Source organism: Liolophura sinensis, chromosome 10 (assembly GCF_032854445.1).
Source record: "Liolophura sinensis isolate JHLJ2023 chromosome 10, CUHK_Ljap_v2, whole genome shotgun sequence".
Taxonomy (NCBI): domain Eukaryota; kingdom Metazoa; phylum Mollusca; class Polyplacophora; order Chitonida; family Chitonidae; genus Liolophura; species Liolophura sinensis.
The window spans coordinates 30893812-31016391 of NC_088304.1; the positions used below are offsets into that span (position 1 = coordinate 30893812).

General features: G+C 39.0%; 5 protein-coding genes across 5 annotated transcripts; 3 read left to right on the forward strand and 2 right to left on the reverse strand.

Moving 5' to 3' along the window:
- Positions 1–37044: 37044 nt before the first annotated feature.
- On the forward strand, positions 37045–44126 carry LOC135477104 (uncharacterized). Its single transcript, XM_064757258.1, has 6 exons — positions 37045–37126; positions 37687–37881; positions 38725–38925; positions 42011–42399; positions 43021–43120; positions 44035–44126. Exons 1-6 carry the CDS (start codon positions 37045–37047, stop codon positions 44124–44126), a joined length of 1059 nt encoding a protein of 352 aa, XP_064613328.1.
- Positions 44127–47924: 3798 nt separating this feature from the next.
- Positions 47925–70396, reverse strand: LOC135476641 (pescadillo homolog). Its single transcript, XM_064756734.1, has 17 exons — positions 70309–70396; positions 66069–66148; positions 65108–65261; positions 64626–64735; positions 61822–61949; positions 61134–61177; positions 60601–60690; positions 59647–59763; positions 59240–59308; positions 58907–58996; positions 57113–57246; positions 56428–56553; positions 53348–53532; positions 51234–51368; positions 50210–50316; positions 49132–49308; positions 47925–48148 (listed from the first exon to the last, which is right to left on the reverse strand). Exons 1-17 carry the CDS (start codon positions 70327–70329, stop codon positions 48065–48067), a joined length of 1851 nt encoding a protein of 616 aa, XP_064612804.1. The 5' UTR covers positions 70330–70396; the 3' UTR covers positions 47925–48064.
- Positions 70397–71529: 1133 nt separating this feature from the next.
- LOC135476760 (intraflagellar transport protein 20 homolog) lies at positions 71530–74628 on the reverse strand. Its single transcript, XM_064756886.1, has 4 exons — positions 74490–74628; positions 74146–74231; positions 73225–73328; positions 71530–71903 (listed from the first exon to the last, which is right to left on the reverse strand). Exons 1-4 carry the CDS (start codon positions 74614–74616, stop codon positions 71822–71824), a joined length of 399 nt encoding a protein of 132 aa, XP_064612956.1. The 5' UTR covers positions 74617–74628; the 3' UTR covers positions 71530–71821.
- A 282-nt stretch (positions 74629–74910) lies between these two features.
- LOC135476215 (BTB/POZ domain-containing adapter for CUL3-mediated RhoA degradation protein 3-like) lies at positions 74911–80293 on the forward strand. Its single transcript, XM_064756159.1, has 5 exons — positions 74911–75194; positions 76827–77098; positions 77369–77421; positions 77591–77789; positions 79801–80293. Exons 1-5 carry the CDS (start codon positions 75029–75031, stop codon positions 79993–79995), a joined length of 885 nt encoding a protein of 294 aa, XP_064612229.1. The 5' UTR covers positions 74911–75028; the 3' UTR covers positions 79996–80293.
- Positions 80294–84946: 4653 nt separating this feature from the next.
- LOC135476534 (sodium- and chloride-dependent GABA transporter ine-like) lies at positions 84947–116689 on the forward strand. The gene is made up of 14 exons (XM_064756581.1): positions 84947–85019; positions 92702–92998; positions 99759–99893; positions 101636–101918; positions 102246–102378; positions 103717–103851; positions 104944–105047; positions 105904–106028; positions 107138–107250; positions 108511–108651; positions 109958–110057; positions 110699–110799; positions 113015–113185; positions 114070–116689. Exons 2-14 carry the CDS (start codon positions 92758–92760, stop codon positions 114202–114204), a joined length of 1917 nt encoding a protein of 638 aa, XP_064612651.1. The 5' UTR covers positions 84947–85019; positions 92702–92757; the 3' UTR covers positions 114205–116689.
- Positions 116690–122580: the final 5891 nt, after the last annotated feature.

A 122580-nucleotide genomic window follows, 5' to 3' on the forward strand; every position in this document is an offset into this window, starting at 1 on the left:
AACATACATATTTTTATGATTATCATCAACAGCTTAGGTCAGATGGAATTCTATTTTCTTGGAAATTTCTTAAAAATCTTAGACGATCAATGAGTGTCTGTAGTCGAGAGCGCCAAAATGGCGGCGTGAACCACGCATGATTCCCCCTTGGCTGTTCACGTGACTGGTGGCTGACAAAGGCTGACGGCGTCGATATCAGCTGACTGATAATGGAGTCGCACGAGAGATTAACTAGTTCATGAAGACGGGTGTATCGCGGATGAATTTGTTTAAATAGGGTCAACAACGCCTTTTCTGTGTTAACAGGCTTACTGCTCTGATCATCTGTTGTTTCTCATCGAAACTCATCACAAACTGACACGTAGCTCCGTTCATAAAAGATGCCTCTCAACAACGAAGACAATCGATTGGAGGTTAGAGAAAAAAAACGCAGAAGATCTTTCTCCAGGTTTTATTAAATAGACTTACTTCCGAAATTGATATCAGGTACAAGACGTTCTGAATCAATTCGCCAACACATTGTAAAATCACACGCATTTTCCTTTGAATTGGTTTAATCAGCCAACCAACAATTAAAGGTGTGATAAACCATTTATAATGAATCTAGATAAAAATCCAGTTGTCTCATCTCATGTCCATTAATCGATGTTTTCTTTTTTTTCTTTGATCTTTATATATGGGACCTGGGTGAGGGTTCAGGATCCCGGGAAAATGTCATCTACCAACGCACCTGTTTTTCATCACGTGTTTTTTTCCCCATTAAATTGCCAATCATGTGTCCTGCAAATAAGGACAGTTGTACCCAAAGTTGTGTGTCCAACACAATTATGATAACAAACAGGCCGGACAGATTTTCACTCATGTTTGATGAGACACGTGTTTATCTTCTTTTAAAGATCACTATAGATCGATTTGAACCCAGCTTTCACTCAAAAAATAATCTCTTAATTTTAACAGGAAGTCTGTTGCCTGAGTGGTGCTAGAATGCATTCTGTTATTGTTCTGTTAAATATAACACACATATTCTACGAATTGATCATAAGGATTCAATTAGACTAACATGATATTATGTTAAATATTTAAGAATATTACGTCGTGTTAACAGAATACATTCTAGCATCACTAATACGACAGACTTCCTGTAAAAATTAAGAGATTTATTTTATTCTTGTTTCATGTTGGTGACTATTTTGCACTGGGTCAGGAGCAGTGGATTCTTCTGAGTATCGCAGGTTGTGATTTAATTTGGATCGATTGGTGTTTTACGCCGTACTCAAGAATATTTGACGTATACGACGGCTGATTATTTTGAGAAGAAATTGGGAAGAATGTTACAGAGCAGGTAAGGAGTTAACACAAGTCCACACCAGTGCAGTCGCTTAGAGGTCTGCCAGCGACCTGTGGATGGTCGTCGGTTCCCTCGGGCTCTGACCGGATTCCTTCTACCACACTGTTGACTGCCGTGGTATAACTGAAATAAATAAATCAAAAATTTAATCCAGTTTTTGCCAGTTGATATTTATGTCAACATTAACGGTATACATTTCAAGGGTCGATTTTCTTTTTAGTTTAATGATTGGTATTTTAATGATAATGCTACACTGAAGAATATTTCACTAAATCCATGAGGTTCATGTTCATTAAGGCATTGGGTAAATCCACGGCAAGCGGCTAATGACCGTTCAAGTGTGACAAGGGAGATAAATGTGTTTGGAGTTTTGAATGAAGACAAGTGATTTTCACTCAACTTCAGGTATAACGCCACCATAACTATCCTCAGGGCGTTGTCCACAGCTCTGACTGCCACCGAGGCCCCAGGAACAGTCGAGGTAGGGGAATATCCGCCGGAAAGTGGAAATTTATCATGCAGATCTGGCTTGTGATATGGATTTATCTGAAATTTTAAGCACCAACCTTGTTTTATGCGCATGCACATTTTCAGCTTTGCCGAGGAGGTTTATGTTATCACCGGCATTTATTTTGACTCTCTCTCAGCAACGTTGCAACAAAAATATGAAAAACAGATGGACCAATGCATCAGTTGCATTTAAGTTGTTTGGGTGGGGTGAAGAGAGTGGATTGGGTGTAGAACAATCTAGACGAACGGTCCAGGAATTTACAGCGCAAGTACCGCACCACTGCCAGGACCTCATCAATGAATTTAAGGCGCAAGTACCGCATCACTACCAGCACCTGCCAGATTTCACCTTCGGAGCCCGTGCTAAGCACTAAGGTTTGCTTAGGCACGAGCCCGTGTAATCTGTATTCATTAACAAAATTATTTCACGTGTGCGTTGGAATAACTTTCTGCATACTTTAGAGGACAAAAATGCACGTGTACCAAGTATTAATTGACACAATGGTTGAGGCGGAACTTTTGTTATTTCCAGCAAGGGCTATAAAGAGTATGCTGTTACATATAGGACACAAATACAGAGTATTGTTTATATTGCTGGATTTGCACAAAGCTTTAGCTAACGTTTGTGAGGGCTTCGTCAGAGTGCCTTCAGATTCACCCAGGTGAAAACCTTTTCACCCATCTGTTTTTTCTTAACTTTTGTAACTTTTGAAAAGGTTTTCACCCAAGTGAGAAGGTTTTCACCCAGGTGGAATCTCACGTGATACCAAATGTCTCGTTCTGATCCACAGAAAGGCGGAAAATGGAGAATGAAATCATTTTGACTACAGATAAAACTTGTCTCAAAACGCTACGTTAAGCGGATTTACCATAGTAAAACATATCTCATTGTAATATGTTGCCATGGAAGTTAAACCAGGTGAAGTTTGCAAGTGATTTGTGTAAAATGTGCCCAGAGACCGAAAATCTAGATGGCCAAGCAATGTGAAACGTTTTATCTTACGACTGCAGCACCAAATTGAGGGCATGTCCGACTACAACATAACATTTGTTAATGTGTCGAAACTCTGTCCTAAGCTCAGCTCAATTTTCTGTGCCTATAACCCTGGCCATCATCGTGTGCGAACTGAATCGCATGTACAACACAATTCTCCAAAATAAATGAAGTATCAAAACTCACTGTCAAAAAATATCATTTAAAAAATAAGTTTTAAATGCTTTGTAATCATCTACTCAGTCATAATGTATGCATCATAGAGATATACAAAGTCAATCAAATGCCGACATGCCGGAGGATCCGGTCAGTAGGTATTTATAACCGGGGATTATTATAGGATTAATGTTCTCTGACACATCAAAGCTGTATAATCGACTACCTTTCACACCCGGCTGACGTTGTAGCTCAATTTTCACGTTAAAGCAAACCGTTCATATCCTCAGTGCATGCCCTCATAGAGCATGGCCGAGATTTGTGAGGTCTAATTTACGTGGTAACGATACAAATGGCATTTAATTCCATATACGCTCGTGTTAATTCCGCTCACGAAAATCCAGATGAAAGTTTCCTGGAAACTGTCACGTACAGACCCGACTGCATTGTTCTGTACTATTTTATACGCCGTTAGTTGCATTTGCATCATGATGGATGGAACACAATGTTAAATAAGAATAATTTATTAATCCACAACAGAAACGCTCATTAAACAATTACATGCAAGTTACACTCAAAAAATTAATCTCTTAATTTTAACAGAAAGTCTGTTTTCTGTTATTAAAACACAATATTCTGTTATATTCAACATATCCCGTTAGTCTGATATAATCTGCATGCTGAATTAACAGAATATGTGGTTTATATGTAACAGAAAAATCTGCTGCTATAAAAGAATACATTCTAACATCACTCAGACAAAAGACTTTGTGTTAAAATTAATAGATTAATTTGTTTTAGTATAATATAATAGAGTACAGCGTGAAGAGTAGTGTGATAGAAAATTGTCACAAGTAACTGGTAAAATCTGACGTCAGAGTTTATTCTAACTGTTCACGCAAATGTTTACATTTGTTGTAGCAACTTACACATCTCCTAGCACGATGGGTTCAGCAGGAATAGACAAAAAATGCAGTGATGTTAATTTCAAAAGCATTGCTCTCGAGTTGCTGAAATGTTGTATTGTCATCACATTTAATAAACAGCGACATGAGAGCATTGTAAAAAGATCAAGCCTTGGGGTCTCTGATCTCTACATCTCGTTATCAGTATATTTTCAAATGAATTTCGGGCTATGGTTGCAACAGTTTTAATAAGGGTGCAGGAACAGTTTCAAAAGTGAAGTTTTGCCCTAATTGAAACTGACCTGGGCATAAGTCCAGATAAAATTCTACCGCGACATTCACTGCCAATACGCTGTTGGATAACTGGACCCTGGAACTTCTTTGTGATTAGGTTATTTATTTGACTGATGTTTTACGCCGTACTCAGGAATATTCCATTTATACGCCAGCGGCCAGCCTAATGGTGGGAGGAAACCGGGCAAAGCTCGGGGGAAACACACGACCATCCACAGGCTGCTGACAGACAGTTATGCTTATAATTGTAGCCAAATACACCAATTACCAAATTAAAAGCGAACTGAGAATAACATTAAATCGACGTGTACAATGTACAATTTAGTAACAGACGAATTTTGAAATATAGCAACTGTGACATTCGGAGTAGAGTATTAGCTGACTGAAACTTTTTGACATGTTTAAGTGACTGTTAGATGCATATAAGAAAACAGAAAGCTTAAGACGTCTATCTAGTTTCATTTGTGTCGGATCTATTAGCCATTGTGTACACAGACTTGCCACTGATTAGATCAGAAGAAACACCTGGTCACATCTTTAACATACTAAAACAAGACTTTAATCCCAAATACTGAAGCTAATCTTTCTTTTCCCAAAATGTTCCCTACCAAAATACAGAAGCCAATCCTGGCTTCTGTGGAATCAAAATGTGCCCTACCAAAATACAGAAGCCAATCCTGGCTTCTGTGGAATCAAAATGTTCCCTACCAAAATACAGAAGCCAATCCTGGCTTCTTTGGAATCAAAATGTTCCCTACCAAAATACAGAAGCCAATCCTGGCTTCTTTGGAATCAAAATGTTCCCTAGCAAAATACAGAAGCAAGACGTCATTTCCCAAAGTGCAGAAGCAAGACTTCAACCCCAAAGTACAAAAATAAGACTTCCCACAATAGGGAAGCAAAACTCCTCCTCCCAAAATATAGACGCAAACCATCCCTTTCCAAAGTATGGACGCAAGACTTTAATCCCAAAATAAAGAAACCAGACGACCCTTCCCTAAATACAGAAGCCAGACGTCCCCTCCCGAAATACAGAAGCAAGACGTCATTTCCCAAAGTGCAGAAGCAAGACTTCAACCCCAAAGTACAAAAATAAGACTTCCCACAATAGGGAAGCAAAACTCTTCCTCCCAAAATATAGACGCAAACCATCCCTTTCCAAAGTATGGACGCAAGACTTTAATCCCAAAATAAAGAAACCAGACGACCCTTCCCTAAATAAAGAAGCTGGACGACCCCTATCGAATCACAGAAGCCAGACGTCTCCTCCCGAAATACAGAAGCAAGGCGCCTCCTGCCAAAATACAGAAGCAAGACTTCATTTCCAAAATACAGATGCTAGACGTCCATTCCAAAAATATCGAAACACTTCAATCCTAAAATACAGAAGCATGTTCTGCTAGACATTACTTCCCAAAAAACAGAAGACGGACGTCACTTCAAAAATACAGTGGCAAGTTTTAACTTCACAAAATACAAAGCCAATACTTGCCCTGACACTTCAATTCTCAAAATACAGAAGCTAAATGTCCCTCCCAAAATACAAAATCAATATTTCCCATTCCAAAATACACAACCATGTGCGCACATTCGTGTGAGTGTGACTTATATAAAACGGGAAAGATATTTCTTTAAACAACTGAAATATAAATGTGCCTGGAAGCGATCTGATTCTATCTTGCATATTCTATCTTGTATATTCTATCTTACATATTCTATCTTGCATATTCTATCTTGCTTCTGTATTTTGGTAGGGAACAAGCCGTGTATCTTGCATTAATTAAAAAAGATTATATACATCTAAGTTTATAATTAATATTGAATTAAAACCCTAGTTGTACTAGATTTGATGCAATCTAACCCATTATTTTGGGATATATACGCATCATACAAAACTTACCAGCAGTCTAATCATTTTTTTTAAATAATTAAGGATCAGTGGTACAGATCATATAATTATTTCTCGAAAGTTTTATGAAATTGGCCCATTTTCGATCCAAATTTACTTTGCCGCCATATACAGTGTATACATGTACAGGAAGCCGCTTCATGGGGGTAATTGCTTGAAAGGCTTGCTGGAGTATTTCAAGCATGTGTGAGCCATAATCCGATGTCATACACCACGATGACATGTTCATCAAACATTCCCCCAAAGGTCGCCACCGCCTTGAATTGCCGCCTGAGGGATTCCTCGACAATGACATATGCAGCGGATGATTGTATAATCAGTGGGATTTACCTGCGGTGTCTTCTTATGGGCATAAAAAAATCCATACATGTAACAATTAAACAAAACAGTAGTCGCTATTTTCGGCTGAAATGTGAATATAAAAGACTTGTATCGAATGGAGATGTTTCATATTTAAACACCGCGTTAAGAACGTCTTCAGGTCATATGCACAGACCTTCTAACCCACTAACAGCGGGACAACTTTAAATGAATATCGCAATTCAGGCTTATTGCACGTAGCTTATAGCGTACATCATGTCGCCACCTGAGACGTTAACGTGGATATCGCTTTTTTAAAAGAAAACGTTACGAGAATTTAGATTAAAAAAATTTTCGTGGAAATGGCTGTTGGAACGTTCGTGAGTTGGTGAGAAATATAGAATAAACACCAGATAAACTGATGTTAAGTATGTGAGATTTAATGCTCACCATGCATGCATGAAGTAAGTCATTGCCAATAAAGGAAAGCTTGCTGCTTTAAATAGACTATTGTCATTGTTTAACTTAACTGATTATAAATCAAAATAAACCAGTCATTAGTAAAAGTATACACGACGTTAAAAATGGTACTTGTTGCAGCCTCACTTGGAGATCAGCGCTGAGAGGTTAGAGCAAGGATTCAAGACTGGTTCGCCCGGTGTCAGTATAATGTGACTGGGTGGGGTGTCATGTCTGGTGTCTTCGACATGATATTTCAATCGTTGCGGCTTGCCCTGCTGCAAGAAAATACTGCAACTGCTCTTCGCTGTATAAGGTGCTGCTCAAAAAAGTTCATGAATATTACAACACTGTACGACAGCTCTTCAGTACTGTGTGGCAATGTTTATACCGGTGACCCCCCCCCCCCCCCCTCATATAATGGAAATATACTTGTGCACGCCATAAAACACCAACCAAATCAATAAACAAGTAAATCTGTGCCAGTGTACAGCAACACCATGGCCTGAAGGTCCTGAGAGGTTTTTATATCCTTAGGGTAGTGTTCAGAAATGTTCAAAACCAAGACGGTGCATTGCTTAACAGCTGGTCAACAATGTGTCTCTATTTCTATACCAAAAATCGGGACCGCGTTGCCGAATGGTTGTAGCGGGCTAGGGCAGGACAATGACTCAGAGGTCTCTCACCAATGCGGTCGCTATGAGTTCCTGCTCTTTCTGGCTTCCTGTCCGGCCGTGCGTGGGAAGGCTTGTCAGCAAATTATGGATATCCGTGGGTTTCCCCCAGGCTCTGCCCGGTTTCCTTCCACTATAATGTATGTGAAATATTCTTGAGTATGGGGTAATACGCCAATCAAATAAGTCCAATAAGTCTATACTGATATCACGTAACCAGTGGATGCAGAGTACCATACTGTACTGTAAGTTTTGATGTTTGATGTAATCCTCCCTACACGGTATTGTGTAGTTGCCGTACAGTATACTGAACAGTTACCGTAAAATTACCGGGTAGCAGCGTCTTGTTTCTGTCTAGAACCACTTTAACCTTTTATCTTTCACAAAATATGAGCCATGTCTGTGTTACGTACCGGTCAAAATCGGTAATATAGTTTGTGAACTTTATAATGCGGCCCATAATTTTGTTTTCTAAAATCTTGGTATAAGGCTATGATCCTTGTTGATAGACAGAATATGTATAATGATCAATCTTTACATTGTATGTGATTCTTTTGACGAACTGACTTACAGATTGAACAGGTGGCTATCGTGCCAGCGCAGAACCGTGACCAAGGAGCCCCTCACCAATGTCATGGCTGTGAGTTCAAGTCCAACTCATGCTGGCTTCCTCTCCGGTCGCACCTGGTAAGGTCTGCCAGCAACCTGCGGATGTTTCCTCCCACTTTAATGTTGGCCGCCTTTGTATAAGTGAAATATTGTTGAGTACGGCATAAAACACCAATCAAATAAACAAATAACGATTGAATAAAACTTGGCTATTTTATGATTACGCAGTTTTTTTTCATTTTCAAGGAAACTATTCACGTAGAGAAAATAACGAGTATAAAGACGGTCAAGTGATCTTTGCACATATATTTCACACTGTAATAGTGTAACCAGCCAGCCCACTGGCATGGCGGGATGAGATTTAACTATGCGTAATCAAGGGTTATTGCAACTGATTATCTCGATAGTCTAACTATAATTACAAAATATATTATTGTCCTCATTATCCTAAATAATAGAATGGGATGAATAAATTTTCATAATTCACAACTTGTTCGACGATCATTAATTTTATACAACAAGGATTACAATTATGCGGACGAAGTAATACAGAAAACATGAAGATAGGTTAGCACCGTATAGTTTACTCAGACATTGTTAATACTTCCTTCCGACGTGGGAAATCTGCCAACAACATGCGGATCCTTGTTGGTGTCCCTCGGGCTCCGCTCGGTTTCCTCCTACCATAATGCTGTCCTCCGTCATTTAAGCGAAATATTATTGAGTACCGCGTAGAACACAAATCAAATAAATAAAGAAATACTACTTCGTCTTTCTCCATCGGCTATGATAACTGTACTTTTTAATGTCAATATAGCTTCGGGATGGATAGACCAAAAGTTGTGAGCTCGTCTTCGGATTAGTAACCGCTCATTAACCCCAAAGACGGATAATTGGATTGAATCTCTTCTTCACGTATCGAGAACTGTGTTGTCCACTACAGCTGATCCACTACAGTTGTCTAAAAGATGATGTCTTCGGGCAAGGACTAATAATAAAGAAAACCTTTGAGCGAGTCGTTCAACTTTTCTTTACATTAGCAAAATACTGAAAGCAATTAGTTGTCATTAAGATTGACCCTCTTTATAACGGCTTTTCGTTGTATACATGTGTCAGCTTTTGTGTTTTATGATTGCTTTGTATACAGATATTCGTGCTTCCCCAATTTAAGACAGTGACAATTGTATCTTCCGGTTAATCGATAACTTGTTAAAGTTTGTAACTGATAAGCCTACTGTAGGGTGAAAAAAAAACCTAAAAAAAGGTTTTTCGACCTGTTGTTGTTTTTATTTGTCTTTTTCTTTTCAGAACTGCTCTCAATTAAAACATCGCTGATAACTACGCAGTTGATATACTCAACTATATCGTGTGTGGGTCGATTGGTGATGAGATATCGATTGGTTTGTTGATGTGGTGAGAACTTACCACTGGTGATGATACGGACACCGTGTACAGTACCTGACCAGGCCAATGATAGTCCATCCCACCCCCTCGGGCATAGCCCATGCAGCTTCCTGTACCGTGATGTATATATAGCTCTACTCATGTGATCTCGTTAAAAGTCTTTTCCTTCAAGGGCACAAATACCGAGAAGAACATTAGGGATGATAATCGGAGTGTGTGTAGTTTTCTACAATACCACGCTTAAAATAATCTACTCATATAAACTAATCATATCCGGGAGAGTTTATCACTTCTTCAGAGTTTGCTTTTCACTCTTTAAATTGGCAAGAATCGATGAAAATGTTCTCACACAAAAAGTACGACAATGTATTTCAATGTTTACTTCTTTTAACCAAAATAACTCCACAAACAATAATTCAATTATCAACAGCAATGAAATACAAACAAAATTTGCTTTTGAAAATTAGACATATAATCTCTATTCTTAATGTAATTTACAAAGTTTACAAAACATAATTTACAAAACTGTTAATGGTTAATTTGTTACAAGTCTACTTTTTGGCATTATAATTTTGAATAAAGACTTGTTAATAAAGGTTAATGAAACTAACAAATATGCAAGCATTGAGCCTATAGATATGGTATGCGGCTATATTATACGTAAGGACGTAATTTGTCAAGCACCATAGGGTGTTAAAACTGAATTCGGATATTAGTTAGAACATCGCATGACCGTTTTGAAAGTATATACTTTAAAACCAATGCAAAAACTAAAAATAAATACATAATTGTTTCGTTGATGTTTATTTCTATATTTATTGAATAGTTAAATGAATACACATATACTCATGATTTTTTCCAATTATTCGATGGCCGACAATTCTGTGTGTGAAGGAAACCGGAGTGCATGATCGGTATAAACCACCGACCTTTGGCAAGTTATTGACAAACTTCCCCACATGTGACATACAGATTTGTAAGACAGGCCGTGAACATTAGACTACACAAGCGGCTGCACGACCGTCATCCACCGCTCACTATCTTTACGACTCTCTGAGAGGGAATCTGAAAACTCTCTTTGCAGGGCCAGCGATTAGAATCAAAGTGCCTCCAATCACTAGACCACAGCCTGTTCCCAACACAGATGTTTAATTCCCCTCTCTATGAATTATCACTGACGGTGTTTCGGTTAACAAATGGAGGAATATGGACAAAAATGTACTTTTGCACTGAATCTAGCACTTCCAGTGCTGCCAGATGGGTTGACGCACACAAAACAGGAACAACACATTAAACCAAATGTTCACGTGTACCTGACAATCTTTTATATTTAAAGCCGCATTTGACCTCAACGAAGGCTGGATTCGAACCTGCGACCTCGTTAGTCAGAGAACAGGAATTTCCCTTCAAGATCGACATCAGGTTAAGGTCTTAATCCATGAGTTTCATTTTGACAAATGATAATTTAGATAATTAATCCTGCTGGGGCGGGGCGTTACAACGCTGTCCCCCAGGGTGACGTCGTGGTGGGTGTACACAGGAGGCCAACAGAAGTAAATCACTGCATAACGTTACATGCAGACGGCTTTCCCTACAGGCTTCTGCTACACGGTTCCCGAAATGAATTAATGCCAAGCACGTCTTCCTGTTGATAAAAATAGAAGTATATCAGACTGAAAGGCAAATTAATTTACAAAATTAACAACACTTGTTTGACAGCTACACCAGGTTTACATCGCGTTCTTTTGTTTCCCGAGAAGGTGTGATACACACGCAAATAGGCAGTTTTGTCTGTCTGCCACCTGATCACGGATTATGACAGTTAAGTTCAAGCCGTTAATTGCACTGCACGTCAGCTTCGCCGGGGTTGCAGTTAAGTAGTTTTCATTTTGTTAATGCCGATGTGGTGTTCATTTATGAGAGAGTTGAAAATGAGATCTAATTTTCTATGTGGGATGGGTACCTGTATACAAAAAGTTTCATTTACTCACGATTGCCTAACTTTCCACGATTGTGAGCTACCTGTGGACAAGTGGCCTAGTGGCTTAACTTTTCATCCCGAGGACATATACGGGTTCAAACAAGGCTTCGGGAATTTGGGGATTCCCCATTCTCACGGTCCGTGGGACCTTGGTGCCGATAAGCGGTCCACGACCCTCATGTGGTCACGTATGGTCAGATTACCTTTCAGAAATATGGTGTGCCTATCTGTACGTTATATGTGGGAAAGTTCGCGAGTAATTTTCCAAAGGCCAATGGTTTACCCCGGGCACTCTGTTTCCACAGGAAGAAAGTGACTGCCATCGTGTAATTGAAAAATCCTTGAGAATGGCGTTAAACAAAAGTTCTTGCACTTGTTTTCTTAGGCTACTGATGTACTTTTAACAATTACAGTGCTATAATTGTAAAATGTTATAATTACGGATGATAGGCAAAATATTGATTACTGCAAATCCAATCGAACTTTAACATTTCTTTGATTGGTGTTTTACACCGTACTCTAGGATATTTCACTTATACGAGGGCGGGCAACATTATGGTGGTGGAAACTGGGCAGAGCTCTGGAGAAACCCACGACCATCCGCAAATTGAAGAAAGACCTTCCCACGTACGGCCGGAGAGGAAGCCAGCATGAGCTGGACTTAACTCACAGCGATCGCATTGATGAGAGACTCCTGATTCATTGCGCAGTGTTGGCGTGTTAACCCTCTCGGCCACGGAGACCCCACTTCTTTATGAATACTTGCACATAAATTGATAACTTGTACTGTAGAACGGAGACGTTCATCATCCAAGAATGTTGTGTGAAATTCTTACACTGCATCTATTTTTACTTTTAGGTCTGCAGTTTGTCTGATACCTGCCAAAGGTTGATGGTTTACTCAATACAAGTCTGTTTCCTCAACCTAGAAACCTATATCCGCTATCATATATAAGTAAAATTCAAATAGTCTTCAACATGGCATTAAGACTAATCATACTAAATAAAAAAATGAATTCCATTCAATTCTTCATGCTAAGGACCTTGCCAAACCGTTTATAGGTTTTGTTTGTAAATACATTGTTTACACAGTCCATACATTGCATGAATTAAAAACATCGATGGCTTATTTGAGCTGTTATGTGTGAAAAGACGCCAATAATCTCACCAGTTCTGTGTATTGTAATCCTTCAACCTTGCATGGTTCTGAAGGCATTATTCTGTGTAGACGGATAAAATCACACTTTTTGTGAAGCCCTGTAATTGGCCAGTGCAACCAACGTAACTTTGGGTCCCAGATGAACTTAAAAATGCGAATAAATTGCACTAAAAGCCGCTCTTTGATATGTAAAAAGGTTGAGGAAGCTGGGTATCCCCACAAGTTTTATCGGTTCAAAATTAAATCGTTCGAACTTTTAAAAGGAAAACTCCACAAAGTTAAAGAGCATATTATACTGGTGTGTGATATACGCTTAAAGGCAATGCAATACATTTACGCTAGCTATTCCACATTTATATCTTTATACCTAAAGCCAGCTACACAACAATTTTTCTTACTTTTCCTTATTTTTACTTTATTCCCCATCACTTTTTGGCAGATTTGATCAAATGCCTGTATGAAACAAACAAGGATTTCTCGTATCTTATGGTGAGCGACAAATTTGTCAGGCAAAAAAGACGCACATGTCATTTCAAGATGGCGATGAACTGTAAATACCTCAAATACATGTCCAAATCTTTTCAATCCGTGTCATTCGTACTGTCTAATTGTTCTTGTATATCAGAATGTACATTTTATCACTTTACTTTAAAGAAGGATAAAGAAACAGCAAATATTTTTGGCCAAACATATAGGATTTAAAATTCTTTAAGCTCTTTTGATTTTGTTGTAAAATAATTTGGCGTCTAATTAAAGCAAATGGGATCGTTGAGTTGTTGGCCAAGACTGATCATTTGTACGACCGTAGTTATACAGACACTTTGATGTGAACTCTAGAATTTGTACCTATTGTGAAAGAAAGTATATTCATATCTTACGGCTGTAAAAAAAATAGCATTACTTTCGTTACACCGGCATTTATCATGCCGAATGAAACGAAGAGAAACAAACAAAAAACAAGCGTTAACAAAACGCATTGAATTTCAGACCGTGACCTTACATACTACAACACATGGTACGCGTTTGCAAGTTCCATGTACCCAATTCGTTTTAACTTTTACAAAAGAATTACAAAAACTATACAGAAGTAAATAAATCAAGCTCACCAGGGCACATAAAAAAACATGTGACAATATTTTCAAGGCAACACCTCTTTATGTCTTTCTCAAGCATATAATCTTCAGTTTTAATAGATAGAACGTGCTCATGATCAGATTTATGTATTTAATTTGTGAAAATGAGCGTATACAATAGTGAATTATGCAAGGTTCGACAGACAGACATGTCTCATATGACAGCGGCTATCGTGAGGGCAATTGAGCACATATCATAACAAATTTGAACGAAAATACGCTAATCTTCCATGCCCTCAATGAGACAATTGCAAAGAATAAAACAGACCCCTGGAGCCATATGGTGGACGATTCATACCACTTCGCGGATGACTGGCGCAGATAAATTAAGAAGCCTGCCGAAAAAATAAACTAACAAGTGAAAAAAAAGAAAAAAACAAAAACGGCTGAGCTCACCACCACACTGCTGATGAGAAGGGCGTCTGACCCTAATGAAGAGTGGCCCGGGGGGATACGGGGGTTGGCTTATAGCTGAGAGACGGTGTATATTAAAGATACGGCCAGACCCCGGATAGACATACGGGTGGAAAGCAAGAGCTAAGGTAAGTGAACATAATGAAATTTACATTCTGTCCTCATTCCAAAAGAAGTTTCATCATGACCCTAATAGCGTTTATATCAGAACTGGAGTACAACAGTTTTCAAGCACGGAGTATTCCGCCATTTTAAATATGATACTTATACGTGCGCGCGATGCAAGTACACAAGAAACTAGTTTTACGGCTTATGAAAATGCCCGACTTCATGTAAACAACAATGGCGAAGACCGGATTGTGATGAGAAAAGGGAAGGGGTTTTACCTGATTCTTCTTCAATGATCAGAACGCGAATTTCCTCGAATGCTGAAACCTTATTCCATACATCTAGAAACTAACATTCATATCATAGATTTATCTCGTTGTTGTACTTACGCAAAAAAATTGTGTCTTTCGTTATATGCACATAATTATAGATGGTCAGATTTGCTAACATTTGAAATCTTAACGTCCCATGATTGTAACTTACATTTCATAAAAAGTTCAAGATCAAATAAAAGGTAGCCTAAACGTCGTTACTAGATTTTTAAAAAACAAACAAACATCCATGTAGGTAGGACAGTGAAATGGAACACCTGCAGTTTGGTTATTTAGGTAGGCCTAACTGTTCTGCCAGCATTTAAAGTAAAGTTTCATGTGTAGTGTCTTTGACGAGATGCTTTAGTCATACTGCACTATGAACTGTAAAATTATCGTGAAACAACCCCAGTAATGTTGAATGCATTTGTGTTAATTCAGCAAACGTATGAGGGAGTTCATTATATTTTTATGAAATTAAAATTGTTAGAAAAGCAAAAAGTTAGTTTTACGGACAATCCTATGATACTTCACAGAATGGTGTTCCAGCATGGTCATTTTGGAACAGGCTGAAATTGAATCCACAACCTTCGTGCCCAGCTTAAGATTGCAGAGTGTCTGTGCAGTTATGTCAATAATAACAAAGGCTTACGAAATAAGAAGTTCGGTCGACACCTGCAAGAAGCATATCAGCATATGGTCAATATTCTCACAAAATAATAACACATTATTAATTAATTAATAGTGCCTTAATAATTACAGGAGTATTAGTAAGAGCAATTTTGTACACATATTGGTGTTTCTCACAAGTAATCACATGTATGATCCGTGAGTACACAGTTTAGTACACATTTAAAACGTAGAAAAAACAAAGATGTTTATGCAAGGTACTCATTAATGTAAATGTCTTACAACTAATGTGCACATGTGGTTTTGCACAGAATTGCTATCAGAGAGTATTATGGACAGGGCCCCGTTAAATGAAGAATCTCTAAAATTGTTTTATAATAAAGCATTTTGATAAAGCATAATATCGTAGTCTATCGGCTCGAATTTAGAATGCTTTAAGTAATATGCAGAGAATTTTCTCTTCGCTGTTATATAGTTCAGGATTTCATTGAAATTCAATCACTTCCAAGCACTTGTGTATTTCAACTGCAAGTAAAAATCTGAAGATTTGAGGTAAACACCTATCTTTTAAGGGTTGAAGCGATGTTAGCATATGTTAAAAATTTGTTGGAGCTGTTGCTGATGTGGTATTACCATATCTATTTGATATATTTGAGCTACTATCAAAGTGTCGTGAACATATTAACACAATATGTTTGAATACTGTTAAATTGCTACTGACATATTGAACACGATATGTTTGAATACTGTTAAATTGCTACTGACATATTGAACACGATATGTTTGAATACTGTTAAATTGCTACTGACATGTTGAACACAATATGTTTGAATACTGTTAAATTGCTACTGGCATATTGAACACGATGTGTTTGAACTACTGGCGTTGTGTTAAAATATAGACCCGTCATATGATTAAACTAATGCCAACGCGATGTTCACATACTACCCGAACCACTACCTATGCTGTGTAATCATAAAGACACGAAACTACTTTTGAACTACTGCTGATGTCGTTATATTGACGGAATATGTTTGAATAACAGCTTATGTGTTGTTTGCATTTTGACACATGTTTTAAACTCAGCCGTTGTGGTGTTTTGGATATTGAGACAATATGTTTGAACCACTGTTGATGGGGCGTTTGCATACTGGAAAAATATTTTTGAAACAGCCGATGTGGTGTTTGGATATTGACACAATATGTTTGAAATACTGGCGATGTGGTGTTTGTATATTGACACAATATGTTTAAAATACTGGCAATGAGATGTTTGCATATTGAAACAATATGTTTGAAATACTGGCGATGTGGTGTCTGCATATTGACACAGTATGTTTGAAATACTGGCGACGAGATGTTTGCATATTGACACAATATGTTTAAAATACTGGCAATGAGATGTTTGCATATTGACACAATATGTTTGAAATACTGGCGATGTGGTGTCTGCATATTGACACAGTATGTTTGAAATACTGGCGATGAGATGTTTGCATATTGACACAATATGTTTGAACTAAAGCCAATGTGCTATTATGGTATGGACATTATACAGATGAACTACAACCGACTGGTGTTACTATAGAAACACGATGTAGATAGCCCACAAGACAGCCGAGCTACCCTCCGTGTATTGCTACCATAGTGTTTGAACCACTCCCGATGTGGCGTTACCCAACAGACAAGATTTGTTTTCACTTTAATTCATTGATGTAAATGTTCTTGTGAACTTGAAGTTAAGGTTTCAAGCGTGTTAACTATGGAAATAATTTACTTTACGAGAAAGTACTTGAAGAATTTCCACTGTTAAAATGTGCAGTCGTGCAGCCAGCCAATTTAGTCTCCACTCGATTTCCTATATCCATGAACCTGATCTTGTCATAAAAGGCAAAAGTTACTAGTTATTATAAGTGAGTACGGCGAATCAAAATTAATAAATGAACTTTGGACGGAACTTTTTACTGGCTAGAACTAATTACTGGGTGGAACTAATTACTGGGTGGAACTTTTACTGGAAGGAACTATTTACTAAATGGAACTACTTACTGGAAGGAACTATTTACTAAATGGAACTACTTACTGGACGGAACACCGTACTGGACGGAACACCTTCCTGGATGGAAATACATACTAGATGAAACTACACCCTGGACTGAACTACTCAGTGGACGGAGCTACCTTCTGAAACGAACTCTTCATTGAATGGGACTACTTACGGCATGGAACTACTCACAGGGCGGAAGAAGTCACTGGAGGAAATTACCTTCTAAACGGAACTACTTTCTTAACGGAACATTTCATAGTAAGACTCACTGGGCGACACCACCAATGAAGCTTTTTCATTGACTGAGCACCCCGGTATTTGCACACCAATTGCTGCATGACAATTGCTTTCATTTGCTGAAAATAGAAACCATAACCATATCCAAGAAGTAAAATATATTTAAGATGACTCAATGAAAAATATAAACCACAACAACTCGAGTTTAGGTATTTCTTTTTATGCTACATATATTTATATCTCAAGTTTAAATTTTCTGTTTTTAAGACTCCAACTTGTTTAACGTGATATCAGTGCTTTCGCTAACCCTCTATGTAGGCTCGTTGTAAATATTATACTAGATAACTGGAACTCTAAACATACAGGGTTTTGCTTCCTAAACCGGTTTACATCAGTATATACATGTGTGTATTCTTGTATGTGTGTAGAGTGTGCTTCAGTGAGCATATGAGCAAATTACACTGACGGCACAATGGGCTTAGAGTAAAGAGGAAAAAATATCACTTGAGTCGCTTCCCAAAAAATAAGTGAAAAACCAAATAAACTTCTGTAACAGGTATAACGTAACGAGTCTGTATCAAAGGAACCACAAAGATAAATAATTCCAAATAATTTTGATACTCATAGATTTCCCGTGTATTTATGTGATATTTTAGTACTAATATCTACATCAGTGTTGTCTTAATGGAACCCCAGTCTAAATTATTATTTCGTTTTGTGACAAATTACCGCAAACAACAGTGGTTTTGTCTGTCATGTCCGGCGCTCTGCAATGATAAGACTGTCATGATATTAAGGAATTTAAGCCAAGATACTTTAAATCTAGACGTCCAAGCCGACATTCATTTATACCATATAATGGTGAAAGTAATCCTTAATTTGCTAAAGTAATTAATCGTTAACACGAACCTCCAAATAACAAAGAAAGCATGGACCTAATGTACACACCCCAGGTAAAACAGAAATAGCGACGTTTTTGCTAACTCTATACTAGGAGTGAAAAATAGAAACAAATTAAAGCTCCATTCCGAATTGGAGTTCTCATTTCATTATTAGCAGACAGGTGAGTGATTTTCAGGCATGCGCTGTACTGCACTAAGAAAAGGAACACATTTAGTGTATAAAGTTGTGAGGTTTCTTTTTTTTTTTTAAAACAAGATGACCAGATAGGAAATGTTAACCGGAAGTTGACTAGTATAGTACATGTGTTCTTTACTTAATCGTGTGATCGCCGTGGTGTTCCTCCTTGTACGTTATCTGCCACTTTGTAGTAGAGTACCATTTGCTAAATTAGGCGTGTCATAATGGTCTATATCGCTGCGGGTAATTTATAGTGTAGTTCACGCCCATTATTTTCAGCATAATCTCACCTTCATGTCAAAATCCTTACAGAATGATGTAAAGGATTTACTAATAAACGGGTTATCAAATTTGTACGGGTTATTTATATAAGTCGTCGGGTATAGTGAAGCACCATCCATCCTGTATAATTAACTACACACACAAAATATACACAGGTATTAACTTGTTCCAAACTCTACGACATTTTCAATGACGTCAGGACTATCTTGAAACACGCATGTGTAGGTTACTGCTCTTACAACCGTACAGGCATGTTATATAAAATCACCGTGTTTTGTTATTGTTGTAAGGTGTTGTTGTTGAACACAAGTCCTTGAAAATGTCCTTGAAATTGCCATTTTTTGATTGACAAGTGCTTCGTGATTAGAGAATAGAAGTTGTACTTGATCACTTATGAACATATTCCAACCAAATGCATAGTTTCTTGAACTACATCATGCAATTGTATTTGTAAGCTACAAATCAGTCGCTGGGTCGAGTCACAGCTGAGATCTTAAAAGAGAAAGTTGTAACTTCCTCGCTTGGCGTTCAGCATGAAGGGCATAGTGCAACGACTGGTTACCCAGTATCAGTATGATGGCTCGGGCGGGGCGGCTTACTTGCCTTCGGTAAGGCGCCTCAGTGAAGCAGAACTTGATAAAAGAACGGTGGAAATCCGTCCTGCAATGAGGAGGCACATTACATGCACTCCAAGCATTCCTTTGTCCTGATATGACTCACTCACTCACAAATCAGTCGAGTGAACGTCGGAACGTGATTTCTTCACGCGGCGAATGTTTCCTATAGATGGTATCAAGTCAACCTATGAGGGCTGATTTACCTTACTTAGGTTGTCTAGCATCTCAAAAATGGCAAAAGTAACAGGCTCATCCAAAGCCCAGTTAATTCAGACGTAGGCCTATACTTTTAATGCCAGCCACATTTTGTTCCAATTCAAACTGTATATTGGGCTTAGATCATCATACAACTTTGAGCAATGGAGCCCAGGTGCACTGTCATCAAATTTTACATCAATTTCATTGCCAGTTTTTTTTATCTACTTCATATATGAAGTTAAAAGTCACTTGACCATCACTTCCCTATGTTCCCTATAAACTATACCATTACATACCGTTACATATGACGGTGATATCAATGACCCAGCCCAGTAGAATAGCTGTTCAAGCATTTTATCTATTTTTATACTCATTAATATTACTGGTGTCAGATTTATATGGGTGGAGAACCTTCAAAATACAGACATATTATATCAGATGTGATAATCATCGCCTAGCCATTATGTTCTTTATAAGTCATTTGTCATTTAAATTGCTTCGGCCCACGCCAGGCTTCCGCCTGCTAGTCATATCCATGTATGCATGTTTATACAGCTATGACATTAGAGGTCGTATATGTGCGGCACGTTATGATGGCTAAATTAGTAATAATCTTTTTACAGTTAAAGAGTAAGGAAACCCCAACATTAAAGACACCTTTGTGACATAAAATCCTAACGATGACCGCAAATCAAGTCGTTTAAAGCTAGAAAAATCAGAAGCGATTTTTACAAGGCAAGAAGATCAAAATATATATTCAATTCTGAAATCGCCAAGTGTTATACACAAATATGTTGTTTTGTACATCACTGTTGTTTGTAACATCTTTGTTCTTTGAAACAACAATAACTGTGGATTAAGCATTGGGTCCAGGGGAAATATACTTTGTTATCGCAAAAAGCGATCATCTTTATATCTTCATGTTGTCTGAAATATGTTATATCTTTCCTAACAATAACTTCGAATACATGAAATTGTAAAGATGGAGGTGCTGGTGTATGAGATAAATGAGGTTGCATTCGATGTACGACATGCCAGTAATATTGAAACAAAGTCACCATGCTAAATGCCATGAAACAAGAGCAGGTTGTTACAAAAGACGGCGAAAAGTAAAGCATAGGAGGATGGATTTTTTGATTGTTGTTTAACGCCATACCCAAAAATACCCAGACGTTTTTGTGTGGAGAGGTGGTGGAGGAAACCGGAGTGTCTGGATAAGCCAAACCGGAGTGTCTGGATAAGCCAGACCGGAGTGTCTGGGTAAGCCAAACCGGAGTATATGGATAAGCCAGACCGGAGTATATGGATAAGCCAAACCGGAGTGTACGGATAAGCCAAACCGGAGAGTATGGATAAGCCAAACCGGAGTGTCTGGATAAGCCAAACCGGAGTGTCTGGATAAGCCAGACCGGAGTGTCTGGGTAAGCCAAACCGGAGTATATGGATAAGCCAGACCGGAGTATATGGATAAGCCAAACCGGAGTGTACGGATAAGCCAAACCGGAGAGTATGGATAAGCCAAACCAGAGGGTATGAATAAGGCTGGATAGGAAGAAAGCGGGTAGAACCAGCGGAAAACCCACGACCATCCACATTCTGCTGACGAGCCTTCCCACGAAAGGAAATGATGGTGCAGCAACTATGAGAATCTATAGCCAACTGTCTACTGCAGGCTTTAGGCACTTTATTCGAGGTAAACCTCTGGATATAGTCAAGGTGTGAAACCGAGTTTAGTTTTATACGTGTACCAGTCAGACAAAAGCCATGATACAGAGCTATGGGTGTTTTTTCTACATACGAGGCACACCCTATATGTTTACAGTTAACTTACTACATGTCGTTAGCACCCCAATGAGCTTTATCTGGGGATCAGTAGGTCATTGTTCTCCGGGATTCTACTTTGTTATTTGATTTATACGCTAAGGCCTTGGGCACAACACGACAAGACTTTTTAATGGTTATCTGGTTTACTTGTTGTGTTCATGCTGTTTTCTTGTAGTCTAGTTAATGCACACATACGTATTAAAAGGTGACAGGAGTCGAATCCAAACTTTATATTTCCTTATTTTGGTATGTACTGGTCAGTGCAAGTTGATATGCCAAATACAGTATTAAGATGAATTGATGACATCTTACATGAAGTATTCAGTTAATGGATGACATCCCAGAATTCAGCCAGATGGACAACGTCTCAGTATCCAGTTTCATGAATAACATTTTAATATTCAGTTAGACGAATAACATCTTTGTATTCGGCTAAATGGATAACATCAGTATTCAGCCAGACGGATAACATCTCATTTTTTCCGCTGAACGAGTCACATTTTAGTATTCTTCTACACGAATAACATCTCAGTACTCATTCATATGAACAGGATCCCAAGATTTATAAACAATGATACACGTACCGTCTCAGGTTTTAGCTAAACGAATAACACTGAAATATTCTGCTGTATGACCAGCATCTAAGTATTTAACCAAATGGATAACATCTCAGTATTGGGACAGATGAATAGCGTATCAATTTTCAGCCAAATGGATAGCATCTCAGTATTGGGACAGATGAATGGCATATCACTTTTCAGCCAGATGGATAACATGTCAGTATTGGGGCAGATGAATAACATATCACTTTTCAGCAAAATGGATCACATCTCAGTATTGGGACAGATGAATAACATATCACTTTTCAGCCAGATGGATAACATCTCAGTATTGGGACAGATGAATGGCATATCACTTTTCAGCCAGATGGATAACATCTCAGTATTGGGACAGATGAATAACATATCACTTTTCAGCCAGATGGATAACATGTCAGTATTGGGATAGATGAATACATTTCACTTTTCAGCAAAATGGATCACATCTCAATATTCGGAGAGATGAATAGCATATCACTTTTCAGCCAGATGGATACCATGTCAGTATTCTGACAGATGAATAGCATATCACTTTTCAGCCAGATGGATACCATGTCAGTATTCTGACAGATGAATAGCATATCACTTTTCAGCCAGATGGATACCATGTCAGTATTCTGACAGATGAATGGCATATTACTTTTCAGCCAGATGGATACCATGTCAGCATTCGGACAGATGAATGGCATATTACTTTTCAGCCAGATGGATAACATGTCAGCATTCGGACAGATGAATAGCATATTACTTTTCAACTAAGTAGGTAACACCTCAGTATTCGGGTAGATGAATAGCGTATCACTTTTCAGCCAAATGGATAACATCTCAGTATTCGGACAGATGAATAGTATATCACTTTTCACCCATGTGGATAACCTCTCAGCATGTGGACAGGTGAATAGCATATCACTTTTCAGCCAAATGGATAGCCTCTTTGTATCAGCCAGTTTGGTAACATGGGTAAAACTGAGAATTCACGCAGCTAAAAAGGATACTGTATCAGTATTCAGTCAGATGGCTAACAGCTGGCCTAAATGACTAACTTGCCCATTTGCCTCTAATAATGCACGTTTGGGGCAAAATTTTAGGTCATTTAGGGTAAGTAATACTTTGGACATTACTGTAACTCAGTTTGATTTTTTCAAATTGCACTGTGAAAAAGTTTACTCAGCAAATATGTTCCTAATTATGGTAGTGACAAAAACTATATCAAACTAAGCCTCATTATAGGCTTAATATAAAAGCGTAACTGACGACAGAAAAAGGCGTTTTGTTCTACAGTTGCCACTAATAAAGCGCAAAAAAATAGCATCAGCTATACTGCAATGTACTGCAAACCTCACTTCTTCACCTGCTGCAAATAAGTTGTTTTGTGACTTAGGATGTATGGAGGCCTCATTTGAAAGGGAAAGGAGAATATTGCCGCAGGAAAAACCTGTCACATACAAACCACGTGAAATATTACAAAAGTCTCGCGTGATTGAAAATTCACAGATGCATTGAAAACTGACATCACCTGACTTGTTGAAAAAAGAAAAACAGATTGTGAATTAAGTTATATCATCAACTGTCATTTCGTTGATACCGGCCATTGTTATGGACCATCTTACGACTTTTCGCCTCTATAGCAAACTTTTCATTCTGTCAAACTTGTAATGTTAAGTTTTGTTACCTATATACAAGACTAAAAAATAACTGACTATTTCTTTGCTTGCATTTGTCAGAGTAAAGTTTAAAGATAAAGCAAGGTTGGCAATGCTTTTTGTGAAAATAACTCACGGATGTTCGGGAGTACAAAAACATCACATTTCTGTCGTACATGTAGATAAGACAACTGGTTAAATTTAAAAAGGGTTGCTTGACACTGCGAATGAAATATCACCTGGCTGATGATGGAGAAAAAATCTTTCCTTTTTTTCATCTCTTTTTTTTCATGTATAGAAAATAATCTCCATGTACGAACTTGTTTATAACACAGACATGATAACGATACTCTACATGAAAATTAGGAATGACCGCTGAAAAGTACGATAAAAATATACCACACATTTCCCTGCGGCATTTTGATGTTATGTGTGGCAATTCTTGTCACGGTGAAGGGGGTGTATTTCATCTCTAAAAAAAGAAACAATAATTATGAGATTCGTTTAATGTTTCACAATTTATTTCCCTCTTTCTCCATTTATTTATTTATTTATTTATTTATTTATTTATCAGACTGGTGTTTTACGCTACCCTCAAGAATATTGCACTTATACAACGGCGACCAGCAATGTGGTGGGAGAAAATCGGGCAGAGCCCAGGGGAAAGATCATCCGCAGGTTGACCGGGCCCACACATTTTTATGGGCTTTGGTGACTTTTTTGCCCTTTTTTTTGGTCATGTCCAGGATTGCACGACTACAATTTTTTTAACAACGGCTGCTTACGCTTCGATGTGCGTGTTTCAACGACAAAGCCTTCCATTTCACTGACGAATGCATTGATGGCGCCGTTCGTCCTTAACGGGAAATACATGAGTAGGTCTGTCATCAACCTGAAGCTTCCCCCGGGCTCTGCTGCTTTCCTCTCACAATCATGTTTGCTGCCGTCGCATCACGTAAAATGCCAGCGCCACAATGTTTGCGTACGACGCGGGCATCGGCATTCTTTCTATAACGTACTTTTTCGTGTGCAATGGCTGCTCGGGTCCAATCTGGACCGACCATTGTTCTCTTTCTGTACATGAAGATTACGTTACGGGGCTCAGAGTAAATCATCATCACCAAGGCAGGAACGATTAATAGACTCCACATCTTTGACACGAATTACTCCAGTCGGGAAAGGCAATTCCCAATTTTGCATCATCAATCAGATGGCCATTTTGGTTGTGCTCACTGTCATTGCCTGGTACACATGTACATTTAAATGCGAGCAGTATTAGTCATCCCTCTATATGGGTAGATTCAAACCCAGCCCTTACACCAACGAGCCAGGTAAAAATTAATGTTAATTATTTCATTCCCTAAAGCCAACTGGATCTACCTGGTAGCTGGTATTTAATCTAATTTCTTGTCTAGCCATGTAGTTTTCTTTAGGGATCATCCCGTTTGTTTTACAGCCCACACTCTTTCTTACATGGATCACAAAGTATTTCGCGGCTTGAATCAAACGGTGTTTTTCACTCTTTGTTTAGAATTAACTCTAGGTTGCTTAATGCATATTTCTACCTGAATCACACGATTTTGTGGTCTTCAAAAACGATTTAGCATCTCGCTGGTCGAGTTGGATAGACGGCCTCAGTTCATACATCTGCCATAACCTGCGATGGGTGAGCTCGTGTCCTTGAATGGATTATTGTATGATTATGACTTAAAATCACATTGGTGGTACTGTGCATCGTACCGAGAAGTTACCTGTTTTGTTAGAGAGGTGAACATGGTTAACAAAGCATTACATTCTATCGTGACAGTTGTCTAAGACGAATTGAAGAGGAGGTTAAAAGTAACTTACCAACAGTTCATGTACAGTTCTGTCTGGAGACTGCCCTTTCTAATTAGGCTACGTATAAATACAAGTACTCGGTAATCTAATTTAATTATATGAAAACATATGCACAGGCAAATTAAATATGTCAAACCATATAGACATACATGTCCATACGCTCCGTTTGGTCTCAGATTTTAAATAGTTGAGTGCACTGACGGACGTCCATTGGAGACTTACGGGCGTCTATTGGAGGCTTATGGGCGACAATTGGGGGCTTATGGGCGTCTATTGGGGGCTTATGGGCGACAATTGGGGGCTTATGGGCCTTTATTGGAGGCTTACGGTCATCATTTTCAGCCTTTTATGGGACTATCTGATGATGATATAAAGGTGTCAATTTGAGATTGTGTACGTCCCTTTAAGAGTTGTATGAGCGTTCATTTCAGACTTATGTGCGTCTTATTAAGGGCTGTAAATGTCCATCTGAGGCTTCTGTATGTACCTTTGAGGCTAGTGATAGTCCATTTGAGTATTAATATGAATGTTGTTTTCATGCCGTGGAATGGCCATATAAGACCGATGCTTGATAATCGTATTCGCACGTCCGAAACTATGCCAGTATTCTCTCGTCAAAGTCTACATAAGGCTGTCCACAGAGGGGAGAAAATCCCCCAATATCCCACAGCTCGGTTTATACATGTATTTTTGCCCTGGTGATATATAAATAGATCTGAAATAATGCAATACTTCACTCCCCTAGGAGATCGGCCCTCACCCACTAAATATTTCTGGTTAACAGAGCGTGACGAGTGTCGTTTTACCGTAATCAATCTCAAACGAGTAAAACACATGAGAAAAACTAGGGTCTTATTCCCAAATCATGCCTGCTTATGACGGGGTATTTTAAAACAAAATCAAAAAACCCTTCTGAAGAGTTCTGAAAGATAAGGAAGCCACGGTGTGTAAAATCGAATCTAGTTTTTTGACTATTTTATCCTATATTAATGCCGTGGTTATCATTTGTTCGCTTGAATTTCTTGCGTTAAAAAAGCCTTCTTTAAGTGTCTCGTTCAACGAATTTGATTGGTTAAAGAAGAGAATACTAATGCCATAGTTTTGAATTCACAATGCCCACTGTTCCGTATATGTTTTCAGCAGCATCACAACGTCTAGATATATTGATCACTAACTCTTAGTTATATAATTTTCGAAGTAAAGCAAGAAACATAATGCGATGCAAAACGTCAGCTTGTGACTGAGGGCCCTATTTTACTTTGATGTGTGACACCAGTTAAAATGAAAAAGACGAATTTCTTTTCGACAGTCTTTGTGACTGACCGTAAAATCAACAAGCATCGACAGTTAGGCGATAGGCAAAAAATCGTTAGACGAAGGATTAGTTAATACACATAAACTTGCACTGACATATCGCGATTTACTCTTTGTTTGCTTGCTACCAAATGGCCAACTGTTTTCCGATTTCGATATGTCTATACTTACATGTAGTTTTGGGATAATCGCTACCATCCCGTTTCCTTGTTTAGTTGTTCATTTGCGTTCCTTTCCATAGGGAAAGCTTTGGTTAACACTTACGCCTACACGATGTGCTCCAAAGCTTACCATGTTAATTTCCAGAGGTTTCAGAACCCGGATTGATTGAACTCTTGTTTGTGTTTGTCACATATACAACTATGCTTGTTGGTGACATAAAACGTTCTGTTTGTTTCGTGTTTTTCGGTTTAATTTTTTTTACCGTTTAATGACACTCAGTTTTTAATATTTATCTCAAATAAGGTATAATAAGCAATTTTAAAAAATAAAATGTGATCGGTGAAATCTTAAATGACATCATTTAATTAAAGAAATATAAAATTACACTTTCCCTTTCAAAGTGCTAACGTGCTGTTAGCCAAAACAAACTGTTTCGAACAGGATCTTTTACAATTACACATTTTATATTTGTTTGTCTTTCAGTTCGTGTATGCATTGTTCTGTAATATTTGCGATTTCTGGATTAGGCTCTAGAATTTTGACTGACATATAACAGTAGTTTTGGAAAGAATCCACGCCACTCTAGTCCAGTTAACCTTGAACCGGCATTTAAACCAGTTACTATCTGTATGCATATCTGTATGTTTTCTCCACATCTTTTCCATATCAGCACATTCAACGTTTTAACCGGTATATATATGTATCTGTGTAGAAGGGGTCACGCGAATGGGCTAAGTGCTGTGCCCGACGAGCATATATGTATATAGTCTCCTTATATTTACGTGTTTTCTTTTGCCGGTTTCGTGAGAAGAATATTGATTAATTTTGCATTGTGTCCTTCTCAGAAATTCATTCCCACAGCACTAATGAACATTGTTATCAACAATGATTATCGTTCCATCTACTGTGATTATAACCAGTAGGGCCTACATGCATATGCAGTGATATAGTTCCGTGGGGTCTTGTGTGGAATGTACGAGTCATATCCGCTGTTGAAAGCTGACTATGATTAGAATTCCTAACCAACTGTTCTATTGTTAATAACGTTAGTTAATTATTTGATAACTGTATTTTACGCGTAAAAGCGCGTAAAAACGCGTAAAAACATCACATATCTATCTATCTTCTATGTGCCTATCTATCTATCTATCTATCTATCTATCTATCTATCTGTCTATCTGTCGAACTGTCAATCAAGAACACGCAATTGACCAGTCATAGGCGGTATTAATATTGCAAATAGGTCAAGAGTATATTTCACATACTGATTACAAATTTTCAATTTTTCTGTGACGCCATCACAATTGCTTTCACCTGGAATGGAATGAAACGTAACGAGAAGAGGTGGTGCGACATTGGATGTGTTGCATCAAACTATTGAAAGGAAACATTTCCAAAAAGTGTTCGGTATGTTTAAGACATGTTTATTTATCTATTTATTTCGTTGGTGTTTGGAGGCTTTGTTCTCTTACAGGACGGTGGTCAGGTTTATGGGTGGGGGAAATCGAAGTATCTTGATTGTCTGTGCAGCGTGACTGGACAAAAGATAATGGATGGATCCGACACATCCGATGTGTCTTGAGTGTCTGTGTAGCGTGACTGGACAAAAGACAATGGACGGATCCAACACATCCGATGTGTCTTGAGTGTCTGTGTAGCGTGACTGGACAAAAGATAATGGATGGATCCAACACATCCGATGTGTCTTGAGTGTCTGTGCAGCGTGCCTGGACAAAAGATAACGGATGGATCCAACACATCCGATGTGTCTTGAGTGTCTGTGCAGCGTGCCTGAACAAAAGATAACGAATGGATCCAACACATGCGATGTGTCTTGAGTGTCTGTGCAGCGTGACTGGACAAAACATAATGGATGGATCCAACACATCCGATGTGTTTTTGAGTGTCTGTGCAGCGTGACTGGACAAAAAATAATGGAAGGATCCGACACATCCGATGTGTCTTGAGTGTCTGTGTAGCGTGACTGGACAAAAGATAATGGATGGATCCAACACATCCGATGTGTTTTGAGTGTCTGTGCAGCGTGACTGGACAAAAAATAATGGAAGGATCCAACACATCCGATGTGTTTTGAGTGTCTGTGCAGCGTGCCTGCACAAAAGATAATGGATGGATCCGACACATCCGATGTGTCTTGAGTGTCTGTGCAGCGTGCCTGCACAAAAGATAATGGATGGATCCAACACATCCGATGTGTCTTGAGTGTCTGTGCAGCGTGACTGGACAAAAGATAATGGATGGATCCAACACATCCGATGTGTTTTGAGTGTCTGTGTAGCGTGCCTGCACAAAAGATAATGAATGGACCCAACACATCCGATGTGTCTTGATTGTCTGTGCAGCGTGACTGGACAAAAGACAATGGACGGATCCAACACATCCGATGTGTCTTGAGTGTCTGTGTAGCGTGCCTGCACAAAAGATAATGGATGGATCCGACACATCCGATGTGTCTTGAGTGTCTGTGCAGCGTGACTGGACAAAAGATAATGGATGGATCCAACACATCCGATGTGTTTTGAGTGTCTGTGCAGCGTGACTGGACAAAAAATAATGGAAGGATCCGACACATCCGATGTGTCTTGAGTGTCTGTGCAGTGTGACTGGACAAAAGATAATGGATGGATCCGACACATCCGATGTGTCTTGAGTGTCTGTACAGCGTGACTGGACAAAAGATAACGGATGGATCCAACACATCCGATGTGTCTTGAGTGTCTGTGCAGCGTGACTGGACAAAACATAATGGATGGATCCGACACATCCGATGTGTCTTGAGTGTCTGTGTAGCGTGCCTGGACAAAAGATAATGAATGGATCCAACACATCCGATGTGTCTTGAGTGTCTGTGCAGCGTGCCTGGACAAAAGATAATGAATGGATCCAACACATCCGATGTGTCTTGATTGTCTGTGCAGCGTGACTGGACAAAAGACAATGGACGGATCCAACACATCCGATGTGTTTTGAGTGTCTGTGTAGCGTGCCTGGACAAAGGATAATGAATGGATCCAACACATCTGATGTGTCTTGAGTGTCTGTGCAGCGTGACTGGACAAAAGATAATGGATGGATCCAACACATCCGATGTGTCTTGAGTGTCTGTGCAGCGTGACTGGACAAAACATAATGGATGGATCCGACACATCCGATGTGTCTTGAGTGTCTGTGCAGCGTGACTGGACAAAAGATAATGGATGGATCCAACACATCCGATGTGTTTTGAGTGTCTGTGCAGCGTGACTGGACAAAACATAATGGATGGATCCAACACATCCGATGTGTCTTGAGTGTCTGTGCAGCGTGACTGGACAAAAGATAATGGATGGATCCAACACATCCGATGTGTCTTGAGTGTCTGTGTAGCGTGACTGGACAAAACATAATGGATGGATCCAACACATCCGATGTGTTTTGAGTGTCTGTGTAGCGTGCCTGGACAAAGGATAATGAATGGATCCAACACATCCGATGTGTCTTGAGTGTCTGTGCAGCGTGCCTGGACAAAAGATAATGAATGGATCCAACACATCCGATGTGTCTTGAGTGTCTGTGTAGCGTGCCTGGACAAAACATAATGGATGGATCCGACACATCCGATGTGTCTTGAGTGTCTGTGCAGCGTGCCTGGACAAAAGATAATGAATGGATCCAACACATCCGATGTGTCTTGATTGTCTGTGCAGCGTGACTGGACAAAAGACAATGGACGGATCCAACACATCCGATGTGTCTTGAGTGTCTGTGTAGCGTGCCTGGACAAAAGATAATGAATGGATCCAACACATCCGATGTGTCTTGATTGTCTGTGCAGCGTGACTGGACAAAAGACAATGGACGGATCCAACACATCCGATGTGTCTTGAGTGTCTGTGTAGCGTGCCTGGACAAAACATAATGAATGGATCCAACACATCCGATGTGTCTTGATTGTCTGTGCAGCGTGACTGGACAAAAGACAATGGACGGATCCAACACATCCGATGTGTCTTGAGTGTCTGTGTAGCGTGCCTGGACAAAACATAATGGATGAATCCAACACATCTGATGTTCTACCACCCCTCGTGAAAATGTTACTTTTCATTCCATTTCCGGTCAATTTACTTCGTGCCCACTGGCAGTTATATTTTTTTAAAACGTTTTTTTAATCTACATGTGTCACCGTTAACCTTTGTTTTTACGTTATCTCTTTATGGCTACTTAATGATGAGTTCCTCCCTTACAAAAGACAGATATTACTAAATGTTGTGACATACCAAACACAAATGCTATTTAACCTTGGTAAATAGTTATTGTCAAAAAGTCATTTACTGGCCGATTTGTTTTACGTTCATGTACGTTCAAAACAAACTAAAGCTGTTTCTATACAATGATTAACGCTCCAGGCTGACCGGCGTCAAATGATGCGATTTTGTATTGTTGTGGACAATCGAGAGTTCATTTCAGATTTCCCCTAGACTGATTTTGAGGGCCACTTACAATTCATTACCTTAAGCATGTCTCGAGTAGTTTTGTTTTTAGCTGCGACGAACAGCTCTAAGAGAATACGGCGTTGTTGCTGGTCCCAGCGTTTTGTTCATCGACAATAGTAAGATCCTATCCTGTTTGCTAAATCAAAGAGACAGCTTCGACGGTCTAATTCCATTCTTAAAGCATAACGGGCATTCCATAATGACCGTTTTCATAAGAACCACATATTCATATGTTTAGCATATTACAGAGAGCTGCTTCGCAGTCAGTGAAGTCTTATCATAGCTCACTCATATTCAGGTATTTCACTGTCCTTCAGTATAATTAAAGTCCTGAAATGTCATACACATGTAGTAGATTTGGTGATAGTTTCTTTGACAAATGTTTTCAATATGTACAGCACACGGCAAATATTTCATTCTACCTTTTTTTTTCATTTGTAGAAAGAACATCCTCCTGGGAGAATAAAAAAAAAATAATGATAATAAACCGACAACATTCCTACCCGCAAGCTATTCAAAACAATGTAAAGTAACAGACCTGTTTGTAATGACTTTCGTGATATTTAATATGTAAAACTTTCATATACGAAACCGATACTACCGCTGTGTGAAATACAGCCCTTGTATACAGACACCCACCAGGTGTGAAAATCGGCACCATATTTTAAGATAATGTATATGTCTACTGACAAAGATATGATTTTCATAAAAATGTCAGTTTATTCTTAATCGATCTAAGTTACACAAAGGAGATGATCGGGCACGATTACAAATTGTCCATCAAAGGTAAACCCTTACCTTCGAGCATCTGTACTAAATCGCCTCTTATCAGGTATCTAAAGTACGCTAAGTATCCCAGGAAATAGCACTTGTAAAGATGATTTTACCTTAAGAATTTCCACATATGTTTTGTACATAGGGAACGAAATAGGACTGGTAGCATCAATAATTTAGACAGTGAATTTTTCTTTTCCTGCACAGTGTTCTGTATGATTAAGACTGGTTGACAGGGAGATTTTATACACAAGTTTAAGAAAATAAAACTTGCATTATGAATATACACAGGTGGATTTTTATACATGTGCTAGAAAATAGGGCTTGCAGTATAAATGAAACAGGTGGATTTTTACACACGTGCTAGAAAATAGGGCTTGCAGTATAAATGAAACAGGTGGATTTTTACACATGTGCTAGAAAATAGGGCTTGCAGTATAAATGAAACAGGTGGATTTTTACACATATGCTAGAAAATAGGGCTTGCAGTATAAATGAAACAGGTGGATTTTTACACATGTGCTAGAAAATAGGGCTCGCAGTATGAATGTGCACAGGTGGATTGCTACACATGTGCTAGAAAATAGTTTATTTATTTATTTTAATTATTTGTTTGGTGTTTTACGCCGTACTCAAGAATATTTCACTTATACGACGGCGGTGGGAGGTGAAAGGAAACCTGGCACAGCCCGGGGAAAACTCAGGACCATCTGCAGATTGCTAGCAGACCTTCCCACGTACGGCCGGAGAGGAAGACAGCATGAGCTGGACTTGAACTCACAGCGACCGCATTGGTGCTAGAAAATAGGGCTCGCAGTATGAATGTGCATAGCTGGATATTTACACAAGTTCAAGAAAATAGGACTGGTAGTACATGGACATGTGCAGAGCTGGCAGCATTAGGTGTACAGAAGAGGATTTTTACAATTTATTTTTAGAAAAACATTTATTTTGGATAAAACCTGTTATATTCTATAAAACCGTGCTGCCATAATAGCAGGCAGGGCGCTTTCTGTACTAATCCCGGAGAAACAGAAGTGTCCTTTAGGCAGAATGATTTTCCACACTTGTCATGAAAGGTAGGACTTGCAACAATGCTGTAAACCTACGAACACAATGCCTTCTGCACTAATCCTGTAAAAAAATAGTACTGACAGACAGAATGATTTCCTACGCTAATGCTGGAAGACAGGACTTGTAACAATGAGACTATGAGACTGGAATATAGGCACAATGATTTCTACAATAATGCTGGAAGACAGGACTTGTAACAATGAGACTATGAGACTGGAATATAGGCACAATGATTTCTACAACAATGCTGGAAAATAGGACTTGTAACAATGAGACTATGAGACTGGAATATAGGCACAATGATTTCTACAATAGTGCTGGAAAATAGGACTTGTAACAATGAGACTATGAGACTGGAATATAGGCACAATGATTTCTACAATAATGCTGGAAGACAGGACTTGTAACAATGAGACTATGAGACTGGAATATAGGCAGAATGAGTTCTACAATAATGCAGGAAAATAGAACTTGCGTATACACGAAGAGTTAGAATAAAAAATTAACCGAAGTGAACTAACAGGAGGCATTTCCCACCTATAACAATGTCGTCTCTGCTCTAGTTTTACTCTAAGTGTGCTGCACGTTTTATATTGCAGTAGTAAAAATCCTACAGACAAGAAACTTTTTTTACCTTTCTTGAGCGCACGCATGCTCGGTGGCCCGCAATCGATTTCACACTGGATAATTCACGTGTCAAGTCAAACCGAAAAGATAAGGGTTAATGATCGTATAATCTCATTTATAAGTAATGGAGTTATAATTAACAGTTTTTACGCCGAGAGGCTGATCAATTATCATGTTTAGCTCTCACGAATCATTTGCACAAACATTTTCGACATGGCTGACCCTGTCTGCTCCATTTTTCATTATATAATAGCGTAAATCACAGGAGAAATTTTTGGTCAAGTTCCTTAGAAATAAATTATTAACGAAGGTTTTTTATTCTTGCTTTAGCTTTAATGTAGTTTTAAGCCCTGCTTGTAATAATTTTTTTGCGTTTTATGCTCATTAACAGATTAAATGTGTTTGACTTTTTAGAGACCACATGTTCTGGTGTAGGCCTATCTTCAGTTAAGAACCATATGGTTATAATCTTAAAACATATATGCTTTGGAGAAGGCTCTATATAAAAACCCCATCTTTATCGGTTTGTCCCTTTGCATTCTTTTAATGAGTTTGTCTATTTAATGTAATGACAACACAGCATTTTGAGAAATTAAATATCAAAACTTCTAATATATTGCAATCAACATCACTCCCTTTTTTACATACATCTGCTTCAGCCATGGTTGTAAGTTTCTAATATTTAAGCATTTACCTGAACACTTAAAATAATAATAATAATAATATTTACAATAAAACTGTAATTTTTACAATAATAATCACAATAAAATTGTAACTGAGATAAATTGACAAGAGGCCGAATTTTTATGCGGTTACGTGTGATCATTTGCCAACTATCATAATGTCGTCACCCATCTGGTATATACGACTTTTGATACTGTAATCTTTTATACTTTAATTATATATTGTCGGTTTTTATTATTAATATTTGTGAAACACATTGAAATTAAACTAGGTCTGGTGTCTTACATGCATAATACATGTACTTCAGTGACCACCGCACTTTGGCGGCATGGAATCGCCTTGCCACAAGAAGACACATTATATGTACACACACCTAATGACTCTTCGTCCTGATATGACTAAAAAATTACTAAGTAGGGCGTAAAACCCAAGCATTCATTTTAACTTTTAACGTTGGTGTAGGTATAAACCATTTTAATTGCTAGCAGTCACCCTCCCGGGTCCAAAATGCACCAGTTCACATTAATAAGTGTATTGATAGATGAACTGGTCTATTTTCTTTGAAAAGAAAGCTGTAAATCCCTTCAGTCTGTACAGGTGCGCTATATTAACAATGAAGTGTAATTGTATATATCTTAACACTGCGTCCACTCGGATAGCCACAGCCGTATGATGGTCAGGATAATTAATGACATATTTTCATTTTTTTACCTGTGAGGTACCAACAAGTCATTAATAGCTGAGCAAGGTGATTAGGTATTAAAACTCAAATTAACATCAAATTAACCACTAAAGTGTAGTTGCGCCTTGTGGCCCGAGGGAGGGGAGATGGGGGAAGAGTATCAAGCTTGATATAGGCCTATGAACTCATCTGTCGAGTACATCTATAGAATATAAGGACTACAGCGTAGACAGGCAACCTAGAGCAGCGAAGACAGAGTGACAGTTTTCAATTGTCACACGTACCCAGTGAAATCCAGCCTGTTGTCAGTTTACCTCATTTGGGGTTGAAGCCTCTGTGGCCGTGCTAATCAGGCCGGCGCGGTGTAATGACCCAGGAGCCTTTCAACAATGCGGTTGCTGGCTTCCTCTCCAGCCATACATGGGAAGGTCTGGCAGCAAAATGCGGATGGTCGTGGGTTTCCCCGGGAGTTGCAGTTGCTGTGGAATTTATTTCATCGTGACAGTTCACAAAAGAATTGTCACAATCTATTAGTCCTTCTCTCAGAGATACCAAAATATTGTTTCGACTGGTTGTGAGCACAGACAAATGCAAATGGTATAAAATATTGCACTGAATAGCCATGAGTAGTGACCCTAGTACTTCCCGTATAAAAATGATACATAAGAAATAAAAGGAATTCTGCGGGTTATTATTCTCAGACTCACGAGTTGATAACTAACGGGCGCAAGCTCCCATTTTCACATGTCAATGTTCCTATTATAAAGAAAGTGAAAAAAGAATGCCGCTTACGCTTTTATGTATTTTTATATAGTTCCACTTTGATAATTTTGCGTGAATTAATTTAAAAAATACCATCTGTTGCAGGTCACTTCACCCTGTGAATTTGTTACCTGGAAGTACCACTTAATAAATAAATAAATTGATAAGAAATTTTTGTAAAAGTGCCTCCCACCATAATGCTAGCCGCCGTCGTATAGGTGAAATATTCTTGAATAAGGCTTAAAACACCTATCAAATAAATAACAAATAATACCATCTGTTGCAAGTCACGTCAGCCTGTGACGTCAGCCTGTGAATTTAATTGAGTTAGAATTGATAAGAAATCCCAACGTATAGAAAGTTTAGTAAAAGTGGACTGTGAAACTAGTACACAGTTTCAAATGGAATTTGTCCACTTAAAATCCAAAAACTGTTATATTTATTTTGTAGTATTGTGTATTCATTTATTTATTTATTTATTTGATTGGTGTTTTACGCCATACTCAGGAATATTTCATTTATACGATGGCGGCCAGCATTATTGTGGGTGGAAACCGGGCACAGCCCGGGGGAAACCCACGACCATCCGCAGGTTGCTAGCAGACCTTCCCACTTATGGCCGGAGAGGAAGCCAGCATGAGCTGGACTTGAACTCACAGCGACCGCATTGGTGAGAGGCTCCTGGGTCATTACGCTGCGCTAGCGCGCTAACCGACTGAGCCACGGAGGACCCCCGTAGTATTGTGAACAACTGGTAAAAGAAGAATGTCGGCTATTAACAATCCACCTCATGTTTCGTTTTTCAGGGATGGCGACGGGTATTTTGAAGTTGGCGGCCATTTTGACGCTGTCTACGCCTGCCGTCTTTGGACAAAGTCGTGTCGGGGCAGGTAAGTTGAAGAGTGATGCCTATAGGCGTATCTACGTAGGATTTTTCTTCTCTTTACACAACCATTCCTCTTATGGATATATTGGTCTTGCCAGCACATTATTGCTTCTCTATTTACTTTAACAGGCCTCTTTAGATCTATTTTATACTTTGTATTCTTTATATTTGTATAGTTTGAATTTCCAAGATTAATCATTTCCTTGCTATAGGTATATCTTGGTTAACGGCTGGCGTATGAATGTCTGCATCGACGTCTAGACTCATTTTGTTTTCACCATGACACCCTTTGTATATTCAAAATTACCAACTTAAAATTATTTATTTATTTGTTTGATTGTTTTTTTTTACGCCGTACTCAGTAATATTTCACTTATACGCCGACGGCCAGCATTATGTGAGAGAAAACCAGGCAGAACCCGGGATAAACCCACAACCATCCGCACGTTGCCGACAGACCTTCCCACGAAAAGCGGGAGAGGTACTTAACATTAGAAATATGTTTCACTAATTCCAGTAGTATGGTTTTCTCGTTACATCATTTTCATCATTCTGACCACACAGCTGCATGTGACAATGCCTTCATAATAGATGGCTCGGGAAGGGCCATGGTGGACGGCGACTGCACCCGCTACATACACTGTGACTTCACGGACGCCTTCCAGACCCAGGCCTTTGTAATGGACTGTCCCGACACCCTCTTCTTCAACCCCTCCACTCTTGTCTGTCAGTATCCAGAGGACGTCCGGTGCCCGTACGGTAAGGCTAAAATCTTTTTCGTTAACTACCTCAAAATTAGGATGACAAGGCTTGAACCATGCTCTTACAGAAAATTAAGTGTCATTTTTTTTCTTCAGGAGACAATACAACCCGACTCATTTTCGCGAAATCCACCTTAAATATGATTAATGCGTCATCACCCATGCAACGGATTTAACAGAAGATTTTTGTTTGAGGGTGTATGTGTTCAATGCCCGAAATCATCGCGATCCCTGACTTAATTTTTCAAAAACTGCATTTTCAAAGTGAGATTTACTTGATTTATGCTTGATTGGTGTTTTACGCTGTACTCAAGAATATTTCACTTATACGACGGCGGCCAGCATTATGGTGGGAGGAAACCCGACAGAGCCCGAGGAAAACCTACCACCATCCTTCTAGATGGACTAGAACTCACAGCGACCGCATTGGTCAGAGTGAGATTTCAAAAGGAATTCTATCACCTGTATCGGGGGGGGGGGGGGGGGGGCCTCCGTGGCTCAGTTGGTTAGCGCGCTAGCGCAGCGCAATCACCCAGGAGTCTCTCACCAATGCGGCCGCTGTGAGTTCAAGTCCATCTCATGCTGGCTTCCTCTCCGGCCGTAAGTGGGAAGGTCTGCTAGCAACCTGCGGATGGTCGTGGGTTTCCCCCGGGCTGTGCCCGGTTTCCACCTACCATAATGCTGGCCGCCGTCGTATAAGTGAAATATTCTTGAGTACGGCGTAAAACAGCAATCAAATAAATAAAAATAAATAAATCACATGTATCGAGCATAATGTATAATAATAATTATATAATACATAAATAATAATATATTCGTAACCATGGTGTTCCATTCACAGACAGGTGCGTGGGGAATCTCAACGGAACCTACCAGCTGCCGACAGATCGCTGCTCCGAGTATTGGACATGCGTCGGGGAGAGGACGTTCGAGAAGCGATGCTGCCCGTTTAGGGAATCATACGACCCCAATAGAGGTTGTGTTCGAGATTTATCGTGTGAAGAGCAGTGCCCACGGGACTTTATACCTCAAAATATCACAGGTAAGCGATGGAGCTCCATGTAAGAGGAACACCAAGTCGACTCCCTCGAAATTTTATTTCATAATTTGTGGTTTATTTACTTACTTATTTGGTGTTTTACGCTTTACTCAAGATTATTTCACTTATACGACGATAGCCAGCATAATGGAGGGAGGAAACAGGGGAGAGCTTGGGGGGAAACCCACGACCATCCGCAGGTTGCTGGAAGATCTTCCCACGTACGATCGGAGAGGAAGTCAGTATGAGCTGGGATTGAACTCACAGCGACGGCATTGGTGGGAGGCTTATGTAGTTTATGATGTATCCTAGTTAACACATAAAAAGCTTCTCGGTTTTCCTCCTGGGGCGTAAAATGACGTTAAACCACATTTGTTTTAAGGCGTAAGCGGTCGGCTCAGAAATTGAATAACCTACAGTCGTGACGTCAACGTTTTAGACATGTTAGAAGTCCTTTTCTTGTATCCTTTAAACGGAGCGGTTTTACAAGTTTTGCTTTCTGTTAAAATAGCATATCACTTACTGTGTAATTTGTCTTACCTTCTCTGTAGCATGTTACACTTTCTGTGTAATACGTTATACTTTCTGTCTAACATGTTACACTTTCAATGTAATACGTTACACTTTCTGTGTAATACGTTATACTTTCTGTGTGTTGCGTTATACTTTCTATCTAACATGTTACACTTTGTGTAACGCTTTGGTGTTTTACGCTTTACTCAAGAATATTTCACTTATACGACGGCATTATGGTGGATGGAAACCGGGCACAGCTCGGGAGAAGCTCACGACCATCCGCAGGTTGATGGCAGACCTTCCCACATACGGCCTGAGAGGATGCCAGCATGAGCTGGACTTGAACTCTCAGCGACCGCATTGGTGAGAGGCCACTGGGTCATTACGCTGCGTTAGCGCGCTAACCATCTGAGCCTCGGAGACCTCTCATTTGGGTAATATGTTCCACTTTCTGTGTAATACGTTGCACTTTCTATCTAATATGTTACACGTTCTGTGTAATACGTTACACTTTTCGTGTAATGCGTTATACTTTCTGTGTTATATGCCACAAATCCAGTGTAATGTCGAATGTAATAATATCACGCCTTCCGCGTGATATGTCACACCTTTGTGAGGTCACACTTTCTGTGTAATATATCACCCATTTGTATAATATGTCACACCTTGTCAAGTGTAATATGTCGCACCTTCTTTGCAACATGCCACGTGTTTGGTATAGCTTGGCTCCCAAAACAGTAGTGTAAATCCCGTGACAATATGTAAATCAAAAATGAAGTAAAACCGCGATTGGATCGGGATGTAACTTTGGGAAGTGTTTTTTCAGTCGATTGTACTTGTACCGTGGATATCAGACTTTCTGTCAGAATCTGGGTAAGACTTGATGTGTACAGGTGAACAGTTATTTCTGTCATAGCTTCATGGGCCTCCGTGACTCAGTTGGTTAGGGCGCTAGCGCAGCGTAATGTCCCAGGAGCCTCTCACGAATGCAGTCGCTGTTCAAGTCCAGCTCCCACTGGCTTCCTCTCCCGCCGTATGTGGGAAGGTGTTACAGCAACCTGCGGATTGTCGTGGGTTCCCTCCGGGCTCTGCCCGGTTTCCTCCCACCATAATGCTGGCAGCCGTCGTATACGTGAAATATTCTTGAGCTCTATTACCATTATCTTAAATTTCAAACCGGAAGATAAACGTGGTCGTTTTATTCTCTAGGCTGTGGGACCATTCCTCATCCAGATGACTTGAGGAGATTCATCCAGCTGTCTCCCGATGGAAGGAGTTTTGACATGAGCTGTGCACTTGGCGCACTTTTTGACCCGGAGAGTTGTGACTGCTCTATACACGATGAAAACTTCGTGCCATTTGATGCTCCTGGTATTTATTTATTTATTTATTTATTTATTTATTTATTTATTTATTTATTTATTTATTTATTTATTTATTTATTTATTTATTTATGCTAGGTGTTTAAGCATGGGTGTCACGTTGCAAATAATTTCAAACTATCCAAAACGGTTTTCAGTCATCCTCTTTTTTCAGAACTTTTTAATGAACATTGAAATGTATTTCAAAAGAACTTTTGTGAACATATATATGTACAAAATTATCTCCAATAGCGATCTAGGCCCAACATGTACAAGCGTATAAGTTAACCAACGTATTAGTACATCTGTAATCCTGGGATTACCAGTATTCTGCATATTTTGAATCCAGTCTGCTAAAACCTGGAACTGTCTGATGGTTTCTGTGGAAGTTTCGTGATAAACCATGGACAACGCCAAATGCAGTCAGGAAAAGTATCAAAGTCACCAAACAACAAACTACTCCTACTTTCAAACCCTCAAGAATATTCTTCTTTGCAGCGTAACTATTAAATGAAAAAAACATTTCCAGTGCAGTGGTTATAGACCTTTCCAAACTGTCAACCAAGAACACGCTATTGATCAGTCGTAAGCTGTATTGTTGCAAATAGATCAAGCGGATGCCCCTCACATTGGATGCAAATGTTCAGTCTGTCTGTGATGTAATTGCTTTCACCGGGAATGGAATGAAAAGTACCGTTTTCACGACAAGGTGTGGTGGGACATTGGATGTGTTGGATCCATCCATTAAACCTTCAAACCTCCGCCACACTAAATACACAAATTCCCCCGCTTATTAAGTGTAGTACGATGAGTTCCAACAAAGGGACAATACTATGCAACACACTATTACAAGGTAAAAGAGCAATATCTAGAAATGGTTAATAATCATTTCAAAAATCAAGATTAAGATCCCGGTCAGCATCAAAATGCAATGGGTAATTGCCTGGCTTTGGTCCACAACATTTCAAATCACCAAAAACCACAAAAACTCCTTGAATGAGTTAATAATACTCAATAAACATTGCCAGCACCAATCTCTGCCAATAGCCATGGTTAGCCCCGTAACATTATGCTATAACACCAATAGCTAGGTCATGATGTACCATGTACATGTCTATAGTTTGCAATAACAAGTTAGATAATTAGGTCTTCAAAGCCTGAAACTCTTCTTTTCAGTTTCAGACTTAATAGTAGATGTTATCCATTTTCAGAATGCCACCCTGCCTTCAAACTCTCGTTCCCTCCCGAGCAGACCTTCCGAGATTTCAGTGGCTACGATTCTGATGTCAGGAACTCTAATGCCATGGGCGCCATCGACCAGGATACGCCATCAGGGGACCGAGGAGCCGCATTCTTCGACGGGGTCCAGAGTAAAATCGTGTCTCGACGCTTCAATTTTGCAGAATTTGGATACGTTCCAAAATTTAGTGTAACGTTCCTCGCCGATGATGCCGGACAAACGGGCGAAATTGCTCTGCTGACCAACAACGCCTGTGATCAGCCTCCCACCGTCGAACTGTACCTACGCCCTGCCACCTCTACGATTGTCGGGAGAATATTAACTTTTGTAGGGGAGATTTCCATAGAGAACTCATATACCGTAAGTTCATGCAGAGAAGAACGAACCCGCATGTTCCGCGATAACGACAATTGATCCTTTTTTGCTGTTTGCCATATAGCGTATTATTTGTTACATAGTGACTCTGTGATAGGATACGTAAATATATGGGGTCAAAAATCCTTTATATTGGACGAGGCATTATTGACATCATATATTTGCGTAATCTATCACTGAGTCACTATGTCACAAATTTATCCTGCAAAGACCTATCAATTCAGTGCAGAAGACCGATGTATGGGTTAATCGCTTTAGCGATGTGACCATTGTGACCCAACCAAGGGAGATAACTTACACATCAGACACTTTTGACCTTACCTGCAGGATTCGAGAATATATCTGTAACTCACGTGACCGTTGTTTTTTTTTCTGATGGGGATAAAAACCATGTTTTATGTCTCCGAAAAGAAATGCTATTTCCGCAATAGTCACTGGTTTGAAAACAGTAACTTCATCGTATGTTAAAGGATTAAAACCCATTTTACACTATAGGAAAGAGCTTAAAGAGACGAATGTATAACCGGCGAAAGTGTATGCGACCGGTCTTTTTTTTTTTTTTTGGCATGTCATTTATATAAAAACAAACTGTTCTTTAATTCACAGAGATCATCTTGGAATACAGTGGTACTGGGATATGACGGACAAAGTCTGTCTCTGGACGTCAACGGAAATGTGAACTCTTCGCCACCTACTGGCAACCCAGGTAATTAGCAAAATATCAGTTTCTTTCAAGAGAAATACATGTAACGACCAGTTGACCAATGAGATTGTTCCCATTGGCTTGGTAGTGGCATCACAGTATTGTATGCAGGTTTTAAGGCACCAGTCCATATTAGGATGAACCGTACACCTATCCCGCAACCTAACTGCCGTCATATATACTCTAGAGTAACCGTAACCGTAACCGTAAGAGTATCCCGTAACATTCCACTATGGCAGTTACTTGAAATTGTATAACACATACTATTACCATGTTAAGTTAACTCATTGCCTTTGCTTTAAAGCTGATTAGAATGAATGAATGTTTAACGCCACATTTGACGTTAGAAGAGACAACGGTCATATATAACACACTACCTGGAGGTTCCGATAGATGGCACCAGGACACCGGAAGGATCTTAAACCGACTTTACACACTATTTCAATTTTGATCACCACAAGACGTTATTTTAAGATAAAACTTTCAAAATTTCGACTTCCGGAAGAAAAAATCACTAATCATTGTTACAAGGTTTCAAATTTGGACAGATTTGAATGGCTTTGTATAATCGGCACAGGAACGTAAAGCAAAGCAAAGGCATTTTAGTTCTTTACAAACTCTCAAAAACATAAACTGTTAAATTTAACAGAAAGTCTGTTGCCTGAGTGATGCTAGAATGCATTCTGTTATTGCAGCAGAATATTCTGTTAAATATAACACACAATTTTCTATATACACACAAAATTCTATATATAACATAAATATTCTGTTAGGCTTCTATAGAATATTATGTTGTATGTAACACGGTGTTGTGTTATAATAATGGAATACACCCTAGTATTACTCAGAAAAGACTATCTGTTAAAAATGTTTCATTTATAATAGAAAAATATTCATTCTTTTATCTTGTCTTTCAGCTAAAGTTATTCCCATCCAGTGTTCCTTACAGATTGGGTATGGACAGTTTATGGAGAGGTTCAAGGGTCATATAGACGAGGTGATATATTAGGCCTACCATATAGTATAGGAAAGCGAAAAAATTGCTGTCCTAGTTGGTGTTTTTATTGTTAATGGCTGGCGGGCGGGGGGTGGGGGTGGGGTGGGGGGCTCTGTGGCTCAGTTGGTTAGCGCGCTAGCGCAGCTTTATGACCTGGGAGCCTCTCACCAATGCGATCGCCGTGATTTCAAGTCCAGCTCATGCTGGCTTCCTCTCTGGTCGTACGTGTAAAGGTCTGCCAGCAACCTGCGGATAGTCGTGGGTTTCTCCCGGGCTCTGCCCGGTTTACTCCTACCTTAATGCTGGCCGCCGTCGTATAGTGAAATATTCTTGGGTACGGCGTAAAACACCAATCAAATAAATAAATAAAAAATAAATACTGTTAATGAAATATGTAAACACCTATAACCAACCAATTAACTCATATAGTTCACTTGAGATGTCAGACGTAAAGATACTGCTATAAACAGCTTCAAGACAACTTAATTAAATGTTCATTCCTCATGTAATGGTAATCCCACCGATGAGTCAACATTCAAACTATTCTCTTTTAACTTTCAGGTCAGCGTAACCTTGTGTTAGTCTTTTCCGGAGGAAGGATTTTTCAATTTTTATACCTCCTGCCATCACCAGATTTTCAAGTTTAGTGGGGTGGAAAATTCCATCCAGCGATTTCGTACGGATAACTTTCTGGTGAAATGGACACTTAGGAATAACGCTCAGCATATTTATTCCCCTTCTTTGATTCGGAGTTTATTGCACCACCAGATGTCGTGAAACACGGGACGTGCACCGTGTTTCACCTCAGTGGAAATATCATTCAATAAACCTTCTTTCTCGATTAACCAACCAAACTTTCAGACTTATTAGTAGATTATTATAAACTACTGAATTCACCAAACTGAATTTTGGTGAATTCAAGCGCATTGGAACAACAATAACATAAAGTAACACGCCTTCAGCTCACTGGCCGATAGCCAAATGTTCAATTCACCCTTTGCCATGCATGGGGAACTTTGTTTATAGCCGCTACAGGTAAAGATTTCATGTGTTGTATGTAGGTTCATGTTGACGTGAACTACGTTCCCGTTTAATTTTTTGATCAGATTTCTGGTTTCTGGTTCTATGGCATCCGTCTGGACAATGGAATCAAATTCCAACGACCTGAATGAAGTAATAGTCAAAGTAGATAATGGTTTGGTATGCATGTTCACATTCACATGAATTAGGTTCGTATTTAAACTCTGTTAAGAACAAATTTCTGGTTTTCATATCATCCGACTGAATATAGTAAGTTTTTAAGTATAACTGATGCTATACGGCTTCACACATTCCAAACTTAGTACACACATCATTCTGTAAGACGGATCGAGAGCTTGAGACCACGTGATTTCCTTAGTAACAAGCGGCGTGGGTAAGAAAGCGGTCCTCCCAACGTTATTGCATAGGAAAATGCCTATTTTTGAATCGCTGTTAGCGATCTTGGACTCGTTGGATTAGTATAATTTTCAGCTTTCCAGATAGTCAGAGTATTTCTGCTGAGCCTTCGGGGCGTTATTTTATACAACTAAGACTTACTCGTCGCTAGCGAAGTGGCAAAAAGTGACTTTCTTTCCAATGCTTTAACATTGGGCGGACATTTTGTGTTAGACTCGACCCGTCTTAGAGAATATGGAATGAAGTAGGCCTTCTTCCAATTTAAACTGAGGCTGAGTCGATCAGATTTCTTGTTCTTAAAGCAACAAAGTGAAACTTATAAATGCAGGTATGGGGAGTACCTGATTAGGCCTACAAAACAGTGGTACAATCCAACGTGCCTGTAAATACTAGCTTGTACTTTATAGTACCAGTACACTGTATGCGTCTGCTACTTGGATCACTTAACTCATGCACCTTGGGTTATACTGTGTACTACTGTTTGTGTACAGGCAGGCTCTCCTGTTTGTGTTGTTTCTTCAGCTTGAGTTTATGAGCTGTGCACACCCAGTATGTATGTACACCTTGATTGTAGTCTACCCACTTGCAGTTGCCATTTTACCTGATAATGGGAAAGTATTAACTTGAAACTTAAAGGTTACCGATACTGAGTTTTGAAAAACTGTAAAACCCGATGCCATGGTGTGTGTGTTTGTCACACTCATTTCTTTTAACAAGTATATCAGACATATTTCTTGGTGACTTTTCAGTCTTTTAAACAACTTAAATACACATATCAAGAATACATTCCAGTTATTTATATTTGTTTATTTTTGGATATATCATTAACGTTATGGGTAATTATAAGAAAGCCTCCGGGATAAAGATAGGCCTATTTTCATAGGCTGTCCTTTGTTTCGTGAGAACCATGAACGTCAGTAAAACTCCTAAGTACTTTCATTATCTCATCTTTGTAAAACATCAAACATAAATTTGATTGATTGTAAACTTTACTATTAAAATTTACATTTGGCAAAGGGAATTCTTTCTCACGATGATTACTTTTGTTTAATGACTTTTATAAAATTGTCATCATTTGTGGCTATTGATTTGATTTAGTGGACTCGCGTTAGACGCTGTACTCAAGAATATTTCATGTACAGTATATACGACAATCTGATTTCTAACTGGAGGGAAATAGGCACAGCTTCAGGGGGATCCACTGCTTCTCGCCAGGTACAAGGGAGACGCTTTGTTGTAGCATATACAAATCGGCAGAACATGTATTTATTTATTTATTTGATTGGTGTTTTACGCCATACTCAAGAATATTTTACTTATTTGACGGTGCCTAGCATTTTGGTGGGGGGAAAGCGGGTAAAGCCCTGCCCAACCCTACGACCATCTGCAAGTTGGACCAAAACCTTCCCACGTACGGCCGGAGAGGAAGCCAACATGACCTGCACTTGGGTGATTGCGCTGCGCTGGCATGCAAACCACTTTGGTCACGGAGGCAACTATTGCTGTTTTGAAAATGGACTCCAAAGTGTCTGCTTAAGATGCTGATCAGCTGTACATGTATTTTATTTATTCCATTTATGTTTTAGGCCGTATTCAAGATTATTTCACCTAAGGGACAGAAGATATAACTCTCATTGGCTAAACGGTATAGACTGCCTTAGTTAATAACTACTATTTTTTACTTGTGTATTAAGCTATAGGTCTAATCCAGATTAGGGGTTCACATTAAGTCATCGACTTTAGCAAGCTACATAATGGCGAACTTAACCACGGTGATAATAATGGAGAAAGGTAAGTAGTTTTACCGAACTTCATGTAACACGACAGGATTGAGAGCACCGTCAACTGCTTCTTGCCAACAAGACACTCAGAACAATGGAGGTAGGGAGCTGGGAAAATTCCCTGCCTAAACATGGTAATGAGCGCACGTTTCGTGTGACCTAGCGATTGAAAAGCAAGGACCTAAATCACTCGGCCATGGTCTCCTAACACACTCTTGGTCCGAGAGGTTGCGCGTTTGAATCTTCTTCTATCCTTTCCCAGCTCCACATAATTCATTTATTTATTGGTGTTTTACGTCGACATGGACACAAGAGATCTATGCGATGTATTAAGGTTTCTTCCGTCATCAAGGGGAAATTCCCTCCAGTAGAGGGTAAAAACGCGTGGAACAGTTACAAACGGTGAAGGCAGCACCGTGAGAGGCCTGCTTAAGTGTGCCTTTTGCTTTTTCTCCATTCAATAAGAAAAAGAAACCGGGCAGATCTAAGCAGAATTTTTAATCGATTTTATAAGTAAAGGATGCCAGCCAGGGATTGGGTCTGCCAGCAAAGGATCAGAACTGAAGAAAAACAAAACTGAATCACGACAAACGTATATTTCTTTATTTCAGCTATCCATAATTGTTGTTCTGGACTTCTGTCTGGGCAACAAATTCCAAAACAAGTGTCTCTTCACCGTCAGGTATACCACAATATCTTCCGTTAGCCGGTCTAAGCTGGCCCAATCACACATCAGGAGGCCTGCTTTCCCCGTTGCTTTTTCTCCATTTTCACCTTCTTATCATGGTCTTCCCTTTTCTTTTGAAGAATCCTTGCCTGTAGTGTAAATAACAAATACTCATGGATATTTCTGATTTAATCGCACAGACAAATTTCTATGTGTAGACTACATTCTTACAATTCTTGAATACTTGATATCAAGATGTTAACTCTATTGAGCTGAGAGAGATTAACTTAGCCGAATTTAAGTAATCCTTGATTCTTAGTTAACTCTTCGGTTAGCATTACTTTACCACACTTCAATATCTTGACCACCCAACAGTTCAGACAATCGAAATCAACTAATGAAAGCTGAGGATGGTATAACAATATCCATCCAGTTGACCTTGGTACCTTTCAACGAAATTCGATTGATGTTTCACATCATTTCAATTTTGTTGAATTCTGCATGTCAGTAAGACAAATTCTATGGCGTGAAATGGGCTTTAGCAAAACTTTGAATGGAGAAGAAAACATAAAAGTGATGTTAATATCAGATGAAAAAACTTATTTGCAAATATGATCTTTAATATTTTTCTATTTCAGGAGAAAAGGGTATTTGAAAATATTTTTGTATGGTGGGTACTTGGGACCACTTATTGGTATATATCGTCTTTGCATAATAATGTTCTAAGTAAGAATGTGATGCATGTCTAATAAATCTATTTGAATGTAAACGTGTAAACACATGCATTTAATATGAATTACCATAACATTTATAAAAATATATTTATTAAACACGCGTTACATCCTCATTTATAACATTATTATGAAGAGACTATATATACCAAAAGGTGATCTCAAATACCCACCATACGTACAAAAATCATTTTAAAGTGTCTTGCTCTCTAAAGATAAATCTAAAAAAACATATTGCAGACCTGAATTGCAACTAACTTTTCACACTCTTTCATCTGGACTGTCATTTTTTTTCTTCTTCTTTTCTCCACACTTAGTCATCCCCTTGCTGGAGGGCCCCCTACATGTATGTGGAGGGAGACAATCATGTAAAGCACTTGAGTGATAACATGTAATCTCACCTCTTGTGTCTTCTTCTTTTTCTTGAACATGATTTTCTGGTAGAGTCTTCTTTTCTTTTTCGGGATCATCATCTCTGCTAATCTCTTCTCCTCCCTCTCTTGACGCGTCATTTTTTCGTAAGGATTTGACTCTTCAACCATCCCCTCCTCTACTGACATCACACTAGTGTTTTGTGACTGTCAAAAAAAATTTGAGAATCTCAGGATTAATTAACAGCATATGGCATTGACAACATATTGTCAATTACTGTATTCAAAGCACGTAAACGAAAGTAACTTGATCATTAAGCTAACATTTGACACAACACATTTGTCAACCAATGCATATAAAGCTAACATTTTACACGTGTCAACAACTGCATATAAAGCTAACATTTTACATGTGTCAACAACTGCATATAAAGCTAACATTTTACATGTGTCAACAACTGCATACAAAGCTAACATTTTACACCTGTCAACAAATGAAAATAAAGTTGAACCTGTGACATCTTACGTGAAAAATACATGTAAACTTCTAAAAGAACACATTCATTTGTTTGAATATAATATTCATAATATTTACAATCTATTTATAAATACATTTAACTGGTATTTCATGAAAACATGAGTTTTTAATTCAACACATGTTTATAAAGCAGTCAATGCATTTTGCCAGGCATTTGACCAAGCCTCTGGCATAGGCTACAGCACAGCATAATTTAATCATTTTAAAAAATCATGAGTTTTACCACATACTCAGGAATATTTCACTTATTGTACGATGGCTGCAGGCATAATGGCGGGTATTAAGAATACTCCTTTTCACCTAAAGACTGACATTTTTCAAGTGCCCTCGTTTTCTAGATTCTGACTGATTTCTCCACCATACACAGTCACTTAGGGGCTTTTTTGGCGAAGTTTGATTAATTTCTTATTTATTTATTTCATTGGTGTTTTACGCCGTACTCAAGAAGAAACACGTCTTTCAATGAATGGTATCATTTTAAGTCCTTTTCAAGTTTATATGCTTCTTAAAGGCTTTACTTACCAAACTTAAAGTCAAACATAGTAGAAGATTTTATTTAATTGCATTTACCTTTGATTCAGAATTGTCTGATTTTTTCCTCTTTTTTGTTTTAGTGTTAGCCTCAGGCTGTGTTGGCTTTTGTCTTTTTCTGGATTTTTCTTTCCGATTGGATTGTTCTGAAACAGACATCCAAAAAACCTGTTATGTTTTTGTTTTACACCTTCACTTTGTTGTCATCTTTCAAGTTTTAATGGCCAATTACAGGTGCGCAGTAGCTTCATTCTGATGATCAGTACAAAGTGGCAATGGCCAAGAATACAAAGGCCACAGCTACAAAAACCAAGAAAACAAATGTCATGATTACAAAAGCCATGATTACAAAAGCCCAGAATACAAAGGCAATGGTAAAAAAGTCAAGAACACAAAGACCATGATTACAAAAGCCATGAATACAGAAGTCATGACTACAAAAGCCAAGAATACAAAGGTCATGATTACAAAAGCCAAGAATACAAAGGTCATGATTACAAAAGCCAAGAATACAAAGGTCATGATTACAAAAAGCCAAGAATACAAAGGTCATGATTACAAAAGCCAAGAATACAAAGGTCATGATTACAAATGCCAAGAACACAAGACTCAAGCAGGGGCAAATTATAACAGTATTTTCATTAGGGGTTACACTTTTGGGTATATCACAGTTTCTAGTAGTCCAGATTTCAAACCAGCTACCTCAGACTCAGGCACCATAACAATACATGTCAACCCTCTAAACCTTTTGGCCAGCAGGCTTCCCATTAAAATAGGAGGCAGCTGATGGGTAGACTTTATGGCAAACATGTTTTCTTTATCCCTATGATGATCAAAGCAACACAACTCCCTAAGCTGTACATCAGATTGGTAAATGTCATTTCAAAAGTGGATTTTAATAACACCATTATCATTATTACAGATTACACTCAACTACAGTGGAGTTACTCTGGAACATTATGTTTCTTCAGCCTAAAGATTAAACTTTCACTTCAAGACTAAAGACCTCGTACATTGTTCACGTGAACAATGAAGTTAAAATTGTTATCAAATCTGGGCATACCATTTCCACTATCACCATCGTCTTCATCTTCTTCCTCGTCTTCGTCATTTGAGACCCCCTCTTCATCTTCACCCTCTTCATCTTCACTCTCTTCACCCTCCAGAGCCTCATTCTCAGAATCATCCTCTCCTACACCTGCCAAACAGTGTTGTCCTCGATTTAACAATTACTTCTATTAAAGCTAGATTTAATAACAAAATATACATCTTACAGTTTACCATAGTATGCTTGGTTTTCAACTAAAGCAACACAACTTATGCTGCAGCAAAAACAATGCACAACAATGGCTCAGGAGTTGGGTGTTTGCAGCCTTTGCAATTGCAGCCATACAGAACTCCGGAGTTTCATATCCATATTTCATAGTACTCATCCACCAAACCGTCACTTCATAACGAATTCTTGAGTATGGCATTAAACAACAATGAAATTAATAAATGAACAAAACAACGCTGGCTTCTCTGCCCCAACCTATGAACGAGTCTTACCTGAATCTATGCCCCTCTGATCGCTTAACAATGGCTGTTTCTCTTTGGGTGCACAGTCGCCCTACCCTCACAGAAGCCTTACCTGAATCTGTGCCTCTCTGATTGCTTAACAAGGCCTGTTTCTCTGTGGGTACATTGTCACCCTACCCTTACAGAAGCTCTACCTGAATTTATGCCCCTCTGTTTGTTTAACAAGGCCTGTTTCTTTAGGGGTACATTGTCACCCTACCCTTACAGAAGCTCTACCTGAAACTATGACCCTACAATTGTTTAACAAGGCCTGTTTCTTTGGGGGTACATTGTCACCCTACCCTTACAGAAGCTCTACCTGAATTTATGCCCCTCTGTTTGTTTAACAAGGCCTGTTTCTTTGGGGGTACATTGTCACCCTACCGTTACAGAAGCTCTACCTGAATTTATGCCCCTCTGTTTGTTTAACAAGGCCTGTTTCTTTGGGGGTACATTGTCAACCTTCCCTAACAGAAGCTCTACCTGAATGTATGACCCTCTGTTTGTTTAACAAGGCCTGTTTCTTTGGGGGTACATTGTCACCCTACCCTTACAGAAGCTCTACCTGAATTTATGCCCCTCTGTTTGTTTAACAAGGCCTGTTTCTTTGGGGGTACATTGTCACCCTACCCTTACAGAAGCTCTACCTGAATCTATGACCCTCTGTTTGTTTAACAAGGCCTGTTTCTTTGGGGGTACATTGTCACCCTACCCTTACAGAAGCTCTACCTGAAACTATGCCCCTCTGTTTGTTAGCCTGTTTCTTTGGGGGTACATTGTAACCCTACCCTCACAGAAGCTCTACCTGAATTTATGCCCCTCTGTTTGTTTAACAAGGCCTGTTTCTTTGGGGGTATATTGTCACCCTAACCTTACAGAAGCTCTACCTGAATTTATGCCCCTCTGTTTGTTAGCCTGTTTCTTTGGGGGTACATTGTAACCCTACCCTCACAGAAGCTCTACCTGAATTTATGCCCCTCTGTTTGTTTAACAAGGCCTGTTTCTTTGGGGGTACATTGTCACCCTACCCTTACAGAAGCTCTACCTGAATGTATGCCCCTCTGTTTGTTTAACAAGGCCTGTTTCTTTTGGGGTACATTGTCACCCTACCCTTACAGAAGCTCTACCTGAATCTATGCCCCTCTGTTTGTTTAACAAGGCCAGTTTCTTTGGGGGTACATTGTCACCCTACCCTTACAGAAGCTCTACCTGAATCTATGACCCTCTGTTTGTTTAACAAGGCCTGTTTCTTTGAGGGTACATTGTCACCCTACCCTTACAGAAGCTCTACCTGAATTTATGCCCCTCTGTTTGTTTAACAAGGCCTGTTTCTTTGGGGGTATATTGTCACCCTATCCTTACAGAAGCTCTACCTGAATTTGTGCCCCTCTGTTTGTTTAACAAGGCCTGTTTCTTTGGGGGTACATTGTCACCCTACCCTTACAGAAGCTCTACCTGAATCTATGACCCTCTGTTTGTTTAACAAGGCCTGTTTCTTTGGGGGTACATTATCACCCTACCCTTACAGAAGCTCTACCTGAAACTATGACCCTACGATTGTTTAACAAGGCCTGTTTCTTTGGGGGGTACATTGTCACCCTACCCTTACAGAAGCATTACCTGAATCTATGCCCCTCTGTTTGTTTAACAAGGCCTGTTTCTCTGGGGGTATATAGTCACCCTCCTCTTCTTCCACAAAGGGGGACAGGTGAGGTGGCAGTACCACCCCCGGGAAGTACTCCTCTACCGGAGCCAGAGATCTTGCATTCACGGAGTCAAACACCCACTGTGGCTGAATGTAATACCTGCAAATGTACCACAAGTACATGTGACACTATGTTATCATTGTCTACTACAGGCCAACATGCTGTAAATGTGTGTTTGTGATAAGCCAGTACAAAGCATTCATATCACAAAGCAGTCCTATCAAAAAGCAGTCTCCTCCTGGTTTAATTTATAGTGCTACCTCACTGAAAGTACTGTGGCAGGAGGCGATTGGCTAGTATTTTCATTATACATACCTGTAACCGTATGGAGCCTCATGCTGAATGTTATACACATTTCAACAAAGCCACCACTTGTGAGCCTCTTTACTCTCTCCACTGTGAACCTTTGCATAGCTTCGAAGTAAGTTTCTACAAAACTGCTTACTTGTATATAAAATGCTTTTAGGCACTGTTGCTAAATATATTTAAGTATATCTAGAGCGATTATGACATTGTAATTTGCTGTCGTTTAGCAGACAGAAATTTCTCAAGGTGAATATCTACATCCCTATTTATGGATATCTGCCATGTTTTTAGTGAACTTCATTTACCACCAGTTATGAAGTCGAAACCATGAAATTAGTTAATGTCAGGAAATATAACTTACTTTCCACAGGTTTTACTTATCCGCACAACTCTAGTATAGGTTTTACTTATCTGCACAACTCTAGTATAGGTTTTACTTATCTGCACAACTCTAGTATAGGTTTTACTTATCTGCACAACTCTAGTACAGTTTTTACTTACCTGCACAACTCTAGTACAGGTTTTACTTATCTGCACAACTCTAGTATAGGTTTTACTTACCCGCACAACTCTAGTACAGGTTTTACTTATCTGCACAACTCTAGTATAGGTTTTACTTATCCGCACAACTCTAGTATAGGTTTTACTTATCTGCACAACTCTAGTATATGTTTTACTTATCTGCACAACTCTAGTATAGGTTTTACTTATCTGCACAACTCTAGTATAGGTTTTACTTATCTGCACAACTCTAGTATAGGTTTTACTTACCCGCACAACTCTAGTACAGGTTTTTCTTACCTGCACAACTCTAGTACAGGTTTTACTTATCTGCACTACTCTAGTATAGGTTTTACTTATCTGCACAACTCTAGTATAGGTTTTACTTATCCGCACAACTGTAGTATATGTTTTACTTATCTGCACAACTCTAGTACAGGTTTTACTTATCTGCACAACTCTAGTATAGGTTTTACTTATCTGCACAACTCTAGTATAGGTTTTACTTATCCGCACAACTCTAGTATATGTTTTACTTATCTGCACAACTCTAGTACAGGTTTTACTTATCTGCACAACTCTAGTACAGGTTTTACTTATCTGCACAACTCTAGTATAGGATTTACTTATCTGCAGTCGTAAATTTCCTTCTGTAATCTCTTTTAATGCACTATTTTGACGAACATTTCTACCTTCAGCATTTCCCTTGCCATCTTGTCTGCTATCATACATTTCATTCCTCCAATTTTGGAGAACTCCCACTGTAAATCTATGTGGCTTCATACGATAAATTCTACATCTGTCAACCCTATATAATAACAGAGGGTCTTTGTAGGGTGAACTTTGAAAGATGTGAAGAGTTTTTCTGTGTCAAATTAAACTTTACAGAAACTTGTCAGGTTGTAATATTAACACCATGTTGATCTCATGAGTACAGGACTGTCTACATTTGTGTTGTAACAGTGAGAAGCCCCGCTGAAAGATTAAACACCGGTCACTAACATAACCACTGCTGTATAAGTGCTGCAATCCAGCCTACTCCAGCCCTACAGACCAATACACATTATTATTATAACATTATATTAACTGATAACCAAATATAACCATCCATACCACGGCCCAGTTTTTTAAAAGTGGATTAACTAATACTGGTATTAAGTCATATTTTATATTTAAAATTTTGGCCAAACTCAGTTTTCCTGTTTTTTAGTTCACATTTAATACACTTTTTTTTAAGGCTAAGTGTAAAATTGAAAACTTGACTTAAAGTTAAATCTAGTATTAAAATCTTAAACCAGTTTTGAACAACTGGTTCCAGCCCTTTAAGTGAGTCAGTGAGTTCTTAGGGTATAATGTCATACTTTTTTCAGTCATATGATGACAAAGGAGTCCCTAGAGTGCATGTAATGTGCCTCCTTGTCGCAGGACGGTTTTCTACCGCTCTTTTATCTAGTGCTGCTTCACTGAGACAACTTACCGAAGACAAGTAAGCCGCCCCACTCAAGCCATTATAAGGATACAGGTCAACCAGTCATTGTATGATTCCCTTAATGTTGAAAGCCAAGTCAATGAAGCTACAACTTCCTCTTTTAAGGCGTTAGGTGTGACCTGATCCAGGATTGACCGTGGATATATGATCTCAAAGCGGGCGATCTACCAAAGGAGCCATCGGGGCTGGTACCAGCCCATTACTACCTTAGAGTTATGAACACCCATGTCTGCAAGTGTCACACATCGCAAGTGTCACACATCGCAAGTGTCACGCATCACAAGTGTCACACATCACAAGTGTCACACATCACAATGTGCCACACATCACAAGTGTCACACATCACAAGTGTCACACACCACAAGTGTCACACATCACAATGTGCCACACATCACAAGTGTCACATATCACAAGTGTCACACATCACAAGTGTCACACATCACAAGTGTCACACATCGCAGGTGTCACACATCACAATGTGCCACAGTGATGTTATAACCTTTCAATAAATCCAATTACCTGTACCTTCACTCTTTTGCCCCTTTTGCCTTAAAACGTGCCAGAACTATATGATTTTAACACTTCAAAATATCTGTACCTACACACTTTTATCTCTTGAACACTAACGTTCACATTCAACAAACACATGAACCAAGTTAGAAACTACCTCTGATATTGTACAAAATATTGTTAGTTACCTGGACATATAAGTTGTCATTAGTTTGGGACGATCAATGATATGATGTGTGATTGTCTCATCAGTTTCATTGTAGGTGGCGCCAACAGCCAATGATTTGTCCCATGACACCTCTCCTCCAAAGGTCCTGAGAAAAAACAACATAGACCTATTAAAACAACTGCTACTGATAACCCATGTTAAAGTTATCGCTAATTCCTTTTTATCAATCTGGTAATTTTTTTTTGCATTCAAATCTTTATTTCCATGTGCAACAGTGAGTGAGTAAAAATACATAGAGAAAAGTAAATGAAGGCCTGTGAGAAACAGTTATATTCTTAGTACAACTCTCTACATACTGAAAATCTTCAATTAAAGCACTTTTCCCAGTCGAATTTAAGCATACAATTATAATGAAAATGATGCCAAAAATGATTTCTTTGCTTTACTACAGATGCAATCTTCCTAAAACTATGCATATTATTTCTCTTCTCCTCTTAGTTCTCTCAGAATGTTCCAAAATGTTGGTTGTAGTGTTGGTTGAAGAATCAGGGTACATGTACATTTAAAATATCATTGTTCTCTTGTGAAAATGGGTTTCTCATTACCAAACTCCACGTTTTCAAATCCAAAACTTCCTAAACATTGATCAATTCCAATTAGCTCATTTTTTCATGGTTGCATGGAGTCTAGGCTAACTTTCTTACCTTATAATGAAGACCAAGCTCTCCCGTGGAACTTCTCGATTCAGATAAAACTTGAAACCTTTGAACAGATTCTGAAGCTTTTTCAAACTGGCAGCTTCCAACTGGGCTTTCTCCAGCATTTCTGCACTGTCAGACTGCACAACAACAAAAAAAGACACAGGATATTTAATACCTGCTGTGTACTGTAAACTATGGCATCCAATAAATAGATGGGTCCATCACATCCAGTGTCCCACCACCTCTTCTCGTGACAACGTTACTTTTCATTTCATTCCCGATGAAAGCCATTGTGACGTCACAGAAGGACTGAACCTCTGTAATCTATGCGTGGAACATGCGTTTGACCTACTTGCAACAAAACTGACTATGATTTGTCAAATGTGTGTTCATAGAGCTAAACCTCTGCCTCTGTGACACTGGTACACTGCCTCGCAAAATGGAGAAGCTTTCCTGCCTCAAGTAAAATGGGCCTAAATGGGAAGTCTATTGTTCATTCCTACCTTTGCATGATGATTTGTGAGCAAAATGGTTACAAGAGAACAACGGTAAATCCGGAATACACAGAAGTTGCCATTCCACCAAAATACACAGAAGTTGCCATTCTGCTGGAATACACAGAAGTTGCCATTCCACCGAAATACAAAGAAGTTGCCATTCCGATGGAATACACAGAAGTTGCCATTCCACCGAAATACACAGAAGTTGCCATTCAACCGAAATACACAGAAGTTGCCATTCTGCTGGAATACACAGAAGTTGCCATTCCGCTGGAATACACAGAAGTTGCCATTCCGCTGGAATACACAGAAGTTGCCAATCTGCTGGAATACACAGAAGTTGCCATTCCACCGGAATACACAGAAGTTGCCATTCCGCCAGAAATTAAAGTTTTCATGGAATTACATCAGTTGACATTCTTACATGTACTTCAGACCAGGATAATTATTGAAGTTCATAACAATGCTTAATTCGCAAGTGTGGAAGACAACCATGAGTAAACATGACTGGCACAGAATCAACTACAAAGTTACAGACAAAATGTGTAGAAATAAATTCAGAATTTCCCTATCACACTATTTCTGTACAGAGTTTGACAAACATGAAGCATCATGTATGTGCAAAACAAAATCTGCTTCCATGAAAACATTAAAAGTTAATGATCTATGTAAACTGAAGTGTCCATGCAGTAAACATTTCAGTAAAATAATGACAACATTCTGAATATTGTCCAGGCTCTGGTCCAATGAAAAGACATGTAAATACATAATGTATATATATTTATAGACATTATTAATTCTATATCAAAATTTTTTCCCTGGCTGTTACAAAACATAAGATAATAAATTCAGATGTTACATCAGAGGGTTAGACTACGTTAGACTGGGTACATCCTGTACAACCTGCAGATGGTCGTGGGTTTCTCCCTGGGCTGTGCCCGGCTTCCTCCCACCATATATAAATAAAATAAATAAAATATATAATTGGGGCTCCACTAAAATTTACAAACATTTTATCTCATTTAAAAGTCAATAACTAGATCATCTAAGATGACCTTGTCATTAACTCGCTAGATTTGGGTACTTAAACAAATTTTTTTTTTAAAGGTAACTGCAGTAGAAATTGCCCCAGACTGCTACTTTAGGCAGTTTGTATTTTGGGTATACTCTGGGCAGTCCTGGAACAGATGTCATCTATAGACCTGTATATAATACACTACAAGTTTGCTACAACGTACAGTTCAAAGGTTGTAGGTTCTATATGCATTGCATGTTGATTTCACACGTCTTTCCTTACCTCTGCTGCTGGGAACTGATCGAGTTCCACTTCCTCCTCAGGTACATTCGCACTTACAGACTGTAAGGTTTGTGTCAGGGCACTCAATCTCTGTAAGAGTTACAAGAATGAATGAATGAATGAATGAATGACTGATTATGGCTTAACGCCACATCAGCAATTTTTCAGTCATATCGTGGCAAGAACAGTGTGTTACACAAAGAAATCTGTTTATTATTTAAAGTAGAAATTCCTACTTTATTAACCATTAAGTACAGTAAACTAGTGGTCAAAAGTACTACTTATGACCTGCTTTTGGGTATTTATTTAGGTATGTAAGAGACGAAATCTTACCTCTTCAACTTTCTCAGAATCAAGACATTTCCCCTCAGTATCATCTTCATCTTCATTATCCAATGACAGCTGAAAAACCACAACAAATTATTCACCGGGATTAGTTGTGCATGGTATATATCTACATAGACAAACTGTCACTTAGACACACATATATATCTAACATATACTGCATGAATAAGAGCTGATGTAGATGAGTTTTATTTCCACATGATGCCGAAGTGTGACCAAGCTTGAGAAATCATGTTTCACACCAACATTACGTAACATGTATAATGTAACATTACTCTGCTAATGCCATCGTGCAAAATGTGGTCGTTGAAAGATAGGCTGACTTGAAAAAAACACATGTAGCTCCACACCTGTACAGGTAAGACGTATATGTTACAGAAACGGGCTCTACTCACCTTTGGTGGATAGTGAAGGTTGAGTGTGGTGTAGAGTTTAAAGTTGACAAAGCCCAGCATTGTCGTGTAGAATTCCACAAATGTCTGCATAATACGGTTATCTACTTCTGAAGGCGGCTGAAACAGGACAAAAATGAATCATGTCTCAAAAATATTGCAAGAAAATGGCTACCTCTGTTACTCATTGAACGGTTTATTGGTGGAGTAAACCAAACCCGCCACATCTTGACACAAGCAATCACTTCAACACAAGACCTTATCGGGCAGTGTGCACTCGTCATAATGTTTTCATCCCCTAATTCAGCGGTAGATCTTGTCTCTTTGTCATAAAAATATATTTATTTGTTTATTTATTTGATTGGTGATTTACGCCGTACTCAAGAATATTTCACTTATACGACAGCCAGCATTATGGTGGCTGGAAGCCAGGCAGAGCCAGGGGGAAACCCAGAACCATCCGCAGGTTGCTGTCAGACCTTCCCACGCATGGCCGGAGAAGAAGCCAACATGAGCTGGACATGAATTTACAGGGACCGCATTGGTGAGAGACTCCTGGGTCATAAAAATATAGTGCTAACTCTAAAACGTGATGTACACAGGAAAGTCTTGCATCTGCTTGTGGATGGTTGTGGGTTTGTCTTGGCTCTGCCCAGTTTTCTACCATCATAATGCTGGCCACTGTCTTCAAAGTGATATATTCTTGGGTACAGCTTAAAACACCACTCAAATAAATTAATAAAACATTTACTTTCATAAAATTAAAGAAATTACTGTGGTCAAGGATTTTATTTATTTACTTGAATGGTGTTTTAGGCCATATTCACTTAGAGTATTTCACTTATATGATAGCCGCCAGCATTATGATGAGAGGAAACCCAGCACAGCCCGGGGGAAACCCATGACCGTCCGCAGGTTAAAAGGCTTTAAGGGTGTTGAAGTCCCATTTAATCTTACCTCAAACCCAAACTTATGCGGAACAACCCAAGTGAGAGTTTGTCCCATGATCTCAGCCTGATAGTAGATGCCCTTGATTGATATAAACACCTGCAAACAGAAAAATCAGGTAAGAAACAGGATATAAATACTCACAGTTGATTGATTTATACATTTTGATTGGTGTTTTATGCCATACTCAAGAATAGTTCACTTATACAACAGGGGCCAGCATTATGGTGGGAGGAAACCAAGCAGAGATCGGGAGAAACCCAAGACCACCTGCAGGTTGCTGTCGGACCTTCCCGGAAAGTAACACATATCATTTTAACAGAAGTTTGGCTGTCTCCACACCAATTTCAATCCTTGATAATTTCAACATGATTTACATACCCTTAAATAAAACTGCCAATGCAAAATGGCACTTGTTTGGTGTAGTTTATAGCTTCTGTTAGCTCTATAATTGGTAGCAGATGCAAAGGGAAATTTGGTAAATCACACAGGGTAAACCAATAATCTTTCCATCAAGAAAACCGTTGATTGATTATTCTTACCTTACGAAGAGCTTTGGCAGCTATGACATAATGCATGAATTCAACTGAAAAAAAAAAGACAAGAAAAATGATCATAACTCATAATTCTTATAATACTAAGCTTGTAACAAGCCAAGAAAATGGTTACAAACATTAACTGCTTTATTTACTGTTGCAATTTTTAATATTTCCTTTCCCTCAGAAATCCATGAGACAGTTACAACCTGCTACATTTTTACAAGGTGTATGTATTATAAGCTCAGAAATCTGCACAAAACAATCAAAAATTTAATTTCATTACAAATGGCTAACTAAAATCTGAGTCATTTGAAAATTTTAACTTTATTTATTATCTGCTTGGTGTTGATGCCACACTGAAGAATGCTTTTCACTTACATGAGGGGGTTCAGATTTATTGGTGGAGAAAACCAGAGTGCTTGCAGTGAGCCACTGGTCTTTGCCATTTACCTGACAAGCTGTCTGACTAAGAGCCGCAATCAACGCAGCGAGAGCCGGATCTGACCCCGCGATCTCATTGGTCAAATGCCTAACAGTCAGAGGGAGCTTTAACCATCTGAGGCAGCAAGAACTCGAATCAAACTTTAGGACATTAAAAAAAAAACCAAGGGGTAAAAAAGACTGCTTTTTGCATGAATCTTCTACACTCTACTACAGATCCAAACTGAGATCAAATTTCCCTGAAGCTCACCTGATAACCTTCGACACAAGTGGATCAGATTGATGTACGTTCTTTTCGTCTTGGGAAATGTGGCGAAGAGAAAGCACATGGACAAACAGTCATCAAGGTCTCTCAGAGCATCAATGAAACTGGGGTACCTGAACATATACCACAAAAACGAAGAGATGAATATACATGTAATCTGGTGACTTTCCTTTTATTTACTTACTTATTTTGGAGTACAATGTTGTTTGTGACACAATTTTTGACCCAATGTTGACACTCTTTGTTTATAGAGCTGCATCACTAGAATGCCATGCTGTCAGCAGACATGAGGCTTTACCTACAAGACCTACCCTAATTCTTCTAATTTTTCGGACAAATATTAGCACTGCTGAAAGCAAAGAATTACATTTTTACAAGTTATAAATGTGTTGTCCATTAGATGAACTAACCATGTGAGAAAAAAGAAACTAAATATTCCTGCTCCAATTACGTCTACATTGGTTAAAAAGAGCAGACTCGAAGTCGTAAAAATCAGAAGAATCAGGGTAGTCACAGTAAACCGTCACAATGTGAAGAAGAATCTGGGTAGTCACAGTAAACCTAACCAAGTGAGACTCAGGGCAGTCAGAGCAAACTGTCACAACGCGAAGAGGAATCAGGGTAGTCACAGTAAACTGTCACAACGCGAAGAAGAATCAGGGTAGTCACAGTAAACCGTCACAATGTGAAGAAGAATCTGGGTAGTCACAGTAAACCTAACCATGTGAGACTCAGGGCAGTCACAGTAAACCGTCACAACGCGAAGAGGAATCAGGGTAGTCACAGTAAACCGTCACAACGCGAAGAGGAATCTGGGTAATCACAGTAAACCGTCACAACGCGAAGAGGAATCAGGGTAGTCACAGTAAACCGTCACAACGCGAAGAGGAATCAGGGTAGTCACAGTAAACCGTCACAACGTGAAGAGGAATCAGGGTAGTCACAGTAAACCGTCACAACGCGAAGAAGAATCAGGGTAGTCGCAGTAAACCGTCACAACGCGAAGAGGAATCAGGGTAGTCACAGTAAACCGTCACAACGCGAAGAGGAATCAGGGTAGTCACAGTAAACCTAACCATGTGAGACTCAGGGCAGTCACAGTAAACCGTCACAACGCGAAGAGGAATCAGGGTAGTCACAGTAAACCTAACCATGTGAGACTCAGGGCAGTCACAGTAAACCGTCACAACGCGAAGAGGAATCAGGGTAGTCACAGTAAACCGTCACAACGCGAAGAGGAATCAGGGTAGTCACAGTAAACCGTCACAACGCAAAGAGGAATCAGGGTAGTCACAGTAAACCGTCACAACGCGAAGAAGAATCAGGGTAGTCACAGTAAACCGTCACAATGTGAAGAAGAATCTGGGTAGTCACAGTAAACCTAACCATGTGAGACTCAGGGCAGTCACAGTAAACCGTCACAACGCGAAGAGGAATCAGGGTAGTCACAGTAAACCGTCACAACGCGAAGAGGAATCAGGGTAGTCACAGTAAACCGTCACAACGCGAAGAGGAATCAGGGTAGTCACAGTAAACTGTCACAATGCGAAGAAGAATCAGGGTAGTCACAGTAAACCGTCACAACGCAAAGAAGAATCTACATTACCATTTTATATGACAATCACAATCTACTTTCAGGTACTGACGTTCTCATGCCTTTATATATTGGCACTGATGTAAATACACAAGCAGAGTTTTATTATTTTATTATTTATTGTCTTTTGTAGAGCTAAAGTCCATCTTGAAACTGACATCATTTTGATATGAATTCCCTGGCTAAAAAAGGGCAAATGAACCCTTGTAGGTGGGTCAGCTGTGACGTCAACGCTGAGGCACCGCGCAACTGGCTCAAGACCTGCTGTGACAGTAAATCTGGTGTTTTTAATTCATTATTGCATTTCTCAGAAGATAGCATAGTGTAAGAAAGTCTTTGTACATCTTTTTAAATAACTGACCATTAGCAAGTTACTAAAAAACTTGTGATATGTGTATATGTGCACTACATGTATGCAGGTGGAAGACAAGTGGCCTTCATCAAATGACTACAAAGCAAGAGTGGTAGACAGCTTATTGTCACCTGGGCCTCATAAACACAAAGGGTCGGGGAAAACAGATAGTTCCTGCCCAATATCTGGATTGCAGCTGCTCCTTGCATGTCCCAACCTTCATCAACCAATACTCAATGCATGTCCCAACCTTCATCAACCAATACTCAATGCTTGCCCTAACCTTCATCAACCAGTACTCAATGCATGCCCTAACCTTCATCAACCAGTACTCAATGCATGCCCCAACCTTCATCAACCAATACTCAATGCATGCCCTAACCTTCATCAACCAATACTCAATGCATGTCCCAACCTTCATCAACCAATACTCAATGCATGTCCCAACCTTCATCAACCAATACTCAATGCTTGCCCTAACCTTCATCAACCAGTACCCAATGCATGCCATAACCTTCATCAACCAATACTCAATGCATGCCCTAACCTTCATCAACCAATACTCAATGCATGTCCCAACCTTCATCAACCAATACTCAATGCATGTCCCAACCTTCATCAACCAATACTCAATGCATGCACTAACCTTCATCAACCAATACTCAATGCATGCCCTAACCTTCATCAACCAGTACCCAATGCACGCCCTAACCTTCATCAACCAGTACCCAATGCATGCCCTAACCTTCATCAACCAGTACCCAATGCATGCCCTAACCTTCATCAACCAGTACTCAATGATTCCCTTAAACAAATTATTCGGAAATCTGAACCACAACTCACCGTTCCTTGACGATGTGGTCCAATTTGTAGTTGGGTCTGTTTGACCTTATTCTGGCCTCAGCATCGGCGTTCCTCTTTGAAACCGCCTTTTTTAACCTTCGCAAAAAGACCTTCCAAAAGACAAAGACAGTCATGGTTATGTTAAAGGACTAAACAATCGAAGTAGCTGTCATTACTAAACTCAACAAACAAACGGACAAACTGATGGATAGATGGATAAAGGGATGAATGATTATTCCTATTTATAAAGTCATTTCAGCAATATTTCAGTCCTCATGCAGTGAGAAAATGTTTGACCTGGGAAACAGTATGGTGTTCAATATGAAAATGACAACATTCTAAAGTAAATAAAATGAGAGGGTCATTTTCCAAGGCCAGTCCTACATAAAAATACAAATACCCATTATAATACAAAAACATAAAATGTTTAAACTACATCCCAGATGGGACGTATCATAAAATCACTAAACACTGGATATTACCTTAAATTCTCTGAATTTACGAAGAACAGGTTCATGTCCCAGAAATTGGATGTCTTTGAGATAGTAGTAGGTCTTTGGGGCTGTACTTCCCTTACCAACCTTCTTCTTGTGTTTTGGTTCATGTGGGTAGATTCCTTTCAGAATACATAAGCGCCTACAAGATGAAGGAACATAAATATCATCAATGCAAGTTCTTGCTACACCCAAATATCTGTTTCATAATAATCTCTATTGGTACAGCACTGACAGATGTACATGGCAACACAAACCTCTGAAAATTACCTAATATGTCATCCAGGGCTACATTCCTCGTTTTGCCTGGTTCTTAAAGTTCTAGTGATCCTAGAAACGTGTTTTGAGGTTTTATATTTGGAATATGGATTTATTTGACTGGTGTTTTAAGCCGTACTCAACAATATTTCACATATACAACAGCAGAGCCCCGGAGGAAACCCACAACCATCTGCAGGCTGCTGCAAACCTTCCCATGTACAGACGGAGAGGAAGCCAGCATGAGCTGGAATTGAACTCAGAGTGACAGCATTGATGTGGGGCTCCTGGATCATTGCCCCGTGCTGGTGTGCTAACACCCTCGTCCATGGAGACTCCCCTTTATACTTGGCAGGTAGAATGGTGTCAGACTGGAATAAGTAAGTCTCAACACCAAAAGCAGTTTTATTTTATGACATTTAAAATTTTTTGTAAAATTTTGGGTTATTTTTTTTTTATATGAAGAGTTACACTGGTCAGCAAACAAGGCAAAAGCCCAGAACAATCCACGAAGAATTTAACTACATTCGTCATGTATATTAACTCCAGTCACAAGCTTGGGTGAAACCAACGAGCAACAGTAAGTTGCTTACAAGAGAAAACTTATCTCCTGAATTTAATTTTATAATGGGATGTTGTCACATTTCAGTAGTACGAAGGACATAGCTCTACCTGTCACACATGGCCATACCTGAAGTCTGGGAGAGACACCTGGAGTTTTTTCAAAGCTTTATTCCTGGAGATGTATGCTGTGGCTGCTCCACTCTCATACTGAAAGGCAAAATTCAGCACTGTTAAAATGGCTTTGACAGAAACATGTCTGTGTTAAAAAAAAAATGTCACTTAATTAGAGCCATGGTGAAAGATACATGTATTTTTGGGCCTAAGAGCCAACTTTATATCAACCAACTGTTAACTCACATTTATTTGCTGCCTATCAGATTTTCTCACGCTATTATAAACAGCTACAAATGTTTGTATGTACGCTTAGGGTCTACGTGGTACTTTGGTATGGGTTTAACCAACCATATTGGGAAGTTACTGACAAATTTTCCCACAGGCGACGTACAGATATGCACCACATATTGGGCGGAAGACAAGTAGTCTTCTATGAAAGATAAGACTAATTAAACAGTCACATGAATATCATCAGTACTGCCCCTTTCCAGAAAATGATTCAAAGTGAATGTAGTTGCGGAATGTAACTCTGAATCAATCAACATGAAGTGTTGGCAGAGTTATGCGGAATAACTGCTGCTAATACGTGGGATCTACAGTAAGCCACATTTACCACATCTTCACACGCGCATCAAGTCTTCCTTAGTGTAAATCGATGTCAACCGAGCAGTCCCCATAATCATCTAACCTGATCTGAGTATGGCTGAACCAAAAATGATCCACGACAACCGCACAAATTCACAAAATAGATACATTTACAGACTTGACACAAAGGTTATTAACAAAATAATTAAAAAAAAAAGAGTGATACTAAATTCTGTAATAATACCTGCCTGTGTGACAGTTTGTCACTCAACAACAGTGTTTACACAAACCACACACGTAAGAGCTCTGAGTCAAGTCCCCTCCATTTTTGTTTTATGCATTTGGTTTGTCCAGTTTGGGTTATGGTTTTTATACGCTTTCAGTTTTAAACTGATCAGAACACTCCAGTCTTAACAGTCGATGATAAAATAGTTTGATTTATGAGGTAAATGAGGACAATATGTTTGAAAATGAAGCCAGGCAATGTTCTTTTAGCCACAGAGGTATTTTTTGTTTTCAAATTGTCACAGTGTTCGTGGCTTTACGCAGGGGCGAAGTGGAGGGGGTGGGGGTGGGGGTGTGGAGTGGGGGTGGAGCGGGGTCCAAGGGGGCCATGCCCCCCCCCCCCCACTTTGGCCAGCATATCTTTTGCCCCCCGCCCCCCACTTTTCAGGTTCTGGAAATTATATACACTTGTAACACAAACAGGCCCTTCAGCGAATAAAACATCACACTATAGCAAATATATTTTCTCAGTGACCTAAACATGGTACACTGCAATTTTCCCAGTTAACATTACCATTAATATAGGGCCTACATGTTTTTTCCGTCCTTGGGCATATATAAACATATTTATATATGTTTATGAGTTATCTCCCTTAGATGGGACTCTTCAGTCGATTGAAATGGAGCAACCTGACAAACTCTGTCGAGTTCAACGGTCGATAGATTCCTTTTTTACGACATCTGCGAATTGAACTTCACTGTCTAGCAATACAAGCCCCTCCACAAGCGAACAAAGTCAGGTACCAATACCAAGTGGCAATGAACTGATCACGTGCCAAAATTACACAGGTTTGTGTAGGTTTGCTTGTTTTAAGTTTCAGTACACATATAGAAATAGCATATATTAATATATACAATTCTCCCATGGAAGGCCAAATCATCTACAGTGTAATCTGACAAAAAAGTGCACTCATTTGTCTCCAAACACAATCTTTTTTTCTAATTTAGTGACTGTGTTTCTATGCGATCATGCTGCAGTTCTATTCAGCCCAAAAAGCAGAATAATTAATAAATTTGTGCAATATATGCACTCATCAGTGTTGAGTTATTTATTTCACTATGGTTTATCGTCATTCCAAGAATATTTCACACAGGACGGGTTGCAAGGTCAATCTACACCAACCTTTCTCCGACAAGCATAAATTTAATGTTGAATTCTGGATAAATTGTTACAATGTTCTTTGTTGACCCTTGGTTCTCGAGGCAAAAGCGTCAACCATTGAGCTAAACGTCTATTTCAATGTTTTCAGGCAGGCTGAAATAGTCAATAACGCCTCAATTGACATATCTAAGATATGGCAAATCGTCTCCAAGGCGATATAGCTCCTTCAGAGCTTCCGGGGCCTTGCCGGCCCTGCATCCCTGTTAAGTGGTCGAACATTACAATGCCACCCAATGGCTGATGAACAGCAGTGGATCATTTGACTCGATGAATTAGGTCATCCAAAGCTAGGAAGGGTATGTGTATAAGCCACATTCGCATTTCAGGATGTGCACCACAGCACTCACCACATCAGGGCAGCTGTGGTCAAATTAGCACCCAGTCACGGAGAGTAGTCTTTTAAGTTTGTGGTGGCAGTTGTTTTTCACCGCCAATAAAACAGCAAAATTTCACAGTAACACTTTCAACTTGGCATTTTCAGTCTCCCCAATGTTTATGCTATCAGTTACCGTGAATGGGGGCACAATTTACAATGCAGAATCTCCGTGAAACAGATATTCAGTGTCAGAAACATACCACCGCTTATGTCTGCAGACACTTATGTTCTTTATCATTTTGTCTATCGTTTTATCACAAGCATAACCTCGATCTATTATTCCATAGGCTGCGTGGGCCGAGAATCCTTGGTGATGCTCTATGTGAATGCCTATACTGACAGCCTCAACATATTTCACAAGGGCAGATAACTGCATTAGGTTTTCATATGGGGCGCACTCTTGCGTTAGTTTGGAGCCATCCTTGGTGAATAAGATTTTGCCAACGATCTGATCATGCCTGATTCTACATATACATATATATATATATATATTACTGTTTGAATGGCCTATAAAGGAATAGCCCAAGATATCGGTCTGAGGGTGGCCTGAGAGCTATGTGGACATGATTCCGGTATAACAAAGAGCTACCCTCTCGTTCAAATCCCATGCATGCACGTTAGATTCGTCCTAAGTACACACTGAGCACAGCAATTCTGAAAGCTGAAATATTTACGCACATTTGCCTTTACGTCACTTTACACCATCTGATGTAAATCTTAGCTGAAGTCGAAAATAGGCTCATATTTAGCAAGTCGCCAAGTGCTGCCATGTTTTCAAAATCTGTGTCAGCATGGCATGCGTGCGTAGCATCGGTTGACCTTTCAGTAAAATTGAATGGAATGTACACCGAAGATAACCCTCCATTTTCACTGCAAACTTATTTTGACAGTTTGCACATACTGTGTGGTCTGTCATTCTGATCAACAGCCTTCAGTCAATTGCAAATTCATGTCAAGTGGTTTTCTGTCTGTCAAAACTGACGGCCAGGTGATCAAAACCTAGTGATATCCTGGAAGGTTAACCACACATGAGCGGGGAGGAACAACCTGATTCACGGCATGTGTGTGAAGTCACAACTGGGAATTATCTTGGATTTACTGGTCACAGCGGAGGAGTCTTCCAGGTTAAAATATTTGGCTGCTGTAAAGACTAGGGTGCTGTCTATTGTTAGTTGGTGACCTCCTTTTCGGATATGTGCGTAGTGAAAAGCAGGTTACAGAAAGTGGAAAAAATTGGCAGAGGAACAGAGAATGTCTTGGTGAACATAATTTATTGGAGTGTTGCCTGGGTTAATGCATGGGAATAATATGTAAGGCTGGGGGTGCTGTCTGACGTCAGCTCATCGAAGAACCTGTTTTTCACAACGCACATATCTGAAAAGGAGGTCACCAACTAACAATAGACAGCACCCTAGTCTTTACAACAGCCCAATATTTTAACCTGGAAGACTCCTCGGCTGTGATCTATGCCTAACTCCATATTAAAAGATCGCCGCCTTGAACCTTGGCTAGTAAAGGGAGATGTGAGCTACTACAATCAGCAGCAAACCGGAAAGTTTAATGACTCTACACTCTAAAAGTCCAAGCAGCGTTAACGGGATATTGACACTGTACAGAACAGAGTTATGATGATCTTTGAAAAATGATGACACAAGCCTAAATCCACTGTTGTGCAAAATAATGTTCAGACGTAAGGAGACGTGTACAACGAAGGCTTATACGGACCCCATTTTTCGTGACCAAGCAACCCGTGACATCACAGCTGATATGAAAATAAGAGTAATTCATTCCTACACTACTGAATTTTGGATAGGAAAACCTCAAATGGTGCTTTAAAATCCATACCTTTTTCTTCTCTTTCACCATTTTGACTTGAAAAACAAGGGAAGGCACGTCTTCTCCAGCGATCAACACAACCACGAGGTGGCTGCTTCCGGTGTGTCAGAGGTCAAGGTTAAATGCCGTGCAATCACTGCCAGGCCTGCCAATACTGGAAGTGTTTTTTCAAACCTTCCTGGCCAACCTGACCCTTTTCTCTAGCAAGCAAACACTGCTATTCCTCAATCTCAGTCAGTGTTTTCATGAATGACTATCATGGAGCAGATTTTATTATCTGCCTGACGTAAGCTGCAAGTAACATGAGAACAAGTTCTTGTTCATAGCCTAGGTCTGGTTTTGTGCCTCCACCAAGGAAGCTATATGTACATGTTTTTATGGCAGCTTTACGGAAAAAGATGTGCCTGAACGTCACCTTGAATGAAACTTTGTGCACCGTGAGCTAGGCCTTTAGGTCATGTATCAATCCAGTACATTTTTGTACAGTACCTGGGACTAATATATTTATTTAATTAGTGTTTTAAGCCTCATTCAAGAATATTTTACTTAAACGACGGTGAGCAGCATTATGGTGGGAGGAAATTGGGCAGAGCCTGGGGAAACCCACTCCATATGCAGGTTGCTAGAAGGCTATCCCACATACATGTATTTTAATTCTAAAAATAATTATGTCACACAACGTTTCTTTTTCAACAGGACATCATCTTAATGCCAGCATGAAGGTACCAAGATTGACTGATTGGAGTTAACACATTAAGTGTACTCAAAAATATCAATCTCACGTATGGAGGAAACTCAAATGCTCAGTCGGTCTTCTGGCAAGCAACTGATGAAGTTTGACAGATGTGAGACACCTATTTTTACCCCCAAAATAAGCTCAATGTGTCTGCCATATTGGTGGAAACAAATAAACTTCATGCAAGATCAACTGAATGGCCCTGGGACAGTGTTGAGAGCTTTTTACCACCAGGCCTTCACGAACAGCGGCGGCACTGTAATCTCGAAAGCTCGTTTGCCTGAGGCTGGGACAGAACCATAACCACAGGGCTATTCTCATGCTTACTGGAATCAATACTTTGGGGTACCTGTTTACCACAGTAGTTGACATATCAAAATGCAGTGTATAATTAGTGTTCAATTTTATCCGTTTGACACAAAGTTTCGTCTCCTGTCCAATAAAACTTTATCCACACCTCTCAGTTCTGTCCAATGTTTGCCTACTTCATGAATTCAATTTTCAAGCATACATTAGTTTAAATCTGATTGATTTATTTCTTTGCTTGGTGTTTTACGCCATGCTCAAGAATATTTCACAACTACGACGACAGCCAGCAGTATATGGTAGCAGAAAACCGGGTCATTATTAAAAAACTGAAGAAAAAAAAAAAAACCTCTACAAACAGCACAGTAATTTGGACGGAATGTTGTATTCTGGATAATAGTACATATATCACAACAAAAATTATTTTACACCAATTTTACATTTTATGTACAAATTTTAAATTTGACAATTTCCAACTGTTTACTTTTGCAAAATAAACTGATCTATGAAGTCATTCTGGTCGCTTTCTTCCTTCTGTAATGTCTCATACTGAATCCTTAACCTGAAAGAAAAGTTGAGAAATTATATCATTTCTATCCAGAACAAAAAAAATTTTTTTTTTCATGAAATACCAAACCAAGCAAGGTTTCAAAGAAATGAATAATTTAACCCACAAATATCACAAATAAGTAAATAAAATGAACTGTTTGTTACGTACTTAATTGTCTGACTGGTGTTTTACGCCATACTTAAGAATACATGTAGTTCATGTACAATGGTGGTCAGCATTATGATGGCATTAAACTGGCCAGAGCCTGGGAGAAACCCACGACTATCTGAAGGTTGCTGGAAGACCTTCCCCCAAAAGACTGCAGAGGAAACCAGCATGAAGATTGTTCATCTGCTATCTGAGTTGGCACAAGAACATTTGACTTGTGCAAAGGCAGTCGGTGTCACACGTGGAGGAAATTAGACTGCCTAGAATAAACCTGCCTTTGACAAGTAACTTTCCCAAAAGCTGAACTTCCTCACATGTGACCCACAGATTTTCATCTGCTATCTGAGTTGGCACAAGAACATTTGACTTGTGCAAAGGCAGTCGGTGTCACACATGGAGGAAATTAGACTGCCTAGAATAAACCTGCCTTTGACAAGTAACTTTCCCAAAAGCTGAACTTCCTCACATGTGACCCACAGATTTTCATCTGCTATCTGAGTTGGCACAAGAACATTTGACTTGTGCAAAGGCAGTCGGTGTCACACGTGGAGGAAATTAGACTGCCTAGAATAAACCTGCCTTTGACAAGTAACTTTCCCAAAAGCTGAACTTCCTCACATGTGACCCACAGATTTTCATCTGCTATCTGAGGTGGCACAAGAACATTTGACTTGTGCAAAGGCAGTCGGTGTCACACGTGGAGGAAATTAGACTGCCTAGAATAAACCTGCCTTTGACAAGTAACTTTCCCAAAAGCTGAACTTCCTCACATGTGACCCACAGATTTTCATCTGTTATCTGAGTTGGCACAAGAACATTTGACTTGTGCAAAGGCAGTCGGTGTCACACGTGGAGGAAATCAGACTGCCTAGAATAAACCTGCCTTTGACAAGTAACTTTCCCAAAAGCTGAACTCCCTCACATGTGACCCACAGATTTTCATCTGAAGATAGATATCCCAGAGAGAACTCAATTTATGTAACACTTTGGCAGAAGGCAGATGGCAATTTAAATGACCTTAGAACCACATACCAGCACCAAGGCTGTGATAACACTGGTGCCAGGAAAATCTAAGCGCTTCCCAGTATCTGGCTAGGACCGAATCAACACACTATGTACCCATTTCTTAAAATATATTATTTTATAACTTTCTTCTTTAACAAACCTTTCAAGCTGCATTTTCTTTTCTATTATTAAAGCTTGTAACTGCTGTTCTTGTGCTTCTCTCTGTTTTGCCATGGATTTCAAGAGGTTTCTTGCGCCAATTGCCTGGAATTGAAGTAAAAGAAGATGCAATGGATATTTTTTATAACAAATGGACACAATCTCAATTTTGTAAAGTTAAAGGGAGAACAAGGCAGATTCAAACAGTACATAATTCCAAATAATACATTTTTCCACAGGAATATTTCAACAAATAGTAGGAAGAAACTATATAGACCTAAATGACCTCAGACTAGTTTAGAATTCCAAAAGATTTTGGTTTCAGTTTAATTACAGTGTGAGATAATTCTCATTTAAGCAACATAACCTGCGAGAGCTACGGAGAGAAAAAGCCCCAAATATATTGGATGTACAGTAAGGAACATTTTACAAAAGCATTAAACCTTTCCTAATATAAACCAACGTCAATCGAGTGATCTCTGTAATTAACTAACTTGTTTTAAGACTTGCCAAACCAAAAGGTTCAAGGGCAATCCCACCTGTTCATGAGAATTGGTCACATTTTATGAGTCTATACCATAGCTGTTGGTGAGCTTGGCGATGAATGACTTTTGAGTGGCCACATCAGACAACCAGATAAGATGGCAACCCTGAAAATATCCCTTTTTTTTTTCTTCGTGAATTTGTATCATGGAAAGTGTTACTACACATTTTAATACGCTTTTAAAAAGCAGTAAATGTTTCTTACTGGAAATACAACACATTTTGGGCTGTTTCTCTCTAACTCCAGCAACTGCATTGTCATGATTTTTGGTTTCAATACTATCAAAACAACTCACACAGAAATGAATTTTTAATGGAAAAAAAAAACAAAAAAAAAACATTATCAAGATGCAAACGTAATATTCACTAGGAGAGATACCTTCATTTTCTCCTTCTCCACTTCTTTTGCCACATTGTCAACGACATCAATGAATGACCCAACAATCTTCTGAAAATCAACAATTTCTGAAAAGAGAAAACAGAATGACAACTGAGTGATGGTCACACATCAAAACCTCACATGTAACTTTAATGTTAGTAATGTGGCATTTAATGGGGTAAGAGTGACTGCTTTAATGTAATTAATTATGTCAGTTTCTGTTTCTTTACTGTTATGTTGTTGTTGTTCATGTCATATTATTACTGCTCAGCAACAAGATTACGGAAACAATGTTTCTTAGCCCGCTCAAATTTCTGCTCCAAAACTGATAATGGCACACTTACTTTCCACAAATTCTTTGCATTCTTCTTTTAACTCTCCTGTCTGTTGCGCTACCTCTGGTTCAAGAACCCTGATTTTATTTAATTCGTCAAAATGTAGCCCGGCTCTCGCAAGTGCTTCGTCTGCCATAGTTACTGCTTCTTCTCCGACCCAGGAATTCTAACTTCATGTTAACAGCCGCTTAAGGGTATTTCAAGTTAGTGTTGGCTATTTTCGTTTTATCGCAAAGAAACAAAAATTTTATCACATATCACTACACCAAACATAAACACATTGTCACATTCCAAAGATTTTCTTAAAACAAATGCAGTTTTCTACAGCTACCCCGTATTTATGCATACGAATTTACGGCTATATTTCTGCTCCCTGCTCTGCTCGTCTGAAAGATCTAAATTTAGAACAGATTTTAATGGTACTTATGTACAAGCCCATGTCTGAGTCATTTTAGGTTGTATCGTTGTGTTGTAGCCAGTTATCCACAGACGAACCTGTCGTCTGTTTAGTTAATTTGTTCATAACTTTATTCAGCATCCCTTTCAAAATGTCGGGGGAGCACAAGACTGTGATCAAGGGGAATTCGTCAAAATATGTGAAGTTAAATGTCGGAGGTTCCTTGCATTACACGACGATAGGAACCCTAACCAAACAAGACACCATGCTGAGAGCAATGTTCAGCGGCAGGATGGAGGTTCTCACTGATTCTGAGGGTAAAATCTTCATCTGTTTTTGTCTGCATATTCACATCCAGAGAAATTATTTTTGTGAGGGCACATATCAACATGTAGGACAAAACCTTATCTCTGGATGACTATAAAAAAAAAGGATGTGATAGCTAGCCATCCAGGGCTACCTTAGCCAACAGTTTTCTTGGAAAACAATAGACATGTTACCGCTTCAGTAACATCGGGAGATCCGGGATCAAACCTGGGTGGGGTCATACCAAAGACTTTGCAAATGGTACTTGTTGTAGACCAGGATGACTACATCATGCTCTTTTATATTTGTTCTGACGCTCACGTAGTCATGTCTGGGTCCCATTCTCTCCGGTGGGAAGAATTGTACAATTTTGGAAAGCAGTCAATTACTAACCCATTACCCAGTCATTCCTTTACAATGCTTAAGAGTCCTAGGGCACGTGCTTGTTAAAATGCTGAGATGTCAATCATCCCAAAAAGTAAACATCCATTTATATTTATTAAAGTGCAGCATCTCTGCTCACTTTTCATTTACGAAATGGCTGCCATTTACACGATGTGCATACGCCGAAAGGTAGCTGGATTCGAAATGGCTGACCTATACTGGCCGCATTTGTGGAGGTCACGCATGTTAAAAGAACAGCACATGCTCTAGTTTGGTTCCCTGGCGTATGATTTGTACATCTGATGTCAAGGGGACTAAAACCAGCCATCGATGATCGTATAACAACAAAAGGACATCATAACTACAGCAGTAGCATCGAATGGATATTTTGGGATCATCAACATCTCGGGATTTTAACAGTCAGGACCCTAAGCATTGTAAAGGAGTGACTGGGCGGGCGTGGTAGGTTAGTAATCAGCTGCTTTCCAAAATTTTACAATTCTTCCCAGCGCGGCAAAGGGGGCGCAGTCTTGACGACGCGAGCATCAGAACAAATATAAAAGAGCGTGGCATAGTCATCCAGGGCTATACTATATATACTTGTTGCTGCCTCACTTGGCACTCAACAATGAAAGGTTAAAGCAAGGAAACCAAACTGCAGGCCAAGTGTCAGTGTAATATGACTGGGTTGGGTGATATTTTGTCTTTGGAATGATACTTCATTTGCGGTAGCACTTTGGTGGCATGGACTTGGCCTGCCACAAGAAGACACAATATTAGTACAAATACATCATGACTCCTCATCTTCAAATGACTCCAAAATTGTTAAGTGCGACCTTAATCCCAGATGTACATGCTTACATAGACAATATACATGTATTATGTTTATCAAGGGTTATAAGTCCACAGTAGGCCTATGGGACTATTTGTTTAGCAATATATATGTAAATTACATATATATTGCTAGGGCTTAATTAGCGGATTGAAAACTGAAAATCCTGCATGGGTAAACATAGCCCCCTTAGAACTACACCTACAGTTGCCCTTACGCAGTGATTTTCGAGAGCACCATCACCATATATGCATGAAGCTGATTTAGATCTTGTTGTAGTGGCATATGGTTTTTAAATTTTTCGGAATTGTATTGTCTTGATATATCATTTGAACACATTGAAGTTAGTAACTATTTTCCATTCTTTAGTTCATTTGATAACGTCTTATAAATATTCATACTTTAGCTAATTTTTGTGTCCTTACAGGCTGGATCCTAATTGACAGATGTGGCAAACACTTTGGCGCCATATTGAACTTTTTGCGGGATGGAAGTGTACCGCTGCCAGAGACCCGTAGGGAGCTGAGAGAACTGCTTCAGGAAGCCAAATATTACTGTGTCCAGGAACTAATGACCATTATAGAGCAAGAAGATGAAAAACGGTACAAAAAGAAACCCGATGAAGTGGAACCAATCTGCCGTGTACCCCTGATTACCTCCCCTAGGGAAGAACAGTCAATAGTTACAACATCAACAAAGGTAATTTAAGAATGTGCTGCCCTGGAAATTGTCTCAGGAGATAAGGTGATATTTTGGAAAACAAAATGATTAAATCTTGAATGTAATTTACATGTATCTATTAAGGAAGTTTTGAAAGCCTTAACTAAGGATACACAACTAGTAGTTAACAGAAATAGAAGGGACCACAGGGTAGTTTGAAATGTTGGATTTGGTTGAGATTCCAATTTGAAAGACTGATATTTAAAAGTAAATATTTTAACTTAAAGTTTATTTTTTTTTATTTTTCAGCCAATTGTGAAACTCATGTGTAACAGGCACAACAACAAATACTCGTACACAAAGTAAGTCGTGCATTGTCTTATATGTAGTCTTTCATAATTCAGTAATGTAGGCGTTTCAGGTATATAGAAGGGGAAAAGGAATTAAGAACCTGAGTCACTCACAGTAGTGAATAAAAGAAGTTGTACATGTATGCAAGGAAACTGATTGTTCTTTACTTTTACGTTTCAGTCAGTCAGATGACAACTTACTGAAGAACTTGGAACTATTTGACAAATTATCGTTACGCTTCAAGGACAGAGTGCTCTCTGTAAAAGATGTGATAGGGAGCAATGAGATATGTTGTTGGTCATTTTATGGACATGGACAGAAAATTGCAGAGGTGTGCTGCACTTCCATTGTCTATGGCACAGACAAAAAGCATACAAAGGTAAGAAATTACTAATGCCGGCTTTCAAATTTGAGGTGTGCTATCACAGTCCCCTACTTACCACACACCTGAGACAAACACCAGTTGTGCTAGTAAGACTACACCTGACAAAATTAAAGTCGATTTGAAGGTGTGTAATGATCACACGCATGCTTGAAAACAAGATGAAGGCCTGGAATGGCTTCACTTTCAAGCTAGCAGACTTAACTGTAACTTTTGCCTCAAAAGAATTTGTACAGGACGTTGAAAGTATATCTTTTGGTACAATCACTTCCATATTATGAAAGAGAGCTGTTATTATCATGAGGTCAGTTTCACCATGAAATCATATTTTCCTCTTGATGTAATATTCAGGGTAATGGGAAGTCCATTACTTCTGGTGTAATACATGTATATTCCAAAGCTGACATAGATTGCAAATGCACTTTATCCAGCATTGTCACAGCTGCTGCACACTTTATGCAGCATTGTGGCAGCTGCTTTGTAAGCCCCTCTGGTCTTGTTTATAAGCAGAATTTGTAATCCATGCCAGTAGTTGTTTGCATTGCACAGGAAATTTGTGCATTCCCCACTCTGACTATTCACAGGGTTCTTGGTGACAATAAGCTGTTGAAAGGGCCTGTAAGGTCTTGCATTATTTGAAGATCACGTGTCTTCCTAATATATATATGTGAAATTTTGTATGTCACTTCTGGGAAAGTTCTTCAGCATCTCTACCCTGGGCAAATGTTTTCTCCACTTATAAAATGACTTCCATCATTTAAGAGAAAATATCCTGAGTATGTTATTACACAACTGTCTCTCAGTCAATATCATGAGTGTAGTTGTTTTCATTTGGTGTGTGGTATCATGTAAGATGGATGGGTGGTTTTGTCAGCTTTCTCTTTTTACTTCTTTTTATTAACTTAAACTAAATGATGCTTCAAAAACTCCTTCTTTAGGGTAGCTAACCAAAGTCAACAGAGAAAGCAGGGTAGGTTGAGAGGGTTTTTTTTTTTTAATTCTGGCTTATGAAAAAGGTATGGGTTTTAAAGAAGTTAACACCTACATGTACATAAAAAGTAAAACTTCCACTGAAAGCGTGAGAGAAACTTTAAATTAGGGTTCTGTTTTGGCAGGGGGAAATGTCAGATTACCTCCAATGAACATATTTTTATTGATGAAAGAGAGTTTTGCATTTGAAGCTGACCAAGGGCCATAACTATAGTTAAAGAATTTTGGACAGGAATGAGCACATCAAGCACTTGAACCTGCGGAGTAAATATACGTTTACTGTAGCCATTTGAAGGTAGAGTTCAGATGTGGGGAGCAGCGGGAAAGTTCTTTGTGAGCAATTTTGTCCAATCAGGATAACCAAAGTTGTTTTTCCCTGTTAAGTTTCCAAATGTGATGTGAAACAATGTTTTACAATGTTGATAGCCTAGAAGTTCGCAAGCATTAGTTTCCTTGAAATGTTCATGTTAAAGTTTGACATTGGCAGGTGTCACACCATAGTGTGCAGTAATTCATTGTAGCAGCAATAGGGGAGGCCAGCAGACGAGAAAACATGATGCTTTACAGTCTTCTCTGTATGGTGTGGCAGCCCGTTTGACACCGATGGTACGACTCCCAAACCTTGCTCATCATTCTAGACTCTGGGTTGTATTGATTTTAGAAACGTGTTTTGAGAGGTGTCTGTAAGGTAGGATGACTAATGTGTATCATACTGAGAAATGTGAATTACAGCACCAGAGGTAATATCTCACAATATTGATTTGGCTCCAGAAGCACTCTTTTTGTGGTGGAATTTTTAGGTAATTGACATTAGTTACGATATACCGCAAAACGTCAGTGTTGTGTTGGACTCAGGTCTCTCTGTAAGCAAGTGGCCCATGTTAAAAGATTAGAGGTCAAAATCCTGATCACTCATCAACAGAGCAAGTTGTACAGCTGCTGGTCACTGCTAAGAATGGTCTCACTGATTGGCAGTTTATTGCATTGTTAACTTGTAACTTGTCTTTTTTGCATACAGGTTGAATTTCCAGAGGCCAGGATATATGAGGAGACCTTGAACGTTCTGCTGTACGAGAACAGAGACAAAGGCCCAGATGAGAGTCTGATGCAGGCCACCAGGGGGCACACTGTGGGGGTAAGCGGTTACCATAGTGACGATGAACCTGAAGAACGCCATGACCGGGACAGAGGAGATCGGACTCGACGAAAGTAACACCAGGCAGGATCACATTTGTGAAGAAGTTGTGTGAAAGTTTCAAAATGTTTTGAACATTTTCTAATGATGTCAATCAAAATTGAGTCTCATGGGCACTGAAATTGTGAAATAGTGGATTTTCATGCTAGTGTCATATAATTGAGGTTTTATGTAAGTTATGATGTATTACAGAGATTAAATTGTGATACTTGTAGAATGACGCTGTCCCGTGCTGTATGAACATTGCACAAATAGGAAGCTGACTTTAATTAGTAAGTCATGCAAATCATAAATAAAAAGAATATTTTCATTTAATTTTTATTATTATTATTATTATTCTGAAAAATTGCTGTGAGAATGCCACAGGTTTGTCTGCGGGGTGTTCATCGGTGTCTTGGAGACACCCTATTCTGACAAAATTGACATGGAAGAGAGAGAGGAAGTAGGAGAAAGATTGGAAATGTTATACCCTGATATAAAATTCTGGCTAAATCCGTTATGGTTACAGGTTGGTAGTTTTGTACCTGCTAGAACTTCACAAACCACATAAATAAACAAAGCTCTTTCCATTGGAAGATTTCTGGATGTGGAAAGAAGGTTTTGGAAAGAAAAAATTATCCTTGGGATTTTTTGATTTAAATTGGATGGGAGATCTTCAGCGGCAAGTTCCTGTCAGACAGGGACATGTAATATGCACATAAGACTCATGGGCCTGTTTGGCAAACTGAGCTCTGAAACCTTGATATAATATTCAGTTTATGGTCTGACACAGGTGTTCAAATTTGATATATTTGTCTCAACCTAACACTAAATGTTTACAATTTACCTGCTGCAGCCTGAAACTAAGGGTCTAAATCACATCTCAAACTTTGATCTACCCTAATTCCTAAACCTTTTCAGCCTCTGCAACCAATAGTTTGAAACGATGTAGAGCACAAATTTGCACAGATTTATGAAACTTGCATCTTTAGTGACACAAAAGAATCATTTTAGCATCATTTTGATAATAATTCTATGCTTAAATTCCTCTGAAAAAAATGTGCTTTAGCAGTTGGAAAGGTTGAAGATTTACTGTAAGTCAAAATTGACTTTGTAGAAGTGATCTCTGTGTAAAAATTTCTCTTGACTCTGAAAGTGAAATTTTCTTAACTATACAACGTAAATGAAAAAGAAATAATAGAAATTGATATTGTCAAGTTATTGGAAGATTTGACGTGTGTGGATTGCTTCTACAATTTATTTTCTGTGATGTGAAACTCTTACATTTATTGTTAACATGGCCATTGGCATCTGTGTATATTTTCATTTTGGGAATACAGTGTATCTACACCTAGAAATGTATTGAAGTGTATTGAAAGGAATGAGTGCAGTTTTTTTTTTTTTTTTTTTTTTTTTACTTCTCAGTGTGGAACACCATACCAGAAAACAAAATTGATTTATGTTACGGCATTAACATTATAATGAGCTGATGTGAGTGAGCTTTTGGCTGTTTGTATGTATGTTTAAAGTGTAAAATGCTGCACGTTCATTTGCCCTGTACAGATCATATGTGGCATGCAACCAAACACAGATATGGATGGAAGTTAATGTCTTTAATGTAGCAAATCATTGGTTGTACCATATGGAACATATGCTGTATTTATTCTTTGTATGTTTAAAATACATTTACATGTGTTATGAAAATGTTTTTAATGCAAAACTGTGTTGATTTGTTTGTGGAACGTTTTGTACTACAAATAATGGTATAAAAAAACGAAAGATACTAGCACTAGCTATACATACAGTCCTCAAGCTCACCATAGTGGGACATATTTATTGTTAAACCAAAGCTCCAGCTTGTATATCCTTCAATAAAAGTTTGAAAAATAATATCATTATTTACTAGGTTTTATAAAGCTTTGTGTCTTTTGTTTTTTTTTGCTGGGAAAATAATTCTTTCCAATTTTATGCATGGCTATTTGGGAATTTATAATTCCAACTCTTTTATTGCTAAAGGTAAAAAAGTCCTACATATGCATGTGACGGGTTGGCTAACTATTTTGATCACACATAGATGACATACTATAACATGAGTGTCTATTTTCTTTACCTTTAGTTGCAAACAAGTTTGATCTTTAAACGCCTCTATGATTGACTGGAAGTGGAATGTGCCTGAGTAGTTGTGTATGATGCTGGTCTGTCAATCTATAGATCGCATGAGGTTGGGGTTCAATCCTGACCATCGACAGAGAATTTGTGGATTGCCCCCCTCGTATTGTTCATGGGGCCTTGGTGGCAAAAGGCAGTCCCATGCAGTTCTTTTGCACAGTCCAACATTCATTGAAGACAGCTTGCCTTACACCAGGATGGTGTGAATATCTTAGTGTTGGAAAAGTTTGTAGGTGTAACATGATGGGAGGTTAATTAGGTGGTATGTGTGTGTTTGGGTTTAATGTAGTACATTTCAGTCATATAATGAGTCATGTGGTGTGTGTATATAAAGAGCCTAGCGTCTCTTGTTGTGGCAGGGCAAGTCCATTATGCCAAAGATGCCACACATAACACCTCACCTAGTCACATTATACTGACACATGGTCTATCAGTCCTGTTTTCTTGCTCTAACCTCTCATCCCTCCAGTCCTGTGCACCAAGCGACAGCAAAGGTACCTTTCTTAGAATCTTTGAATTTTTAGAATTGTATGATCGAAACAGGTCTACTTGCTTTTTACAAAAGTGAGCAAACCAAGAGAACAAACCAAGTGAGTAGGAGATAACCCCTTTCCCATTTAGTCAACTGAAGTTTGATATAAGCTATTGGAATTGTCAATACATAATTATTATATGTATGTTGGTCTTGCAGCAACCTGCAGATGGTTGCGAGTTTCCCCCGGGCTTTGCCCAGTTTCCTCCCACCATAATGCTGGCCGCCATCGTATAAGTGAAATATTCATCAGTACAATGTAAAACACCCATCAAATAAATAAATAAATAAATAGATGTATGTCTGTTGTCATAACATTCCTCTATAGACCATATATTTTGTTATATTAACTGTTAACATGCAGTTATTTGAGCATGCAACATTTTTAATTCAAACTCTTTAAATCATCATATCTATCTCTGAAGAGTACAAGAATTGTAAATGATTATTAATATTTCACCTAAAGCTTGTTGTGTAAAACTGCATTTTCTGAAGCAAATAAAGGCCATAACATGATACTTTTGATATCAATACTGTACTTTATCTGTTAAGAAATTAATCAAACTACACGTACACAAGAAATCTAAAGTGGCCCATAATGGTGAGTGAATCAGTCAGACTCTAGCAGACTGTGTCAACTGAAAAATGCTAAACTGAAGGTGAAATACAATCATTCTGATATCAGTGAAGGTCAAATTATTTTTTCTGTGTTATTATGTATCAATTTTAAATAGATAGATGTAGGACTACTGTTATTGTTTATCACAGTACCGTATATAAAACCTTACCCCGTAACAAGGAGGGAGAAAATGTCAGATTTGACTGAACTACTTAGTTCAGTTTATTAATTAAAAACAACAAAATCAATGAATCTTATTTAATATACATAGGCCCATATTCGTGTACTCTGAACCAAGTTCACTCTGGTAAACTATGTAAGTATACAGCTTTAACATGCTCCTTCCTCTCTGGCCATAGGTGGGGAATAGGCTCTTCTGGTTTCCTCCCACCATTATGATGCAGGCTGCTGTGGTATAAGTGAAATATTCTTGAGTACAACTGGAGTAAAACACTAAACAAATAAATGATAAATAAACTGATATACAGCTTTGTTTCTGTAGAAACTGCTTTTCTGGGAAAGGGAAATGCTGTGATGTGTTGACCTATATATCACAGCTAAATGTGGCTCGTAGTTGGGGTCAGGCCTGTATATTTATGCCATATATTATAGCTGGCCTACTTGCAGGAAGTAGCTACATGTGTATAGACTATCACATAGTTTATAAATTTCCTGCAGCAGCAGGTTAATTCATATGATAAAGAAAATTAAAGTTTCTTTTCAGGAATTCATGAACACCAGAAATTACAATTTCCTTCAGTTTGTGTCACGAGTGGTTGTTCAAGAATATGAGAATTGAGTTGCACTTATAAAGGAAATCACTGCATACATGGCTCTTGTTTTTATGACCTCATCCTGAGTGAGATGTGGGTTCAATCCTGACCTTGGGCATGACCGTCTTCAGGATGTACCTATGTAGGCCTATATTACAGTGTACATTTAAAGAGCACATGCAAATGGAAATATTCAGCCGTGTACACCTACACTCTTTAATCAGCCAATAAACTGATGTGGAATATGAAACATAAACAGTAAACATTCTCGTTCTGAAAGCAAAATAGTGTCTTGTATGGGCTTATAGGGGACTAGACATCTATTTACTTACATGTAGCCAACAGGTATGTGGACTACATAAACAAAGTTTCAAACAATGAAGGTTACGTATTACCTGCATGTGTTGTCAACGGCCTGCATATACACGTACATGGTGTGAGTTACTACATATATTTGTCAGAAAACACATGCAGGGTCGACAAACATAAAATGTATAACAAATAACAGCCCCTCCAGATATGCAACATATTGTGGTCGACGAAAGCAATGTTTTGTCACTATACTGTCAAAGCAGTAATCGATGCACTTAAATGATATTCAAAATTAAATGCACTATGGGGAATTTGACAGGTATAATGTTAACAATTAAAATTTACCTAATACACAAATATGTACTATAAAAAAAACCTACTGAACCGCCCTCAATGTTACAGTATGACACATATATGCCATAAGTGTAAATAGCTAGGGAAAAGCCATATTAACTGTCTCTGTTTCGTATATTTTCTTGATTTGCCTAATTTGACTTGACCTATAAATCAAAAAATGCAATGAAGTATAGGCGGTTCCTTTTGAATGAACGAGGTCAGCGGGTAGACCACGTGACTTTGGCATCACTAACAACAGACAAAACACGCGGTGCGTGGAAGTGACAGCGGCAAATTTAGAGATCTATCTGTCGTCGGACGGGTGAGTACCCACAGGACTGTCTCGTGTGTGTGGTATTATTATCCATACATTGGCCTGCAGATTGACTTGTGAACAAAACTGATATCCTCATGTTTCGTAGGTGCCTTCGAAAAAATATGCTACCTTTGAAAGCTTGCTCTTTCTTATGCAGTCTCGGGTCAACTTCGATGGCACTGGCATGAAATTTCAATTTACATTTCATCAGAGCCTTACTTAGCTTTGCATATGAACACATGGTTAAAACTTGAGTGCGGTATGTTAAAGCCTTGGGCGGTTTCTAGGTGTTACCATTACAGTGGAAGAACGGATCGGAAATATGCAAGTCATCGTCTTGATTTTATAGCTCAAGGCTAAGCCAGACGTTCCTACCGTAACGTCATGTACACTTTAACGCGGACAATTTCACTTAAAAAACCGGGTTCGAGGCATTTTTTTTTAAATGATATTGTTCGCGTGGAAGTGTGTATGACCGAAGGTGGACATTGCGGTAGGAACGTCCAGCTTAGTTTTGGTCTACCTTTTTTGTTTACTGAGAAGTGCTTTTGGTACACGTGCATGCTTGTGGCAGGCAAGATCGATCAACCAGCCAGTAGCCTTTTAGACAAGTGGTTTGTATGATACCCGAGTGTAGTATGTCAAAGCATTCTTAACACACTTGCACTCAGATTGACCCCAAACTCCCCCCTCCCACCCAACACCAGTTTTAAGCTATAGGCCTAGGTGCATGTAGATATCATATAGTCTAGTTCATTCTTGCACTGATCTAGTCCGTCCAGATGGATTCAGTTATTTAACTTGAAATTTCTGGTGTTTGTCGTAACATTGACTCAGTATTATGGGGAATGTCAAAATTTTAGTCCATCTAGTTGGACTAGCGTACAACACATATATCCAGTAGGCTTAATGTGTGCTGAAAACTAATTTACCCAAATACAGGATACAGTGTGTGCAAATTGGAATGAGGATCATAGGTTTAGCCAGAGGAGTATGTGTCTCAGTGTTTTTGAGACGCCCTATTCTGACAAAATTAACATGGGACAAATAATGTGTCTTTGGGAGCATCACCAAGGACTTCCTGGCCCATGCAAATGAGGATATTTTTGAGGTTTTTAAATAGAAAGCGCTCTGGCATGGGTTTGGAGCCATCCTTGACAGAACAAAATTTTTGGCTAACTTAACATCAGAGCAACCTCGGATTAGGGGTTCATAATTCGGGATCTTTTCTGACGTTAGTCTGTCCACACCCCTCAAAAACCTTGCTGCAGATTTCCGACGGACAACTTGATGGAACTGGTCTCAGGTGGTCTGCACTGGTCTCATTTTAGATACAGCCTGTAAACAAATGGGACTAACTATATCCTGGTTTATTTTTTCATGCAATCTAGCTGATGTGACGAAAACCGTGACGATTTTTTTTCTCCTCATGGGGAAGTGTAATATATGCTCTCTCAAAGTTTACTTTACTTTACTCTGGGAAATAGGTGTGTGGTGGGGCAGGTGGGGGTGTATTTAGCCTTGTTATTACGGTGGCGGGGTGGGGTGGGGGTGATTTGATGGCGTTGGGGGTGGTGGAATGGTAGCACGGTCAGTTTCTGAGTGAGCCCTCCTATGAATATAGGAGACTGGATTGGAAGCATGTAGGAGAAATCGATTTAAAGTGCGGTAACATTGATCTACTCATGCTCAACAACAGCATGGAAGGTGGAGTTAAACTCTTCTTTCTTAAGCGCAAAAAGAGGCCTTGTGGCCAAGATGGTTCGTATGCTAGCATGGCGCAATGACCCAGGAGCATCTCACCAATGTAGTGAGTTTAAGTCCAGCTCATGCTGGCTCCCTCTGCTGTCGTAGGTGGGAAGGTCAGCCAGCAACCAGTGGACGGTTGTAAGTCCCCCCCAGCCCCCCCCCCCCCCCCCCCCCGGGCTTTGCCTAGTTTCCTCCAACCATAATGCTTAGCGCCATGGTATAAGTGAAATATTCTTGAGTGCGGCATAAAACACCAATCATAAAAAAATAAATAAGTAAAGTAGAAAATGTTTTGATGTCCCATAAGACTACATGCCCATGTATTTGGCCTCTTGCTCTATCTCTACTGTACATGTCTACATAAGCACATCTTCACATTGTAAACGCCTTTGATTTAATCATTCCTGAAATCTGCTGATGGATAGAACATCGTTAAGAAGAGATGTCATTAAGCAGTTGTATAGTCACTGCCACAGGTCTGTGTTGTGATGCTTTAAAATGTGAAACAACGATGTTCAGTATTTTTTTTGTTCGACTTCATTAGACAGCTGCCTCAAGGAAACTAGGCCTTACGTATGTATATATACATATCCATGTAAATGGAAGGCATTATGCATAGGTTCAACCATTGACAATTATAATAACCAAACTAATAGAAAATAAATGAAAATGAAACTCTTACATATTTATTATGTATAAATGGTAATTTCACAGGCAGGATTTGTTGTATGACCAGTTAAAGGTGAACCTTATTCATCCAAAAAAAAAAAAAAGGATATTTGAGAGCTTTGTGGAGATGACAGTTTTTCACTCCATTTTTGATCTTAACACTGAACAGCTTCAGGTAAGAACTTAAGCATGTACATGTAGCCTGGAGGGTGAAGTACAATGTGCTGATATGACAAATCAGGAACGTTCATGAATTCCCATAACTATGTCAGCATGGTGGCCATTTATGTACCAAAATCCATGTGTGACTAAATAAGTATATTAACATATATCATTGATTTGGGTTCAATGCCATCCTGAGGAATTCTTCATGTACCCTAAAAAATAAATGACCATAATGTCCATGACTTTGCCCATTTTTCCTGATTTCTAAAGTTCTGTTGACTTTAGAAAGGTGATAGAGAGGTTTGCTTGGAACATAGGATGATGTTCTTCGAAAATTGTATGTTGTAGCACCAAAAATAATATTTTGTGACATTTATTTGCCTCTAAAAATGCACTTTTGGGAGTGAAATTTGAGGTCATTTGGAGTATATATAGCCGGTATGCATGGACAAAAAACTGAGCTTGTCCCGGATGTGCATGCACACTCAGCCGTCTGTGTTTTCATGACCGGGAATTCAAGTCTGACCACTAAAATCAGTAAATCCAGTTTACGATGACATTTCAGAAACTCACCTTTAGAATGTTTTGTTAACATGTAAGGTTCTGTAACATAGAAAGTTGATAGGCCAATTACGACATGTACACAAGTGCTTGTATATCAGATCACGGTGGGAGTTGTGTCACTCTGCCCAGCAGGTGCATGTATACTCCAAACCAAAACAAGATTTCTAAAAACACTCACTGCTACACTTCTTAGTTTTCTTTTTCTTTCTTAAAATTTTTTTAAAGTTCCTTATTATTAGCCTGCTGGGTAAAATATTGAGATTTATAAAGCTGTCAGCTTCTTCATCAATTAACTTGATGTGTTTGTATAAATACATGTATGAACACTTATTTTAGCATTTTTAAACTGACATATTTCGCTTGATTCTGATTTATTCATCCGCCTGGCTTATAGGGTCACGCCAGAGTTTTTTGTGAATTGAGTTCAATTTATTTCTATAATCAGAAACACTGAATTGTTGATATCAAAAGGTATAATTTTAAGGCCTTTTTGTGCTCTTGAATGTCCCATTTTTTTACCTACCAAACTTTACATGAAATACAGTAATATGTTGGGAGTGTAATTTGGGAAAGAGTTGTCAAAGCCTCTACTGGCCATTATTAAAGCTAGGTTGTGTGTTCAGTTACATCTCTTTTAAAGGAGAAGAAAATTTAAATATCAATCAAATTCCATTGAAAAGAGTATGCATTTCCTCGCAACTGCATGCCACAAAACAAATTCTAATTTGTACCTCAAGTTGATAAATTATAAATAAAGTCAGAGCCAAAATCTGCTGTGGGCGACTCCATTTTGCCTAAGAACTAGTCCTGAAGTCTTCTGTGTTAGAAGGAGAATTGCCGTCGGAAACCGCCGAAGTGCAATTCGTACATTTCTGTAGAACTCTTCTTCCAGAAGGCAGCGAACAGTACAGTTCGTTTTTCGCATGACAATCGGAAAACTGGAATGTTGGATGTAGGTTCCGAGTTTACATGAACAAGCCGGCAGTTTAAAGACTCTCATTGGCTGAGAGGAAACACACCCCCAGCATAAATTACAGGGTGTTAAAGATGGAGGACATCATGGACTCAGCGATTTATGCCAGCTTCGCTGTTTTCAGACTTTACGTGTATGGCAATGAAAAATCGCAAAATTATGCAGCAGGCACCAAAAGATAGAAAAAAATGTGCTCTTTTTAGCCCCATAGTGTCATTTTTTAAAGTTTTCTTCTCCTTTAAAATTTGACAGCCTGGTAAGTTCTAGCTACATGTATCCTGTACTGACGGATTGGGTTTGGTTTGTCAACTATAGGCTTATCAAGGATAAGCTTCAGTGTTTACCCAAACCTGGTTTCAGTTCAACTGTAACTCTACCCCAGCCTGTGGTGTGCCCTAGGGTTGATGCTATAGGTTAGTATAAGATGCTGGCCATGTATATGCACCATGAATGACAGTAGTGTGGACTACAATCTTCCTGTACAGGAAGGAACATTTGTCACCCAGTCACAGTATTACCACCTAACAGTACAAAGTGATTCTGTCTGAAGTTCTTTTGTACTGTGAGGAATTGGCCTTTGCGAGTATGGACCCAAAACATCTGTTTCGAAGCATACTGTTATTCTTCAACCTTTTCAACAGCCTCTGCAACCAACATTTAGAAACATTCTGAGAGCTATGGGGTGAAGAGAAATAGTCTGCATATCCTGTTTTATGAAGCTTACATCTTCAATGACACAGACAAATCATTTTTAGTGACATTTTCATAATAATTGTGTGCATAATTCCACTGAAGAGAGTCCTTTAGTGGCTGCAAAGGTTGAAGATTTAGAGTATATCAGAGTGTTAGCATACATTAATACATCTATGTGTCATGTTAATTGTAATTATCAGTGTAAACACACGTATACCCTAATTCCTCAATCTTTTGGCACATGCAAGAGCAGCTTTCAGTGCGATTTATACAAGTTTGTAATTTGGTGTATTAAATAAAACTACAAGGGTTGGATTGACCAATTTCGGGGCTTCATAAAAAGTATAATTTTAACGATATGCAAAGAATAATGCCTTCGTAATATGCTTGAATAAACACTTTGCAAACATGGGAAAACATGGAAGAATGACAGTATAGTTAAGGTACAGGTATCCTCATATATATGAATAGGCCAAATACTGATGGGTGATTCAAAGCATTAATTATAGGACGGACGACTGCTGGTTTTAATGTCCTATGAAGCTTACATGGAATTTTTTGTCGTTTATTAAGTTAACACGGCTGGAATAATGCGCGTAGTTAATGGGAATACTGAAAAATATGTTTGCTCATTGATTTTGCAAACATTCTCATAACATATGCCGCTGAATACAGGAGGCCAGTATAACATAGATCGACATGTATATACCGGTAAGGAGATTGTTTCTTTATTGATAGATGATGCACCATTTGGAAACTAATTAAATACCTTTAAAGATAAGCCTACTGTATATACAGCATTATTATTACATACTGTGGTGCAGAAAAATAGGATCTATGAATGTAAAGAATTTTGTGTCAAACATGAAAAAGATCAGATATTTTTGTGTAGTGCACATGTGTGAAAGTGTGTTTTGTACAAAGTCCGGAAACTTCAGCATGTAGGTGTATTTAAATAGAAGAAAACTAGGGAATTGTATTCGCTTGAGAAAGATCCTAGCAGAAAAAATTATGTTGAAAGTAATATTGTCTTTGAGCGTGTGAATTTTTGTACAAATGGATTGAAGAATTACACTGTACACCTGCCGAGCAGATCAGTTTTGAAGGTGTCAGACAGATGTTGGCAAACATAAAAACTCAGCCATGCATAGCAGGTAACTGGGATAACTATCAAATAGCAGGTGAGAAGTTGATTGTGAAAGGCCCAAAGTCCATGTATGAGATAAAAATAAATAAAACACACACCAGACCTCCAGTATGTTGAATGCATGCCGACTTACCTGTTTTTTGTTTTTTTTTGTTCAAACAAATTTTGCATAATTATAGGCATTGTTAAGCGGCATTTGAACTGTTTTTCAAGGTTTTTTGGCCTGTGCCCCTTTACTGCCTAATCGCACTATCTTGTGCAACTCGAGAATATTTCACTGTAAACTCAGCCAGGTGGGAGGAAACTGGGTAGAGCAAATAGGAGGAAACTGTAGCGGCAAACAGATTTGCGCTGTGCAACAAGATCATGTGTGGGAGGATATTTTGCTGTGTCTCTGTGCAGAAGAGTTGATTTCAGTCTGCATGGTACCTTGCCTGAAATGAACTCTTGTGATATCTGTGCCGAAGATGAAAATAGAGCATGAAAGAAGATAAAGCGAAAAGGAAAGCATGTCGGTGGGATTTTTCTCAGCAATCATGAGAAAGGAACAGTATATGAACAATGGCCTGATTAATTGTCGCTGTTTAATGTTGGTCTTTTTTGGGTTCATTTGAAATTTTGGACTAAAGATAACATTAAAATATTATCTGTATTCATGTCATGATCTGGGAATGATCAGAGCATGGGTTTTGATCTACACTCGGCCTGATGCTAAGTGAAAACATTGGGCTGGTATTGTCACTAATGTAGACATGTCTATTTGCTTATCTGTCCTTTGCCTTAATGAACAACCATGAAATGAATACACTGATCGCTTTGTGTAAATGTACATGTAGAAAAAGTGTTTGCGGGCAAAGTTTCATACACTTCGTATTTTTTTTCATATTTTTTTCATAAGGTTTTCACACTCAGTACATTGTTCATTGTTTATGCTCTCTGTACATTCTTCTATGTTTATACGCTCTGTATATTGTTCAGTGTTTATATGCCCTGTACATTGTTCCATGTTTATACACCCTGTGCATTGTTCCATAGTTATACACCCTGTACGTTGTTCCATGTTTATACACCCTGTTCGTTTTTCCATATTTATACACCCTGTACGTTGTTCCATGTTTATACACCCTGTTCATTTTTTCCATATTTATACACTCTGTACATTGTTCCATGTTTATACCTTCTGTACATTGTTCCATGTATATACACTCTGTACATTGTTCCATGTTTATACACCCTGTACATTTTCCTTGTTTATACACTCTGTACGTTGTTCCATGATTATACACTCTGTACGTTGCTCCATGTTTGTACACCCGGTACATTGTTCCATGATTATACACTCTGTACATTGTTCCATGATTATACGCCCTGTCCATTGTTCCATGTTTATACACCCTGTACATTGTTCCATGTTTGTACACTCTGTACATTGTTCCATGATTATGCGCCTGTTCATTGTTCCATGTTTATACACTCTCTACAGCCTGTTCAGCATTAAGTGCAATGACTGATCGGCCTTTATCAGCATAGTGGATATGGGGTGACTTATTTGCCTTCGATAAGTCGTCTCACTGAAGCAGCACCAGATAAAAGAGCGGTGGAAATCCGTCCTGCGACAAGGAGGCATGTTACATGGACTTCTTGGTCGTCATATGACTGAAAGATTGTCAAGTACGACGTTAAACCCTATAAGCGCTCGTTCACTCGCATTTTTACTTTTGTTTACAGGTACCTGAAATAAGCAAGTAATAAAGATTCCAGAAGCCTGAAGAGCAACAAATTTGATGACAATGGGCAAATCGTACAACATGAACACTGCTGGTCGCGGTGACTTTATGCCGTGTCCAGACTCCAAACTGGACATAGAGAAAACCCCCGAGGCTGAGGGTGGGGGGAGTGAAGCTCTGCAGGAAGAACGCCCCAAGTGGTCCAAAAAGATAGACTTTGTGCTGGTGTGCGTGGGTTATGCTGTGGGCCTGGGTAACATCTGGAGGTTCCCGTATCTGTGCCACAAAAGTGGGGGAGGTAAGCGCAGGAGTATACATGGAGCTATAAGATTTATCATCTGTGATCATTGGTGATTATTTGTTCAGCCCTTTAGTGTTTGCTTTGATTTTGGTTTTTTTCTTTTTTATACTTTTTTAAGCTTCATGGTTGGCAAATTTATCAAGCTGCATGCTCATTTTATTAGAATATCTTTTATGTGCACATATAGTGAACTCAAGCACTACCCTTTTTTACCCATCTCAATCTTTTTTGATCAATCACTAACTCATTTTAACCCATTTTAGCCATTTTAACCAGGTGAATGCCAGCCTTCATTTAAAATCCACCTCATTTGCTTTTGTACTATGTTTAAGCGCCAAACTTCATGGATTTCAGATGGGAAATCGTCAAAAAACATGTACTGGTATTGAGAACAGCTGTTTTTAAGATTAATTAAAATGAAGAACAGAAAAGAATTATTTAAATTACTGTGTATATGCAAGCTTTAGTTGACTATAATTTAATGATTTTAAAAAGCCTGAAAGCGGTGTATATTTGAATATAGATCAACTCTGATCCAGTGTAAAAACTGAGGTTTGTTTCTCAGTTTGAATAATGATTGAGTCTTTGAATAATGATTGCGTCTTCTTCATTTGTAAATCCCTTGAAAAACCTGAATTGAATTTAATTCTGTTTTACAGACGGATATTTTAGAGACATAAATGCATATGTTAAATGTAAATTTTCAGCATTCATTTCATGCAAGTCTATCCCATTTAATGGGTGAAATTTAACGGAATGAATTAATTCTTGCATGTAATTGCATGCCTGACAGCAGCTCATCAAGCCACATACTTATACATATGATTGAGGTACTAGTTTATAGTTGAATGGTGTCATTCCCATGTGATTTAGAGTTGCTATACCCAATTAGAGACATCTTACATTGACATGATTGAGGTACCAGTTTATAGTTGAATGGTGTCATTCCCATGTGATTTAGAGTTGCTATTCCCAATTAGAGACATCTTACCTTGACATGATTGAGGTACTAGTTTATAGTTGAATGGTGTCATTCCCATGTGGCCAGAGTTGCTATTCCCAATTAGAGACATCTTACATTGACATGATTGAGGTACCAGTTTATAGTTGATTGGTGTCATTCTCATGTGGTCAGAGTTGCTATACCCAATTAGAGACATCTTAACTTGACATGATTGAGGTACCAGTTTATAGTTGAATGGTGTCATTCTCATGTGGTCAGAGTTGCTATACCCAATTAGAGACATCTGACCTTGACATGATTGAGGTACTAGTTTACAGTTGAATGTATCATTCCCATGTGATTAGAGTTGCTATACCCAGTTAGAGACATCTTACATTGACATGATTGAGGTACCAGTTTATAGTTGAATGGTGTCATTCCCACGTGGTCAGAGTTGCTATACCCAGTTAGAGACATCTTACCTTGACATGATTGAGGTACCAGTTTATAGTTGAATGGTGTCATTCCCTTGTGGCCAGAGTTGCTATTCCCAATTAGAGACATCTTACATTGACATGATTGAGGTACCAGTTTATAGTTGATTGGTGTCATTCTCATGTGGTCAGAGTTGCTATACCCAATTAGAGACATCTTAACTTGACATGATTGAGGTACCAGTTTATAGTTGAATGGTGTCATTCTCATGTGGTCAGAGTTGCTATACCCAATTAGAGACATCTGACCTTGACATGATTGAGGTACTAGTTTACAGTTGAATGTATCATTCCCATGTGATTAGAGTTGCTATACCCAGTTAGAGACATCTTACCTTGACATGATTGAGGTACCAATTTACAGTTGAATGGTGTCATTCACATGTGATTTAGAGTTGCTATACCCAGTTAGAGACATCTTACATTGACATGATTGAGGTACCAGTTTATAGTTGAATGGTGTCATTCCCATGTGGCCAGAGTTGCTATTCCCAATTAGAGACATCTTACATTGACATGATTGAGGTACCAGTTTATAATTGATTGGTGTCATTCTCATGTGGTCAGAGTTGCTATTCCCAATTAGAGACATCTTAACTTGACATGATTGAGGTACCAGTTTATAGTTGAATGGTGTCATTCTCATGTGGTCAGAGTTGCTATACCCAGTTAGAGACATCTTACATTGACATGATTGAGGTACCAGTTTATAGTTGAATGGTGTCATTCCCATGTGGTCAGAGTTGCTATACCCAATTAGAGACATCTGACCTTGACATGATTGAGGTACTAGTTTACAGTTGAATGTATCATTCCCATGTGATTAGAGTTGCTATACCCAGTTAGAGACATCTTACCTTGACATGATTGAGGTACCAGTTTATAGTTGAATGACTCATTCTCATGTGATCGGAGTTGCTTAATTTCTGTATTTCACGTAAAGTTTAGCGTTCTTCAAGTGACACATTCTTGCTTTATTCTGACTTGACTGATTCATTGACCTTAAAAGGCGGTGCAAGATTTTTTTGTGAAGTTAATGTCTTTATAATAGAAAGACTTAACTGTTAACCTTGTATCATTCTAAAGAATTCATGTGCTTCTGAGAGTGCATTTTTACATGCTAAACTTGAGATAAAATATAGTGTTTTCAGTGCCATTGGCATGTCCATTTTGAGTGCTAGTGGCATGTCCATTTTGAGTGCCAGTGGCATGTCCATTTTGAGTGCCAGTGGCATGTCCATTTTCAGTGCCAGTGACATGTCCATTTTCATCTGATTTTAACCAAAGTTTCAGATCTTAGTAGAATCCTAGACTATGGTAAAAGTCTAATATTATATCTTTCTCTGGATATCACTGCCTTTGCTTACACTCTGGCTGAGCTATGAAGCCTTCTATAAACTGAAGAGCAGGTACATACAAACAAGTACATGTATATATGGATTTCATAGGCCTGATGCAGTGTAGGCAAAGGTAAGAGATATTCACAGCTACTGGATATGATATCATAGGCATGCGTCACCAGGATATGCTTTTAATTGTTTGTCTGCGCTGTGACTCTGTAACTCAGATAAGGCTTTTTGACAGTGATAAATGCCATGGACATAATAACTAAACCGACATGCCATTGCTTAATGTGGCATTAATGGTGTATTATCGGATGAAACAGGTGTTCTGTGATAGGCCTATTATATCATTCATGTTACAGTTAACATTTTAGACATTCATGAGGGTATTAAAACAAAGGAATGTCAGTTTATTTACTCATGAGTTTATGGTATATTATTGCAAATCTGTATTTAGCTCTAACTTACGGCCCTAAACGATTACATGTTTGAACAGTATTTTATCACTAAAAGGGGCTTCTGAGAAACGCAATATTGACACTGGTAGATTTAAATCTACTAAAAAAATAGATTTTCAATTACTTCCTTAGCACTGGTCTCCATCTGGCCACCTACATGTAGCTTATACATGTATAGATCCCTGAGGTGATGTAGGACACGGCTGACCACCTACATGTAGCTTATAGATCCCTGAGGTGATGTAGGACACGGCTGACCACCCACATGTAGCTTATACATGTATAGATCCCTGAGGTGATGTAGGACACGGCTGATCACCCACATGTATCTTATACATGTATAGATCCCTGAGGTGATGTAGGACACGGCTGATCACCCACATGTAGCTTATACATGTATAGATCCCTGAGGTGATGTAGCACACGGCTGACCACCTACATGTAGCTTATAGATCCCTGAGGTGATGTAGGACACGGCTGACCACCCACATGTAGCTTATACATGTATAGATCCCTGAGGTGATGTAGGACACGGCTGATCACCCACATGTATCTTATACATGTATAGATCCCTGAGGTGATGTAGGACACGGCTGATCACCCACATGTAGCTTATACATGTATAGATCCCTGAGGTGATGTAGCACACGGCTGACCACCCACATGTATCTTATACATGTATAGATCCCTGAGGTGATGTAGGACACGGCTGACCACCCACATGTATCTTATACATGTATAGATCCCTGAGGTGATGTAGGACACGGCTGATCACCCACATGTAGCTTATACATGTATAGATCCCTGAGGTGATGTAGGACACGGCTGACCACCCACATGTATCTTATACATGTATGGATCCCTGAGGTGATGTAGGACACGGCTGATCACCCACATGTAGCTTATATATGTATAGATCCCTGAGGTGATGTAGCACACGGCTGACCACCCACATGTATCTTATACATGTATAGATCCCTGAGGTGATGTAGGACACGGCTGACCACCCACATGTAGCTTATACATGTATAGATCCCTGAGGTGATGTAGCACACGGCTGGGTGATGTAGGACACGGCTGATCACTCGCAGAACTTGCTTACCTTTCAACCTGTGATTTTATATCAAAATGATGTGGATTTGCAGATGGATTCTAGCTATACACAAGCATACTGCTGCATTGATTTCAATGGGATAGTGCAATGACTGGTTGACACATATCAGGATAATGGCTTGGGTGGGGTGGGTTACTTGCATTCAGTAAGTCATCTTCAGTGAAGCAGTACTAGATGAAAGAGCAGCGAAAGGATGCGCCTTCCGTGCACTAAAAAGACTCCTTCTTCGTCATACGACTGAAAAATTGTTAAGTACAACATTAAACTCACTAACTCACTCAATCAATCAATCAATCAATCCAATTGACAAGACTGACAGAATTCTGGGTTTGCAGACAGTGATTCATCAGCTCTCTGCTTGTTCATGCATTTCAGGCAATATGGATGGGTGAATTATATAGCTTTATCCTTTGTTACATTTCGTGCTTTTATTTCAAATTGTAATATTTATTTATTAATTTATCACCATAAATATCGCCTGTTTGCTACAGGGTTTCTGCGGGTTTCTTTGTAGGTGGTGATAACTTGTGACAGCATCCACATATCTGTTGTAATTAAGAGATTAATTAAGAGAGGCTGGTAGGGATTATCTGTTGCGAATAGATATGACTGCTAAATGTTTATTGCCTCCTGCTAACTTTCCTCTATATAGTCATGATAATAACCAGGGCGTAGAACATTTTTTTATCGTACAGTGGTTGTAAGATAAGTTGTACGTCAATAAGACTGTACCTTTGTCCTGTATGTGGGATTATCGCACTTGTTTGGGAAATGGGAGCCTGTACATCTCGTGCGACACTTGCTGACCTCAACCCATTGCGGACATTTTAGGTCTTCTGTATGATAACACAAACAACAGCTGTAATCACCCCACGGGGGTGGGCTTTATAAACACATTCCAGCCAGTTTGCTCAGAACCTGTCAATATAATACACCAATTTACTCCCAGTTTACTCTTTCATGGAGTATTATAATTTTTTTGATTTAACATAAGTAGGTTGATCTTTTTACATTTTTACAGTGGCCTATCCATTTGCTTATAAATCTACAGCGTACCTGTACATACTGTCATTCTTCAACCACTTTGCACATTTGCTATCTGTTTAATCAAGCAAATTCTGAGGGTATCATTCTGTGCAAAATGATAACATTGTACTTTTTATGAATCCCTGCATGAAACTGGCCAAGCCAACTAATGTAATTTTATCTCCAAAATCAAAGTAAAAACATGCAGAAGTTGCACTGAAAGTTGCTCTTTTATGTGCGAAAAGTTTGAGGTATTAGGGTAGGGATATAAATATGCTAGCCTATTCAAAATCCTGACAGTAACAGTTATCATTACATGCATGTATTTTATGTAAGAGCTTGGAAACAGTGAAAAGAATGATATTTGCGGAGGAACAGCAGGAGGCAAAATTGATTGAATATGAAAATTTTAAACACATACAGTAGGTCAAAGCTACTGCCTACTAGTTTGTATTGCCAGTGCGGTTTAAAAGGCTTAATGAAGCGTACATGTATAGAAAAGTCTTCCGTTGATCAGAACCTGCAGTCTGTCTAGTGCTGCAGGCATCATGAATGGGACCATTAATGTTGTTTATTACTGGTTCAAATTGATACCTGCTTCTGTGGAGGTAGAATTCATCTCAAAATTTACATCATTTTGATACAAATTCCCTACTTAAAAGCCAGAATGCGCCCTGCTGGTGACGCCACCACCACTGAGGTACCATGTGACTGGCAGACCTGCTGTCCTTCCATGATAATGCTGGCTGCGGAAGTATAACTTAAATATTCTTGAGTATCACATAAAACACCAATCAAATAAATAAATAATTCGTGTAACAGCAAAAAATTTTTAGTAACTTGCCCAAGGTCGAATCATGAGTTTGTTAGTAACTTGCCCAAGGTCGAATCATGAGTTTGTTAGTTAACTTGTCCAAGGTCAAATCGTGGGTTTGTTAGTAACTTAGTAACTTGCCCAAGGTCGAATCATGAAGTCTTATATGCCTAGAGCACTCTGGTTTCTCCATCCCATAGAACTGCTCGATTTTTGTTGGAGATTACTTCAGTTGCTTTCAATGAATATATCCTGCAAAATCAGATTTGATCTCGGTCTCTGAGTGAAAATCTGTACATCACATAAGAAATATAAAGGATTGATGAAATGGGAAAATAAAAGAAAGTGGATGGTATTAAGGAAAATTATGAAAGATATTTAACTCTGGTCCAAAGTGAGTTAAATATGTTCAAGTACAGCAATAAACTTCAGTTCAATGATTGAATACATAGACCTGTTATGCCACGATCCTTATGAGTACATGTAACTTTTTAAGTTTTGCACATTTAGTGTAATTAATTTTCCAATTTTCCTCTTTTTCTAATTTCTTCCATTTCTGCTACAGGTGCATTCCTCATCCCTTACTTCATCATGCTAGTGCTGTGTGGGATTCCTCTGATGTACATGGAGTTGGCAGTGGGGCAATACACCCGCCAGGGGCCCGTTGGGGCAATGGCCAAGATCTGCCCTCTGCTGAAAGGTTTATTTGTGGTCATTGTTGTGTCCTTCACTTTTTATTTATTCTCCCAGCAATAAAGTAAATTACCCTAAAATATTGCCCCAAATTTGCATATTTAAGAAACATATGCAATACTATAAAATATTGCATGTGGTGCTGAAAGAATTTCCAGTAGGATATCATCCTGACTTCCAATCAAACCTGAAAACGCTTTTTCCCTAGCATATCATCCTCACTTCCAATCAAACCTGAAAACACTTTTTCCATAGCATATCATCCTCACTTCCAATCAAACCTGAAAACACTTTTTCCATAGCATATCATCCTCACTTCCATTCAAACCTGAAAACACTTTTTCCATAGCATATCATCCTGACTTCCAATCAAACCTGAAAACGCTTTTTCCCTAGCATATCATCCTCACTTCCAATCAAACCTGAAAACACTTTTTCCATAGCATATCATCCTCACTTCCAATCAAACCTGAAAACACTTTTTCCATAGCATATCATCCTCACTTCCATTCAAACCTGAAAACACTTTTTCCATAGCATATCATCCTCACTTCCAATCAAACCTGAAAACACTTTTTCCATAGCATATCATCCTCACTTCCAATCAAACCTGAAAACACTTTTTCCATAGCATATCATCCTCACTTCCATTCAAACCTGAAAACGCTTTTTCCATAGCATATCATCCTGACTTCCAATCAAACCTGAAAACGCTTTTTCCATAGCATATCATCCTCACTTCTATTCAAACCTGAAAACACTTTTTCCATAGCATATCATCCTCACTTCCAGTCAAACCTGAAAACACTTTTTCCATAGCATATCATCCTGACTTCCAATCAAACCTGAAAACACTTTTTCCATAACATATTATCCTCACTTCCATTCAAACCTGAAAACACTTTTTCCATAACATATCATCCTCACTTCCAATCAAACCTGAAAACACTTTTCTCATAGCATATCATCCTGACTTCCAATCAAACCTGAAAACACTTTTTCCATAACATATCATCCTCACTTCCAATCAAACCTGAAAACACTTTTCTCATAGCATATCATCCTGACTTCCAATCAAACCTGAAAACACCTTCCAAAGATCAACATTAGTCTCACAATCGTACAAAATGTTTTTTGATGGCCAAAATTTTAGGTCATGTAAATGTGTGTTGTTCCCAGCGTGGACGGACAAAATAGAGAATCCCATCAAGGGATCCTGGTAAAGTGAGGCCTCGCACCAGCAGAATAATCAGCACCAAGTAAGGAAATCCCACATCCCCCACCCCACAACACACACACACACCCAATCCCAGGTGCATCTTGCATGTAACGCCCAGCAACCCATCACCCACCCACCCCCACTTCCCCACCCCCATTCAACGTACACACTTGGTCGTCTTTTAGAATTTGGAAAGATTACCAGCTTTTCTGTAGTCTTGGATGGAATTTGGGTCATTTAGCAATTGATTACCACATAAATAACAGTGAGTTTTTATTTATATGTTCAAGAAAAAAGAAAAGCTCACACAAAACTGTAAACTGGGCAAACTGTCTAGAGCCTAATTCTTCAACCTTTTCAACCAATATTTTGAAACTTTCTGAGCGAACAGTATGGTCTAAAGAAATAATCTGCAGAGTTTTATAAAGCTTAAATCTTGAGTGACACAAACAAATCATTTTTGAATGAATCAAGTGCTTAAGTGGTTAAAAAGGTTGAAGATTGACAGTAGTGTTTTACTTGATGTGCAGGTACTGGCCTGGCCACTGTGGTCATCTCCTTCCTGTTCACCACCTACTACAATGTGATCATCACTTGGGCCATGTATTACCTGGGTTACAGTTTTTACTCCACCCTCCCCTGGGGTGACTGTAACCACACCTGGAACTCTGACCAGTGCTGGGATGCTTCTGTCAACCAAACTGGTGCAAACTCCACCATCAATTCCACGCTCATTGACAACTTCAACTCCACCGTAGATGCGATTGTGCGTCGCCCAAACGACACCATCTCTCCAACTCAGGATTTTTATGAGTGAGTGTGTGTGAATGTTTGAATAACATAAATATTGTGGAGATTTACATAAAAATGAGTTTCCTGCAAACCATCTCAAGCCCTAAATATTATATTTTACCAAAATTTAAGATTGAAATGACGATCTATACGACATGTATCTATGACGACATGTACCTTGACACCCAGATTAAATCCTCTGTCATATTCCAAAACATTTAAGATTTGAACCAATCTTCAAATATTTTTGCAAATAATTTCATTTCTGGTTTCAGATTTTAGTCAAAGCCAAATTGCTACCTGTGTGTTTTGCTAGGATAATTACCTGTGTGCTTTGTGACTTTGCAGGAGAGTGGTACTACAGAAGACTTCTGGTATAGATGACTTTGGGACCATCAAATGGGATTTAGCCCTTGTACTTTTTGTCGCATGGGTTGTTGTTTACTTTTGTATTTTTAAGGGACCAAAGTCAACGGGAAAGGTAAGCTCAGATGTGAAGAGAGATACCGTGGATAATAGCCAGAATTTCAAGCCTGGGTTAATTCTTCTCTCTGCTTAAGTAAAATACATAATCTGGTTACCTCTGCCAGCAACCTGCGAGTGGTCATGGATTTCCTCCAGACTCCTGGTTTCCCCCCACCATGATGCTCGCCGCTGTCATATAAGTGAAATATTCTTGAGCATGGCGTAAAACACCAATCAGATAAATAAATAAACAATCTGGTTACTGGATACAGTAGCAGGAGTGAAATATTCACAGTTGACTACCACAGCGTGTGAAGTATTGCCTCTCGTTTCCTTCACTCGTGAAACTAACCTATGCTTGACTTGATCTGAACCAATTCCCTCTTTTCCATGGGGTGCCAAACAACTTCTGAGTACAATTAATAAATTGCATATCATTCCATTTAGTTGAGGAAGATCTTTAGCTTAATAATGTGTTTATTTTTTGTGAATTGTTAACAAATTCTGCTCCATGACAGTTTGGAAGAGACGTGTATAAATTACATCTGATATCTTTTAGCTCCAATTAAGACTAGTTTCATTGACAAACGTCATAGGGAAACGTCATGTGGATTTTGCAATTGAAATACATGTAGAACTTCAGTTCTCTGCGAGCATCCGCTTCAGGACCGGTAGATCCAGGATCAATCCTTGATCGAGTCACACCTAAGACTTTAAAAGAGGAAGTTGTAACTTCCTCGCTTGGCGTTCAGCATGAAGGGGATAGTGCAACGACTGGTTGACCCGTATCAGTATAATGGCTCGGGTGGGGCGGCTTACTTGCCTTCGGTAAGTCATCTCAGTGAAGCAGCACTAAATAAGAGAGCGGTGGAAATCCGTCCTGCAACAAGGAGGCACATTACACGTACATGCACCCTAAGGATTCCTTCGTCGTCATATGACTGAAAAATTGTTGAGTACGACATTAAATCCCAAGCACTCACTCACTCACTCAGTTCTCTGCTTCAGAACTTTCATTGTCTTTTTTGAGTAAAAGGCTATACTGAAAAAGTAGCCAGCTACTTGGCAGAGAATTGCATGAAGTCAAATAGGAACTTTGGTGAAAGTAGACAGCTACTTGCTCAAAATTGTACTGAAATAGCATGCTGGAAACCACCTTCTAATAAAGTCACTGGTTCTACGGAACTGCCACAATGTGGCTGAAATACTGCCCATGTGGTATAAGGCCATTATCATTCATTCTACAACTGAAATAGAGCTGATATCTAGAGTTATATGCCCCAGTCATTTGTTATTTCATCAGTTTATTGATTTGACCATTTGATTAATCAGGGCTGTTTGTTTCTGTGGTCAGGTTGTGTATTTTACCGCCACCTTTCCTTACTTGGTGCTGATCATTCTGCTGGTGCGAGGCCTCACTTTACCAGGATCCCTTGATGGGATTCTCTATTTCGTCCGTCCACGCTGGGAACTTCTGCTGGATGCCACGGTCAGTGACCAGCCATTCAAAGTCATGAGTTAAAACCGTATCAGGTCACTGATATAGTCCCTCCTGGAAGAGAAAATGAAGGATAAATTTAGCAATGCATGTATGGGAAGCTTTCCTGTAGATACATACAAGCAAGTTTAGATACACACATGTTATAATTTGGCTGAAATTACTCAAGCACGTCTAACAGGTATTATCATGGGTGGCTATAATCCTCTTTTGTTTCCTGCGGTGTAATCTGGATCAGAAATTAAAACAAGGGAGGTTGGATTATCACTATGTAAGAAAACTACATTCACACCTATTGTGAGCAGTATTCAAAGAGATGTATCCTGTTTTCGAACCAGCCTTTGACTGTCGAGTGAGTAGGATTGTTTTCGGTTTTAATCGTCCTCTGTAGCCAGTCAGAAAGCATTGTTAGCCATTACATACAGCTGTCAAACAATCATTGCGTTGTTGTATACAGTTCGTAATTTCTTAGAAGCTCACTCATTGGTCCACTGGAGATGCACAGGCCAATGGGATAGCCAATGGGATAGCATGTATCAAAGCGACATTCATTGGAAGTTTGCATAGTTTGCATATATGTAAAGCTTAATTTTAGTTTAATACTTCAAGTCCAGTTTGTGCTGACATTCTCTCTGGCCTTACTTGGGAAGGTCTGTCAGAAGCCTGCAAATGATCGATAAAATGATAAAATAAATAAATAAATCAAATAATTTAATTACAGCCATTACACACATGACCAATTTGATCGAAATCGACCCCATGGCTGCGCATATAGTTTTGAATTTATCCAAAAATTTGAGTATTTATACAAGAAAAACACAGAATCGAGTTTTTTTTAACTCTGATAGTCAGTTTTTAACAGAATTGCACCACCAAATACCGGGGTCTAAAATCCACAAGTATGAATCCCTGCTTGATCGGTGTACGGCGTTAAACACCAATGAAATAAATAGACATAACACCAATTACATAAATACATGGTCGTACACAGATAGACAAATAATTAATGCCAGCAAAACCATAGGCTATCCTCCTTTGCCGGGGGTAAAAATATTATCTATTCACATGTCATTCTCTTCACAGGTTTGGGTCAATGCTGCGGCTCAGAACTTCAATTCCATTGGCATTGCCTTCGGGGGCCTGATTGCAATGTCCAGCTACAACCGCTTCAACAACAACATATTCAAGTAAGCTGTGAGGCTAATTGGTTGTTTCACGTCAGTGTATAGGTACATTGACGTGAGTATGTCTCCCTGCAAAAGTGAAGGCATTAATAAATTTTAGGTTTCTGTGAAATCACATGTAAAGGTGGCTGATATGGATTTATTGGGACCTCCGCGGCCAAGGGAGTTAGCAGACCAGCACGGCGCAATGATCAACGAGTTTCCCACCAATGCGGTCGTTGTGAGTTCAAGTCCAGTTCGTGATGGCTTCCTCCTTGGATGTACGTGTTAAGGTCTGCCACCAAACTGCGGAGTGTCATGGGTTTCCCCCGGTTTCCTCCCACATAAAACACCATCAAAGAAATAAATATATGAGCTTATTAAAATTTTTCTCATGCTTTAAGGGTAGGCTGGGGCTGTTATGACTTGGGTATCTCTGTCAATCATATTTTGATACTACATGTATTTTGTATTTGGGTTTACTTTGTGGAACCTCAGATCAAGTTTCAAATCCAGCCTAATCCATCCTTATAAATTTTTCAGAATTACTGAATTTAGTTGTTCTCATTGATTCATGGAGCAACTACTCCAAGTGTCGTGCGATTTTGAAAATTTTGTGCACATTGTCCTTTTTGAGTATTAACCGGACATCAGATTCTAAAACCAGATCATGCATAAGATTTGCATATTTATTAACTTCCTTGATTCTGGTTGTGTGTCATCTTCATATATTATCTGATTTCCTGAACACTTTGTGCTCTAGTTCATTCTTGACCTCAGATCAAGTTTGAAAGCGGACTTGATCCATTTAGAAGCTTTGCATACTATTTAGCGCGGGGCTTAATTTCTTTTAATTTGCTTGTTGCTCTTGTGCATGCAGGGACGTCCTCACAGTAACAGCTATAAACTCAGCTACCAGCCTTTTGGCTGGATTCGTCATTTTCTCCATTTTGGGGCACCTGGCATACAAACAACAGGCAGATGTCACAGATGTTGTCTCGCAAGGTGAGATGCTACCAATACAGACAAAGTTTCGTTTACCTCTCGGTCAACCAATATTGGCCAAGGGGTATTTTCGTATCTAGCGGCGTGTGTCTGTCCATATCTCTAGAAGGATTTATGCCATATTCACCAAATTTACACCACACATACACTGTACACTTTGTCTTAAGGAAGAACCCTTTTGTTTCAGCGACCTTGACCTTTTCCTTCAAAGTCATTGGGTCATTTAAGTTAAATGTTATAAAAGGCTTGTAAACATGCTCTCTCTAGAACAGTTTGGCCGAAGTTCACCAAACTTACACCACACTTACACCTTGGTATGAGGGAGAACCCTGTTGATTTTCAGCGACCTTGATCTTTTTCTTCAAGGTCATAGGGGTCATTTAAGTTAAATTTTATATAAGAGTCTGGAGAGGCAGTCTGAAATAAACAAAAAAGTTGTTATTCTAAAAAGGTATTCTCCTGCTTTGGTTTCACAACCTTCTAAATGCCACCCGAAGAAGATCTACACATTATTACATACCACCGTTAAGTTGATTCTATTCTTTACATTGTTCGTGTGCTCAAGACTGAGGGTTTTAAGCGCATTGCATGGTATTTTTTTTCCTTTTATGAGTGCTGTATTTCACCCAAAGTTTGATACATATAAATGCCAAAACTTTTGTCGTTTGAGTTTGTCTGATAATAAATTCATCCAACTTCACTGAGCACTCTCAGGTGGGCCCGTAAGATTGATAAACTGATCAGAATCTAGTGAAATGTGAATTAGTAATCACAGGACAAAACTTTGTATTACAAATTTACTGAAAAAAAAGAAATAAAACCTGTCCCAAACTACTGAAGTGTAAATCCCAAAAAGTCTTTAAAGTACTTTTTATCTGTTTTTATTGTGAGTAAAAGGCATGGTGGATAAGTTTGCGCAAAAATAATTCAAATTCTTTACTGAAATTGCTTAGAAAATGATTCTAAATATTTTCTGAAATTGTTTTCTTTGTCTGCTGATACAACATGTATCAAAGTGAATGTTGTAATAAATGAGACCAATTGAACCATTAGAAAAATAATCCTCATACTTCCTCACTTACAGCGAGATGTTTTCTGATTGGTTTTAGGTCCTGGGCTGGTGTTCATTATTTACCCAGAAGCCTTTTTGTCCATGCCCATTCCTCAGCTGTTTGCATTCTTGTTCTTCTTCATGCTGATCTGTCTGGGCATTGACAGTCAGGTAATGTCTGCTGTACAAGCAACAAAGGAGATCTTCAAACACTGGAAATCCACGGCTTTCAGTGTCACCCAAATAAGTGTATTTCTGTTTCTGTATTTGATTCTGGTATTTGGTTGGTGTTTATTAATGCTGTACTCGAGTGCAGTGTGAAAGTCAATCTTAAAATTACAGTTATTGAAAAACCTGCTTTGAGGAGGATAGAAGTTTTCCTTAAAATTGCACTTCATGAAACCTGGACAAGTAGAAATAAAAAAGAGTAAGGACACAAAAAGCTGATACAAAATGGATAACTGCTATAGATAATTGTGTCTAGTGTGTGCAACCTGAAATAAACCAGCCTTAAATATTGCAGAACTCAGTAATGGACTGTCAACAGACACATCAAAATTCACAATTCACCTGGCTTCTAAACTTGTTAATCTCCTCTTGGTACCAGAGGTACCTCCCGGTACAAGAGGAGGTCAATCTCCTCCCCCGTACCAGAGGAGGTCAGCCTCCTCCTGGTACCAGAGGAGGTCATTCTCCTCGCGACACCAGAGGTGGTCAGCCTCCTCTCCGTACCAGAGGTGGTCAGTCTCCTCTCCGTACCAGAAGTGGTCATTCTCCTCCCGGTACCAGAGGAGGTCATTCTCCTCCCGATACAAGAGGAGGTCAGTCTCCTCCTGGTACCAGAGGTGGTGAGTCTCCTCCTGGTACCAGAGGTGGTCAATCTCCTCCCAGCACCAGAGGTCATTTTCCTCTCCATACCAGAGGTGGTCAGTCTCCTCCCGGTACCAGAGGAGGTCATTCTCCTCCCGATACAAGAGGAGGTCAGTCTCCTCCTGGTACCAGAGGTGGTGAGTCTCCTCCCGGTACCAGAGGTGGTCAATCTCCTCCCAGCACCAGAGGTCATTTTCCTCTCCATACCAGAGGTGGTCAGTCTCCTCCCGGTACCAGAGGAGGTCAGTCTCCTCCTGGTACCAGAGGAGGTCAGTCTCCTCCCGGTACCAGAGGAGGTCAATCTCCTCCCGGTACCAGAGGAGGTCAATCTCCTCCCAGCACCAGAGGATAAATTTGCAGGATAAATTCATTACATGGTTACTCAAGGATACGATGCGCGAATATATGGTGTCAATAGTTCTCATATTGGTGTCTGTATGGTGTCAAGAATCTTGATATTGGTGTCAATAATATGAGGATTATTGACACCATATATTTGCGTATCCTGTCACTGTGTAAACATGTAACTAATGTTGTTCTTCATTTCCTTTCTGCTTTCAGTTTGCATCTGTTGAAGTTGTCGTCACCACAATCCATGACCACTTTGGAGTTCAGATGAAGAAGTTCTTCAAGCGGAAGGAGTTTAGCATTGCCATCATCTGTCTGGTGTCATTCATCTGTGGACTGCCATGTGTCTTTCAGGTAATAAGGGCCACATCAATGAACAATTCTCAATGAAAGATTCTTGTGAAAACAGTTCACAAGAAGTAATTTAGAGTAGAAGAACGATGAAGAAAATTGAGGAGGTGAATGTTTGTGAACTTGAGAAGAGGTTTTCTTTTGTGCTTCTGGAAAAGGGTGAGACAGGTGATCGGTAAAAGTGAGACAGGTGAACGGTAAAAGTGAGACAGGTGACGGGTAAATTAATGTCAACAAATGTTGCCTAATATTTCAACAACAAAAGAGTTTGAACTCAGAATTCCCAAGTTTATTTCTTTATACTTTGATTAGTGTCTTTAGTCAAATACATTGCTGTCATTTAACAATTTAGTTGGTGTAAGCCATGGCCTAGTGGTCGATATGGTTAATCATCAACCACTAGGATCCACCAGGTGGCGCCTCATTCCTGGCGTCTCATTCCTGGCGCCTCATTCCTGGCGCCTCATTCCTGGCGTCTGACCTGGAATTTGTTGATCTTCTCCGTCCTTACCTGGCATATTGAATTGTGTTACATTTATTGTAAAATGTTAATCAGTTTATGAGCTGTGTTTTACCAGTGTGGTGTGTATATAGATCTGTACATCACATGTGGGAAGGTTTGTTTGTAGCTTGCTAGGGGTAGATTGTTTACACTGGGCACACTACATGTTATTTCCTCCAACCAAAATATTGACTGCCATGACATCTTGACTGATGTTGACATGCACAAGTTTTTGTTTGCATGTAATTGGTCTGATTTTTTTTTTCAATCTGAACCAAGTGTTCTTCCTCACAATGCAGTTATAGTTCTTTAAAAATCCAATCTCTAGCTTTTCAGAAGATACATTTATAAATCCTTCCAAAGATTTGCAGAAGGAGGTATTAAGTCTAAAGGCATTTTTCGTGTGTGGAAACTTTAAACAAAATATGAAATTTTTTTGAAGTCATTGAAGAAAATTTGAAAAAACTTTCATCAAAGGAAAGTTAAACATCATTTTAAGGATTGTAGAAATCCAAGTTCAAAAATAGGCTCTATTGTTGCATTTTTATTTTATTTCCATTGAAATCTAAGTTCAAAAATAATTGTTTTTGTGACATTTTTATTTTATTTTCAGTGAAATCCAAGTTCAAAAATAATTGGTTTTGTGGCATTTCTATGTTATTTTTCAATGAATTAAAGACAGTCAATTGTTGTAAATGTAAGTCACATTGGCTTTTATGTTCTATTATGTTCACCTGTAAACCAAATGTTTTCTATATTATTATACACAAAATGAGAAGGATGTTAACATAATTGCCTTAATTTCAGGGAGGGATCTATTATTTTGGACTGATAGATTACTACGCCGCTGCCTTATCACTCATGTACTTGGCCTTTTTTGAGGTCATCGCAATAACATGGATTTATGGTAATGAATTATTTGCAAAATAATAAAGTCAGTGTGTGATGAGAAAAAGCAAACATGAAATGAAGTTCCTCAAATGGTTTTTTCTTATTCCTTCAGCTTATTATGGTTGTAATGGCAGTATGATTCACAGCGCTTCACATAATGATTTTGTTTTTGGAATGTAGGCTTATTTTGATGAGAACGAGGCTGTTTCTGTCAAATATCTGGTCAAATCTTTCCCAACTAAATAGAAATATAAAGTTGGAATGATTTCATCATAATGATAGTAACAGTCAATTGTTGAGCTTGTTACGATCAAATTTCTGGTTTTCATTGCCAATTGTTTTGTCAGCCAATGGGAATCTCTTCTTGTTTTAATCACACCGTACATATGTGGGTGGGTTTGTCATTATCTACTACTTTGACGGTGTGATGATTTCATAAAGGGTAATGGATAAGACTCCTTGAGAATTTCATCTTGTAAATTCGCGTCGTCTTAGGGCACTTCGTCCTAGACGACAGAATCCTTCAAAAATGTTAGGAAAAAAAATAAAGGAAATTTTGTATGCCAGTAATTCAGCTTGAAGTTAAATATTCACATAATTAAATGTAAAGTATTACATAAATCAGCAAAACATTGAAGTTAGTGTTCTGTTTTACAGGTGCAAAACGGCTGGCTCGAAATGTAGAAGAGATGACTGGCTCCCCACCGTCCATTTTCTTTGTTGTCTGTTGGTATGTCCTCTCCCCATTGCTCATTTTTGTAAGTATTTTTATTAATATCTGATTCAATTGATGCATGCTGTATTTCACTTACAAATCAGCGGCCAGCATTGTAGTGAGAGGATACCAAGCAGAGCCTTTGGAGGGGGGGGTGGGGGAAACCACTATCATCTGCAGGCTGCTGGCAGATCTTTTTCATTTTCATTTTTATTTTGTTTTATTCACCAAAGTATGCTGCAATACAAAAAATGTTTGTTGTTTATAAACTTGGTAGGAACAGAAACCCCACAGATGACCCAATAGAAAGGCAACATAAGCTGGAGTTGAACTCACAACGGTCGCAGTGGTGAGAGGCTACTAAGTCATTGTGCTGCACAGTTATGCTATTAGGCCACTCAGCTACAGAGGCTCTAAATATTTTTTATCAACTCTACTGGCATTCAAGTGTTGGTCAAACCTATGGCCGTTTTCATGAAGTGCACGTAGTTAAGTGAGAACTTAACCACACTATCACAGCGTACGTTGTAGAGATACAAAGTTCACTTAACTAAGAGCTATTGAAAGAAGGTAGTCGGATCAAGATTTGAAAATTGAAATTCCACAGTATGGTAGATTTCATTGAATACAGCTTATGTGCAAAATTACAGCTTTTAGCCATGTCCCATATTATTGTAGTAAAGTTTCAAACTTTCATCTTGAATTATCCAGGCGACAACATGTTTGTTTACTATCGATCAGTTCATGACTGATACCGATGTTAGATTCGGGCCTATTCGGAAATGTACATGTAGTTACGTGGTGATGTGATACAGTAGCTGTCAGTCAAAGTGCCGGTAGACGAGAAAGGCTACAAGAGAGAAAATATCAGTGAGTGCAAGAAAGAAAAAGACAATATGCATCCAGAATAGAGAGAGGAATGAGTTGATATTGAGAGAAAGAAGAATTGAAAAGGGAGAAGGAAAGATAAGATGCACTGAAAGCTGAAATTGTCGAATAAACCCCAAAGTTTTTCTTGAGCTCTAAGGAGGGGGCCTCCGTGGCTCAGTTGGTTAGCACGCTAGCGCAGAAGCCTGTCACCAGTGTGGTCCCTGTGACTTCAAGTCCAGCTCATGCTGGTTTCCTCTCCAGCCGCACATGGGAATGTCTGTCAGCAACCTGTGGATGGTCATGGGTTTTCCCTGGCTTTTGCCTGGTTTCTTCCCCACCATAATGCTGGCCACTGTCATATAACTGAAATATTCTTGAGTACGGCATAAAACACCAATCAAATAAATAAATGAATAAAGTGAGTTGTGAGGAAAGTTTAGCAACAACGACCTGTTAGCGTCACTAGTTCATTCGTGATTTCTGGTGTCAGCGATCATTTTCCTCTGAGTTAATTTGAATTTCATCCTACAATTACTTGTAGTTGAAAAATATTCGCAAACGGACAATAAATCTCAATAACGGAGAATAAATCTCATAAAATACCAGTGAGATTTAGAACTTGTAAAAGTTGGACTTTCAGCAGATAGCTCTCGTGAGTGACAGGCTTTAGACTTCACCCAGTCCTGGAAGGTCAGGTGATCAGGACATTCTGGTGTGAAGACACAGACGATAGTCGGCCATGGAGGTTGTAAAAACCGCGTTGTGATTTCCTTACATATTAATAACCAGATCTCTAAACTGTGACAGCATATGGTTGAAAAGACCAGTCGAACAGATCAAAATAAACATTTCAGAACAACTAAGGGAAAATAATATTTTACTCATCTTCTCCAACTAACTGGCTTAAGCACTAAAGTACACTTCATGAAACCCACCCCTTGTTAAGTGATCCAGATTGTCTGATGGTGGTGGATTAAAACTGGCCGTGAACAGAAGTTGGAGATTCCCATTGTTCTCGTTGTTTGTGTTGCGAGCGTTTGTCAAGTTTGTAACAATAAGACGTCGACCACACTTGTGTGACCTGACCAAAGTCTTCCACCAATGTTAAGTGTGTCACAAGTGGGAAGGTTTGTCCGAGGGTATTTTCAGAGTGAGGTGATTATGTATACATACATGTCCATGTGTATGCAAACATTTCTCAGTCAGTTACAAGACTGAGTCACATCTTACAACTAGCTAGAAGACAGAGTAACGGAACTTTTGATTTCTCTGGATCAGTATTTGCATCGACAACCAGACAGTCCTAAACAAAATGAAATAGATTTATGCGTACAGAAATAATTTTTAATTTGAGGAAATGTAGTTTGCATGACCATTGATCTTTTCAGGGCATATGGATATTTAGCATGATCCAGTATGCACCTGTCAAACTTGGAAAGTACGTGTATCCTGATTGGTCAGTTGGCTTAGGATGGGTCATCGCTCTGATGTCAATCATCTGTATCCCTGGTGCCGCATGCCACGCCTTCTACAAGGCAGAAGGAAAGGGTATCTGGCAGGTAAGAATAAATGAACTTCATCTTGCTGGTGACACAGTATATGTACACACACCTAGCGACTCCTCTTTGCCTTTTCACTGAAAATTTAAGTACGACGTAAAACCTAAAGCATACATACCTGGTTAAAAATGGCCCTTCCCTGGAGAAAAAAAGGAAGAAACAAAACAAAATTTTCACGCGAATTCTCCTGACATATTTTTAACCAGAAGTTTAATTCCAACAATTGTGCCACTCTGGCATCCAAATGAGATGGCTTCTGTCAAAATACATCACAGGATCACCAAACAGTCTGACATGGGATTCCACAGAATTTCCCCCAAATTGACTAACCCCTCGTACACACAAGCTGGAGATTCTTTTGTCATGGCCTCGGACAGGGAATTTCTGGAAATTCTACAGCTCTCACGGAGCCTTCATGATGGTAGATGATGCCAGTGTAGCCAATTTCTCAGAAGACCACTCATTTTCCACCAATAGGGTGTCCATATATACATGTATGTGTCAGATGTGAGAATGTTTGTCAATACATACCATAGCTGGGTGGGAAATACCCAAGGCCTTCTAGTTTGCTCTGCCGATAAATGTCAGACCAACATTGTGTAAATGAAAAGTCTTCATTATGGTGTTAAACAAGCAATCAAATACATCATTCGATCATGCACAGAGGGTTAATAAGATAACAGTAATAATAATCATTATTAAATCAGGATCAATGATTGTCCCGTAGACCTAGGCCTCCTTGGCTCATTGGCTTGAGCAAATAGAGTATTCAGATACAATTACAGCTGTACTGTCATTGTAACAACCTTTAAAACGGAAACACACATTTTGTCGACCAGTGTCAAAGACTGCAGTGGAATTTGTCTATATCCCTTTTGTTCCAGCGCTTCTTGAACGCTCTGCGCTCCCCCATGCGCGAGGGTCAGTCTTCAACTGCGTACGCATACACCGCAACAGACATGCCCCTCCAGGAGAAACAGGATGCCTATCTGATGAACGGGGGAAAACCTCCTCTGTGATAACCCAACTTACCTCATTACAGTAGTGTAATTGTTTGGCCTCAGTGATGTCGTTGTCGTAGCCTTGCAGAAGTGTTATGGTGATGATGGTGAACTGGTTGAAGCCAGGAAATCATGTCATTATTTTTGCACAGTATGCCATGTTTTGGATACCTGTATGTCTGTACTATTGATAGAGAAGGTTATTTTTCACATCAAATTTGTGGTAATGAAAAAGAAAATTTTCTGAGGTAGTTTTTTCTCTTATGTACATTTAAATGTGTATTTGTTAAGATTAGTTTTACTTATACATGCGTCTACAAATGTTTATAACATGTTTCTTCAATACATGACCACTGTCTTGCTCTGTACCCACTGTTGATCATGGCGGAAAAAAAGTCTTTGTATGTCTTTTAATGATTATTCATTGTTTAATGTTGCATTTGTTTTTTGTTTGATCTTTTTAAAAATCAAGAGGTATAATGTTTTTAGGATGTTTAATGCACCATTTATTTTCTCCACATTTTTATATTCTTCAAGGAGAGTGGGATTATCATGATTGTTTGAAGTCATTCGCTTTGCTGAAAGGCACATACATGTATTTTCTTTGTTCTTTTAATTGTAACTCCATCATAATCTCGGATTTCTATAGGATCATATAATGACTACTTCATGTTAAGACTGTTGAGGTATCCAGTCTCTTGGTTCACTCACGTGTTTTAACACACATGCTCATTTGCCTTCTGGAGAATTCATTGTGGACATGACCTGATTAAATCTGAACAAGAAGTCAGTGGTTTTTCAGTTCCATTTTTTCTTCATGTTTTAAAATTTTAGACATGGCCATTTTCTGTGGCCACTTTGCACTATTTGCATTGTGTAATTTTCGTAAAATTTTGTCAAAGGGGATTTATGAATAGAAAAGTAACTATTTATATTTCTATATTGTGACTCTTCCATATATCCCACAAAGATAAATACAGCACTGTCAAAGAACATGTCCAGCACGGTTTGCTGAGATGTGCAAGATTCTGCAGGGAACCAGAATTCCAAAGATACATGACTGTTGATATTCACGAAATGTGTTGCGTTTTGACAGCGGCTTCGGCATCTGAGGGATTTTATACAGGGCATAATACATGGAGACACTTAGGAGTACAAAATTACCTATAATTTTATAGAACGTTTCGATATTTCAATTCTGATATTTCTAACGTGACCCCCCCACCCCTACCCACCCAACAGAAATTTGCCATGGATATGACCCAGGGATGACAGCTCTGTTTTTCACCAAAGATTAAATCACTCTGGTGTGCGAGCTGTGGAGAAAAACGGTTAATAGTTCGTGAAAAAGCCTTGTGAAATGTCCACAAATGATGTACACCAGCTTTGTACAGAAGCGCTTTTGGGTGAAAAGTTGGTGGAAAGTTCCATGGAATTATTGGCGATTTACTCAACCAGGAATGAACCAGCTGTGCAGATTTACGCACTGTTACTTTTAAATGGAGATGATCTTAAAGACATTAGAAATAAAAAGGCAAAACTGGTATCAGTATGGTACTGTTGAGTGACTGGTACATGAGTGGTAAAGCACCAAAGTTGTATCAACCTGTACAGTGGTACAAATGGCTGAGCTGTCTGACAATGTATTACATGTATGCGAATTCAGAATGAACTTCATTGATAGTATTAAAATTGATCAGAAAGTTTGTCTGTTGTGATGGCTGGTGAGTTAAAGACTGGATGTGGACAAGACATTTGATCATACATTGATCAGAAAATTTTTCTGTTGTGATGGCTGGTGAATTAAAGAATGGATGTGGACAAGACATTTGATCATACATTGATCAGAAATTTTTTCTGTTGTGATGGCTGGTGAATTAAAGAATGGATGTGGACAAGACATTTCATCATGCATTGTATAAAAGTATTGACAGTCCATTTTCTGTTTTAAAACATCAATATTGCAAGCTCCATTGAGTCGGCTTTAAACCATAGTGCTGCGCATGTATATGTCTTAATTTTAGCAGGAACCATTTTTATTAGTTTTATGGGCATGATTTTTATATTGTTGTATACATATGCTCTAATTCCTCAACCTTTTCACACATGAAAGAGCTACTTTCAGTACAATTTGTCTACACTTTAAATTAGATTTTGGAGAAAAAACTTCAATTTGTGGAGTGGACCAATTTCACGGCTTCACAAAAAGTGTCATTTTATCTGTCTACAGAAAAATGCCTTTAGAAATGCTTGATTAAACATCTTGCAAACGTGCGAAAAGGTTGAAGAATTACAGTAAGTCATCTTAAAACCATTGTGTCATTATAGATAGCTATCTATTTTATTATTACAGATAAGTTTTACTCGTTTGTTTATACTAGTTCACAATTTTCAAGCGGTAAGTTACTCATGTTTCACATAACACGGGCAGGTACACATGTACTAAGAAACGTAATCATCTTAGAATTTAGAACATTCCATCGTAAATTTTTTCCTTTGGTTTAGTCAGTTTGTATTTGTTAGGAAGTGCTGCTGTTTTGAGTGGTATTTGTCTTCTCTGTGTTCACATGCACTTGATTAAAAGTAATCAAAAGCTGCAAAACCATACATTTTTATCTTTTGTTTTTCACCCGGGATTCATGTTGTGGTTTTCTTGCTTTCACTGTTTGTGGGCCAGTGCTGCATGGCGACAGAAGGCAGTTGACGCCGCTGGTGTGGCCATTTGTGAAGTCTAAATTTCATTGAAGACTACTCATCTTCCAGCATTATGGTGTGTACTTCTATATGTGGAAAAGTTTGTCAGCGATGTGCTGAAGGACTGTATGGTTTACTCCGGGCACTCAAGCTTGCTTCGCCTATAAAACTGATTGCCGTCACATTGAGGAAAAATTCTGAAGTGAGGAGTAAATAAAAAAAATTTATGTCAGGTGGACAAGTGCTGTGTCTGGCAGAAGAGATGAAGGCATGGCTTATTTGTTAGTGTCAACATTATTTTAATCTCTTTAAGCCTGGGACACATTAGATAGATTTTTTTCCCTCGTACGGGCAGATTTTTGTTCTTACTTCACAGGTGAGCTTGAACACCTCGATATTTGCTTGTATCAACCTTGTGAGGTACTAGTGAAGAAATATTTCACTCTGTCCGCTCCAGCGAATTTGGGCGATGAAGATAATCGAGCAGACCAATCATACAACACGTAATTGTTTTGACCTGTGAAATTTTGTTCCAGTCACATGGGTTACTAGGTCGCATGACATAACCTACTGATAAAAACAAAATCCGCTTGGTGTGTCTGGAACTATGCTGCGAGTATCGCCAGCATATTTGAGATGTGATTAAGTTCGTCCCGACAAGCAAAGAAAATGCTTGGTGTGTCTGGAACTACGCTGCGAGTATCGCCAGCATATTTTAGATATGATTAAGTTCGTCCCGACAAGCAAAAAAAAAAATCCGCCTGGTGTGTCTGGAACTACGCTGCGAGTATCGCCAGCATATTTCAGATGTGATTACGTTCGTCCCGACAAGCAAAACAAAAATGCTTGGTGTGTCTGGAACTACGCTGCGAGTATCGCCAGCATATTTTAGATGTGATTAAGTTCGTCCCGACAAGCAAAAAAAAAAAATCCGCCTGGTGTGTCTGGGAATATGCTGAGAGCATCGCCAGTATATTTCAGATGTGATTAAGTTCGTTCCGACAAGCAAAAAAAATGCTTGGTGTGTCTGGAACTACGCTGCGAGTATCGCCAGCATATTTTAGATGTGATTAAGTTCGTCCCGACAAGCAAAAAAAAAATCCGCCTGGTGTGTCTGGAACTATGCTGCGAGTATCGCCAGCATATTTTAGATGTGATTAAGTTCGTCCCGACAAGCAAAAAAAAAAAATCCGCCTGGTGTGTCTGGGACTATGCTGAGAGTATCGCCAGCATATTTTAGATGTGATTAAGTTCGTCCCGACAAGCCAAAAAAAAATCCGCCTGGTGTGTGTGGAACTATGCTGCGAGTATCGCCAGCATATTTTAGATGTGATTAAGTTCGTCCCGACAAGCCAAAAAAAAATCCGCCTGGTGTGTGTGGAACTATGCTGCGAGTATCGCCAGCATATTTTAGATGTGATTAAGTTCGTCCCGACAAGCAAAAAAAAATCCGCCTGGTGTGTCTGGAACTACGCTGCGAGTATCGCCAGCATATTTTAGATGTGATTAAGTTCGTCCCGACAAGCAAAGAAAAAATCCGCCTGGTGTGTCTGGGACTATGCTGAGAGTATCGCCAGTATATTTCAGATGTGATTAAGTTCGTCCCGACAAGCAAAGAAAATGCTTGGTGTGTCTGGAACTATGCTGCGAGTATCGCCAGCATATTTCAGATGTGATTAAGTTCGTCCCGACAAGCAAAGAAAATGCTTGGTGTGTCTGGAACTATGCTGCGAGTATCGTCAGTATATTTCAGATGTGATTAAGTTCGTCCCGACAAGCAAAGAAAATGCTTGGTGTGTCTGGAACTACGCTGCGAGTATCGCCAGCATATTTCAGATGTGATTAAGTTTGTCCCGACAAGCCAAAAAAAAAGCCACCTAGTGTGTCTCCAACTTTAGGGGGCTGTGGTCTGAGGGCTTTGGCCACACCACTTTCCTGACAAGTGTTTCTGTTAAAGACGTATTTACATCAGCAAAAAAGTCTAGAAATTCATATAAAAGATTCAGACAGAACAGACAAGTGGATTTTCACTTTATTTTTAGTCCATTTTAAAATTTTGTACTGTCTGCTAAGCACACAAAATAAAACCAACGAGGCCTTGCCAAATTGGTGCTGCCAAGCCAGACATGGAGAGTCCATCTCATTGTTGTAAAGTGAAGATTCCCATGCCTTCATGGATCTTAGGGTCTTGGTGGCAATAAGCAATTTATTATGTTCTCTCGTGTAGTCTTGCATGAAGTTTAGTACCAACCACTTGCCTTTTAGCAATATGACATCTGTCATACGCAAGAGAATTCGCCAGGAATTTGTTAAATGCGCCTCTTACATTCCTCCATCCAGAAAAATTCTGAAGAATGTCATTTTAACAAGGATCAATTTAATCTATTTCAGTTTCAGCACAAAAGGTAGTAATATTTTATGACAGGTATTTGCCTCTAAAAATGCACTTCTGGTGAAGTGAAATATAAGCATTTTTCAAGGACGTTCGTGCCTTTAGTAGCTTTAATGGATCCATCCACCTCATAGGTTATCATACTTAAATGAGTTTTTAAATTTTTTTGTGGAGTATGATTGATTTCGTATCAGAAAAACTTAAATGTTGGCATCAAAAGCATAACTGGAGAGCTTTTATATACATTTTTACACACCAATCTAAAAGAAAATAGAGTACATGTATATATACAGTACATCCACGTACATGTATTAAATACACGTCGTTATAGTGACGTAATCAGCTATCTGTTACCTGTCATTTTCTGGACAGGGGGTTTATGTCACACTTCACCATGGAGGTAGGATTTATGTCACACTTCCCCACAGAGGTAGAATTTATGTCACACTTCACCATGGAGGTAGGATTTGTGTCACACTTCACCATGGAGGTAGGAATTATGTCACACTTCATCATGGAGGTAGGATTAATGTCACACTTCAAGGAGGTAGGATTAATGTCACTTCACCAAGGAGGTAGGACTTATGTTACACTTCATGGAGGTAGGATTTACGTCACACTTCACCATGGGGGTGAATGTCATACTTCATGATGGAGGTAGGATTAATGTCACACTTCCATGGTGGTAGGATTTATGTCACACTTCATCATGGAGGTGGCTTCTGCCACACTTCATGGAGGTAGGATTTATGTCACACTTCCCCATGGAAGTAGGACTTATGTCACACTTCACCATGGAGGTAGGATTAATGTCACACTTCCATGGCGGTAGGATTTATGTCACACTTCGCCATGGAGGTAGGATTTATGGACAACTTGACCAGTGAGGCCCTGGCTATCTACTTAAGGAGGTTAATGTATGAAAATCATAAGATACTGTATGGCATAAGCACACTGTCACACTTCATCTTGGAGGTAGGATTTATGTCACACTTCACCATGGAGGTAGGACTTATGTCACACTTCATGATGGATGTAGGATTAATGTCACACTTCCATGGTGGTAGGATTTATGTCACACTTCCCCACGGAGGTAGGACTTATGTCACACTTCACCATGGAGCTAGGATTTATGTCACAATTCCATGGCCGTAGGATTTATGTCACACTTCACCATGGAGGTAGGATTTATGTCACACTTCATCATGGAGGTAGGATTAATGTCACAGTTCCATGGCCGTAGGATTTATGTCACACTTCATCATGGAGGTAGGACTTCTGTCACACTTCATGGAGGTAGGATTTATGTCACACTTCACCATGGAGGTAGGATTAATGTCACACTTCCATGGCCATAGGATTTATGTCACACTTCATCATGGAGGTAGGATTTATGTCACACTTCCCCATGGAGGTAGGACTTATGTCACACTTCCCCATGGAGGTAGGATTAACGTCACACTTCCATGGCGGTAGGATTTATGTCACACTTCCCCATGGAGGTAGGATTTATGTCACACTTCACCATGGAGGTAGGATTAATGTCACACTTCCCCATGGAGGTAGGACTTATGTCACACTTCACCATGGAGGTAGGACTTTTGCCACACTTCATGGAGGTAGGATTTATGTCACACTTCACCATGGAGGTAGGACTTATGTCACTCTTCATGGAGGTAGGATTAATGTCACACTTCCATGGCGGTAGGATTTATGTCACACTTCACCATGGAGGTAGGATTTATGGACAACTTGACCAGTGAGGCCCTGGTTATTGACTTAAGGAGGTTAATGTATGAAAATCATAAGATACTGTAGCTATAACCAACATATAAAAAAATGATATGTATCTCAAGAAATACACAAAAGTGAATTTAACAGTCCTCAGCTGTATTAATATCACAAGTATTAAATTTATTTGCACAGCATACAAACTGGGTACAGTCACAGTACGTTAATTTGTCTACTTTCAATTTCGCGTGACTTCAACTTCATGCTAGACATTCATGTATCACATGTAGCCGCCCAACATATTCAAGATGCTGCCTCACTGGAATGCCATGCTGATGACACCAGACAGGTCCCACTCAGAAAAGGTTTCAGTATGATGACACCAGGCCCATACTCTTATTACTGGCCTATTTCTTCATGTTGAGTGGCAAGCCAGGAATTCAAAAGTACAAAGACTGCAGACTTTAAAGCCTTACTTTAAAGGCTTGACCACAGGCATCTAGGTTGTGAGGAAGATGTTCTATTCCTTGGTCCACAGCAATGACGAGTTTCAGCTAGCTCAAAGATATTATATTGTACATGAAATGCACATTTTGTACATGTACATGGAGAAAAGTAGTGGTTTCATTTGCCACAAAGTATGTACAAACATTTATACTTACTTCACATGAATAATTAAAGAATTAAAAATAAATGCTTCAAAAAAAAAAAAAATGTTGCCTTATACATGTCTAATAAAAATGTATAAATTTTCATCAGAATTGATTAATTAACATAACAATCGTGTACAATAAGACTGTATTCAGAATTATTACATTCAAATATCGTACATGCATTATAAAATGTATATCAATAATGTAAAGAGATGGCCAAAAAGATAGCAATATTATATGAGCACAACACAAGAAACATGTTACATAACACAGCCCATTCACACAGCACTGTAACTGTAACATACATCAAAGTGGGCTCTCTAATTATTCAGGTTTAGAAGATAAACCTGAACAAGGCTAATAGGGTTTAGAAGACAAACCTGATCACAGAAATTAGTTAAATCCACCCCTCTCCAAAACCCCGCATCCAACAACCTAAGAACTGACAATCAAATTGAAAAATATATATCTAAACAATGCTTTAATAGATGTACTTTGTATGCCACTGGATCATAAATGAGCTGGGTTATATTTTCCTTGAGTATTAACAGGGTAATACACATGGGCGTGCTCTGGACTTTAAATGACCTTCATAGACAAAAATCTAGTTAAAGTGTTGGAAAGCACCTTTTTAAAGCAGGCTTGCATAAAAAGTTTTATAGTTAAAGTGTTGGAAAGCATTTTTTTAAAGCAGGATTGCGTAAAAGTTTTATACTGAAATGCCCTTGTGGTGACTTTAAACTGTATACGATATAGCACCGTACATGCACATAAATGGACAATCAATGGTTGAATAGTGATCACACAGAAAAGATCGGAAGGAGAAACACACATCTGCAGTGAAGACAATTTTTGTTTTCGCCCTGATTCACTGTGTGAAAAATATATCATCTTTATTTAATATTACAAGAGTTTAGGTGCACT

What these genes read in the sequence shown, in the direction of transcription:
- LOC135476534 (XM_064756581.1), top strand. Translation starts at nt 92,758, where the DNA reads ATGACAATGGGCAAATCGTACAACATGAACACTGCTGGTCGCGGTGAC. An exon ending in TCTCCCCATTGCTCATTTTT is followed by an intron (nt 110,800 to 113,014) that starts GTAAGTATTTTT and finishes TGATCTTTTCAG; the next exon opens with GGCATATGGATATTTAGCAT. An exon ending in AAGGAAAGGGTATCTGGCAG is followed by an intron (nt 113,186 to 114,069) that starts GTAAGAATAAAT and finishes CTTTTGTTCCAG; the next exon opens with CGCTTCTTGAACGCTCTGCG.
- LOC135476641 (XM_064756734.1), bottom strand. Translation starts at nt 70,329, where the DNA reads ATGGTGAAAGAGAAGAAAAAG. An exon ending in ACCTTCACTATCCACCAAAG is followed by an intron (nt 59,309 to 59,646) that starts GTGAGTAGAGCC and finishes GTGGTTTTTCAG; the next exon opens with CTGTCATTGGATAATGAAGA. An exon ending in CGATGGTGATAGTGGAAATG is followed by an intron (nt 50,317 to 51,233) that starts GTATGCCCAGAT and finishes TGTCTGTTTCAG; the next exon opens with AACAATCCAATCGGAAAGAA.
- LOC135477104 (XM_064757258.1), top strand. Translation starts at nt 37,045, where the DNA reads ATGGCGACGGGTATTTTGAAGTTGGCGGCCATTTTGACGCTGTCTACG. An exon ending in ACAAAGTCGTGTCGGGGCAG is followed by an intron (nt 37,127 to 37,686) that starts GTAAGTTGAAGA and finishes CTGACCACACAG; the next exon opens with CTGCATGTGACAATGCCTTC. An exon ending in GCCACCTACTGGCAACCCAG is followed by an intron (nt 43,121 to 44,034) that starts GTAATTAGCAAA and finishes CTTGTCTTTCAG; the next exon opens with CTAAAGTTATTCCCATCCAG.
- LOC135476760 (XM_064756886.1), bottom strand. Translation starts at nt 74,616, where the DNA reads ATGGCAGACGAAGCACTTGCGAGAGCCGGGCTACATTTTGACGAATTA. An exon ending in ATGCAAAGAATTTGTGGAAA is followed by an intron (nt 74,232 to 74,489) that starts GTAAGTGTGCCA and finishes TTCTCTTTTCAG; the next exon opens with AAATTGTTGATTTTCAGAAG. An exon ending in AAGAAAATGCAGCTTGAAAG is followed by an intron (nt 71,904 to 73,224) that starts GTTTGTTAAAGA and finishes CTTTTCTTTCAG; the next exon opens with GTTAAGGATTCAGTATGAGA.
- LOC135476215 (XM_064756159.1), top strand. Translation starts at nt 75,029, where the DNA reads ATGTCGGGGGAGCACAAGACTGTGATCAAGGGGAATTCGTCAAAATAT. An exon ending in GGTTCTCACTGATTCTGAGG is followed by an intron (nt 75,195 to 76,826) that starts GTAAAATCTTCA and finishes GTGTCCTTACAG; the next exon opens with GCTGGATCCTAATTGACAGA. An exon ending in AACAAATACTCGTACACAAA is followed by an intron (nt 77,422 to 77,590) that starts GTAAGTCGTGCA and finishes TTTACGTTTCAG; the next exon opens with TCAGTCAGATGACAACTTAC.